The 144,179-nt window shown below is 36.4% G+C and overlaps 1 protein-coding gene across 3 annotated transcripts; it reads right to left on the minus strand.

Annotated features, from left to right (window-relative positions):
* Window positions 1-18,013: 18,013 nt before the first annotated feature.
* LOC145665454 (uncharacterized) lies at window positions 18,014-116,922 on the minus strand. 3 transcript variants are annotated; one of them, XM_081732775.1, is made up of 4 exons: window positions 116,669-116,922; window positions 67,835-68,190; window positions 52,928-55,416; window positions 18,014-21,087 (listed from the first exon to the last, which is right to left on the minus strand). In XM_081732775.1, exons 1-4 carry the CDS (start codon window positions 116,789-116,791, stop codon window positions 19,205-19,207), a joined length of 4,851 nt encoding a protein of 1,616 aa, XP_081588901.1. In that variant the 5' UTR covers window positions 116,792-116,922; the 3' UTR covers window positions 18,014-19,204. The 3 variants fall into 3 exon arrangements, with proteins under 3 accessions (XP_081588901.1, XP_081588890.1, XP_081588894.1); XM_081732764.1 differs by having other exon boundaries at window positions 52,277-55,416; XM_081732768.1 differs by lacking the exon at window positions 116,669-116,922 and adding an exon at window positions 72,782-72,904 and having other exon boundaries at window positions 52,277-55,416.
* Between the last annotated feature and the right edge of the window lie 27,257 nt (window positions 116,923-144,179).

Raw genomic sequence — 144,179 nt, forward strand, 5'->3', positions numbered from 1 at the left:
CTGAATCCTGAACCCAAAACATTTTGAAGAATATAAATAGTGATATTCTTTTTTAAGAAAACTTTAATATTCGTGATATCGCGTAATCATCCATTGAAAACAGTGCTGTTAATGTGGATGTTTTGGTAGTTTTAAAACAAAATATTATTAAAGTAAATCGACCCTAAGTGATATTTCATAACAACGGGGTTGTGTGATCAAGATTAAAGGTGAAAGAAGGACTTGGCGGGCGGTATCCGAAGACAATGGTCATGTAATCAGCGATTAACATAAAATTTGGTAGAAATAAGTCAATACTTTATTAGAAACAAGAACATAATGTTGTCACTGCGTTCACTTGGAATGACTGTCTGTTAAATTCTCAATATCGGAAGAAAGGACGATTTTTGTGAGTGGATTCGACGGATATATAGTGCCTCAACTAATATGTGATCACAATTTTCCATTGGCCATGGCGGACATAAAACATTTAAGTGAGTAGTGAAAGTATACTTACGAATTCATTACGAGAATGGGGCGATAAATGTATAGTAAAACTTGTTTATCTCAGGTACGTTTGTTCATTTCCAATAAATAGCACTGTTATTTGTAATTTTGTCAGTTTTTCTTTCACAGATTGCATGACGTAACGAGAACGTGGTTGTTGGATAACTTGTGTTCGGTTCATGAAAGTAGGTGATGCTCTCGTCTATTTTCGTAATACGCCTTAGGTCTTCACCCAGGTGATCCGTCCGAATCTGGACCGTAACGGTGAGGTGTGTCGCGTCTTCCTCAAACAATCGTCGCGGGAACAAACTTTCCGAACCCACAAATAAAATGGTGTTAAGCTGTATTATTTGAGGGCGAGAAATAGGGAGTTCTCCGCGGAGGCAGGTTGAGGACGGTGTGCACTATGCAGAACTATGCTGCTCGAACCCAGAACCGTAATAGAATGGCGCCCAAACAGGGACGGATCAATTAATAATAATTCACGTTTTTATTAATTGATTCGTAACGGATGTGACATCTGGGAGAAGATCTAGGTGTAATATTCGTCTGGTTTCATTTCTCATGATATGCTATATGCGCTAACTTGAAGATATTATTGATGTTTGTTGTGTTTGTATATTTGTAACTGGTAATCATGGCAGAAAGTGAAAATTTGAGTTTGCAAACTTTGCTTGAAGCTATCAATAAAATTAACGCTGCTGTTAACGATACTAAAGAACAAATACAATCACTTAATGGTAGTGTAAATGATACTAAAGAACAAATGCAATCACTTAATGGTAGTGTAAATGATACTAAAGAACAAATGCAATCACTTAATGGTAGTGTAAATGACACTAAGCGACAACTCAATGATGTCATTAACGAGTCGAAAACTGAAACCCAAGCTCAGATAGAAAAGTTCTCTAACGATCTTACAGGTAAATTAGAAATGTTAGAATATAGGATGGATGGGCAAATTCAGACACTGTCGACTGAGTTAGTACAAATGAGAAGTGAAATAGACAGGGTTAGTCGTACTTGTACGGATAACTTTGAAAAACTGTCAGCACGGTTTCAGGAGAAATTAAATGTGCACGAAACAAAGGTTGATGAGGTTAAGCTTGCCGTAAAAAATAACGAAGACAAAATACGTTTAGTAAATGCTAAAGCTAATCAGTTAGGAGAGCAAGTCAGGGGCACTGAGGAACGTATTATAATGATTGGGAATAACGTTAAGGATTTAAGTTCCGATGTCAACTTAGTAAATGATAAAGCTGAGCGAGCGCAAGAAAAAGTGGGTGAACACGAAAGTAGAATCATGAAGTTAGATCAAAATGTTCGTGAGATTTATGATGTTAGTATTGCGACCCGTGAAATAGCTCATCATACCCAAACCATGATAGACGATGTTAAGGGTGAAGTAGAAAGTAAGTTCGAGATAGTGAATCAAGAGGTCAGAAACTTACGCGTGAGTATGATTGAAAGCCAAATTAGGTCATCAACGTTTATGGGAAATGTAAAGTCCGAGGTAGAAATTAAAGAAGAAAAAGTTGATACCAGTGTACGTAAAAACACCAACCCTTTTCTTGACTATGATGTTAGTCCGGTGTTAAGTGAAAATGATTCTTCGGATTCTCACAGTGATAATAGCCTTGTGGGGGTAAAAACAATCAAACGGAGGAAAAAGCGAGAAAGAAAAGTAGCTTTAAAATTACGAGATTTAGAATCTTTCGAGAAATTCTCTGGTCATGAAAATGAATTGACTGCCACTGCATTCTTACGTAAGTTTGAAGATCAGGCTTCGCTTATGTCAATTTCTCGTAGTCAATATTTAGATATTATCAAATTTTTGTTGACTGGTTCTGCGCAAAATTGGTACATTAACAATTGTGGTTTTTTCACTTCTTACGATCGTTTTGCCGAATTGTTCAAATTAGAGTTTGAGAATGAACAGGTTCGTGCTAACAAGTTAATGGTATTGCAATACAAACCATATGATGCAAAAGTCGACGGAAGTGTGTACAATTTTGTGTCATATAGATGTAATAAGATTCAAGAAATTAATCCCGACATAAAAGAATCGTTAGCTATTAGTATGATTCTCAATTTGATTCCACCTTACTACCGACGTCAGTTAACAACTTTGTCCACTATGAATTTGTCTTCTGTATTGTCCGTCATACAAAGATTAGAAGCAATTCCCAGGTCTGATAACCGTAATAACAGCAATAATCATAGGTTTTTGAAAGTCAACCAGGTATCTGTTGATAAGAACGGTAAGCGTAAAAGTAATCAGAATAACGTTAGTGACTGTGATGAGTCAGATCAGGTACATTCGAACGAAAATTCAAACAACAGAAATAATCGGAAAAGAAAAAATTCCTTTCGTAGAAACAAAAAGAAAAAATGGAATAACAATAGTAGTTCTGATAGGCATGAAGAAAGTGTGTGTTTTTGCAATCATGGTTCAAATGTAAGTAATAGCAATGCTAATGTAAATCAATATGAAGCCACTAGTGATGTAACTAATAGACCAGCAAATGGTAATTCCCAAACAAGAAATTCACCTCAGACTGGTTACAGTAATGGAAATTTTGTAAATCCTTCGAACTTTGGTAATCCTACTGGCTTTAGGCCACCAAGACCGAATTTTACGAATGTCACTGCAGGTAATTTTGGGTTTCAAAATAGATTTCCTCCCCCAAACTAGAAGCACCCTGCCTGAAGAGTGCTCATAGCAGGGAATTAATTCAAACGTGTAGTAATGAGTTAAATAATGCACTCCTTCCAAATAGTCAGACTGTTTTTGTAAAGCTTGATAAAAATCTAATAAACTTAGTACAGTGGGATGATGTTTTCTCATCTGACGAAGAGGAAACTAAAGATTTTTGTAAAACTAATGTAAATTCATGTGCCACTGCTGAAATTCTTGTCAAAATCATGAATGAGAATCTGTACGCTCTGTGCGACTCAGGTGCTTCGGCTAGTTTGTTAAGTTATAATGCGTGGAAAAAAATATCTAATATAGTGTCAAACGCTGTATTACAACCCGCTCCTCAAATTGTTCTAGTAGATTATAGTGGAAAAAGAACAAAATCAGTTAAGGGCGAGGTTATCCTCTGTGTAGAAATTGGACCTGTAATTTGTGATGTTAGATTTATTGTTGTCAGTGACCTTAATTGTAATTGTCTGCTAGGCAGAGATTTCTTATCGCTAGCTAATGCGAAATTAGACTTTGGCGAGAAGTCCGTTACTGTAGGTTACGACCCTAACACTTGTAAGGTACCAATGAAAGAGTATGAGCACGGATTTGGTAGTGACCCCCTTCTGAGTAATGAAAGTAAAGGTAAAGTAAAAATACTTACTAGAGAGAGTGTTAATAAGGTTGGTTTTCATTTAAATAATGCGAATTGTGTTGACACTAATTCAGCTATTGAAAGCGAAAACGAAGATGTAGTCGAACCTGTGCTAGAGTGTCCAATAGTTAAGAATTTAGAAATGCATAAGAAACAGCTGACGCAGGAATGGATGGATAGTTTGTTTGAAAACAGTAAAGCATTTGAACATGTAGAAAGGTGTAATATCAATAATGATTTAAACATAGAGCAAATAAAACAAGCACGTTTGAACGAAGCTGCTGAAGTAAATTTTTTGTATCATTTCTATGGGGAACAAATTCATAAATTGGATGAGGAAATTCAAAAATCTCATAATAATGTAAAAATAAATCAGGATGTTTGTAATACAAGTAATATTACTCGTAATACCCAAAGTCACTTTCCTTCTGTTACTGAAATTAGAACAAAAGTTCTTGAAATTGAAAATTTATCTAATGTTCAAAAACAACGACTTTATGATTTGTTATTGAAACATAGATTGGTTTTTAGCGATTTGCCAGGTAAATGTAATAAATTTGAATACACCATCGAAGTTGAAACTGATCAACCGATTGTAAAACGTCAGTACCCATTACCTTTTAAGTACAAAGAAAATATCGAACAGCAAATAGCTGAATGGTTAGAATGTGGCGTAGTGGAAGAATGTATTTCTGTGCATTGTCATCCTTTGTTGTGCGTAGCTAAGAAAAACACTAGTAAACTTCGTACTGTCGTAGATTTAACTCAATTGAACAAATTTGTGAAATTAAAGCAGTTAAAAGTCAATAAGATCGATGACCTTCTCATCAAATTTCAAGGAATTCAATTCGTGTCTTGTTTAGATTTTGTGGGAAGTTATTTACAAGTATGTTTAAGTAAAGAAAGTAAACAATACACAGCCTTTTGTTGGAACGGTAAAATGTATCAGTATACTCGAGTTCCGTTTGGTTACATAAACGGAGGAGCTGCTTTTATGTTGTGTCTGCAAACTGTCCTTGGGGCAGGTTTATATGAAAAAGTAGTCTCGTACATCGACGATGTCTCTGTAATTTCTATGACTTTTGAAGAACAGTTGCAATTTTTGGATCAAATATTTCGAAAAGTTTACGAGGCTGGCATGACATTAAATCTACAAAAGTGTACTTTTTGTAACACGAAATTTAGTTTTTTAGGGTTTGATATCAGTCTGCAAGGCATAACAAAAAATCCTTCTTATGTACAATGTATCAAAGACCTACCAAGGCCTAGAAATTTGAAAGAATTGCAAAGAGTTTTAGGTTTGTTCCAGTGGTGCGCCAAATTTGTTGAAAATTTCGCTCAAAAATCCGAACCTTTATTTGGTTTGTTAAAGAAAAATAAAAAATGGATCTGGGATCAATCTTGTGAAGATAGTTTTAACCAATTGAAAAGTGATTTAGTTCAAGAGGTAATGCTTGCACATCCTTTGTTAGATCATGATTTTTGTTTAATTACAGACTGTAGTTCAGTTGCTTTAGGAAACATTCTTTTTCAAGAAGTAGATGGTAAGAAACATATTTTAGGGTTTTATAGTAGAACGTTAAAACCTGCTGAGAAGAATTATACTGTGACTGAACGTGAGTGCCTTTCAATTGTAGTCGCGCTTAAACGTTGGTCTCAATTGTTGTATGGAAGGCATGTAAAAATTTACACGGATCATAACTCGTTGGTATATTTGCACAAAATGAGACAGCGGAATTCTAGACTTGCTCGTTGGAGTTTACAAATTCAGGGATTTGATGTACAAATTGTATATATTAAAGGTCAAGATAATCAAGCTAGCGATGCATTGTCACGTATCATTCTGTTTCCTGAGGTTGAAAAGTATGAAGTTAATAAGTACGAAGTGTTGCCATCTTGTTTTAAAAATTTGACTGTTCAAGATTTAATTAGCAAGCAAAGAGAACATCCGGAGTATGAAAATATCATGAAGTACTTAGAGAATCCCAACGATCCTTATGTTAAGGTTAAGAATCGAAATATTGGTGAATTTTACAAAATTGAAAATGGAATTTTGTTGAATCGTAGTTACCATTTTCCTAATCAATGGAAAATTTGTATTCCTCCTTCACTTGTAAATGATGTAATTCAAAATTATCATGAACAGGGTCATTTTGGTTTTGAAAAGGTTTTAGGCTTCGTGAGTGATTGTTGTTATTGGAAGTCCATGCGTAGAGATATCAGTAATTATTTGCGTGACTGTGTTGTTTGTAAACGTACGAAAGTTGAAACTTCGCCACCAGCTAGACCTTTACAAACTGTGGCTGTAAAGAATGTAAGAGACATGGTCTCGATCGATTTGTTAGGACCTTATCCACCTTCTCATACTGGAAATAAATTTGCATTGTCAATTTTAGATGTATTTAGTAGATATTACACAATGTTCCCAATCAGAAATGCAACGACTAAATGTGTTTTGAGATGTTTAGAATATTACTATTTTGTAACCATGGGAATTCCAAAATCCATACTAGTAGACAATGGTGGATGTTTTGTATCAGCAAAATTTAAATCTAAAATGGAAGAATACGGTATTAAAATTCATTATGTAACGCCTTACCACCCAAAGAGTTCAGTTGTAGAGAGAATCCATAGGGAGACGAATAGGTTGTTCAAATTGTTGTGTAACGAAGAACATACTTCTTGGGAAAGATACATACCTCAGATTGTCATTTTGTTAAATTATTCCGTGTGTAGTAGTTTAGGTGTCAGCCCTGCTAGTCTTCATTTAAATGTAAAAGCAAATTATTCTGTGTTGAAGCATTTTGGCATTGTAACAAACGAAAGCTATGATGAAAGTGAACCTGTAAATTGGGAAAATAAACTCATAATGGCTGACTACCGTAGAAGTGAAAAAGTTAGAAAAAGAAACGAGAAATATAATGCATCCCAAGAAAGAAAATACAAAATAAAAGAAAATGATTTAGTATTTCTGTTGCAATCGCATTTGAGTTCAGCAGTAGACAAAAAGATTCGCAAGTTTTTCATGCTTTACAAAGGTCCACTATTTTGTAAAAATAAAATTTCAGATAAAGTCTTTGAACTTGTAGATCCTTTAACTGGAGAATCTTGTGGCGTACACTCTATCGATCGTATGAGAGTGTGGAGACCCACTCAAAAAACTAGGAACATCTGGTTAGAATTAGCTAAGAAACATATACATGAAAGAGAATTTGATTCTGTAAAAGAAAATAGTGAAAAAACCGATTCTTGTGAACCAGAAACTTTAGTAAATGTGAATTCTTTGAATATAACGAAAGTTAGTTTATCTGTATTCAACAAGAGCGAAAGTAATAAGTTCAATGTTCAGTTGTTGTTGAAAGAGCTATTGAAATGTGATATATATTTGCAATATTTAAACGATAAGCTAGATTGTCGGTATCGCACTCTTATGTTAGCTTTAAATCATTTGCTGAATCCTAAGCTAAACAGACGTGACGTGTAAAAACAAAAAAAAAAAAACTCTCGTTTACATGAATAATTGTATTGTCTTGTTAATGCTTTGCGATAAGTTATCAAGACTAACTGTAAGATTTTAAACCACCTATTGTGTGAGGTGAGTTGTCTAGTATTTATGTATTACTATAAATGTAAACGATAATGAGCTCTGATTTTGTCAGAGTAAGTTTTTATGTGTCAGTGGAACACTGTGACACAAGCATTGAATTATGAATGGCAACTCCCCCCCTCATTTATTTTTAACCTTTGGGTTCATTTTTCTATGTTGTTTTATATTCCTACCTCACTAGAAGGTCTTGTTGCCATTCCAAAGGGGTGGGATGATAAGATAAATGTAAAATGGGGAAGGGAGACTTAAAAATTTAAGTGGATAGGCGCTTATTAGCGTAAAAGTGTGGCAGACTTACTTCTATCCGGCCTCACTCTTATTGTAACAGTACAAAAGAGTGGTAATAAACTTATTTCATGTAATTATTATGTTTAAGTGATGTGTAATCTTTGTGTTTGTATAACAATTTTGTTTTCATAACTTCTTTGTCAGGATAGAGTGAGAAGTGCGAGTATGTTTTGTCATTTATGCAATTTAAGTATAATGTGTGTAGCATAAGCTTGTTTATTTCCTTTTGTGGAATATGGAAATATATTATTCAAATAGTATTTGTTCTGTCTATTCGTTGAAAAGTTGAGTTGTTCATAATTATTAATTGTTTATGTTTTGTAGTTTTTTGCATAATGTCGTAAAGTAAGTAATGTGAATATATTATGTCTAAATGATGCCATAATTACGTATAATGTTTGTGTTATTTTAACAATAAGAGCGCATATAGCAATATTGTAATTCGTATATTAAAAGTATATCATGAGAATTATTTGTATATTAATTGTGAGTCATGCATATATAAATGTTTAACTTAGTGACAGTGCCGAATGTAAAAAAAAAAAAAAAAAACTTTAAAGACTTCACACGTAAAAGCCCCATGAAACTTTTATGTAAGCGTATTAATGCCCCACGCGTTTGTCGTTTTTCTACGTTAAATGAAACTTAATGAAACTTTTTCATCTGATGAGGTGTAATTCGACGAAAGTTCTTATAAGCTTCCTTGTGAACTAGTGCTCGTCTTCACTTTGAAACAGTGATGATTGTTGAAGTGGAACTACAGTCAGGGTTCTTGAACGTTTACCATTATCCAATGGTGCACGTACATTCCTTTCGACCGCCAATGTAACTGTACCAAAATTCTGCTTAAAATATTTTTCGTATAAACGCAAATTTTGCGTTAAAGTTTTATGTGACGTTCATCTGAATTCGTACACTTTGTGCAGTGTATGCTTCTTGTTGATCGTGCTGCCGCCTGGTGGTGCTAAAATTCAGATAGAAGAAGAGGAAAAGGAAAGAATGGAGTTTTTAGTTGGACTTCAATGTGTGTTGGTGTGTGTGGGCGCTATGAATGATTCAGCTAAAATTTTAGAATAACGCTGAATCCTGAACCCAAAACATTTTGAAGAATATAAATAGTGATATTCTTTTTTAAGAAAACTTTAATATTCGTGATATCGCGTAATCATCCATTGAAAACAGTGCTGTTAATGTGGATGTTTTGGTAGTTTTAAAACAAAATATTATTAAAGTAAATCGACCCTAAGTGATATTTCATAACAACGGGGTTGTGTGATCAAGATTAAAGGTGAAAGAAGGACTTGGCGGGCGGTATCCGAAGACAATGGTCATGTAATCAGCGATTAACATAAAATTTGGTAGAAATAAGTCAATACTTTATTAGAAACAAGAACATAATGTTGTCACTGCGTTCACTTGGAATGACTGTCTGTTAAATTCTCAATATCGGAAGAAAGGACGATTTTTGTGAGTGGATTCGACGGATATATAGTGCCTCAACTAATATGTGATCACAATTTTCCATTGGCCATGGCGGACATAAAACATTTAAGTGAGTAGTGAAAGTATACTTACGAATTCATTACGAGAATGGGGCGATAAATGTATAGTAAAACTTGTTTATCTCAGGTACGTTTGTTCATTTCCAATAAATAGCACTGTTATTTGTAATTTTGTCAGTTTTTCTTTCACAGATTGCATGACGTAACGAGAACGTGGTTGTTGGATAACTTGTGTTCGGTTCATGAAAGTAGGTGATGCTCTCGTCTATTTTCGTAATACGCCTTAGGTCTTCACCCAGGTGATCCGTCCGAATCTGGACCGTAACGGTGAGGTGTGTCGCGTCTTCCTCAAACAATCGTCGCGGGAACAAACTTTCCGAACCCACAAATAAAATGGTGTTAAGCTGTATTATTTGAGGGCGAGAAATAGGGAGTTCTCCGCGGAGGCAGGTTGAGGACGGTGTGCACTATGCAGAACTATGCTGCTCGAACCCAGAACCGTAATATAAGAATGGCATATTTATAAGGAAACACAGGGGGGTCGGAAATATATTTAATGCTTTTCTTTACAATACTTGGCGATATACCATCTACGCCAGCTGACCATTTACTTTTCATTCTCTTTACCACTTTTAATATTTCTGTGGGGGGCGCGGTGGCTCAGTGGTAGAGCGTTCACCTCTGGTGCTTGGGGTCCCGGGTTCGATCCCAGCCCCCGTCAAGTGAACTTTGTGGTGGACAAACACCGTGCTCGTGGGTTTTCTCGGGGTTCTCCCGTTTCCTCCCACTTTCTTCATTCCACCATTTCACTCATCTCTCATCATCACCGTCTCCTTTAGCCTAACCGGCATATCCGTGGGACGTAAAACTTAAAGATTTCATTTTTAATATTTCTGTGTTGGTAACTGGATGTACATACATTGTATTATTGCAAATTTTTGAGAATATTTTCGAAGTGGGCAATGCTGGCCTATTATTGTACGTTTGTGATAACTTGCTGTAATAATTATTAAATAGGTCAGCTATTATACGAGGATCTTTTATTATGTTGCCATTTTTAATTATCTCTAAATTACCGTCAACATTACGACAGTTTATATTTAATTCGCTTTTCACTAGTTTCCACAACCCTTTCGACTTATCTGAATTGTTAATGATTGTGTCCTCGTGTAACTTTTTTGCTGCTTTCAGCACTACATTATATATGTTCGTGTATCTTTTGTAATATGTCTCTGTACATGGTGATAGATTTACTTGTGATTTAGCCTTGTTAAGAAGTCTCATTTTTTTACTTGCTATTCTGATCCCTTGTGTTACCCAGGGTTTTCACTGTTTTCTTGAAGTTACACATTTTACAACAGGGAATGCTAGATTGAAATAGAAATTTATGGTGTCAATGAAGGAACTGAAAGCTTCATTAACCTGGTTACACATATAGATCTCGTTCCAATTTTCTTCCCTGAGAAGGTGATTAAAATATTGTATATTTTCATTACTAAATTTTCTTTTGTAAGTTACATTACTTGCTCTTGTATAACAAAAAGTTTTATTGAGGGTTTCATGTATATTGATATTTGGTGATTGGTGGTTCACGTGCTCTTCCGAACTGCACAAGGTGACGCCATAGATGAAATGTGGTATTTAAGAATTTTTTTATTCAAGATAATTAAATATTTGTTATAGTGATTTTTTATACTTGATCTAGAAGAAAAATTATTCTTTGTGTTTCACTAAAATACACATACGAGATGTTCGAGTTTCGTGAACGACTTCGGCTTCAAACGAATTCTTCCGAAGGAGGAAGTACAAGTACACATTCAGAATACATTGAAGAATGCTTATTGTAGAAATAGTTCTTCTCTTCAACACAATACATTAGTTTAGCTTCAATCATCCTCATGTGTTAAGAAACCAAACTCTATCCTTGATTCTGAAGAATTGTTTGGATCGATAAATTAAAAAACGGGAATCAGGAAGGTGAGAAACATAAATAAATAAATAAAATAAAATAAAAATTATTTTATTCAGAAGAGGATGAAGTTCTATTCTGTTCCACAATGTCATTGAGTTCAAATCTAGAACAGTGCATTAAAAAAATAATTTAATTCAATTTACATGCAATGAGCGCTTCATGATTTTATGTTTAATAATATTTTTCTTCCCTGGATGCAAGGATTGACCAACTAACACCCGTTCGTTCACCACAACTGCAGTATTGTGTGGTAAAAGGGATGTATGGTTGTAGTCCTATGCCCTGCGATATTTCCTTTTTCACAAACAGTAGAAATAATTCCCATGTTTTCTTTCGTTGCAGGAATAACCGTTGAAAGATATCGTTCCGCATTCACAATATGTCCAGAAGAGATCAACGTGGTGGCATACAGTCTCTCACTGCATACAGTCTCTCAAGAATGTCGGATGAAGGACGTGTGTGGCGACAGATGCGTATCAAAGACAACAGTGGTCCATTAGTGAAGACTGTTTTGGAAAGAACGTGAGAAACAAGTGGTTATTCCCGTTCTAGTCAAGCCAATGCTGTTGCCACTGAGAACAATTGTGCATAGGTGCGTGCAAATAGATGCAAGAGCAGTTGATCTATAGCGAAACAATTCAACATGTGATAATGTTACTACCCACAAGACTGAAACACCTGGGATCAGGGGCGGATCCAGGACGGACTTCGGGGGGGGGGGAGTTGTAATAGTGCTACTTAGAGCTACTTTTAAGAGCTCCAAACTCTGGGATGGGTTTTATTTATATATAATTAAAAAAACTTTCCTCTCCTGGATCCGCCACTGCCTGGGATATCATAAATTCAATGGGTCGAATGTCAAACATACAAAGTTTTATATGACGGCATTTAGATTAGTCACACAATGGGATAAATAGTTTCAACGCTAACGGTAACTTCTAGACCACAAATGTTGTGACCCACTCATAATGAATACCATTACACTGTTTATCAAGGGTAGTTAATTAATACTTTGATATTGTCTGCTAATAGGTTTTAGTTGGCCACACCATGTATTTTGGAATTAAATCATGTTAATTATTCTTTTATACTTTATTTTTTTATTCCCTTAACATATCGTTGAACCATATCTGCGAAGTGACACGGCACACCTTTTAGGAATACCTGGTGTATACAAAGTGATTTTGGTCAGTAGGTAGTACCTGCTTAAGGGTGCTAAGTACCTCCTTTGATTTTGGCCCACTGATTTATACATGGAAGTGTTCTTTGTTCCTTGGAAATGAGCTGGAATTTCATTAACTAATACTGCAAATGGAATACATTCTTCAATTAATATCAGTACTAACGTTTTGTATATTCCTAAGAAAAGAATTATCCCATATATTGGATACTTCGTCGAGTATTGAGGACCGTAGAGGCTTAATCCTTATGCAGAAACAGAATATCCACATGCTTAACCTTTCTACGTCCGCCAGGGATTTGAACGAAATCGTAGACTCTCAGGTTGGAGTTCTGGTGACCCTTGTAAGTATCACACAAAGTCACGATTGATACATCGTTGGAAAGCTTATGGAATACAGATTCCAACGAAATAAGAATTCAGTGAAAAGATATGAAAAGTCTTATAAGAAATCGTCCTGAAAATAGATGTAATTTACGTCAAAAAACTGAAACTCAGAAAATTGGCCAACTTTGCTCCCCCATATAAGCAAGAAGTATTACCATGTAGTGGACTACTTCATTGCTTCAATTAAAAAACATGAGCAGTCATTCGTTTCATAATAAACAAAGTATTTAATATTAAATGAATGAAATTTTCGTTTAACGTCCCACAATTATGCCATTTAGGCTAAATGGGATGGGAACGGATGATTAATGAATGCGAGTGATTGAGAAATTAAATTGTTATGCTCCCCCACCGGCAATCGAACCCAGGACCACCCACCAAAAGTGCAGCACTAGCTACTAGACCAGTGGAGATGGCATACAAATGTGCCATGAATGTTCTGCGCACTCAATTTTTTCAAGTAAAAACTTCATATTTCTGTATGTTTTTTTTTTCGTACCTACAGCATAAGCAGTCGGAATAGCAGGGTGACTATTCTAATTGTATAATAACACGGCTTTTCTATTGGATTTGGAAGAATCAACGGTTCTTGATAATGGATACTCGATACGGTATCCGAAATATTGATGTTATTTCCTTATTCATAAAAAAAAAGAAAAAAGGTGCTAATTTTATTTGAAATATAATGTTCAAACCATTAATTCCATTCAAGCAATTTAGTTCAAACAATTTCCACTCATCTAAAACAAAAAGAGGAAAGTATTATTCCATATAAATCAATGAAATAAAAAGAGGATCGAGCAGGTATTGAATACTCTTAATAGATCAAAAGAGATGTATCTATCTATTTATCTCTCTCTCTCTCTCTCTCTCTCTAAATACAGTGGTGCTATTCAGCCAGTTCGCTAGAACCAGTTGTTAAAATATTTCGAGTTCGCAGAACCGTTTGTTATACTCAGACATAACAGTAGACTTTACCCAGTTCTACCCAGGAACAGTAAATTTTAGTTTTAGCTATTTTTGTTTTTAGAAATTCTTACAGCTTAAGGTTAAACATATGATCTCTCAGAACAAGGTATAAGCGTTTATTTCTTAATCTCAAATATTCAGATATCAAGAATGAGAACTGGGTTCACATGAGTGTAGTTGTGAGGATTATTTATATTTAAAATGCATTCATACCATTATCAAATATTGTCGATTCATTGCTGGATTGAAGTCTTTCCAATACATTTTGAAAACCATCTATATCGGATAATTTGTTTCCAAAATATTCGCAGTGCTACCTAATTTCGTCACACTACGTTGTACTTATGATACTGTGTAGGTCTCTACTTGCTACTTGTGGATCCAGTAAAATATTTGCTTTTGTCTACCTTGTACATATATATATGTACAGAACCAGTCGTTAAAAAATTGGAAAACACCACTGTATATCAGTATTTCCGGAGAAGAATCCTGCCCTTCATTATTGCTTATCCCGGTTAAAGGTTTTTCGAATTATGTTAAAAGAATCAAGAAAAGACAAACAGCTTGGATTTGTAATGTTTTATTGCAAACACAATACAGTGTAAGATATTCAACACTTTATTTAGAAAATATATTTGATCATATAACATAAGAAATTTAATTTAAACAATATATTAGGCCTGTTTTATAATATGTAGTTATTATTATCATCGTCAATTATACATATATATTTATTTATGGATTCACACTTCTTTTTACATATTTATTATAATAATAACTTTTTAGAGACACAGGTACATATACATACTTCATTTGTTTAAATGTCAGTGTTTAGGATGCTGTGGAAGATTATCTCCCATAACCCCTAGTTTCACTATTAACTCTAATTAGCACTTTTATTACAATACGTAACAAAGACACATTCTGTTCTATAGACAAGCATCGTAGCAGGGAAGTTCTAAACAGCCCATATGCTACAGCTATTAAATATAAGATTCATGGAATCTACATAAACGTACGTATGATATTATTTTTCTTAAAGATATAGGAAAATTTGTAATGTTATCACTAAAATCATATACTGGCAAAGAAATACTAAATATTAATTTATTTATATGTAAATAAATCTTTGTTAAGCATCTATAGTTCCTAAAAATTATACTTTCTCTCTATCTTTTCACTCACCCGATGTTAAATATAACTTAATGATTTCTTATGAGGAAAACAATATTGATATGACTAAAACACACTCTATTAAGGAACAACTAAAATTGATAATCAGGAAGTGCACAAATTAGCCTCTTTTGCAATAATTACTTTATAAAATCCCTTTTAACATAACTATCCTATCGAAATTACCCTGGCAGTTACTGAATATTGCAGTCCAAATATTATTTATTAAACCTTGTAAGTTTATTGAAGACTAGAAATAATTAAGAATATATATATATATTAAAATGCTGTAAATAAATATGGAATGGATCTTTAACTTAATAATTATTTGCTTCTATTATAAACTCTTTAGTTGAATATAAACAAACAACACACTTAACTTTGTACAAATAAAGAACATCTGTTTGTAATTGGAACCAAAGCAGAAATAGCTAAGACATATTGTAAATTACACTTCAAAAAGTCAATTGAATACTGATTTACAATAATATATGATTACGAAAAACGATCAAACGCTATTTCAGGAAAAACTGGTATTTCAGAAATTTGTATTTTTTAAACTTTGGATGAGGTAGTTTTCTGCTTTACGTCAGCAATTGCAACCTCTAAACAACCATTGGAATAAAAAATGATGGAATTAGCATTTTCAATGAGGTTGGGGAACAGAGACACCACTTGATAAATAAAAACGGCAGTACACAGAACTGAGGAAAAGGTTTCACTAAATAAAGTTACATGAAAACTTACGGATGTGTTTCCTATTACTGACATTATTTTGGTAAAGAGCGTATGCTAAGTCTTCCTCTAACACTAGCAGAAACACGTAATTTCTGTGAGGAATTTATAAGCATAGCTCTTGCTGTTTCATTGACACTAAAGCCAGTGGAGTTCCATTTCCTTTATAGGTCATTTCACTCACACTGTACATGTTACATTAATATCTGAATGAAAGTCAAAGTTGGGAAATCTGTCGTCAACTTTTACAGATCTTTATGAACAAAACTACTACTTTCACTTTTCTAAAGCAAAAGGAAAGTGTAGATAAAATCCATAAGAATCACATCCTAATACAGGGAAATTAAAAAAAAAAAAAAAATGAATATTGAAACTAAAATTTCTCTTATAACAAGAACAAAGAAAAACGTATGACTAGGCGCACACTCAGAAGATTTTGTTATGAGTGGTCCGAAGTTGGAAAGGTATTCTGTCATATTTACTCTAATAAATGTATATTCTTATAGCACGTTACTTACCACTATGATGGGTTTAAGAGGTCCCATCACAACGAAATTAATATACCACTAATTTTACAATGATTATGTGATATCTTCAAATAGATAAAAGATAACCGAAAAGTGAAACAAGAACTCGCTAAACGATATTATTTTACACGAGATACCGTAATCACGACTCAATTATCTGCTTTCGATTTCCAGCCATTTAGAAAATTGGCATTTATTTTCGCGTTTATAAATGGCAGCAAACGGAAAACTAAGTGAGTCGTGATAACGGTCTCTCATGCAAAATAATACTGTCTAGCGCGCTCTTGTTCCACATTTCGATTGTCTTTCACATAATCATTGTAAAATTAGTGGTATTTTAAATTCGCAGTGATTAGGCCACTTAAACAATACAAACTAAATTTCTCATGTGGTGTTGTTTTGAATGTAGTATCAATAGTAGTAGAATTTTTATACTTTTTTTTTTAAAAAAAAATATTGCTTTTTTCTGAATTTTAACACAAATGAATCAGCCTCTGATCAAGGGCGAATCAAGTGTGTTTCTTACACCCATAATTATTAAATTTTTATAGAACACTCAAAGTAACAGGTTGACATTCGGATTCATAAGACTAACTGCTTAAGATACGTTTGCTCTCCTATACCTAAATAACGTAGCTTCCAACTTGAGCAACGTTATTTTCAAACATTTAAAAGGATCCCAATATGTTTGTAATTTTTGTCTTTCAAAAAAAAAAAAAAAAAAAAAAATGTTGCTGCCCTATAACGAAAGAGCAGTAAATGTATATCTTTAAGTTACATCAAACATTTCTGTGCTCAAGTATATGTATTATTCGAAAACTGTGGACATGTGCCACTTAGAATGGTCCGAACCTCCTCAGTGTCCCCTGCTAATGACACAACACAAGTAATTACAATACTTTAAAGAAAGTACTTGAAGAACTAGTCAAAATAACGCTTATAATAATTAAAATAAAATAGCATAATATATTACGGTAGTTCTTTTTAGCATCTTATCAACGTGTGATGACAAAATTTTACTAGCAGAACTTACGAAACTAACAATTATTTTAAATTACTTGTTTTCCTCACAATTGTAACGTATATACAGGGTGTTACAAAAATGTCAAATGTTTTGCGAATTGATTCCTTACATCAAAATAAGAAAAAAAATTCATATGTATCTATGTTCAAAAGTGAATAGTTTCGGAGTTATAGGGTGCCGAAAACGTGAAACAAGTGAATTACATACTATAGAAAAGTTGATAGCTCCACTACTATAGAACCGATCGTAGTCGGGTCAAGACATCACTGAGGAACTATCCAAATATTCATCTTTCAGAACCCTTGGTAGAATCATTTTTAAAGAGGCTGTTTGAGAGTACGTGATCATTCTCTACCTACCTCTGTAAAAAATGGTGTGTAAGTACTGGAGCATTCTTAAACATGGATATTTGGATAGTTCATAAACTAGTTCCTCAGTGATGACTTGACCCGACCACGATAGGTCGCATAGTAGTGGAGCTATGAACTTTAAAGTTCACTTGTTTCACCTTTTCGGCACCCTATAACTCCGAAACTATGCACTTTTGAGCATACGTCCATATGAACTTTATTTTCTTATTTTGATGTTAGGAATCTGTTCCCAAAATACTGTGACACACTTCTGTAACACCCTGTACAATAATGTCGAAGAAAATCTTGGATTGGCGGAAGTAGATTAGTGGCTGAATATAATTATTAGATGCTCCGTTTAATTACACTAGAGGTATAAGAAAGAAAGAAAGACAAGCTAATTGTGTTGCTTCTAGAACTTTCAAATGGCAAAATGGAGATCTAGGTTCAAATCCTGGCCAGTCCAATATGTTTCTTGTATGTTTGTAACAATAATTTATTTACTGAGACTCCCCTTATTTTTATATTACTATTAAGCTTCTCCCTTTCATAAATACGATTAAAAATATATAAATAATAATCCGAATGTAATAACTTACGTAACGAAAACATTTACTTGTGATTAATACTGAAAATTTTTCTCTTCACTAACCTCTAAACTTTCTATTTAAATTACCGTGAAATTCTAACTAAAAGTGTCTGATATTATGAACTAAATGGAGTTAAAATGCACTCACAAAAATGCTTTTGATTGTTTTTATGTCTTACGGTATCCTATTCCTCATTGAGGAAATTACTCCAAATCGAATTTACAGAAAAGTATTACCTTTTACTCTTCGTTTTAAGCTTTCTGTAAGTTATATTTACTATCCTTTCTTTATCTGAGAAGTTAATGATTCTTTTAATCGTGCTTTGGATCGCTCCAATTCCATCATATGATAATTCAATGTTGCGTGCAGTGCGGCTTTGAGAAACCTCTGTACTTATTATCTGACTGTCAGTATTGATACGGTCCAAGTAATTATTGAAGTTTTGTATTTGCAATCAGTTTATATATACTTACATAATTACGAGGTTTTATATACTGCTGTGGTGGCCCGTGTGTATTTTGCAGGTTTACACTATCACCATTGAAATGTTTTCTGTGGTTTGTTCGTAAATGTAATCTTTATATTCTTATATATTATTTTTTTTTTTTTAATTTGTTGAGTGAACTGTATTTACTTTTGAATGCTTCTTGTTTTACTCATTTTTCAGAGAAATTAATTAGAAAAATTCAGTATTTTCTACTCAGATTTCGTACCAATGAACAAATCCACAGAATAAGTACATGGTATGAGAGGGAAACGTTTGTAAAGTAGATTGAAATACACTTTGCATTTTAATCTAGTAAGGTTGTATACTAGAGGCGCATACTAATGAAATGTAATTGTTATTTGGTTTCATTTCTAGGTTTTACATAATATTGCCGAATTCTATATTTTGGGGTTCAAGTATAGACCATGCAGAAAGACAAGTGAAGAATTTCTAATATATTGTAATGGCAGTTTCAAAACTTATTAGTTTCAGTGGATATACAAACGTTTGAGGATGCAAACTATTACATCTGTAACCCACGGGCCACCATTTGTTTTACTCTAGTAAGACAAACTTCACACTGTAATCATAAAGCTGTTTCTAATGCTACTTTCGACCCTGATTTCGATTTCGATGCCTCAATGGAATTCAAGATTGAAATGATGGAGCTCTCATCGACAGTTGTGTGCAGTGGCCGCTGCTTTTCTGTTTTCTCCAACAAAGCAGATACGCGAGGTGAAGGAGACTTCAAGATTAAACTACTTTTACACGTATTATTATTATTATTGTTATTGTTATTATTATTCTTTGATGCTTCAGTGTCTGGAGAACCCCGCAGTGGACTTACAGAAGAAGAAAGGGAACTATCGCTAGCGGTTTTAATAGGTGACGGTGAACTCGGAGCTGCATCTTTTATAGGCGATAACGTACTGAAAAATAATTGTCTTTTGCTTGCGATTTCTGATCTTCGAGTGGCCACTGTTGGAGCTGGAATATCGTTCTGGGACTTAGATGACTGAAGCTGCACTGGTTTATTGGTTGGCTCAGCAGTCTTGGGTTTCTCCTCTTTTTGATCAATGCTCTTTGCTGGTGATTTGGAGGAGACATCTGACGCATCTTCTTCAGCACAGTCTTCCAAAATGGTGGATGAAAGCACGTCTGACCTTGGGGAGAAGAATCTCCATCCACTAGAGCGGCTTGTTAGTCTGGAGCCATTTTGATAATAAGGGCTGATTGGAGATACGGGGCTTCTCGTCTGGGGCTGCTGTGCATTTTCTGTTGTCGGTGTGCCCGGATAAACCTTTCCTTTCGAAGCCTTCAGCAGTTCCACCGCGGAAACTCTTTCTCGTGGATTCGACTTGCTGTGTTGCAACAGTAACCGCTTAAAATCATTTCTAGACGTTGGCTGTACAAGAGATAGTCGCTCGCCAGCCCAACTCTGTCGTGATCCAGCTGTGGCCTGCTGATTAGGAGGAACTTTGAAATTATTATCAATTGACGCTTTGCTGTTTTCAGAAGAGTCACTGCTAGACACTGGGGACCAACTGTGGCGATTACCTGGAATGAACATTCCGTTTTTGGCTGGGAATCCTCCCATTTCGGGGCTAATGAGTCTCACTGGGGTACACCTTCCCAAAGAAGATTCCGAGCTGCCGGGTGAAATACTTGGGTTTGATGTCGGGGAACCACTTCTACTAAAGCTGTCGGAATCTAATTTAATGTTCATCTTTTTCTTTGATCTATGGATAACAGCGAATAACTCCTCGGATGTCATCGTAGTTCGCACAGGGGACACCAGGGGCCTTGATTTAGATGTCGAAGGAGATGAAGTTCTGTTAACATTAGCAGGTGCATTGGGAGTTAATGGTGACAGTCGTAGATTCTGTCTTTTCTGGTTTTGAATCGGTGTAAACGTACTAAGGTTTCTTGTGTCTTTCGAAAGCACAGGTGACTGGTTCTGTTCTTGTTTTAACTGAGGATGGGTTATGTTATGATTGGAGTCTAAAATATTTTGTGGTGAATATTTCTGACAGGGAGAATTACCACAAGAACTTTGCACGGGTTGTGGCGCTAAGTAATTATTTCTACTAGGGCTGTGAACATTAGTCTCACTGCCATACCTCTGCTGACTAGTAACATAAGCACCATACGCTCTCTTCTCTGGAGCTACAACTGCAGGACAATTACGTCCTGGAGCGACAGTATGATACCAACTGTATCTTTGATATTCATTGGGATATGTTCTCGACACTGGTGGAGTCACACTACGCGCGTTAGAAACAGTTGAATCTGGTCTTCTTGAAGGCAATGTATAGTATCCAGGCATCTGCTGCGCCGCGTTTCTTGCATAATTAGGTCTGGAACCAGGAAATCCATTGTCGAAATTCGAATTTGGCTGTTGCATCTGGTGACCATATGTAGGCCGTTGGTATCCAGTCATTGGACCGCTGAAGAGATTCCGAGGCCGTTCTGTAAAAGAATAATATTTTTTTAATTATTACAACAAATACATTATTGTTTACTTGAACTTAAAATGGGAAATATCCAAAGAATAAATTATCCAAACTTGGGAAATGATAATGATAGAAATATCTTTTCGTCATTAAAAAGTACATAATATGTATGCTCATACGACTGAACATTTTGTTATAGTAGTTTCTTGTTGGAAATTTGACAAACGCATCTAACTCTACAAGAATTGTATGATAATATTACCCTTAAAAAAATGGTGAAGGGAAAAAACAAACTGAATTTTAAATATAAAACTATTAATTGTATATTGTAATTTTTATGAATACATTTATCTTTTTGTGAGAATACTTAATACTTTTTGTGTTTATGCGTAAAAATTATAACTGAACGAAGTGTAAAGAGATGTCCCATAACTTAAAGTCAAAATATGATCATTTAAAACATATTTTTTACCGGTTATTTAAGTCAATTTTTAAATACCGAGTAGTGCGAGAGTATAGATCGTGGAACGTACTTCCTAATTTTAGTTGAAATAGTGAGCTATTACTCGCATCAGAAGATAAAGTGAGAAAAGTAAGTAATTTAACTTTAATAATTGCTAGCTTACACGCGAACAACGACATTGCTACCAATCTTCATTCAAATGTCCCAAGTTTGATTGACGATTAGCAATGCATGATATGTTGCCCTAGTGAGAGAGATGATTGTAAACTCCATATGTATCTTACGTCTTTATTATAGTATAATGATGAGATTGACGTAGCCTCTAACACTAGCGATAGCAACATTATACCCACTCGCTACTTTTTGAACGAAGTCGTTGGGCCGACTTAAAATTCACGATCGCTCATTAGACAGTGACAGGGATCTCACTGGATCAATCAGCGTGATCCTTATGCGTAGAATGAGGACGCGTCGAAGTTCGATAGAGTCCAGATTGTGATAGCTAGAGAGCTGGGAACGAGCATCTCGGAAACACCACGACTTGTCGGATACGTTCGCGAGTTGTTGTGGTTAGTGTCTTCCAAAGGTAAGAAAATGTCCGTAAAACCAGCACCAAACGACAAGTCTAGGTCAACCATACCTCATTAAAGATGTCGGACGTCGTAGAGGTCGATGTTAGTACAAAAGGATAGGGCGTAAATTGTGGCACAATTAACAGCAGACTTTAACAGTGGACAAAGCACCAGTGTGTCTGAGCACATAGTTTACCGTACACTGTTAGATATAGGCCTCCCCAGCCGAGGTCCCACACAAGTGTCACGGTATCGTCGATTACGAAAGGAATGAGCACATGACCATCACCATTGGGCCCCAAGGAATAGAATAACGTTGGATGATTCTATGAATCACGTAGCTGCACTATGGCTTAGAGAACCTTCACATGGCCATCCATCGGCCCAGTAGTGCGCATGAGAAGCACCAAGATGACTCCTAGCTATCGACAAGTCACTGCTACTCGTGAACATCCATTCATGTTGGCCATGTTTCTAGCTCGCAATGGTATCCTTCGTCAGTGCGTTTTGAAATGGAATTCGTAAAACTATTAACAATGAGTAAGGAAGTTGCTAGAAATCGCAAATATATTTTTCTTCTATCCTATATGCATCTTTCGCTTTAAGTGAAGAGAAGTGGAATAGCGTTTAAATATGCTAAATATTGCCGAGTAGTAAAATGTAAAAACACGCACTTTGATTTGTATTAAACTTGATTTCAATTGGAACAGAAACAAGAGACTACAATTGGAATTACGTTGTATTCATTGGTTAGTATCTGACAACATTTAACATATTCAAATTGTGTTACCCGTTTCATACAGCTCGAAGTAAATCTAAGAATACTATATATAATACAGGAGGAACACTTTGCTTAAATTTCTAGCAAGTACTTTATTCGTCTTTACCGTTTTCAAACGATCCTAATTAAACCCATCGCAAACAATCTGAAGAAGCTCGTATGCTCTAAAAGCTTTGTAATTTCTCCGGATTTAAAAAAAAGCTATGAATATTTATCCTGTACGTTTAATTACTAACCCCGATATTTTATTTGTTTTTAGTTTAAAACTTTTGTGACCATATTTGATGTGGACCTACAGTTATTTCTAGACCTGAACTAGATGTGCTCCCACTAAGGGAAAGTTTAATTTTTATTTTTTATATAGGATACAAATGAAAAACATTGACTGATAAAATATATAGAATACCTTCTACAAGATAAAAGTACAAATGAAATACTTTTTTTTTTTTTTTCATATTTTTTAATCGATCATCTTGCGTAATCTTTTGCCTCCCAGCTTGGATGTACTATCCCAACTTAGATTTCCTATGGGTCTTAAGTCATACCCTTCGTAGAGTTGTCAAAAACTCCTGTTTTGAGACCACATGGTGCATTTGAGACTAAAGAATGATTTTCATTCAACAAAAAACTGGTTACTTATCAATAAATCCTTCCGTGAGAAAATTAAATTCTCTACATACGTTTCGGAACACCAAGCAAATCCCATCCTCAGTGGTAGGGTAACAAGAATAAAAAACGGATGAGAGAAAAAAGTGAAGGAAAAAGGAATACATACCACCAATAAATATGACATAAAGAATGGATGCCATAATATCACAAGCAGAGCACGGTGTGAAAGAATGAGCTGAGTTGAAGGAAGCGCAATGTCTTGCTACATCACTATTGCCAGTTGCCAGATATATATATATATATAAAACACCAAAGGTAGATAACCAGATTCTATCAATGTTGCCAATATCCAGATTTAATGTCGGTTTGTATTTATGAATAAAGAATGATTCTTTAATCTGCCGTTGTTTCTGTTTTTGCTGAACCCATTGCATTAATGCGTTTTATATTATGTGTATGTTGTTCTAAGTAAAGCGCCAATCCCGACATGCCCTCTTCTTGTGACTTTTTTTTTTCTTTTTTGTCTAGTATGTTCTTTAATTCGGGTGTTAATATTGCGTTTTGTTTGACCTATATATGAGAAGTTACAATCGCATTGAACGCGGTAAATGCCTGACTTATTTAGTGGATCAACAAAAAAACTTTTGAATCCCGTAAGATAGGTTTCTAAACTTTTTGGATGGAAACTGGTAGCAAGAATACGTTGAATCTTTGTTGATAATTGTGGAAAGTAAGGAATTCCTGTCCAAGTTCTGTGAGAATAACTGTTTCAGGGGCTTGCACCGTTCTGTGTGTTTGATTAAACCATTTTTGTACGGTACGTAACTTAATACTTTTTCCCCCTCCTATTTGATATAAAAACTGTATTTCGTCATTAAGGTCATTTGGACGATCACAAATTAATACGAAAGAAATCTTTTCCAAATATTTGCCTTGTACAATGGTGGATGGGTTGACTGTTGATGTATGTAAGTAGTGCCCGCAGCAGGTTTTTGATTTAGTTTTGTACCACTAATGACGGAAACATGAAGAGAGTTCCGAAACATGAAGAGAGTTTAATTTTCCCACGTGAGGATTTATTGGTAAAAAAAGCATTTTTTTGTTGATTTGAGTCACTCTCTCATGCGCCTACATAATTTTAATGATTTCCGTTGTTTGAGGTTGAAATCTGTAATGGATAAATGAATGAATTCAATCCTCACCACTTGACTTTTATGCAAACTGAGATGTTGAAAAAACTTATGAAGCTGAAGCGTTAAAAATACGCTTGTATAAATAAATAAGAAGGAATATATTGAATTCAGAAAATTATTAAATATTTATTTATATACCTTATTTACATCTTATATATTGTCCTTCTCACTGGTCTAGTGACTAGCACACAAGCTTTTAGTTCACGAGGTCTCGGATTCGATTCCCAGTGGAAGAGCATTAAAAACACATTAGTTGAGATCCCACTTTAGACTGTAGCTCACGTCCTACATAGCTTGGCCGCTAACAAAGAATGTAACTACTACAATCAATCCAATCTTATATATATATATATATATATATATATATATATATATATGTGTGTGTGTGTGTGTGTGTGTGTGTGTGTGTATTCAAATGTGGCGACCTCTAGGACGTTTTCAGTACATTCTTCAATTTTCTTTTTCTTCCTGTCTTTCATTCCAGACGAAGGTTTACCAAAAGTGCTTATATTGTATCTTTTCTCGTTATTGTGTGACAATACTTTTGCTATTTGAAATGCATTTGTTTGACCCTATATATATATATATATATATATATATGTCAATTACTTTCGCTGAATGTCTCATCAGATAAGGAAAAGATGTAAGAAGAAAAAATGAAATAAAGAACTGAAAAATAACAGTGAAGCATTCAGTTAAGCACCATACTGGAATGGCATAATGGTGCATTCCTAGTATATTCTATAATTTGGAAACACTTCTGCTAATTTACTCTGTAAAGCAGTGATCGCCAAACCGTCGATCGCGAGCTACTAGTAGCTCGTGGGAACATTTTAGGTAGATCGCGTTAACGCTCCGTTTGGCTAACTTCCATTCCTCCACTGAGCTGACACTAACGACAACAACTGCTTGTTTCTCCCATGCAACTGCCATTGTCGGTCTCATTTTACAGTTGGAAGCTCAGAAGCTTCACAAGTTTGGCGACTACTGCTGTAAAGTAACTAACTAACTCTATGACTAACAGAACATGGAGGTTCAATGCCGCGTTTACAAAAGCTCTGTATTCACTTCTGTCCTTAGCCAAGTGGATTCAGTTTCTACTTTGTATTCCTATTTCTGCAAGATCATAATATTGTCCTCCCACTTACAAAACCTTAATAATGTCCTCCCATCTACGCCTAGGTCTTCCTAATGGTCGTTTTTCGATTGGATTTCCAGTTAAAATTTTGAAAGTATGCCTACTTTTTTCCAGTCGACCTAACGACTTGAGCCTCCTAGATTTGATGACCTTAACAATGTTTGGTAAACGGTATAAATTATGCAGTTTCTCGCTATGAAGTTTCAGCCATTTCTATTTCTGTTCCTCTTGGGTCCGAACATTTGTCTCAGGATCTTGTCAAGATTTGTCTGTCTATGAATTCTTCCATCAGAGTAAGCGATCATGTTTCGCAACCTTACAGAACAACAGTCATGATTATCGTTTTATATATTTTAAGCTTCAAATTCCTCGATAGAATTCATGATGACAAAATATTTTGAACTGAATAACAACATGAATACCTAGCTTTCAGTCGGCATTTAATTTTTACGTGGATATGATTTTGGTATATTAAAATTGATCCTAGATATATATAAAAGTATCAACTTTGTCGAAAGTATTATTTGATATTTTGACGCATCCATAATTTGCATTATAACTATCGCGACGAACTTCCATGTATTCAGTTTTCTCCGCATTTATTACTAAACCCATGTCCTTGCAATCGTTTAATAAGACCTCTGCACTTCTTTCTATCATCTCGTATTAAATTTACATCATCAGCATACGCCATAACCTGGTAAATACCATTCAGGTCTAGCACTTGGTTGCTATCTTTGATTTTCCTTATAGCGTACTCAAGAACAAAGTTGAATGATAATGGCGACAATGCATCTCCTTGCTTCAGGCCATTCTCGACGTGAAAGCTCGTGGACAATAATTTTCCTACTTGGACTTTACTTTGGAATTGATTCAAATACATCTTAATTAAACTAACTAGATTTTTCGGTATTCCAAATTCTATAAGAATGTTGTACACTGTTTCCCTCCTAGGCCAGTTGCAGGCCTCTCTAAAATCAATACATTATTGATGTACAGGGTATTGTGTTCTCATTTCTTTTCAAGTATTTGTCGAATGGTAAATATTTGATCAATAATTGACCGATTTCGCCTAAATCCGCACTGATAATCTCCAGTAATTTCAACTGCGTATGGGATCAATCTTACTAATAGAATGTTTGGGGAATTTTATAGGAAGCTGACAGAAGAAAAATACCTCGATAATTATTATAATCAGTTCTTTAAGTTTAAATGAAATGAAATCTTTAAGTTTTACGTCCCATGCTTATACCGGTTAGGCTGAAGGAGGGTGATGATAAGAGACGAATGAAATGGTGGAGTGAAGAAAGTGGAGGAAACGGGAGAACCCCGGGAAAACCCCACGAGCACGGAGTTTGTCCACCACAAAGTCACACGGCGCGAGGTAGGATCCAACCAGGGACCCCAAGCACCGGAGGTGAATGCTCTACCACTGAGCCACCTCGCCCCCTTATAATCAGTTTTGTTGCCTTTCGTGTGAAATAGAACAATGAATGATTCTTTCCATTCTTGTGGCAATTCCTCCTTGTTCCAGATAAGGAGAATAAATTTATGTATCTTGTTCCACAATTTTCCCCCTCCAGTTAAAATTAACTCAGCCGGAACTTCCTCTACTCAGAGATTTGTGTTTCTTTAATTTCTTTATAGTGATTTCTACTTCAGTTCGATTAGGTTCGTGTTCATTTCCCTTTCCCCACGAACATTAGTTTTTGGTTGTGTGTTAAGCAAACTGTCAAAGAAATCTTTCCACCTATTCAAGATGCTATCTGTATCAGTGAGAATTGTTCCGTCAATTTATTTAATAAATAACCGCGGGGTAGCCTTTCCTAAATTAGTTGATGCCCTTATACATGTTCCGAATGTTTTTGTTTTTACAATTATCTTCATTAATTTTAGTTTTCAAAAAAAAAATATCTAAAAAATTAGGAAGTACCCGGCAGATGTCAACGAACTTTTGTGCAGTTATATTGTTCGGATTTTGTAGCCAACGCAGTTTTGCCTGTTCTCTCTTCTCTGCTCATATCTTTAAAAAATGAAAATTTTATTTATTTTGTATATTTTTCCGAAATAGTACGATTTAAATTAAATTGGTTCGTAATCACTATTCAAAGCCGACTTTTTTATGCTTAAAGTACAAACAAACCAAATTACCTCTTTCCGAGTCTCACAGCAATGAAGTAACATGTAAAGCTATGATACATATGCAGCCATCTGTAGGCAAAGTGCTGCATCTCTTGACAAACTGTCATATCAAGTGTCCAATGATACTAGATGCTGAGGTACACACTCGCCTTGTAACACGAAGCAAGAACAAAAGTGGATTCTTGAAGGGAACTTGTGGCGTGGACAGGTACATCACTGGGGGTAGTTGGCTCAATCACTGCTATAGGAGGGGTTAATAATAATTCTAGCGCTTCATTTGATATGGACAGGTGAAAATTGCAATGGTGTAAATAACTTTGTAAAGAAAGAAAAATAAAGTGTACGAACAGTAGGAATAGCGTATGAAACCTGCATGCTGAAGAAAATACGTTATACAGGAATGATAAAAGATTTATAATACGTCGGAAAGAGTTCGAAAAAGGTATATCCGAGAAGAGGAATAAAAAGAAAACCGAAATACATAACATATCACTCAAATTCGCTAAAAATAAGGAGAAAAATGGGAGGAAAGAATTATTCTGACTACGTAATGAAATACATAAAACGGGACAGTAGCCAAAAATGAACTCTCGTAGAAAACAATGGAGCATTTGGAGAGACATTGAACCTGCATAAATGTGGGGATTATAGAAGTATTAATCTCATATCGGATGCGAAAACAATGTTTCGAATACTCAATAGAAGGCTGCATGGAGGAATAGATAAGGAAGTTGAAGTTGTTATAAATGGAAAGTATTGAGAGACGGAACCTATTTATTCACTGATGTTCGGTTTTATTTACGATTTAACGTAAGTTGAATGCAAACGTAATTCAGTTATATTATTGCTGTTATTAGTCACCTTGAACGTTTTGAGCAGCTCTGTTTAGCACACTCATGATTCAAGAGGAGAAGGAAGTAACACATTTTTCAGTGTGTGTACTGGACACTAAAAGTTTTGAAGAACTCTCTAACTTGATGTGGTCAGATGCTTCAGCCAAGAAACGAGGAAGGGCAAAATATACTATTGGCTTATTAAGAGTACTACAGTAGGAAAAGGAAAGGAAATGCTTGTTGCTTATTGATCTAGAAAAAGGATTTTGACTAATTATATTAGGAGTTGTTAAGAAGGTTTAGTTAGAGTGGAAGAATCCATGACTCGTAGCTCACTTATGAACCAAAAACTAAGTATTTAAATATGGGAAGAAATAACATAGAAGAGAATGCAATTGGAAGAGGAATTATGAAATCTTTATGTAATATCTATCTAGAAGAGGTAGTGAACAAGGCCCTAAATTAAAGGCATTTCGATATATTAGGTGCAGAAGCATCCGCAAAATTTCATCGAAGGAAGGAGTTGAACCTCCCAAATTCATATTCTGTCAGGATTTTTTCATATCTTGTTTAAAGAAGGTTAAAGCCCTGAATGCCACTGATTAGGTGTATCTAATTTACAGACGATATGGTATGAAAATAGATGTTAGAAAGACAAAAGAATGATAACTGGAAGAAAGCCGTCCATATCAAATATAGAATTGTTCTCGGTACCTGGAAGCATTATTAGTAACGATATGAAGTGTGAACGTGAAATAAAAGCAAGGATAGGAAGACAAAGTAACATTTTAGAAGCAAGAATTTGAAGAAAGAATTAAGAAAAAGACTCATAAAATGTTTCGTGTACACTATTGTACTCTATGGGATAGAAACATCGACATTACGCAAAAGCGACGAAAAAAAAAAGATTGAGAGAGTATCCGAAATGTGGATATGGAGAAGAATGCAACATTACCGGATCGAGCAGACAACGCATGAGGAAGTGTTACGTCCCAGTAGTGGAGAAAGGGACAATATTAGATGTAATCTTTAGGGGGAAAAAAAGGAGGAAAGAAAAAAAGAGAAACTGATTATAACAGTCTGAGAAGAAAGTTATTCTAAAGAGAAGAGAAAAAAGAGTGAGAAATAGGATACAATTGATGGAGGCATTAAAAAAGAAAATTACTACTTCAAGACGAAGATGTTTGTTGAGGACCGCAGTTCGCGGAAACTCAATTTGCGGCACGTGACGTAATGGCTAATTTTAATGATTATTACTCAAATTTATTTATTGGAAACATCTTGGTGAAGTATAAAGTTCTCTCAGCAATGAAAACGATAATTTAAAAGAGCACGGATTATCCTCTATGACTGAGTTCATTTGTCTTTGGACAAAGCTTCAACATCCTTCTCTTGAATGTGGTTGCATGATGATTATTATTGGTCCGTAAAAAATACATTAGAAGAAAGGAAACATGTTGCCATCTGTCGACGATTCTCAACACTCACCTAAACCTCTACTTTCCAGACTTCTGCTGTATAAATTACAGTATTCCCTGTACGTACAACAAAATATGTCTTATGTTTCTGAATAGTTATATCCACCAGCATTATCGTACAAAAATTCTTTTAGAATAACATATGCATGTTTATGAATGACTGTTTTAAGTTTAGATTTCAGATGTATCATCTGCACTTCAACTTTGTGCGCATTTTTTTTTAACAGTGTAATATCCTGTACATGGTTCTGTTTACAATCAACGTATGCTTGTATTTATAAATAACATCATGTGTGTCCTACTATAAACTACTGCAGTGGCGGACAATAGAAATATCAGTGTTACCACTAGTAATGTGACGAAGAAATCTATCAGCGCCACCGCTACACCGTAACAGCTATAAAACCAGGAAGACTTTCATATGTGGTATCAGATTCCGGCTGGTCAAATCCACTCTCTCAGCTTGCCTGGAGCTTTGGGAGGTATCTAACCTAAGCCTTCTAGCTTGCCTGGAGCCCTAAGGCTGCCTATCCACTCCGCTCTCCTTGCCTGACGCATTGTGGGATTCCTAACATCAACCACCTAGCTTGCGTGGAGCTCTGTGGTTTTCTAACCTCTCTTTGCTTGCGTGCAACATAGAGAATCCTAAATCCACTCCATTTAGTTTGCGTGGAACTCTGTGGGGAACCTTCCCTAGGCTGACTGGGCCTTGGAACACTTATTTATCCTAGTCATTAGAGAATTTTATACTTTTTTATAGTGATATTGTATCATGCTGTTTATAACAGGAAATTACGTAATAAAATTGGTAGTGGAAGAAAACGATTACCATGTGTGACTACTCTACCTTCTACCTGCTTAGCAGAACTTTACAATAGTGTTGCCCACGAGATGAGAAGTACATTTTCAAATTCGAGACGAGACACGAAATTTCTTGAATTTCACGGGCAACACCAGTTCATCCAAGTTTTGGACCTCAAATACTGTTTGAGTGTTACACGATTCATTGGATAAAAATTATAAATTAATAAAGTGAATGAATGAATACAACAAAAATCGTTTATCAATGTTTAAAGATACGCAAATCATTACACAATAGATTTCAATAAGAAATATGAGCTCCGTCGTGACAATGTGGATAGCGTATACCCCTTTGGTGTAGGAAACTCAGGTTCAATTCCTGACAGAAGCTCATGTTGTTTGGATTTCCCGTTAAGCTTCCTTCAACATCATAGAACAACGTTAGAGCACTTCTTTCTTTCGAGTTTTTGTCTATATTCTTCTTTCTTTATGTGAGAAGCCTTGCCTAAGCATAATTACATTGCAATGGCATACACAAAGCTATACAGACAAAATATCTTTACAAAAATTTTCAATTTTAAGATCTCAACTTGTGAATTTCGTGGCGAATAATCTTGGTTCATGTTGTTTTAGTATAAAAGTTTAAAATACTGTAGAATGAATTCCTATCTTTGAGGACTGAAATACTGGCTGGAACTTTCAATTATATACCAGCATCTTTGAATGAATGAACATTTAGTTTTATTACTATGATTCTTTCTTTAAAATTTAATATAACGTTTGGCAATATAATCCTCATCTCTAAAACTATTCGACTTTTCTCTTCTCTTTCTTCTATCTTCATTACAAGATGGGATGTACAAGGTTTGTTATGTCATCACGAAATTCTTCTCTGTTCTACGACAAATCATTAAGAAGCTGGGTGCTTTCAATGTACGTTTTGTGTGGAGTACCACTGCATTTCTGAACAAGTAATTGAATTTTTCATGGCCATGTGATTTTAGTAACTCCTCCCGGGCTGTCAGCCAAGTGAATATATTGACATTCGACGTTTCGAATGCAGACATCGCATTCATCTTCAGGGATTGTAATAAAGAGACCGGAGACATGAGCATGTATATATAAAGACTACTTAGGGGCAGATCCATGATTGGGGGGCTTGTGATTGGCTGAGGAAAATGCTGGTTTCTGATTGACTAATGGATGCTGGCTCCTGGTTGTTATTCTTGTGGGTACGAGAAATGGCTTTGTTGAATATCCCTTTTTGTTCCTGAAACTGCCGACCAGATAAGGCTGAGTTGAAACTCATTGTCTCCATCGAGAGTATTCCTTTCCCATGAGATAGCTATGACTTTCCTTATTGTTCTGTCCCTAAAATTGCTGGACTTGGCTACTATGGTGGCATTTGTAAAATCAATTCTGTCCAAGCTCTAGGTTATGCTCTGCTAGTCCAGACTTTTCAGGTTGCTGAAGTCTTATGTAGCTCTTGTGTTCTTTGCATCGTTGTTCTATTGTACGCCTAGTCTGTCTTATATGCTCTGCCACATTTACACCAGGAGTGCGCAGGTGAAGATCGTCTTTCATTTGTTTGAGTAGTGATCTGATATAGGCTGGAGGTTTATGAATCACTCTTATACCATATCTGGCAGATTACTACAGTAACAACAGCAATATGTCCGTTCTAATTCGAATTTCATGACTGGTGACGAGAAGCGCATGCATGGGTATGACGCAGAAACCATCGCGATTGTTGATGATCGAAAGACGCATTGCTGAGCAATGATTCTGATAACTTCGTTTTCTAATTAACTAAGAACGCTCTTTCACCAGCATGCAGTGGCGTATTTACGATTTTGTTTCGGGAAGGGGGGTTGCTAACTTTATCCCTGGAAATATGAAAATTTTGCAGATATTTCATATAGTAAATAAAATTTCGGGGGGCTTAAGCCCGGAAGTCCCCCTCCCATTAAATACGCCACTGCCAGCATTTTACGGCATATCCAAATATACAGCTGTCTAATCGAAGAATCTGTCTTATTTGGTTCAATTTTCTAAATTCCTTTATATACTTTTTTTCTATTGCGATTTTAATCCTATATAAAACACTCTCATACTTTAGAACCCGTATCATTTGTTACTTGTCCGTAGCCTTTTAAATATTTATTTATTTTTAAATATATCACTTGTTATACCTTTAGTATGATATCATATCAAGAGTAATTTTTTCCTGACTTTCCTAGGCCTTTCTTTCCTATTGTCTCTGTGGTGATGGTGATAAGCAATACAATCAACTTAATCTGAATAAAAGACGATTAAATTACAAACAACCAACACATACTTGTACTTAGAAATGACACCACGTGCGTCCTACTATAAACTACTTCAGTGGCAGACGACAGCGACACCACTAGTCATGTGACGAAGACTGAACAGCGTCACCGCCACATTAGTGGAGCTATAAAATCAGAAGGACTTCCACATCTGGAATCAGTCTTTGGCTGATCAACTCCACTCTCTCAGCTTGCCTGGAGCTTTACGAGGTACCTAACCTAAGCCTTTCAGCTTGCCTGGAGCTCTAAGGCCTTCTATCCACTCCATTCTGCTTGCCTAGTGCATTGTCGGATTCCTAATATCAGCCACCCCTTGCATGGAGCATTGAGAATCCTGAATCCACCCCATTTAGTTTGTGCAGATCTTTGTGGGGATTCTTCCCTAGGCTTCCTAACCCTTGGGATACCTATTTATCCTAGTCATTAGAGAATTTTATACTTTTTTTTTTTTTTTTTTGCTTTTTGTTTTTTATAAAATTCAAAGTTCAAATCAGAGAGAAAAATGAGAGTAAGATCATATGACATATCCTGATCGAATCAAAGTACGTTCAAAGAAGGCATTTTCTTATAATTGTGCTGTAATGTTTTAGCACAAAAAGAATTTCGTATGTTCTCCCTGTTCCAGATAAAACGAAATACTTCCTTGTACTTCAAATCTAAACCAAATATTTTGTTAGACAGAGAGAAGAAAATGGTTATAATTAAGGAAGAAATGTTTAAGAGAAAGAAAATCAGAGAAGACCTAAGAAGGAAGTTCTTATGAAAATATATACATAAATATTGACAAATAAAAATATATGTACACCTGGAATAATAAGTATATGAGAATTTTTTCCAGAGAAGTGTTGCTTTGAAATAAAGTATGTCCAATTAAAGGAATCACCAGTACAGCTGTTTCATATCATTCACAGAGAAACTTCTACAGCAACGAGACTTGAGTAGAGTTACCCGAGTTTCAGAAACTTTCTTTCAAATATTGTCCATAAAATTCCTGCAGATTTAAGTTTTAAAAAATCTATTCCGATTCTGTATGTTTTCATAAGTATAAACCATTAAAACACGACATGAAGCTTACAATGTGACTCTCTGTATCTATTAGAGACTAAACTACTATGACAATTAAAGGGCGATTGTCTCTGAAATGTGAAAAAATAAATAAAAATATTATCTAAAGCTTATTTAAGTCCCTCGGACATGCCTCAAACAAGACGATAAACGCAAGTGGAGAGGCGATAAAGGATTAGAAAGCACAGGTAACTCAAGAAAATGTATTGATGCGATCTTCACCTTCATTACAATCTTACAATGCTCTGATTAAATCTGCATCCTATCATACCAGTGTAATTATTTACTACTATGCGACCATACCATGTGAGATTATTTATTGAACTATCCGCGTTGATAATGTAATAAACCTATTGGTCTTGCTTCTTCAGCTTTTATAATGTAGTTTAGCAAATCATTCAGAACTGAAAATAATTAAACTGTACACCGAATTTTAGCTTTTTTCCGAAATATAGTGAGGAAAGAAAGGCCTAATTTTAATTTAAAAATAAGCAAGTAAATGTACAGTTTCAAAACAAAGTACAGTTTGATAATCAGAATCTAGTGTATAATTAAAAAATACATGTCAGAAGTGTTACAACATCTAAAGTATGACGCAAAATGCCTACAATCCAGCATTAGAATATATTATACGATATCATTTGAAAAATTCTGTTACAGCAATAAGAATCAAGTAGAAACTTCCCGATTTATCTTATAAAGTTGTACAAATTATAAGTGCGCATACAGTAGCTGTATATTTGGTCCATTAAATTCAATAAGAAAAGCTTCAGTACGAATAGTCCAAGAGACTGAAGCATATCTACTGCTATATAATCAAACATAATCATTTTCTTCTTCTTCTTCTTCTTCTTATTCTTATTCTTATTATTATTATTATTATTATTATTATTATTATTATTATTATTATTATTATTATTATTATATCTTGGTTTAAACCGGTTTCAGCTTAATAATCTGACGGCAGTTTCTAGCAAGTGCAGATTATTTGAGGAGTTCTTCTCCAAACAACTTCCTGGGTGCCTAATATTACTGATTTTCATAGATTTGTTAGATGATGTTTTGCGTTTATCTGCTCAAACTGCGTTACAGTACTTTTAGGGACAATTGCTGTAGCTGAGATAATGATTGGTCTTATTGTAACTTTCTGAAATTTCCATAATTTTTTGATTTCGTCTGTCGGGTGTTTATATTTGCTTAGTTTCGTACTGAATGTTGTACTACGTTATGAGTCAATGGTACTTCTACATCTATGAGGGTTATTTCTTGCTCAATTTTATTAATAACAGTGATGTCAAGTCTGTTTGCAGGTATACCGTGACATACGTTCTTATTTCTCGATCCCAGTAGAGTTTCTATTTGTTGTTTTCAAGCACTCGACTTGGGTGGTATTTGTAGTATGGCTTGGTATCGGCAAGTAATTTCATGTTATTGTTATATTATTATTAATTATTATTATTATTATTATTATTATTATTATTATTATTATTATTATTATTATTATTATTATTATTATTATTATTATTATTATTATCTTTCTATACCTCTATGTAGCATGTTTTGCATACTTTTTATTGTTTTTTCTGATGTATTATCTGATGTGCGTACCATGTTTCTGCATTTCCAGCATGCTTTGTATGATTTTTATTGTAATTTTTTTTTTTTTTTTTTTTTTTTTTTTTTTTTTTTTTTTTTTTTTTTTTATCTATAAGTACATTTTTCATATTACATATTGTATTCTTCTTGGCGTACCGGTACTTGTGGTTGACCAAGCTGTTTGCGATTGACTTTTTGTTTGTTTGTAATAACAAGGATAATCGAAGTGATTACAAAATTCAAACCCCATTCATGACGTTTAAATTCTAAAAATGAATACTTTTAGATGAAAGGTTAAGTGTTGAATATTTCCGACTATTCTAAATTGTCTTTTCTTTCCTCTGCAATAGGCACCACCATGTATATGAATTGTGTTAGAAATGAAATTTTTGAGTTTTACGTCCCACGATTATGCCGTTTAGGCTAAAGGAGACGGTGATGATGAGAGATGAATGAAATGGTGGAATAAAGTGGGAGGAAACGGGAGAACCCCGAGAAAACCCACGCACACGGTGTTTGTCCACCACAATGAATTGTGTTAGGTTGTATAATAAACTTCGCATGCACTTAAAGAATATGACTAATGTTACTGTTTTCCGTCAGAAGTTATTTAACCTACTTGCCGTAAAATTCTATTACATTACTAAGGAATATTTAAATAATTTATTAAATGAAGAATTGGAAGCAGATACTTACTCCTGATTACATGTCAGGTGTGGTAAAAATGGTTACCTAATTACGATCTAAGTGATCATGTTTACATACTTGATATTTCTTATTTTATTGTTTTGTATTTAGAAAGATACATAGGTACAATATTATGTATAACTTCTGCTCCCTGATAATGTTGTATGTATTTTATTGATAACTGTAACGCTTACTTGAGAATTTCTCGTGTTTTGTAAGCTAATGAAACAGGCAAATAAATGAAATGAAGTGGATTGATACTCCTCTGTTAGGCAGCGAACGTGTAATGAAAGTGAAACGCGAAGTGTAAAGTAGTAAAACTGGAGGTATAAAATGCATAGATGGCACAAACAGTTATACGCATGACATCCACACCAATATCACTCAATTCCTTTAGGATTATTCAGAATATATATCTCGATAGAAATGATAATAATATATAAAAATCCTGTTTCTCTGTGTAATTTTCTTCCTTTAGATAATTAAAAGTATGGGTAACTCCCTGTGATTTAACGCGTTTACTTTTGAGAATTAGTAGCTCAATTGGGCTATGTTGGAGCTGCTATTTGACGTCACTCGGAGGAAGTGTTGCTCATTGTAGTTTACAGTGGTCGTGAAAAAATCTGATCCAATCTGGTGTTGTCTGATATAAACGAAGCCCAAATCAATCATTGTGTAAAGTGGTATATGCAGATCACGTCCACAAGCATAAACTTTTGGGACAAAATATATTTTGTTTCAAAGAGTAGCCCTTTAACTCGCGGCTCCATCTATATTCTAAATAGCCAATATTTTATACTTAAATTGCACAGATCACTACAATTGACTTAGACGTGTTTGACATAATAACATTTTGTAAGCGTCACTACAAGACAGTGGCGGATCCAGGGGGGGCGATCGGGGCAATTGCCCCCTTCCCAGAAGAGGAAACTTTCTTATTTTATATATATAAGTAAAAACCATCCCAGAGTTTGAAGTTCTTAAAAGTAGCTCTAAGTAGCAGTATGACAACCTCTTCCCCCCCAGAAGTCGGTCCTGGATCCGCCCCTGCTACAAGAATTGTATTCTTACGTTTTCCTTAGTTCTCACAATAGTTTATAAAAGATATGTAATTGTTTAAGACATATGATACGAATGTGATACCTTATTTGCTTTCTGTTTCTCATTATATTCATTTTAGAAACACCCTGTGTTTTATCATCAGAGTAGAAATAGTTGAAACTAAAACTAACAGCGTGAGAAGGGAACATATACCTGAGAATTTTAGGGAATATTATCAATAAAATATGCACGAAAAATCCCAAATTTGCTTTATCCTAATTCCACCAAATTCGCTGTAATTCGCTGCCAAGTTTTATATTGGAAAAGGATGTTCAATTCCAAAACAAACCATTCAAAATTAACATTAAGTATGTGAATCCTGACTACTCTTTCCTCTTCCTACGTTCTAAAGTTATTAAAATATTAAAGCCATATTTTTCCAAACTAAATCTAGATTCTGCTAGATTAGACAAAACATAGAATCCACATTTCCGTAACCTCAAAGTCTGATCAACAGAACATGTAACTGTAACTGTTATATGATCAATAGAAGGAATAGTCAATTTTTCTCATGTTATAGGTGCGAATTCGATTAAAGTAGAAAATGAAGTCATAGATTGAATAGTCATAACAAGATCTTTTCCTTCCTAGATTGTTATCTCTCAGAGAGAGAACAACGCGTTACTCTTCATGAATCCCTGTCTCCTTACAGTCCAGTCCTTTTCGGAGTGCCTCAGGGGAGCGTGCTGGGTCCACTCTTGTTTTTATGTGTATGAATAATTTACCTATCATCTTTTCAACTTCTTCATCAAATATTTTTGCTTCTCGCTAATGTTTGTAAACTCATTAGAGTTATTAACACTACAGATGATGCTTCTTCACTGCAAGTTGACATAGATATGTGAAGTAACTTGTGCTCTAACTGAAATATGTCCTTAAACCCGAACAAATGTTCAATCCTCTCTGTTTCTTTAAAAAAGAACGCACTTCGTCAGATATACAATGTCAACAATGTACCCATTACACGAGTTTCGTCTCAAAAATATCTAGATGTTGTCTTTGATGAAAACCTCTCCTTTGCGGATCGTATCAGTTGTATGAAACTACTTGGTCTTTTTTAGATTTCCTGAAATACAGTCTCGCTGACTTCGCAATGTTTTATAAGGCTTTTATTTCCCCCGATCATTGAATATTGTTCACTTGAATGGAATATGGCAGTACCTACTAATCTATCACGCATTGACTCTTTTTTAAGTTTCTTTCTTGCCAGAGTTAGATTTAGAATTCCTGAGTTACATGATTACTCGAGACAGGAACTTACGTACACCTGACAAACGACATGCCCTCCTGATTTACTTTACCTATACAAGATTTTCAATGGTAAAATTAATACTGAATTCTTACTATCGCAGATTAACTTTTGTGTTCCTCCGCAGCAAACTCGTTCTTTTAATTTAATAACTTACGAGACACTTAGGTTATCAATCCTTAAGCGCTCTTTGTTTTACACACTAATGCATGATTTCAATACACTTTCAGGAGATTTTAACATTTTTACTTATGAACGAAACTTTAGAACTCAACTGAAGAGAATATTGTAAATTGAGAGGTATACATTCTTCTTCTTCTTCTTCTTCTTTTGTATTTTTTCCTTTTTTTGGGGGGGGGTCTTTTTTCTTATGTTGTTACTTTCAGCCAAATTGCCTTGTGCTGTACGAAACTTAGTGAATAAATAAAATAAAATAAAAATTTCTTCCTACACAGGATATGACGTGACAAAAAATGGTTGTTTTCTTTATTTGTCTTGAAATATCTAGTTCATTTACCATAGGCGTTCAAGAATATAGACACTACATCGTCCAAACACAACAGGATTATTCAGTGTTATGCGGAGTCTACAGTCTATGTGGTCTGAATGGTTAAGCACCGACCTCAAAAATGACAAAAATGTGATTAATGAGAGAGCAAACTGGATTGCGTAGTGGCCAGATCAGTAGCGTCAGATCACTAGCACAGCAAACCGAAATATCTGACTTCGATTTCCGGCACAAACATTTGTTTACTTTTTTTTTTTTTTTTTTAAGTAAATGATCCATATATATTTGATGTCATGTTTAAGCAAGACTACTCAACAAGCACCGATTCTATTTTATTGTACATACTTTTCCGTTTTGAATCCGCAATATCCTCACGCATCTGGCCCCTTGCCTTGATTTTTAATCTTTTCGTTTTAACCATTTCCACCCTGATGGTAAAGTATAAGGCGTTCTGAAAATTCGTATTTTTTGTTTCTAGTGAGAAATGGAGAGCAAATAAGGTTCAGCTATTGCCGTATTTCTCACGATGACAGTTTCCAGTGTGACTTTAATGACCTTAAAAGATGCTCGTCAGTCCTGTCTCCGCTTTTTCACTTGTTTTAAAAGGGTTACGGAAATCACAGAATGCTTACTTCAGAATATAGACAACATAGACTATTTCACTACGTATAATTTTTAACATCAATCTTTTACTTTCTTTTAAAAGAATCAATCACAAAGATTATTTTAATCATGTATAGAACGTATCTGATTTTGACCAAAGTTGGAGCAAAAACAGATCCTGACTTGCTTGGTACGCACGTGGAATATTTTTTTGTGCAGTTCTTTGGCTCCCGAAATACCAACAGTCAAATTTGGGGCTTTGAATATACAGGGTGTTAATGAACTATATCTGCAAACTGTAAGACGTGATCCCTCACATCAAAATTAAAAAAAAAAAAAAAAAAAAAAAAACCCATATGTACCTGTGAGGAAAAGTGTATAGTTTCAGAGTTAGGGACCTCCAAAAGGTTGGTAAAAATACATTGCAACATGCATTGTTTCGAACACGATGAATCGTGGAGCGGTACTCTACAGAAGAGAAAAAGAAGTTACAAATACGATATTCAAAAATGTGTATTTCAGCAATGTGCAATGGGTTTCGCAGGGGATTTACCACTAAGCATAATTCCCAGATATGCTCCCAACAGAATTTCCAGATATGCTGGAAATTAAAAAATGGATCTTAATCAGGTAAAAAGTAAGTCTTGACAGGGGTGAACACTGAATGTGTCTGTGGGAAGTCGGAAGTGTAACATTCTGCCAGCTTCACGGTTTCTCGTCTTCGGAATAACGCGTGCTGCGAAATATTTCTCTTAACATTTTTTGGACGGCTTTAGCTCCGAAATTATGCATTTTTCTTCACATGCTCACATGAACTTTTTTTTCTTACTTTGATATAAGGATTCACCTCTTACGGTTTGTCGGTATAGATCATTAACACCCTGTATATCGTATACGACCTACTCAACTCATCCGATCTTAAACAAACTTGACATGGAGGTAAAACATCACTTGCTTACTATATGCATGTGACACATTTCCTTGTGCAGAACTTTGCAGTGTGTTCTGTACTGTGCAGTTATGGGCAGCACACTTGTAGTTTAGTTTGGCCACTTTTGAAACTAATAAATAAATAATAATAATAATAATAATAATAATAATAATAATAATAATAATAATAATAATAGCTTTTTTACAAGAATTAGAAAATCCATAGAACAAACGTTTAAACGTTAAGTAAAAGGAGTGTGTGTTTAGAATGATTTGCTAAAAATCAGAGAAGAACGATTTTCCCGAAAATAGATAAGTTCTAAGTAATTACGCAAACGATGATCTCTAAAATATTTAAATGAGAAACAAAATGGACGCGTCACTGAAAAGCACCTGTGAGAGCTAGTAATACTTCGACCAGAGTCGTACTAGAAAAACACTATTTTTTACCATGAAGTTGGACATGATTTTTACTTTTATCTCAATTGGATTTAACACATCTTGCGAAGAAATTCTCTTTATCATAACACCATAAAAGAAAAGATAAAAGGAACACGAAGAGTAGGAAAAAGAACACAAATGACTGATGAATTGAAAAATAGAAGAAAATTTTTGAGAGCTGAAAAAGTAAGCTGAAGATCGAGAAACATGGAAGAAACGTTTTAAGACCCGAACTTAAGAAGAAAAAGTTATTTCCTATTACTTTCAAGATCTGCAGATAATAATAATAATAATAATAATAATAATAATAATAATAATAATAATAATAATAATAATAATAATAATAATAATAATAATAATAATAATTTTTTATTTTAACTGTCCACAGTCATGCTGAGAAAGACTTTGATGACTACAATGAATGAAATTATAGAATGAGAAAGCAGGAGAACTTCGAGAATACCCATACACATGTTGTTCGTCGACCACAAAGTCCACGGCGCGAGCTGAGATTGAGCCACAAATTCGACGCACCAAAGATGAGCACTCTACCACTGAGTTACCACGGCCTAATCTCTTTTTTTATTATTATTATTGATAACGATAAAACAAAATACCAAAATGTTACAACAGAAACATGTATGTATCTATCAGATGAGAATTAATACATTATTTCTTCCTGTTTTCTTCAAATTTTGCACGAAATTTAATTGAAATCCCGTAAGAATTTACTCAAAAAATTTCCAACCTTTCAAGTAAACAACGTGGGTCTACAATTGACATCACATAGTGAGATTCTTGAGGAAATTCACATCGGTAAAAATTAAACTTTTATCTGCATAGAAAATAACGGTTTTTATATACTTTGCGTTCGTTTATTTGAATTCGAACCCAATATTTCTCTTCCTTACACTGAAACCTTTATCTGGGGATAGAGCTATGAAGAAAATATCACAATTCTGTTTACATACTTCACATTCTGTCTTCTTCCTTATATTTGATGATACTTATCATTTTGAACTTCAGTTGCAAAAATTCTCTTTACTCTTTACGCACTAAGAATCGTTTTGGAGCTCAAGTTTAAATGGACTAAAGGAAGAAGACAGAACTGAAAGTGTGTACATAGAATCGTGATATTTTCTTCAGAGATCTATCCCCAGATGAAACTTCTAGTGTAAGGAAGAGAAATATTGGGTTCGAATTCAAATAAACGAACGCAAGGTATGTAAAAACCTTTCCAATTTATACAGAATGAAGATGGGTAACATATTTCTATCGCTTAAAACCAAGGGAATCTTACCTAATATCCTAATTATTACCATTTTATCGCTACAAGCTAAAGGAAGAAAAGGGCTTATCGGTTTGCAATAAGGACCAGACTGTCACGTGATCAGATCTTAGTCATGTTGCGCGCTAAATCGAGTCTGGAGATTCCAAATCCACATGTGTAATATTTCAAGCACGTAACCCCCATGTGAGGCACCGTAAGTAATACGAAGAAGATGCATATACTTTATCACTATCATTGATTTTACTCAACCAGCTTGACTTTTGACAGTATTCCATCCATATTTACCTTACGTGCTATACATCGTTTCTAAGCTCTTCATTGTATCTTTCCAATAAGCTTTCAATTAGCTATCTCCTTATTATAGATTTGAGATATGTAGACGACTTCAGTTTTTTCATTAATTTTCCATGGATTTCAATGTTCATGTTTCGTGTTATGTGCTTTTTGTTATAATCCATCCACTTTAGGACAATCTGCTTTTGGAATGTAGAATCTACATAGTCTGTTCTTTGCTTAAGCTGAATTTCAGCCATCTCCCTCTTTTGGTTTTCGAGATAAGGGGAGGAATTGTTTTTCATTGATTTTCCATTGACACTAAGTTAATGTTTCGTGCTTTTTGAGTATGTTCCATCCAATTTAGGAAAATCTGCTTTCGGAATATACTATCTACATAGTCTCTTCTGTATTTAAGCTGAATTTCAGCCATCTCCCTCTTTTGGTTTTCGAGATAAGGGGAGGAATTCTTTTTCACTGATTTTTCCATTGACACTAATGTTAATGTTTCGTGCTTTTTGAGTATGTTTCATCCAATTTAGGAAAATCTGCTTTTGGAATATACTATCTACATAGTCTCTTCTGTATTTAAGCTGAATTTCAGCCATCTCCCTCTTTTGGTTTTTGAGATAAGTGGAGGAATTATTTGTTTTTCATTGATTTTTCATTGACACTAATGTTAATGTTTCGTGCTTTTTGAATATATTTCATCCATTTTAGGAAAATTTACTTCTCGAATATATAATCTACATAGTCTCTTCTGTATTTAAGCTGAATTTCAGCCATCTCTCTCTTTTGATTTTTGAGATAAGTGGAGGAATTATTTGTTTTTCATTGATTTTCCATTGACACTAATGTTAATGTTTCGTGCTTTTTGAATATATTCCATCCATTTTAGGAAAATTTACTTCTCGAATATATAATCTACATAGTCTCTTCTGTATTTAAGCTGAATTTCAGCCATTTCCCTCTTTTTGTTTTTCGAGATAAGTGGAGGAATTGTTTTTCATTGATTTTGAATTAACGCTGATGTTGATGTTTCGTGCTTTTTGAATATATTCCACCCATTTTAGGAAAATTTGCTTTTTGAATATACAATCTACATAGTCTCTTCTGTATTTAAGCTGAATTTCAGCCATCTCCCTCTTTTGGTTTTCGAGATAAGTGGAGGAATTGTTTTTCATTGATTTTCCATTTACATTAATGTTACTGTTTTCTGCTTTTTTTTTTTTTTTTTTTTTTGTGTGTGTGTGTGTGTGTGTGTGTGTGTGTCAATGTTCCATCCATTTTAGGACAATTTGCTTTTTGAATATACAATCTACATAGTCTTCTACATTTGAACTCAATTTCAGCCATCTCTCCCAAAGAAAGTTGTTCACATCATTGCAACCGGGTGAGCCCTTATCTAATGTCCTAATTATTACAATTTTATCGCTACAAGCTAAGGGAAGTGAACTTACTTAATATTCTAATTATAACAATTTTATCGTTACAAGCTAAGGAAAGTAAACTTACCTAATATCCTAATTATTACAATTTTATTGTTACAAGCTAAGGAAAGTAAACTTACTTAATATCCTAATTATAACAATTTTATCGTTACAAGCTAAGGGAAGTAAACTTACCTAATATCCTAATTATTACAATTTTATCGTTACAAGCTAAGGAAAGTAAACTTACCTAATATCCTAATTATAACAATTTTATCGCTACAAGCTAAGGAAAGTAAACTTACCTAATATCCTAATTATTACAATTTTATCGCTACAAGCTAAGGGAAGTAAACTTACCTAATGTCCTAATTAGTACAATATTATCGCTACAAGCTAAGGGTAAAAACTTACCTAATTTCCTAATTGTTGTATACGAGAGTTAGAACATTATGTACATTTTCTGTCCTTAGGTAAGCCATGAAAGTTTAAATTTTTACCGACGTGACTGCTCTCAAGAGCCACCACTGCTCATATACAAATTAAGTATGCATGTTTGCATTGTAACATTCTGTATGAATGTTCTTTGTTTTTTTGTTGTCAATATTATATTCAATCTTAAAACTTCGTCCTTTTTTGTTGCAGTACTCTATCGAACAAGAAATTTCATTCTATTCTGTGAAACGAATCGCCCTTCTTAAATTCATTACCTGGCATTTTGTCTACGTCGTTTTAACACACAAACATATGAACAAAAATATTTAATTATGGATGCTACAGGATATATATTGATTATAATATTCTAACCTTGAATATCCAGTTGTGTGAATTATTTATTTGAAGAATTTCAGCGTGCTTTGATATTTTCATCAGTGAGTTTTTAAAGACTGCTTACACCGAACTGTTACCCTGCTGGCATCTACACTCTCTCCTGTGGACCACCTCGAAAAATGTAGCTGAAGTTGATAACACAGAAATTCCATTAAAAAAAAAATCAGCCAAAATTTCTTCACTTATGTCGCGTAAATATGAACATTGACTTTGTAAATATTTCTTGTTAGTGACGAGAATAACGAAAATCAAGAAAACGTTTTATCACTTTTCTTATCTCATTAAAACGTTTTCTTGAAAATAAAAGTGTAAATACAACACTGTGCTTGTGATGTTTGTCATCCAGCACCAAATCCATTGTAAGTAATTTTTTTAACAGGTTAATGATGAAAGCCTCAGAACACGCTGAAATTGTTTACATAAATAATTCATCTAAATGCATACTCAAGGTAAGAATATCATACGTGAACAAGAAATATGTTTTAACTTTACACTATTATCATCAAAATATACAGGAACTTTTCTGAAGACACGCTGCATAAGATGTTTGTAATGCATGCACTTTGTTACGTACAGAAGGAGATTAGCCATTTACCCATTGCAGATTTCTTCACTCTGTTCAACTACAAGAGTACAAAACAGTGATTGGTACTATATATTTCTCGCTACGTGTGATTATTCATCTTCTCAAGTTGAAATAATCGTAAGTGGAAGAATTTGTGCCATCTAACGGAACTACTTTCTCAAAACTCCTTTTGTGAAAAGGTCTATCTTTACAGGTATAATGACAGGAAAGGTGGTAATGCACAAGGATCACCCATAAAAAGTAATTAATAAAAAAAACGAACCATTAAACAGAGAAAAAGATGCATTTTATACACAAGAAATTTCAGTGCACACAAACACTAGTTTTTTCTTTGTACTTCATGCATTTAAAAAAAAAATATATTCACACAGAAATTTATATCACAATGCAGAAAACAATATGCACATATACATATTTCTTGCTTGAGGACAAAAAAAACTCATTCATAAGCAAACTACCAAAGCAAATTTCTATAAATTATTAAAAAGCATTGCAGTAATAATACTCAAATTAGTTGCATTGTAAATATTGTAAACTAACATAATTACTATAAAAATATTCTACTGAGGTAAACTTCACACATTATTTTAATGGTATTGGTGAACACCTCTCAAAATGTATACACTATGTACATGTTTCGGTTCCAATTGTTCCATCGTCAGTGATTTTCACGAATGACTAGCGAATACTACAAAACAACACTGATTTGACTTTTAGAAACTGTAATGCACCAGTTAGAAAGAAAATAATGTTCTTTGAAGAAGAAGAAAAAAAAAATACAACAACTCTCTGTAACATTTTCACAAAATTGCTTTTTTTTTTAAGAAAAAAACAGTAACGTTTTAATGAAGTTGAAACTATTTTCTGTTGCTTTTTGTTAAGAATCTTAAATTAGCCTAATAAACACGTACTAGGGAATGAAGATTCATTTGAGCTTCCTCTTTCACTACCTGTGAAAAGCTGTCAGTAAAAGCTGAAAAGCAGAATATAAACAGTAATATTTCGTGGTCTAACTTAAAGATAATACCGGCAAGATTATACACAATGACTGTCTTTTTTATTGAAGAATTAATGTTAACAGAGAAAAATACTATGTAAAAAAAAAAAAAAATCATATTCCGTTATGCCAAATATCTCTTGGTAACTTCACCTTTAACACATTTATTAACCAATCTATTGGCTGAAAACATGTAAGTGATTGCAAAAAAGAAGAACAAAAAGAAGAATAAAAAGAAGAATAAAAAGGAGAATAAAAAGAAGAAAGAAGATATTATATTTGTACAGCAAGAGGAAAAATGAAGCTACAGATGTGAAATATAATATACGAAAGCCAGAGGAAGTAATTAAAATAGTTTGCCGTACTGACTATGCCTAATATTTTTCTGAAATGAATTCTTTTGATAAAATCTACAACTAGGACGCCATCTTGTATTCTTACAGTATTAATTTTATAGGGGAGTCGTTCTTTTTATGTTAAAATTACGATTAATATCCAGCTCATTAATATGTTATGTAGAGAATAATACAAGTACCTAACATATCTTTATAATATATTTGAGTATGAAAATAAACTCATTAATTTTCCTAAACTTTATACGAAAATACGTGTAACACCAAATAGGACGTAGATGAGACTAGTTTCAAGTTCAAATATATGTTCTAAATATAGTATACATTGATGTAGTTGATATCCTAACTACATATAAAACTACATGAACTGACAAAATAAAGGGGTACTTCCGGAAAATTGAAATTTGGCATAACTGTAGCTTTTCGGAATTAACCAACAGAAAAACTGCCAAAAGTGAATATTTTTAAATTTTAGGGGGTCTAAGGTGGGGGGATGAAGAAACTCCTCATGCTATTTAATTGGGCGTTTTGTTTTTTTTTCCTATAATCTCATATTTTAGGTACTTGGAATTGGAATAACAACTTGAAATTCGGTGTGCTTGTATGTTTTCCTTATCATTACCTAAGTAAATCATCAATAAAAAATTTCAACTGTAGAGTGGTTTTATGGGGAACTGAAAAATCTTTCCCATGCTATTTATATGGGACGTCTTCTATACCGCAAAATGTTTAGGCAATTCCGGCAGGATTAGAATGATGAAATTTGGCATGATTGTAGCCTTCTGGGACTAATCCATAGTAAAATGGAAAAAAGTGAACATTTTTAGTTTTTAGGGGGTCTAAGGGCGGGGGGGGTGAAGAAATTTCCATGTTATTTGAAAGGCGTTTCTTTCAGATACAAAATCTTATCTTTTAGATCGCTGAAATAGGGGGGAAAAAGCTTGAAATTCGGTACAATTGTGGGTTTAAGAGGTGCGAAGCCGTAGGCCGAGCAAAGGCGGGGTCTGGGGGCAAAGCCCCTAGCTGGTCAAATTCAGTAAATATATCAGAGCAAATGAACGAAATTCACTGTTAATGCAAATGTTGATTCATAAGAGATGCGAGGACGTAGGCCGAGCAAATGCGGCGAGAATCTGGAGAAAGAGCCCCCAACTAGCCAAAGGCTAGTTCATATTTATAAAAAATATATTAATCAAGGAATATATCAAGCTAATTGTGCAGATAAAACGAAAGGTTAAAAATTGGTCCTTATTACAACAGGATAAAGAATACTCTATGTAAATCAAAAGATTGACAATCTAAGATGGCGCCCCAGTTTACTGAAGAATTTAATTTCGTCGAAGAGCTGTTATAGCATTATTTCTAACACTGATACATTTTGAATATATCAAATATACAAAACAAAAGACAGTCATTATTACTACGATGCCGTGAACAACTTAAAACTTGAATTTCTAGTGGTAAGCAAAGAATATCCAAAATTAATCAAGAAGTTTCCATTGAATTATGTTACGGTCATACTTGTTTCGAAGCAGCATCGATAAAATTTGAGCCAGAAGAGTGTTAAGAAAGAGAAAAACTTTACAAACCCAACCCACCCTACCCTTCTGCCCTTATCAAATACCTAACGTCCTACAATTCACAAAATAAACTGCACCTTCTGTCTACTTTAATGTTGTAGGCATGTGCTATTAATCATAGATAAACTGATAATTCTTTATTTCATTTGTCTGTACGCTTCCTCTGTGCAACTTAATTGCCCAACAACAAAAGAAACTATTAATTTTACACTGTAAATGATGTAATAGCACCTAAAACTTGCAGTTGTAAAATATCACTCATAGTTTATTTGGTAACTTTTACTTTGTTCCATCGTCTGGAAATACTTTTTTTCCTTCGCAGTGGTAACTGATTCGAAATGTGACTTTTATGGTATCCACTTAAAAAGACACAGTCATGCTAAATAATAATAACCTTGGATAACAATATCTTTTTCCGAGTTCTACACTCTTATCATAAAAGACTTCGCATATATGATTTCCTAAAGATTTTCTTGCAAAACTATATGAAAATAAGCTCTGAGAGTAAAGGGCGTTAAAAAAAAGACGGAAAAAGAAGGAGAGAAATAAAACACTGAACTGCTCAACAAGACTGTACTATTCATAAAAATAAATACTCTACAGAGAGTGTATGTCTGATGAGGATCTTGGTTAGAAGATTGAAACGTAACATGTAAAGTATTTATTTTTATGAATAATACAGTCTTGTTCAGCAATGCAGTGTTTTATTTCTGTTCTTATTTGCAAGACGTGCAGCAATGTTGTGTTGTCAGAAAACAAGGATTATATTCTTTTCTTTATAACACAATATTACTAAGCCAGCCTTCTCTGCTGTTGTAAAATTTTCAATTAATTTTTCAACCACTGTGCTATCGACGCGATTTGCTTAAAATTTTTAATGCACCCTGGTCTCCAATGACAATAAAGATTTGATCAATTTTATCTTTAGTGTTTACTCGTTATTTATGCATTTATTAAACTTTTGAGAATTCAAGGTGTTTAAGAATTACTATTTATTTCTAACACTAGATGTCATTAAAGTTTCAAGAACTGAACGTGTTCAGAAATGTCTCCCATGGAATTAATCGTTATGTCCAAAATAGGATGTCATTAAATTTTTGAAGAATTAAGACTGCTCAGGGATAATTTGTATTCACACGTACATGAATAAGTGATATTTTTTTCCCCCGAAAATTCAATTTTGATCCGGAAAATTAACGAAAATCCACGATCCAAAATTCCAGGTTTTCGTTAATTTTTGAGGTCAAAATAGAGAAATTTCGGGAAAGTGGAATATCAGTTATTCATGCACGTGTGAATACGAATCAAATGATACCCATTTCGTCCCAGTCAGTTACTGGTCCCCATTGCACAAAATCCCGAATTTTCGTTTATTTTCGGGGTCAAAGTAGAATTTTTGGAAAAATCGCATATCGATTATTCATGTACGTGTAAATATGAATCGAATGACACTCATTTCGTCCCAGTTGGTCTCTGGTCCGCATTGTCCAAGGGGTCCCACTTTTTATTTTTGACCCTTAATTTGACCTTGAAGCAGTCGGTTTCAGAAATCAAAAATGGTACCATCGGAGACAGGTGATGGAAATCTCCATTTTAAACCCAAAAAAGCTGAAAACTACGGGGCCACGGTAACTCCCTTTTAACCGAAACATGCCTTATTTCCAACACACGATGTCATATGATGTGTATTTTAATAAGACTTAAACATGTTCAGCAATAAACGTTATCTCCCAACTCAGTGTGTCATTAAATTTACAGGAGACAATTTGTTCAAAACTAGCATACTACGATTTTTGTTCAAAAGTTAATATATAACTATTCTATCAGGCCTTGTTTCCATTTTGTACTAATACTGTAATGTTTTTTACATATTATCACATAGCCTTGCTTCAGTGTGTTATTGTGTATTAATATATATATATACACATACAGATATGCAACCAAATTAAGAAAAGTGAAATGGACAACCTACTTTATATTTTAAAATAACAAAATGAAATTTGCAATTTTAAATAAAAGATGTCACTTTAAATCATCTTTTATTATTATTATTTTAACATGACTGTTCCTAGGGATTACAACTGATTTCTCCAATTATCGCGCATGGCCTTCAAAGATTATCTTGGTTACGGATATTTTCCGAATTATGGCACGAATATTTCTTTGTAAATTTAATACTATTATGGTAACTCTGCTTTGTATATGGTAAACAGCAATTTTTGTTTGTAATAAACAAAAAATTCACTTTAAAAGCAACGAAAAGGTTTATACACAAAGCAATACCAATACCACCAAAGATTACTTCTCGTTTTTTTATTTAAAAAAAAACGAGATAGAAGAAAAATACCTTTAAAAAAATCCCTTCAATTTCTCAATTCTTACATTAGCACCAGAGAAAAAGACATCCAAAAAACATATAAAAGCACAAACACCTTGAAAAAGCAATGCAAAATGCTTTAAGAATCAAATGACTAACAATGAACCATTTTCCCAACAGTTTTTTTTTAACACTTGATAATTACCCGGATATGTACTTGTACATAAAACAGAATTACTTAAGAAACCATAAACCAAACCAGTGATTTAACTGAAAAGCATGCCACTGTGTTGACAGACAGGCAGATTGCACACAATATTTTTTTTAACAGTACAACTATGTACATGACACTTCTATATCATTGCTAATTAATGTCAAGATTTAAAAAAAAAACGTATTTACATCATACTACAAACACATACAAAATATATTGTATTTGAAAAAACACAACTATTTAAAAAATGTACATCACTTTCGAGAAAAAAATTACAAAAGATCAGACATCACAGTTGTTTACAAGAAATACTTTTTAAAATCACTGCAGTCAATAAATAAATTTTAAAAAATCAAATAAATAAATTTCTTTTCCGTAACTTATTTGAACGAAAGGCTTCAATTTAAGTACATGAAGCAATCAAAATGCAATGTCAGTCACTCTTCAAAAAAAAAAAAAAAAAAAAAAAAAAAAAAAAAAAAAGTCTAGTCTATTCACATACACGGAAAATAGCTTTTTTCTATAAAATAAAATATCTATCATTTTTAAAGGCATAAACGAAAAGAAGATTGCTTGATTTAAGACACACAACACCCTCTGATGTTAGCAAGCATCACTAAAAAACAACTCATGCAGTCTACAGTATTAATAGCAAACGAAAAAAAAGGTTGTGCTTTTTATTTAAAATCAAATTGTGCATATCAGTGGTGCAATTTATTAAACTTTCATTTTTCAGAGTTGTAATGACTGTATATTAGAAAAATAAATGTACTAGGTGATGTGCAGTGCATTACCAAATTTCTGTGTCATTACCTGTATTTAGAACTCTTGCCCTTTCTGTATCTCGAGGCACTGTGACCTTATTCGGATGAGTCACTGTTGACGGCTGAAGAGGAACCGCTCGCGCTGATTTCTGAAAAATTCTTGGATCTACTTTAATCTGTGGCCCGTAAACCCTGCGTCCTAGAACGTTTGGATTAAACACGACTTTCGTTTCTTCTTTGTTACTGTTTTTCGTCGACGATGACGACTCAAGCGATAAATTGCTGCTGTTTGTTTTTGTATCGTCCGCCACGAGTTGTCCAGCGTCTCCGGAGGACGTTTGTCTTTGACTAGTATCCACCTGACTGATGCCGCTGTCCCTGCTGCTGGAGTTTGGCCCGCGAGAGATCCTCGTCAGCAGAGGGTCCAACGCCTTCAGGCTGTTGTTATTCACTATCTGTTTTGGGTGTTCGTTGTTGTTGATTTTCTTGATCTGCATTGGGGAATTGGCTAATCGGTAACTTTCGTTCCTTCGTAACTTATTCTGTTCTTCACTTGATGCAAAATTATTTCTAAGGACTAAGGAAGGAGACTTAGGATGACAGGAACTCGTGTCTGGTTGATGATTAGTCGGTGGATATTGATGGAGATGATGATGACTATTATTTGTGGTAACTGAATTCTCAGTCAAGCAACTCTTACCTTCGTGTGTGGCCGCCCGTCCATCTAGCTGTACATTTGACTGGACATTGACATAAGCACCACGGTGGCTTGATTTCGGAGACATAGGGCCACTCGATGCAACTACTTTGGTTCGCACATTGTCTGTTGGTGACGCGACGCGAACCACTGAACTGTCTCTGCTTCCAGCTTTTATGATAAGCTTTCCCGACTGCGACATAGCTGGAGAAGAGGGTTTCAGTAACGGTTCCTGCGATGCGTCGCTTCCTGATATGGTTACTGGTCGAATATTGGTTTTCGTCACTCTTGCAGGAGTTGGGCTAGTAGTGTACTCTTTGACATAAGGCCCCGGTTCGAACGTCGTGTGGGCACCTTTGTTCCTCGGAAGACTGTCAGACGAGTAGACGACCTTCCCTTCGGAATCTAAAGTCACCCTTGCGCCCTGCCGCCTCTTTCTTTCCAGGGAGTTGGCGGGAGAAATCACAGTGCTTGACGCTGGTGAAGTAGTGAACGGTGACGTGTTGGTAGCGTTGTTCACTGGTAAATCATTCCATGACACATATTCAGTCTCTCGTTTGGGGGAAACCGAACTATTTCTAGTCGTTTGTACACTGGTATTTGCATTCAAACTAGAACCCCGATTGTCAGTCTTGTAATTGAGTTTTTGGTTAGTTCTAATGTCTGCAAGAGTCACATAGTCACCCCCCGCACTGGTATTGTTATTCTGGGCATTGTTATCCTCTGTTGTTGTTGTACTCTGCTTTGCTTGAGATCTTCGGCCACCAGACGATAACACTTCTTTCACTTTGTCCACAAAATTAAATGGCAACAGAGGAGTCTTGAATATAGGCTGAGAAGGCTTGGTCGAACTCTCTGACCCTGAAGACTCTGTGTTGTTTACTGTGCACGTTCCTCCGCTGGGAGACGGCGCTCGAATGCCTTTCCCGTCAGGTTGTTGCTCCCTGCTATTGATGGTGCTGACTGTAGCATATCCGGAGGAATCCACACTGATTACTTGCATTTTGGAGGAACCGCTGATATTCGACATCACCACACGAGAAACGTTACCACTACTCAGCTGCTTTGATGTGTGTTCGTCGTTTGAGGGCCTCATGAAATGTTGCTGCGGGTACTTGGCGGTAGAACTTCCAGAATTCGATTTAAACTCGCCTAACTGGACCTTTTGGTAAGGTTTACTTGATATATTGTCCGAATCCGAACTGTTACTACTGACCTGTGACGAAGGCACTGACGGCGTGAAATGTGTCTGATTCCGTAAGAAGCTGTTGGCGAACAACTTTTGGCACTGCTCACTAGACTTAACACTCTCGTCATCACTCTGCGGGGGAGTAATTACGCACATGGAGGGGATGCGACTGGAATTGATGGTTGTCTTCACGCGAATCCTCTCCAACCGCTCCACCCCTTCCAAGTCAGACTCTGAGAACTCGTACTCAGAATTAGGAGCAAGCGTCTCTTGGGGACTCGTCGATTCGATGGGAGAGCTGGAAGTATTGTGGCCACTATCTCCTGGGGAGCTGTCTCTTGCATCCGTATCAGTCACAATCTGAAGACTTTCGGTCACTGGCTTCTGACCGTTCTTTGAACGATCCAATGAACTAACTCGTGGTGGCGGCGACGGCTTATCCCGACCACCGATATTGAGCGTTGTGCACACAGTTCCTGCCGAGCTAGTGGTCGTACTTGTACTACCTTTACCGAAAAGCTCATACTCGTTCTCAGCATTCAATGTCCGCATCGACTCGGCGCGAGGCTCCTCTTTCAACGTCTTCAGCCCACTGTCCATATGGAAAGACGTGTAGTACCCTTCGGTATCACATGAGTACACAGAACTGGTTTCTCCGTCATCCACAAATGGTATGTCGTGAATGTCAGGGGTTAAGGTTCCCTCACTGGTTCTAGACGACGTCGATGCCGAAGTAGTGATGCTGATTTTCTTGTACGGGCCGTGATTCAGGTGTTGCTGAGGGTTGCTACTGCTCGAGTTTGAAGCACCAGAATCGAGTCCAAGTGAGATGCTGGACGCAGATGAAGAAGTGACAATGGGGGGAGACGATTTAGACTGGGTGTTGTCTGACTCTAACGACGCCCTCGCACTAGAACTGGCGCTCCAGTTTCCAGATGACGAATGCAGTCCGTCATCTTTTCCGTTGCGTAGTGAACTCTCCCGAAGCTTTATAGCCATATTCATAGCCGCTGACAGCGTTGAGATAGGAATGCTCAACGGCTGCTTTGTCTTCCCAGAATCCTCTTTGTTGGAAATCATTTCGTAAATATTCTGCTCTTCCACTGGTCTGCTCCTTCCTTTGCGTCGATCCCATGTCCCTGCACGGGGCTTCCCACTGGGGTCTACTTCGATGTCGACTCTCACGCGGAACTCTGTTGCACTGGCACTTCGAGGCACTTTCTCCTCTTTGGATGAGCGCTGAAGGTTTCGCTCTGAAGCAGCTGGGGCTGGGATAGCGTCCTTGCTTTCGTCTTGAGTATCCCTGAAAGTAAACAATATTCATTATATATTCGTTCAACATCTAACAAATTATTCATATACATAGAAAGTGACATGAACTCATAATAATCTATAGAGTTAAACACTAAATGAAAATCATAATTATTCTTATTCTGAAAGATAAATGTTAAGTAATTCATTCACTAAGTAAACTACTTTTTGGAGAAGAGGTCTGGATACAGTTTTAAGATTTAATTCAGATTCTCAATGAATAAAAGATGAAGTCTTCTGGTCACTCGCTAACTGAAGCCGTGACTTCCAAAACCACACAAGCCCAGCTGAAGAAATATTGAGAAAAGCAATAAAAACTGAATATTTGTTGGAAATGTGAATTTGGAAATCAGACTTTTTTTTTTTTAATACTTAAGTGACATTTGTTATTCAGCAAAGCGTATGTATGAAGAAAGTCTGAATTCCAAGTTCACATTTCCAACAAATATTCAGTTTTTATTGCTTTTCTCAAAATCTCTTCAACTGGACTTGTGCTGTTATGGAAGTCACGGTTTCAATTGTACTTTTAATTGTTCTATTCTTATTTTCTTTCTTTTAGTTTAACGTCCCACGATTATGCCCTTTAGGCTAAGGGAGATGGATGTTTAAGACAGGTGAATGAAAAAATGAAATGAAATATTTGAGTTTTACGTCTTACGGTTATGCCGGTTAGGCTAAAGGAGATGGTGATGATGAGTAATGAATGAAAATGGTGGAATGAAGAAAGTGGGAGGAAACGGGAGAACCCCGAGGAAACCCACGCACACGATGTTTGTCCACCACAAAATTCACTTGCGGGGGCTGGGATTGAACCTGGACCCCAAGCACCAGAGGTGAACGCTCTACCACTGAGCCACCGCGGCCCCACGGCAGGTGAATGATGACGCAAGAGCTGATGGTATGAGAATCTGGCGGAAACGGAAGTGACGACACGATGAAGACGTAAATAACAGCATGTGACTCTTAGAATGAAAAGAATTCAATAAGTAAGTTTGTTGGCCTTCCAAACTATCCAGATCCAATATTGAAAACCAGAAGTGGAGGACACGTCATATCTGGTTGAATATAGGGGAAGGGTGGATTTGAAACTATTCTTGAAATGTTGAATCTTGAAGAAAATAACCTTTCAGTGGACAAACACTTGGACAAACACTGTGTGTGGGGGTTTTCTCGATGTTCTCCCATTTTCATAATTTCACCATTATTACACATCACACCAACACCGTCTCCCTTAGCCTCGGTGGATAATCGTTGGACGTTAAACATTTTAAAAAGAACACATAATTGATAAATCCCTTTCTATGTCGCTAAAGTAACAATTTATAGAAAAATGTTCTTTGTTTTCTTGTTTACCAAACAGAAAAAAGGTCACAAGTATAGGTTAAAATTGAATTTAACCACTTCATTGTTTTTTTTTTCTTTCTTTAATTTTCATTTTTCAAAATATTGCGGAAATGATACATACATGTAATACTAAAATTTCTCTGAATAGTTTTAAAGTAAATTGTAAACATTACTGATTGTGAGTAAACAAGTCTATGTTTTGAGATACTCTTTGTTCTTGGCCAGTTTGTTCTCAAAACCTGCAACGTAAGGATCAATCTGAAGACATTTGTTTTTCCACAATGGGAAAGCATCGACAACATGAATTATTCCACTATGTAATATTTTAAAACCTTATATACGGTATCTAGGTATATAGCTGGAAGATTATTTCCTATAGCCTGCATATCTATACCGTTCGGTTGACATACTTTTAAGAAAGAGATAGATAGGAAAGAGATCGTAAGCTATGTAGAACTTTTAAAAAGCACATCCTAATGATAGGAAGGGGGTTTAAAATCTATTAAAAATCGAGTATGCCACGAGTCCCTCAACTTAGGCAGATGAAACTTGGTGTATATAAACTTCTTATTAAAATATAAGTTGATATGTGTTCAACTGTTTTCGAAAATTCAGCATCTAAAGAAATGGGGACAGTTTATACAATATTTTTTTTTTGCGCGGGAGACCTGAGTTCGATTCCGGTGGAAGTTTATGTGCTTTGGATCACACGCTAAGCTGTAGGTCCACATCTCATATAGCTACGGCGCTCAAAGGGACGCTAAACAAATCAACCAATAATATTTTGTAACTTCTCATTTGTCTTTATAAAATGGCAAATATAAAGAAACGGTTGAACAGGTTAAAGTCAATTTATCATTACAGTTTGATTGTAATGCGTATCCTAAGGGGGAAGGGAAAGAGAGTGTTTAAACTGCTCACAAGGAGAAAGGACTACACCGCTTGAAATGAAGTTTTCAACATAGCACTTGGATCGAGCTGAGTTTTTATCTTTTGATCTCAATTCAAATACGGATCATAAGGAAGGTTCAAACATAAATGTCAAACATATTCGATAAACCTATTCTTCCTGTGCTAAGAACGGAATTTCAGTTAATACTAACTGATTATACAAATTCATTTTAGTAGTATTAGTTTGGTTAATTGAAAAAAAAAAAATCTTAATTTTGGGTCAGACGTTCAACAAGCAAACGTTTACTCGGTGGTTGATCTACCTACACTTTCCTTCAAAGAGCTTCTTCGTGGCTAAGCGGTTAGCGTACGCGCCTTTGGCGCGGGAGATCCGGGTTCGATTCCCGTAAGGACCTCATGTGGTTTGGATTCCACGTTAATTAGTAGGTCCACGTCTCATATAGCCTCGCTGCTGAACGGGACGTTAAACTCAAAATTAACTCAACTTTTCTTCAAATTGTTTCTCTAGTCTTTTCCAGTGATGCCAACCCGTGGGGAAAATACTATATTGTGGGATTTTTGACATTGATTTCTTGAAATGTAATAAAGGAATTTTCGTTTAAAAAAAAAGGAAGGATTTTTTCATATATTTATTCACTGACGCCATCAAAACTGTCTATGAGCGAATACATAAATAGGTCTTCAATAAACGTGAAAATAATGCTGTCAAATTTTGTTATTGAAAAAATGCATGTTAGTGTAACGTTAATTGTACTTTGGTATTTAAATAAAAAGAGAATTAACGGAAGAAGGTAAAACGAGAAACCTACAGCTCACAGATGACGAGAAGAACCCTAGCAGAAGTAGTGTGACGTAGGTATGGGCTTGCCCACTTTTCGCACGGGGGTTTCAAATGACACTACGGAATAGCACACAGATAAGTACCCGGAGTAGCAGACGACATCTAAGTATAGACCACACCTCAAAAACCGAAAATGGACTTGACCGTGTCGTTGACCTTTCCCCGCTTCCCCTATTTTAGGGTTCTTCTCGTCATCTGTCAGCTGTACAACTTCCAAAACGTTCCATACGAAATGACTGAAAATGAAGAATGAAGTTTATCTCGTTTTATTATGTTCAGTGGAAGATTATGACACAAAACTGTGATGGAAATGCTAAACTCATACCAAATGTATTTATTTTCATCAGCATTTTCAACTGTCTCTTTCAATTAAGGAAAATATGTGTTCATAAGCTGTTTGATAAACGTAGACAATCGGAAATTTTGGAAAATTCACTCAAATGTTGAAGAAAATGATTGATATATATATATGTATACTGATTTGATTGTTCATGTATTCAAAACTCTGAAAATTTTGATAATAGTGTAACATGGGAAATTCAAGAGCAAAATCAGAATTTCTGCCTCTCAAGATGGAATTTTATAATGTTTCAGGTTGGCATCACTGAGTCTTTCTGATTTTGTTGTCTTAAAAACGACCGAAAACAAACATAATGAATGTGCTTTTGTTGGTGTTCTTTTCTTTCCGACAAATATTCTGTCATTATATCTGTTATATAAAAATAGTCTTGTTTGTAATCGCATCACGGGAAAACGACTGAACCATTTGAAATGAATTTTTGGATGTAGTTATCACATACCTCGAATTGGGCTTTTATCACATTACTTTCATTAAAATGCGTCTTATAAAGGGAGGAGAGCTCATCCGTGGCTAAGCGGTTAGCGTACGCGCCTTTGGCGTGGGAGACCCGGGTTCGATTCCCGGCGGGAGCTCATGTGGTTCGGATTCCACGTTAATCAGTAGGTCCACGTCTCATATAGCCTCGCTGCTGAAAGGGACGCTAAACTAAAATCAACTCAATTATAAAGGGAGGGGAGGAGGGACCGGAGGGTCAAAATCTATGGGAAAATTTTAGTAGCTAAAGTACGTCCAGCCGAGCGACTAACACGCTGAGTCCCCTTGTCTCTAACAGCTTTCTATACCAAGTGGTCATTGTGTCTTTTAGTCACAGAACTCCTCATTTTGCCTCACGACGCTCGGTGGATGCCGAAAATTGACAAGCACCGGCCGCAGTGGTCGAAGTGACACGGTATGCGATGGTATGCCATACCGTCTCTGGTTATTCTGTAATGAGGACATACCGTCTCTGGTTTTCAGTGATCAAGACAATATCTACGAGGGTCATTCGGAAAGTAAAGAACGTTTTTGTATAAACACTTTAATAACTGATATACAAAGGCGAAATTTGTGTTACATACTATGTGATACTTAAGTTACTTTTCGACATAGTCGCCGTGTAAATTTAAACACTTGTCATACCGTGGTACAAGTTTTTCTATGCCTTCGGCATACACAGTTGCCGCCAAACTGTTGAACCAATCACTAACAGCTTCCTTATGTTCTTGAAATTTCAGGAAATAATTCGTGCAGCCCATCAATAGTGAATCGCTTATCTTCTTGAATTTTCCACTCAATTCTTCCTTTGAGTTCGTCAGTCACAACAGAAGGCCGGCCCGAGCGTTCCTCATCGTGCACATTCGTCCGTCCGTCATTAAACATAATGCACCACTTACGAACTGATGCTTCATTCATTACATTTCCATACACCTCAGTGATTTGTCTATAAATTTCTATCGGACGCACTTTTCTTGCATTCAAAAATCTTATCACACTACGAACCTCACACTTGGCGGGATTAGTAATTGTATCGCACATTTTACAGTGAAGCAATAACGGACCGTAGCGGATCGCAGCTGGTGCCAGACTGAGGCTAAAGCATGCCCAGGTCAATAACGCAGCGGCAGCGGGGGTGGGGGAACACGCGCACGCGCTAGCGCAAAACGTTCTTTACTTTCCGAATGACCCTCGTAAATAGCCGGTATGTTGAGTCAAAATCAAAATAAAACATACCGCCTCTGCTTTTTTTTCCCACTTCGAACACTGACCGTTCGGGAATCAAATCTGGGACCACGCATATGTGAGTGTAACGATATAACCGCTAGAATACGGTATCCGCTGAATTGATACATATAATCCTCATTTAAAAAAAAAAGTGAATCCGCCTCATATAGCCTCCCTGCTGAAAGGGACGTTAAACTCAAAATCAACTCAACTCAAAATAAGTGGACACGTATCCTACTGTTTACGAGAATTCCCGTTTTAAGAGGCAGAGGAAAAGACACATTTTCTATAATTTCTTCCATCACACTGAAAGCAATGTTGCCTGTTGTTTCTGATCCGATCATGGGAAAACGGTTGAACTGTTTGAAATGGATTTTGGAACATAGTACCTATCTCAAATTTGGATTTTATATTGTCACTTTTATTAAAATGCGTATTCTACAGGGGTAGGTGTTCAAAATAGCTGCGAAAAATAGAGCATCTACATTCATTAAAATCCTGTATATTCTAAGCAGATTCACATCCTTTCCACAAACCTATCCTCCCTATGCGAAGATCGGACATTTCAGCTAGTACCGTATCATATATTCAGGACAACATTCAATTAATTAATTAATATCTTTTAAACAAAGAAATACGATAAAAGATAATGAAATGTAATTACCAAAGTGGAAAGCAACGAAGCTTTTATTGTTGATACAGTACCTTGTGAGTGTTACGCTATAATAAAGATCAAACCTGTTTCTGAGACGATAAACAACATGTAGTATGAGCAAAGAGGACGATACATTGCCGAATTTTACGCTTGGTTCACGTCACGTGACTTGAACACTCAGGTGACAGATGGTGTTGCCTTGTAAACATTCTATCTAAGAATCATTCATTACACAAGTAGGTCTTTGAATGCTCAGTGACAGAAACTTGAGTTTTCCGATGTCAGAATCAGAGTTCGTATCATATCATGCTAACCACCCCCACTCTTACTAATCTTCACCTTTTGAAAAAAATACTACAGAAATCAAATTCACGAGTGAGGGTTATGATATGTTGTAAATTTCCTTTAAATCAAATTTTACTACTTCTCCTTAAGAGTCTTCATCCCGGCGAAATTAAAATACCGCTAATTTTACAGTAATTATGCGATATCTTCAAATAGATAAAAGATAATCGAAATGTGGAACAAGAGCGCCCTAGACAATATTATTTTACATGAGAAACCGTTATCACGACTCACTTATCTGCTTTCGATTTCAAGCCATTTTGAAAATCGGAATTTATTTTCGTGTTTCTAAACAGCTGAAATCGGAAAGCCACTAGGTGACTTGTGATAACGGTACCTCACGCAAAATAATATTGTCTAGGGCGCTCTTGTTCCATATTTCAATTATCTTTTATCTATTTGAATATACCACATAATTACTGTAAAATTAGCGGTATTTTAATTTCGCCGGGATGAATACTCTTAATGCTCCCTTACAACACTCATTGTGCTCTAATGAGTAAATTCTGAACCGAAGACTCCAACGTATTTTTCACAAGCTCTTTAAAAGCAAATATCCTGTCTCTTGAAACTGATGTTGTATTTAGGTTATTTTTAATACATATCAGTCTACTTAACACCCAGCAACACTTATGAGACAACTGTATCAGAAAGGGACACTGATGTAATAGGATGTATACGGTATACGGCAGGCACGTAGCTAGGATTTCGTGAAGGGGGGGGGGGGTTCGTGACATGAAATATTGTGGTCATCACACCAGGGGCTAGATCACTCTAAACTATTTTACTGTAACATACATTGGTTCGTTTCGCAAGGATTTCGTAACAGGGGGAGAGGGGAGACGTGAAATTCTGAAGGCCCAAAAGCTCGATCAATCTAAACTATTTTACTATTAACAAATATTGGTTAGTTAGGACAATAAAATGAGGATATGTTGGTAAGTATTTTAATAACAAACTACGAAGAAATTTCGAGTAAAATAATAAAAAAACGTATTAAAAAGATTTTACAATATTTACGTCCTTCCTTTCTTCATTCAAATATAACAATTTTCCTTTCATTATGATCTCAATTATTATGAAAAGTACACATTCACTATTATAAAAAGTACATACTAAATAACATCTTGTAAAATATTTTACAATATCTGCGTTCCTTTCTCTGTTGAATCATTTCTTTCCACATTTTTTGTTTTTATTATTCCGTCAACTACTGTCTGTTTCAAATGACAGGTTAAAGGAGCACTAGAAAATTGTTTCTGAAATAACATGTTTGATACTGCAAGGATGCGATGACGAAAAATCATGGTAAAAAATGTCCACGCTGTTACACAACGGCACCATGCTTTTGGGAAGTTTGAAATCTCCTTGACTAGTAGCAGAAATTCTGAGAATTCCGTAACTTTTCTAGAAATTTCAAATTCCGTGACTCTTCCAGGTTATCTCGCTCACCTCGCCGCCATGTATTGCAAGTAATACAAATATTCTCAAAAAAAAAAAAAAAGTAACCAAAAGCTTGCTGTAGTAATCCTTCTTTTTCTCATTTCATTTTGTTTCATCCTTCCTTAATTTTTTCATTTCTAGTCTCGAAGGGGGGGTCAGGACCCCCCCGGCTACGTGCCTGGTATACGGTATATACCCATCCGTGCAATATTTTTATAATAGTCCAGCATATACGGACTTGTAATTAGTGGAAGTACGCGGGTATTCGTTAAAAATTGAATGTACATTCACTTCCTTATCAATAATCCACTTGATGATCAATGCTAAAGAACAATATGGACTTATATATTCATACGCGTACATACGAGGTGTGTTCGAAAAATATCGAACCTTATTTTTTTCCCGCGTAAACCAATGAAGCGCGGGAGACTTTCTTCAGTGCAGATGTAGAGGGGACACTCACGCGTACTCGTGAATTTCCTCCCGCCCGCAGTTAAGCGTCAGTTGCTGGCAATCGGCCAACGAATAAAGACGTATAGTGAGTGGTTGTCGAATTTCGGTTTTTTGTAAAATGACAGAAAAACTTGAGCAGCGATATTGTATCAAATTTTGCCAAAAGCGTTGCTATACCCAAGCGAAAACCATTCAATCAGATCGGTACATTCAATTTTGAACGAGAATTTGGAAATGAGGAGATTGTACGCGAAATTTGATTCAGGCATTCATCGCCAAACATTACATTCCTGTGTATCGTTAGGCTTGCTACTCATCCGACATGGCTCTGAGTGACTTTTGGTTATTTCCCAAGCTCAAAATGCCACTAAAAGGGACCCAATTTTAGTCAAGAGAAGACATCATGCGGAATGCGACGGCACGGCATCATTCCAAAAACTTTGTTCCAGAAGTGTTTCCAATAATGGCGGGAGCGCTGGGAGAAGTGTGTCCATTACCAAGGAGACTAGTTTGAATGAGATTTCCAAATCAATAAATGTATTTTCCCAATCAAAGCTTCTATACTTTTTGAACACACCTCGTATGTCTACTGTTTGTTTACATCCCTTCCAAAGCAACAATCAAAGCAGTCAACAAGAAGCAATTTATTTGGTTATTTAACAATGACGGAAATTTACGCACCGAAAGAGATGAAACAAACGAATCATTTTGATTACTTCATAAAAGCTCTGGGCTTTCATCACCAACATTCTACTGGAGGCGTTGCTATTGCTTGTTGAAGTATCAGCACCAAGGCTATATGAGACATGGACTTACATTTTAAAGTGGAAGAATTGGAATTTGCATAATGGACTCAATGCTGTCTCAGTGGGAATCAAACCAGGGACCACATGCACCGGAGGTGAACGCTCTACCACTGAGCCACCGCGCCCCACATGAATTTATACAGTATTGCACTAAACAACTAATGACATGAGATGCAACGACATTAAGTTAAATCCATTAAAGGACAAATATACGCATTCCTAAATGTACGAAGGCTAATAGACTGATAATTATGGAGGAAAAAATGAAAATGAAAATGAACGAAATAAAAATCTTTCAGTTTAACGTCCCACGATTATGCCTTTTCGGCTAAGGGAGCCGATGATTAAACCAGGTGAATGATGGAATAATTGGTAGAATGAGAAAGTGGGAGGAAACGGGAAGATCCTGGGAAAACCCATGAGCACGGTGTTGTCCAGCACAAACTTACTTAGCCGGGGATTGAACCAGGGAACCCACACACAAAAGGTAAGTGCCCTACCATTGAGCCACCGTGGCCCCTCTCTACTAAAAATTGTAGCTTTACGACATTATGAATTTTTTAACATGGAATAATTGTTTTTCTGCGATGATATATATTACAAAATGTTACAATAGAGACTACATATTGTACATGTCTCCTCAGAATATAACATAATTGATGTATAGATAGAGACGAACCTTTTCGTTAATGCGACATGTGCGAAACGTTAAAAACAATGCGTATATGTTTCAGGAAACCTCAAACTTTTCGTTTGAGCCAGAAATCACGTTTATATTATCACATTTTTTTTTTAAAAGAAATTCGGCATTACTTGCGATAAATGCGATTGAAAACGAAAAAGTGAAATTCTATTGCTAATAATAACTGAAAAGCGCATTTTCAATATTATTTAACTTTAAAAACGATGCATTTACGAAAAAGCTCTGCGAGTTATTTGATCCATAAACTGTTCCACTTCATAAAGAGTAGACATCAACAATACTGAACTATTGTCTAAATTCTTGACTGTGTTTCGTGGTGAAAATGTTCATGATCTGTTGGTTGCTTATCATGAATTTAACAGTAAGGTTGGTTATTGACGCATTCTTAACAATGAGAATAAGGAAACTGTGATTGTATCATTGTTAAACAGTTTAACAGTTAACAACAGGCCTCAGGTCTCTTGCTTCAGCTCGTTACGTTCAATATGGTTGCCAGTCTGGAGTGTTGATGCCGAGAGATTATTTTCCAAATATAATATGCTAGTTACTGACGGGAGAGCAAACGTAAAAGAAGAATGGATAATGTCTTGTTGTATGTTATCCTTTAACTAAGGATGAGGTTAGAGGAAGTGTTTAAATTTCTGCATCAATTTCTATATTTCAGTGAATACATTAGTTAGAATGTGCACCTAATCAAGGTATATCCTCCATTTTGTATTAGATATATACCTTACTACCAAAAATATACCGTTGACAAGTTCCAAACTTTAAAAAAATGTGCTACATTAAAAAAATAAATGCGACATAAATGCGAAGATTTGATAATTAATGCTACACAATATTAAAATTGTTGCGAAAAAATTTCGTCTCTACGTATAGACAACCACTGTTTACGTCACATCTTTGTAAATGTTTTCAGTAAATTTCTCGTAAATTTTTAAGTACACACTTAACTAGCAAATTTTCTAATTCATCCTTCACTGATCTTTTTAGTATATATTTATTATAGACACTGCGTTCACAACATAGATAACCATCATTTACTTAAGTATGTTTGAAATTAATGTTTAATGATATATTCTTGCTTTAAGTAATATTTATTTATCTATTAAGTTCGGTCTGGATCGAATTACTTTTATCGGTCACGTACGATATAAATTATCCGGTTAATGTTTAGCAGAAGGGGTCCAGCAATTGTTTCTAAAAAAATATACAATTTCGGTAATTTCTGTTCACATTAGGTTAGTTTAGTTTATTAGGTTAGGTTAGATTTGGTTAGGTTATGAAAGGTCTTTATGTACTTGCATCATCCATTTCTCCTGTAAATTTTACGTTTTTTTTACGTGTTTCTGGATCCCTTCTGTTAAACATAACCCAAATTATCATTGGGATTAATTGTTTGGAAGGACGAAAAAAATAGATCCCCTGTTGTATCATCGTATAATATACACGTTGAATATGTTTGTCTCTGTTTAACCATTTTGTAGAAAATGTTCTTTGTCTTGTCCTCCTCACCGTTATCGGTATTGAGTGCATCAGACATGTGTCCCTGTGTGCTAAAAGTGTGTTAAAATCGAATTATGTATGTAAGAAATTGAATTATATATTTCATAAATAGTAAAAATATTGCGTAAATACGCGTACTGTACCAAAGAGGTCGAGAATTGCCATAGCCAAAAAAGCATTCAAGAAAAGATCACTCTTAAGTAGCAGCCCTATTGAACTAAGGAAGAAATTGGTCAAGTGCTACATATGGAGTATTGATCTGTAAGCTTCAGAGAATTGGACATTACGAAAGTTAGAGAACAAATATTTAGAGAGCTTCGAAATGTGGTTAGAGAAAGATGAAGAAGATAAAATGGACAGAGAGAGCAACAAACAAAGATGTTTTAAAACGAATAGGAGAGAAGAGGATGCTTTTAGGCATCATCCTTCGTAGAAACGCTAATTGGATTGGACACATCTTGCGAAAAAATTGTCTTCTTCATTCCGCTATAGACGTAAAGATGGAAGGAAAGAGAGGAATAGGAAGAAGAACACAAGTGATCGATGATTTGAAAAATAAGAGAAAATATTGGGAATTAAAAGAGGAAGTCGAAAATCGAGAAGCATGGAAGAAACATTTCCATTTCCAAGCCCAAACTGAAAATTAAGAAAAAAAGAAAGAAAAAAACCTCATCAGTCCCAGAACCTGTTAAAAAGCAGAATACTTAATAATAATGAAAAGTATTGAAAATGACGATGTGGTCGACCATCATGTCGTATTGTCTGAATTATAAAATTAAGTAATTGAAAACAAGTAGAAAGATAATGCAATTAGGTCAAGATAAGTAAAAGATAATTTCAAAATCGAGAAAATTAAAAATAATCATATTTGGGAATATATATAAATACCAAAATCAAAAAAAAAAAAAAGTTCCAGCGGTAGAAGAGGGCCAGTTACCTAGATGTTCAGGGTAGAAAATTGGCAAAAAAGTGAAAAATTAGTGAAACGAAATAGTGTAAGATAATTTTGAATGTGTGTGTGTTAGTGTTTGTAAATGAAAAGATGTGTATATAAAATGTATAGTATGAAATTTCCACTTAATCCCCATCTTCACAGCACCACACTGAGAGATGTTAACAAATGTTTTTGTATATTGTTATTTTTTAAAAATTACTTTCGCTACGTTAACTTTTTTTTTTTTTTTTCCTAGAGCAGTTGTCTATAAAGTGTTGCTGATTCTTAAATACATGCCAAACAAAATAGTGTTTCAAGAGATGAGAAAGTGCTCTATATAATTATCCCATGTATTGCTTATTAATTGTCTCCATGCACGTGCGAAAGCGCTGTGTTTGTGTCTCACCTGTCATCGCCTCCATCCACCGCCTCTCTGATCTCCCTCTGGTCGGTGCCTGCCAGGGTGTTCCTTCGCTTGTTTCTCTTCTTCCGACGCTTCTTCTCCACGTACTCGAAGTGCGTGAGAGAGCGACGAAAGTTGGTCATGCGGTCGAACCCACGGCCCGTGACGTCGACGCGGATCAGCTGGCCAGGGAACCTCAACGCCACTACTTGCTGCTGCTCCTCGGGGCTCGGCAGACGATGGTCTGTTCCTTCGGGACTCAAGTCCCGTACTGATGGGCTTTCGGCATCAGGCTTCACCGTGGGTTCTCCCAGCGCTTCTGTCGACGTCCACTGGCGCATCTCCTCAAGAACGGCGGGCTGCAGAAAAACAATTTACACAGATCACATAACTGATATTAAAAAAAAAAAAAAAAGTCAGAGAAAGAAAGACGAACAAACTAAATTTGTTCAATAAATACTGATCATCAATAGAAATTTCATATGTTGCAATGATGATTTTGTACTCAAGTAATACAATAAATATGAACAAAACAAGTACACAAGTACACATACAGTCGTCTGAGAAATGAAATGAAATATTAGAAGATTTAAATATATATAAGTGCAAATATGAAATAATCCTGCAATAAAGATCTCCTACATACACTCCCTCTTTTCTTTTCTTTTTAAGACTCAAAAACAACAGGAAAATCTTGAATTTTGAAAAGGAGCTGACTTAAAACTCACAAAATGCCATCAAATCAATTAAGGCGCTTGCGTATATACGCAGTCTTTATTTTTAGACCATTAATTAACATAGAAAGTTATTTTTGTTTCCTTTCAAATGAGCTGGAACTTTAATTACTACGTATTTGATTTTTGATTTCTTCTTTATATGTAGTCAAATACACACTACCGCTCAGGAGTTTTCGAACACTCCGGATTTCTGTAAACATCTACTTTGATCGTGTTAATTTGACAAGAGAACTTTACCACTCTGCGTCAAAGGTACTCCTGCCTAAAGCCTAGAAATTGACGACAGTTGAATCGAGGTCTGAGAGGTACTGCAGATATGTCAGATTATAATTCTTAAAACTGAAGCCAGAAAAGGACATTTTATATAGATATTATATAGCATAAACAAAACTGTGGAAAGTGAGGCAAGTTGGATTATTTTTGTTTGGAAAGTGTGGACATAGAAGGTGAATGCAGTGATAGAAACTTAATTTAAAGATTTTTTTTTATTTTGCAGTTCTTTATAGTTAGTTGATATGCTATGTTATTTAAAACGCCAAAAATGTTATGCTTTGAAACGTGTTTATGACGGTCAATATACATCCAATATCTGTGTCACATTGCCTTTTTTTGTTTCAATTTTAAGAATTATAATTTGACACATCATCTGCAGTACCTCTAAGAGTTCGATTCAATTGTCACCACTTTTTTTCTATAGGCAGGAATACCTCTGATACATAGCAGCAAACTTTTTGTGCCAAAATAATACGGTCACTTGTAGATCTTTACAAAAATCTAGGATATTCGAAAACTTTTGAGCAGTAGTATACAAGGTGTTAATGAATTATACCGACAAACTGTAAAACGTGATTCCTCGCATCGAAATAAGATAAGAAAAGTTCATATGGATCTTTGGCGAAAAGTTCATAGTTTCAGAGCTAGGGCTGTCCAAAATCGTGAAAAAGCCACATTTCAAGAGGCATATTTCGAATTCCAGAACCTGTGGATGGTGGTCCTTATCAGCGTAAAGGGAGCCACGCATACACAATTCAAAAGTGCATATCACATCAATTTTCAATAGGTGTACAGAGTATTCCCTACAGCAGCGTTTCCCAACCTTTTTCAACTTGCGGCACACTACGGGTGTAACTTAAATTCTCGCGGCACACTGCGGGTGTAACTTAAATTCTCGCGGCACACTCATAGATTAGTAGTAGTAGTAGTAGTAGTAGTAAATAGAAAATACCGTCGTATTTTTTTTCTGTGATAATTGACCTCCTTCTCACAGAGAATAAAGCTCGATCACTGGTTTTCCCCCATCGTAAATCATTATACTTATTTTTCATTCTAATTCAAAAATAGAAAACAATTCCAATGAGATATAGGACTCAGGCTTTTAAAAATCACTCCAAGATCACTAAATAACAAACGAACAAACAAATCACTTGTACTTTTAAAACAGATGGAGGTAATTTGTATGAGTGCTTTGTCGTAAGGGTAGAATGAGATTTTAAAATTTCAAGTTACGAAATAACTCGTAACAATAAAGAAGCAATAATGGTCATAACAATGATAATAAATACTTTTTTTGAACATTAAAAATGTACAGACAAGTAACACAGTGTGAAACCTATAATTTATTAACATGGTTAATATACGTCACAATTTTTAAATATTAATAAAATTCTGTTTTCGAAATACAGTCTGTGTAGTAGTAATGTATGTATATACATTAATATATTACAATTACAGTATTTTTTCCATTGTAGTGGTTCATAGTAATGTGAAATAAAGATACACATTTTTCCTGTCTTGTAATTTGGTTGCTGTATAATTAATAATTTTGTTTTCATTTCCTCGCGGCACACCAGCGGCCAATTCGCGGCACACCAGTGTGCCGCGGCACACCGGTTGGGAAACGCTGCCCTACAGGATGTAATTCTCAGATATGCTTTCAATAGAGTTTTCAGATATACCCTGATTTCAACTAGGGTCCAAAGTAGGCAGGAGGTAAGCCTTGACAACAATGAACATTCAATGGTGCGGAGGGAAGTGGGAAGTGTTAGGTACCGCGTTTTTTTGTGTTCGGAATAATGTGTGATGCATGTATTTCGTCACGGTATATTTCACGTTTTCTTCATTTATAAGCGCGAAAGAAAACATTGCAGCATGCGTTTTCCCGAGTACGAAAGACCGTGCTGCTGACGATGCTTAACACTTCCGACATCGCGCCAAAGGATTCCATGTTCACTGCTATTAAGGTTTATCGTTTGCCTACTTTGGACCAATCATAAAGTCAGGGCATATCTCAAAATTCGGTTGATGGCATGTCTAGGAATTTCACCCTGCATGAAATACTCTGTACACCCATTGAACACTCATAAAATATGAATTTTTGGATTGCGTATGAGTGACTTCCTTTACGCTGATCAGGACCATCATCCACAGTTACTCAAATTCGAAATAGGGCCTCTTGAAATTTAGCTTTTTCGCGATTTTGGATAGCCCTAGCTCTGAAACTATGCACTTTGCCCACAGGTCCATATGAACTTTCTTTCTTATTTTGATGTAAGGAATCACCTCCTACAGTTTGTCGGTCATAGATATATCTTGCTTTTTCAAACTGAAATTTAATTAAATATAAAAAATATTGCTTATATTAAATTTAATTATTAAATATTTAAATTATATATAAAATGAAATTTAATTTTCACGAAATAAGTTATATATAAATAAATTTGAAAAAGAAATCAGTAAAATCAAACAATTAAATTCCTGTTCGTTTGAGAGAAAACAGAAAAATGATTCCCCCACAGAAATCAAAGAGCTAAAAGAACACAGACGAAGCCGGTATTCGACAACCGGTATTTATTTTCAAGGCCTTAGCTTTCATATAGAACAGAAATTTCGGTGTCCAAACATTATAAAATGACATCCTGAATTCTGACACACCAGAATAGACCTTGAAACAGTTTTAGTTCAATTGCTAGGATTTTGCAAATATTATCTATAAATATTTAAGGCTTACTGGACCAAAGAGATTAGGTCGAGAGAAGAGACTGGGTAAAGAATAGCCATAGTCAAAGAGACATTCAACAAGAAAAGACCACTATTCATTAGTAGGCTTAATATTGGACTAAACAAGAAACTGGTCAAGTGCTATATAAGGAGTATTGGACTGTACGGTTCAGAGACAAACCATTACGGAAGTTAGAGAAGAAATATTTAGAGAGCTTCGAAATTTGAAGTTAGAGGAAGATCGAGAAGATAACATGGAACAGAGAGAGAGTAACAAACGAAGATGTTTTAAAACGAATAGGAGAGAAGAGGACGCTTCTAGCCACCATCCTTCGTAGAAGAGCCAACTGGATTGGGCACATCTTGCGAAGAAATTGTCTTCTTCATACCGCCATACAAGGAAAGATGGAAGGAAAGTGAGGAATAGGAAGAAGAACAAAACTGATCCATGATTTGAAAAATAAAAAATATTGGGAGTTCAAAGAGAAAGCTGAAGATCGGAAAACATGAACCAAACATTTTCAAGTCCAAATCTAAAATTAAAAAAAAAAAAAAGTCCCAGGACATCTGAAGGGCAGAATAACTAACTAACTAACTAAATAAATAAATAAATAAATAAATTAATTAATTAATTAATTAATAATAATAAATCTTTTAAGTTTCTCAGTACTTTTTAAACTCCATAATCAGACATTTTATTCTACGACCAACAACTTCATTGGCCTATTGGGTAATGCGTGAAGCGTGCGTAACATACGCACATGGCCACCAGTAATAGTGTAGCATAAGAACAAAAAAATAAATAAAAATAAAATAAAATAAAGAAAGAAATAAACATCAAATTATATCAATAACAAAAAGATAAACAGTGAATTAGTAAATTAAATTATGGAGTGAAATTAAAACGAATGATTATAATCTTTTGTTGTTATAAATGATAATATTTTATTGATGATCTAAGCTTACAACGGTAGTGTAGTGGATACTTTTTGTAACAATTTAATCTGTGAACATTCAAAAGTGTTGAGTTCAAAACCAGACATAATATGTTAGCTTAATTGTATAACAGACAATTTATACGTTCACTCAATGCTAAGCCAATGACAGAAATAAACTAAATATTTAATTATTCAAATTTGCTGGTCACTTTCGGAGGCCTCCTAATATCATGTCACATGCAAATAGATAGCTTAAGTTCCCTGATGTCATACTTTACCTTATACCATATTCTGCTTAGTTTTGACCAAACAATGGTCTCTCTTGCGGTATTTGTAATCTCTTATAAACCTTTCCATTTCGATGTTGGATGCAGGATTCAGAATGCAAAATCCAGAATGCAAAATGTAGAATACAGAATGCACAATGAGTTTTTAGTTGCAAACTTTAGTCATTTTATATGGACTATTGTCCTTGTTTGCTTTAATTATTTTTCCTTTTTACTTTGCCAAAAGCCAATATAAAAATTTACAAAATTTTAGAAAAGTCCTAATTACATTTTTTGACAAAATATTGTTGTTATCTAATGATGTGAAAATAAGTATTTTTGATCTTTAATTTACCCTGAGGTTTGCTTTAATCTATTTCGTGATTTTATCCGAATTAATTACTACTGAAAAACGTTATTTGTCTTGACTATTTTGGTTCTGCCAACGATTTCTTAATTACAAATACTGTCCTTATGACTTAAAAATAATGTTATGCACGTATCCAAAAGTTAAGATATTACAAGAAACTTCGTTCCATTTTTACCTTCCGAATTGTCATTATGATTTTTATGAATAAAAATGATTTTGTTAAATTCTTAGTTTATGGTTTCATTACAATAGCCAACATGTGCATAAAATATATGTACACGCCGCTAAACGTGACAAGACACTCAATCGTATAGGACATAATCCTAGGGCAAGAAATTTCGAATTATTATGATCTTATTCTACAGGTAGTTATAAGATGGTATGTAAACCTATTTTTCTATTAAAAATATGCAAATGGACATTAACTGGGACATACCAATTAGAAAACAGTCTTTAGTCTACGAGTGATACGTACTGTAACTCTTCACTGTAACAAACTGCACTATTAGTAATTCTAAATTTGAACATAAAATATATTACTAGAAATCCAAATGCGAATAAAAGGCAATTAACGAATATAAAATTTATCTTACATTTTCCCCTTGAATATCTGTTTCCTGAAAAGCAACCATCACTGTTACAACTACGGGATACAAACAACAAATACGCTCCAAGAGTTGAGAGATTTTTATTGACGGAAGCTTCAGAGACCAGAACACCAGCGTTTCTCTGGCATTCCAACAAGTTTCACTTCCTTTTTTTTAAAACTTCTTTCTTGCTTTTTCTTATTTTTTCCGAAATTACTCAACTCTGACGTCACATTTTATGTAGCTACAAAATCTATGACCTTCATACAGTAAAAAATTTTGTTTTTATCTTTTGATCTATACACGTAGAAAGCACTAAATGTATTATCCAGAAATTTCTTGCACATATTAACCAAAGTCTTTTAGCCAATAGAATCATTTACAACTGGATATATCCTTACAAACGAAATTGATCTCAGGAAGCGTTCAATTCTGATTCGTGGAGTTCCTCGTTTGTTCCGAGCTCACTCGAAGTGGGCTTTATGGAGGACAAACACTGTTTTCGTAGGTTTTCCTGTAGTTCTCCCGTTTCTTCTCACTTTCTTAATTCCACCATTTCATTTATTATCATGGAACCGCGGTGGCTCAGTGGTAGAGCGTTCACCTCTGGTGCATGAGGTCCCTAGTTCGATCCCAGCTCGCGCCAAGTGAACTTTGTAGTGAACAAGCACCGTGTGCATGGGTTTCCTCGGGGTTAGGGATTCAAAAAAATCTGTTTTCCGATTTTCGGAAATTTCATTTTTCGTCTTTTTCGTTTTTTCGAAAAATTTTTCGTTTTTCGTTTTCGAAAAAAAAATTCGTTTTTCGGAAAACTTTTCGTTGTTCGTTTTTTCGAAAATTTTTTCGTTTTTCGTTTTTTCGAAAAAAATTTCGTTTTTCGTTTTCGAAAAAATGTGGCCATCTCTACTCGCGGTTCTCCCGTTTTCTCCCACTTCCTTTATTTCTCATCCTCATCGTCTCCTTTAGCTCGCCAGCTGTGGAACGTAAAACTCAAAGATTTCATTTCATTTTTTCATTTATTATCATAATTACCGTCTCCTTTAGCAACGGAGCATAATCGTGGGACGTTAACGAAAAAACAGTTGATCCGAGAAGAGGGACGATCAACACCCTTTCCATACAAATAGATCAACTTACTCTTATGGCTTAAGGGGGCCGCGGTGGCTCAGTGGTAGAGCGTTCGCCTCTGGTGCTTGGGGTCCCGGGTTCGATCGCAGCCCCGCCAAGTGAAGCTTGTGGTGGATAAACACCGTGTGCGTGGGTTTCCTCGGGATGCTCCCGTTTCCTCCCACTTTCTTCATTCCACCATTTCATTCATTACTCATCATCACCGTCTCCTTTAGCCTCACCGGCATAAACGTGGGACGTAAAACTCAAAGATTTCATTTCATTTCATTTTCGTATGGCTTAAGGATTCCAAAGGTTCATCACTACAGAAATTAAACTTTCCGTTGGTTCGTATTCTGCTAAGGTAATCTGCTCTGTATTATTACAAGTTTACTTACATCACTAAAGTCCTAAACTCCCATTTTATTCTTAGTCTCCCAAATTCTCCTACGCTTTCCAACAGGAACTTTATACATCATCCGAACGACGTGTCCCGCCCATCTTAGACATTTCAATCTTATTATCCGTATGAGATTTTGTCATTTGTAGGACTCTATACACACTGTAAGTATTATCTATACATGCAGCGAGTCCGGCCCATTTCGGATATGTCTCGACTTCAATATTTATATGATATTCACTGACCAGTAACTTATTGTGAAGTTCAGTGTTCTTAATCCATCAGTTGGTTCCTTCTTCCAACCCAATAGACACTACTTTTATGTACACTTATGTCCAAAATGATTGTCGCATATCTATAACTGTCTTCTTGTAAGAATATAATTTGATCATGATTTTGCAGGGTACTTTTAATACTGATACTATGTGTATAATCGAGAAAAGTATATTTGTGGTAAATTTCATAGGAGAAGAATTATAAATACGAAAATTCGAATGAGTAAAACAAAATGTTGCTAAATGGACAGGAAAGTTTTATTTTTGTTTTATTGTTCTTATTTACTGCTCTTTTGACATGAAATTTTCCACATACATGTCTTTGCCGATTATACACATACTAACACTACAAGAAATACCAGGCGAATTCGTTATCAAATTATATTCCTACAACAGCATATTTATAGACATGCGACAATAATTTTGGACATGAGTGTATATATTTCTGTTGCGTTTAGTGGAAAAACTACTACTACAATAACATTGACTGATTTCAGCAAAGGTAACCAACGCATCGATGGCGGTGGTAAGTCTAACTCCCTGTATCAATCGTTGTCATCACTTTATGATTCACTCTTAGTTAATTTTCAGTTTTAAAAAAAAAAAAAAAATCTAAAGAAATTTGCGCCGTTCGAAATCAATGAATGCTTGAAATTTTGCAGAAGAGAGGGCGTGACTTCACGCAATACGCACCTGCAAGTAGAACACAACCTCTGACTACGGAGAGGGGAGGGGGAAGAGAGGGAAGCACCTTTAACTTTGTATCCTTCGTGGCTGCAACGCTTTCCTAAGCATTGGGCTCACTCGTGAAGAAAATTTTTGTGGGATAAATTTTCCTTGGTGTTCGAATTGTTATTCAGACACTGGCAGTGTCATAGGGTAACTCGAAATAATAAATCCTCGAATATAAAATTTTCCTTGAGGAAGTACGTAGTTAAGTGATAGTAGCTAATAGCTTTAGTATGTAGCACTCACGCAAAAATTACCATTTCTTTTACTTTTTATTCCATGTTCCTAATTGTTCCAGAAAATTTCTGGCTAAAAATCTAATCGCAAAGAATTTTTGCCAATTTCGTGAAAGCATTCAGTGATTCTGATTACAATCAACAACATTCAGTGTACTTTAAGTAAGTTTCACACACTAAGTGAACATATTCGTAACAGGTTTTTCACTTACAGAATGAAATAGGTTTGAGATCTTGGTTTTCATCTTAGAAAGACTAACATTCAATACCTACTACCTTGGATAAAGTCAGTTTTCACTTCATAACAGTGGCATCTACTGCTTTCTTCAGGGAGTTTCTGCAGACTTCACCTTTTGAGGATTTGTCTGATGTACAAAATTTTATCATATTTCCCTGACTTTTCAGTTTGTAGAACTCTAAGGAGAAATATTCCACAAAACTTTTTCGATAAACAATTTGATATTTTTCAACATTGCAAGATTTTGATTTTTCTTATGTTTTAATATAGAATATTTTACTGTTTTCTATATTTCGACATTTGTCGGTATTCTGATGTTTAATATTTTCAATTTTCGATCATTTTCGACATTTCGGTATTTAATACTTTTCGATATTTCGGCATTCGATATTCCTGGTTACTTTAATATATTTTCGATATCTCGATCAAGCTTTGATATTTATCGATATTCAAATCCAGGTTTCACACGGCTCTAGTGTGGACCTCCGAACTATGGCGCATACCGCATATTAATCTGATTATCTCTGCTGAGGAAGATGAGAGTTTCCATTGAAATTTTTGGCCATTACACTAAGATTCCACCAAATAAATATCTGTAATCAGGCGTCAGTTCAGTTTTTTTCAATTGTTAGATAGGTACTCTGGCGAAGGTAACATACAAGCGGTGAATCCAGGAAAGGAGGAAATCCTCTGAACGGTAGTTAATTTCCTTTACATATTCTATACGTCTATAAGGGTAGTATATCTGTTACCTCAACGTTTTTTCCATTTTCTGTGTGACTGATTACTATAAGCCTATTATGAGAACATTGTAATAGTTGAGACTGCGCTCTCTAGCCGTTTGGCCACTATCATGCTCTACAATGCAAGCTGATAGATTCTTGCACACCACGATAACGTGCAGTCCGTGCGAGGCTATCACTACTGAACAGGTAGAAGCGAGACTCATCCCAAAATACGAACCTCTGGCAGTAATAATATTCACGCGCCCATTATGATCAAAGGTGATCATGATTCTGAATCAATGGAAGCCGTGTTCCAGTCCATCGTTCAGCAGATATCGCTGAACCATCGTTGAACAACGTATCAAAACAAAAATTGTTGTCCCAGGACCACCCGCATGGTCCCAGGCGAGGTTCAACTCAAAAATTGCAAATGGTGACGGGATCAAGTAGCATATCGTTGGGAAGCTGTTGGGAAATGAACGAAGGCGAAAAAAGTCTCGACTCTCTAAAATTACCATGTGCAAAATGGCGGCCGGTCAAAATGTCAGCCAAAAGTCAGCATTGCAAAGTCTATGGCCACCCTCATAAATCTGAAATGGTGCGACAGATGTCAAAACAGGGAAACACGTGGGTCTCATCATTTCGAAAGGAGGATGATTGAAAGTAAAAATATTTGTCCTAGGATACTCCACAAGGTCCCAGGCGGGGTCCTACTCAAAATTTTCAAATTTCAAGAGGGGTCAAGTAGCATATTGTTTTAAAGCTGTTGTTAAATGAAAGCAGATGGAACAAGTCTGGACGCTCTACGGTAGTCGGGTGTTCGTTTGCTTTCACTTAAATTCGTGTACGCAACGTAAAGAAAGGAAATGCGACTATTGTGAGATTCTCCTCTTTGCGGCCCATTAATGTGTAAAGAAAGAAAGAACCAAACAAAAAGAAAGAAAAGAAACGACAAGAACAAGAAAACGAAACGGGACCTAGATTATATTTCAAAGTGGAAGATGGTTTATACACTAATCGAAAGCACTAACTATGCTTATTACGAAACTGTAATATTATTGGTCCGAATGCATGTACGGTACGAGTCATATGCATGTTTAATTTTAAGTTTTCCCATTTTCACCGAATATTGTATCAGATAGCATCGGAAATGGTTTGAATAAAGTCTGAAACTGATTTTCTAGATATTTGTGTTTGACAAAAGTCCTAAATCGTAGTTCATGTTACATGCACAGTGAATGACTACTTCCATACACATGTAGTTGTTTCATTTAACAACAGCTTTCAAACAATATTCTATTTGCCTCCCCCCCCTTGAAATTTGAAAATTTGAGTAGGACCCCATCTGGGACCTTGCGGAGGATCCTAGGACAAATATTTTTACTTTCAATCATTCTACTTTCGAAATGATGAGACCCACGTGTTTCCCTGTTTTGACATCTGTCGCATTATTTCAGATTTATGAGGGTGGCCATAGACTTTACAATGCTGACTTTTTGCTGACATTTTGACCGGCCCCCATTTTGCACATTGTAATTTTAGAGAGTTGAGACTTTTTTCGCCTTCGTTCATTTCCCAACAACTTTCCAACGATATGCTACTTGATCCCGTCACTATTTGCAATTTTTGAGTTGGACCCCGCCTGGGACCCTGCGAGTGGCTCTAGGAAAACAATTTTTGTTTTGATACGTTGTACTTTTAAAATGATCAAACACGTGTTTTCCTGTTTTGGCATGTCTTACCGTTTGCGATTTCTAGGGGTGAAAAAGGAATTTCTGGACACCCTGTATATTCATATAACCCGTACAGTATATGCATTCGGAAAAATTTTATTACAGTTTCGTAATAGGTGCCATTAGAGCTTTCGATTGGTGTATAAACCATCTTCCACTTCGATATATAATCTCCCTCTCTTCCCTTGCAAGAATAAGGCAGAACTGAATGTGCCTGTACATCATTACTGGTATTTTCTCTTCTTCCCACAGTTTATTCGGATATTTTTCTTCTTTTCTGCTTCTTCAAATTTTATGGTATGGTTTATATTCGGGTTAATACAATATATATATATATTGTATTGGCCCGAATATAAACCATACCATAAAATTTGAAGAAGCAGAAAAGAAGAAAAATATCCGAATAAACTGTGGGAAGAAGAGAAAATACCAGTAATGATGTACAGGCACATTCAGTTCTGCCTTATTCTTGCAAGGGAAGAGAGGGAGATTATATATCGAAGTGGATATATATTCCAGTATGACATGGGACCCCTGAAGCAATTTCAACCAAACTTGGTATACATATGTCTTACATTTTGGAAAAAAGTTAATGGGGGGGTAAAAGGGATAAAACATCTGTAACCAGTAAACCTAGATGTGTGGTGGGAGAGAACGAAATGCAAAAATAATGAAAATAATCTATATTAGTGTTAAATCAAATTTCCGGGTTTCCTATGATAAATAGTGACAGTCACGACGCAGTTTAAGTTGGCGTAGCGCGGGGAAGGGGGGGGGGATGAAAAGAGTGAAAAACAAAATATCCATAGAGATCGAGTTTAATGTTGAGTCCATAGTCTAAGCTGATTGATGATGGTTCCCGATGACATTTAAGCCTCCCTGGGCAATGTCAGGTAATGAGGTAGTATGTATTAGCGACGGGAAATTTCGTAGAGCGGATTCTTCCCAAGCCATCCATTGAAACAACCACTGCTTACTTGTGTTCTAAATGTTGACTGAAGATTATGTTCCTTTTCTCTTTTCGAAATTTTAAAATCGGATTTGAGAACTACGAGAAGAAAAAAATTTGGAAAATGTACGAAACCAACTTTCATCCAGATAGTTATGTTTGGGAGGTGGGGGAAGGAAATGAATATTTTCATGTGCAAATTCTCCTTTCACAGTATCGACAGTGAAAGTTCGCCCACGAATTCTTTTCCGCTAATGTATAGATGAAAATGGCAAATTTTACATTTTTACTTAGGAAGTTGGTGACAAAAAATCCTTTAACTTTTACGCCCGACGGAAATGCCAGCTAGGCTAAAGGAGACGATGATGTTAAGAAATGAATGAAACGGTAGAATGAAGAAAGTGGGAGGAAACGGGAGAATCCCGAGAAAACCCACACACACGATGTTTGTCCACCACAAAGCGTATTTGGAGCGAGCTGGGATCGAACCAAGGACTCCATGCACGAGAGGTGAACGCTGTACCACTGAACCACCGCGGCCATCAGAGAGAGAGAGAGAGAGAAACAAAAGAAAACGGAATAAAAACCTAAACAAGAGAGAAACAATGATAATAAGGTTCACGTACATTTTGATTTACTCAAGCGATAGCTTTACGTCATCGCAAACGTATCCAATGACTTTTGCAGAAAAAAAAATATTGTTTATTAGAACAAATTAGTTCGAAGAAAAATAGAATATCAATAATTGATAGCCATACCATATGTTAAAAGAATAAGTCGTTATAATCCACACATCCGCAACCTCCTTTCCCTCTAAGGTGGAACTGTCCGAATGCAATACTAATACTCAAGAAAGATAATAAATACCTGTTTGGTTAACTATTCTTTCCTTCTAATTGTATCCAGTTCATTTTTTTTTTCTTTGAAGAAAGTGGACTAAGTAACCCGAACCTGGTAATGTTATACAATATTTGACGACGCGACAAACTAGTAGCTCGTTAACAGGTGAAGTTCTCAAAGGTGAAGGCAGTAACCTTTACAATGTCACTCGCCACAACACGAAAGAGAAAGGAAGAAAAATCTCTAGTTTACCAGAAAGCACGGAAACAAGTTGAAATGCAGGGTCCGTTACATCACTCGAATGTTAATTAAAACCCAAAGGACACACTACACGCTAAACAAATACAAAAAATAAAATAAAAAATAAAAATGACATTCAAAAGGAAAACAAAAGAAAGTCAATATTTACCTTCTTTCCTTCAAAAAGAACGCAATGCAGTTTCACCTGAATTCACTGCAGTGAACCAAACTACGCGAACAAAAACATAGTATGCTCATGCCTTCTGGTACTAGTAACTTGGAGGAATACAGATTTTGGGTTTAGGCATGAAAACGCTACCATACATACATGATATACACATCACTGCATTCGTCTTAAAAAGTCGAATCCATTACAGTCACTTCCAAACATGTCCAGGTTACAACTTGGCTTTCAGAATGAAAACATTATCCGACAGGCTGACATACGTTTATGAGTTACCATTGATTCATCTTGAAGAGTTATATTCATTCGAGTCACTTCTGGACACATGCGGATTACCATGTGTAGGAGTGCAGATTTTGGGTTTAGATATGAATACGTTAGCACACACACATGCTGTATACGATGCATATTATTGCATTCGTTTTGAACAGTTGAATCCATTGCAATCACTTCTTGACATGACCAGATTACAGACACGTCTGATAACGTTTTAATGCCTAAACCCCAGTGTGTCAGTAATCTGATATCGTCCGGAAATAAGTACAATAGATTCAACTTTTAAAGACGAAGGCAATTATATATATATATATATATATATATATATATATATATATATATATATATATATATATATATATATATAATGTTGAAATTATTATTTTTCTGACCAGAGTATGCATTTCTATGACATGTATATTTGATTACATTTTCATGCCTACAAATATGTATGTAATCCACACATGCCCGGAAATTAGTGCGAAGGATTGAAATCTTCAAGACGAATGCTTATATATATATAATGTATGCATGTAATGTTTTCGTACCTAGACACAAACCGGACATGGTGATCCGGTTATTCATTCTATAAGTTATAATAATTCTTTCTGGCTATTATTTAACATATAATAACGAAGAAAATTGATATAGAATATGCTGAAATCTTAAATTTATTTGAAAGTAACCAATTAGTATGAGCTGGCAATCTTTGTACTGGACTTTAGCACGTCTTTGTACTGAAGATGACGTCGAGTAGCACCGGACGGCTCGGTGTAATTGCAAATGCGGAAGAAATTTCGGTATTTTGAAGACCCAACGAAGTAACAATATGTAGTTTCCAATTCGTAGAGTGAATCAGGTGAAGTTAGTGGGACAAATGCAAAGATAACAAGAAAGCTGTAAAATTTTACCCAAAAATTCGTTAAATATTGGAGGATTTGTCTTTAGTAATGTTGATTTACCCATCTTCATTTCAAAAATCCAATCGGACGGTATGGGATACTTCCAAACATTATTACTCAGGTAACCTTTTTATTTACCGTATTTCATCGTCGGATGCCCTAGTGTTGTAATTTTGGGGATTGCCCTAATGACATAATTGTCGATGATGCCGTAATTATGACCTGTAGTTATTAGAACTACATTTCTTTGCTTTTGGATAGTGTTTCAAATTCAAAACAACAGAAAACATTTTTGAAAAAATGTTTCTTATGGATAAAAAGCACGTCTGGAAAGTTTCTTCGCCTGTTTAAATGAATAAATTAAAAGGTCTTGAAAACATAGTTCTCTTCTGTATAGTATGGTTTTGTGTAACCATTTCGTATTTTTAGATATGAATAAAGTACCACGAACAAATAAATAACGAAAAGGCCATTAAAACTAATGACGATGTTCGTCGTTTATTGAGTGATTCTATAGGCCTTCCCTGTTACCCTTCCTTGTCTATTTAGTATATCAATAATAGGTTTTATCTCCTCCGTTAATCTTGTACTCGAACCGGAAGTGGTTGAAATCAACTGTTTTTGATTTTCAACATTGAAAGACATAGAACAAAATAATTGGTAACGACTATTTAAAAAAAAAATAGATTCAGCGTCCAAAAAATAGGTTCCACCTCCGTTCCAAACAGGAAGTAGTAAAAGTAATTCATTTCCGGTTTCAACCTTAATTGACATAGAACTAAAACGGTAACAGATAGCGTTAAACCTTTTAGGAATCGAATCAGCATCCTATCTTTCCTTTATGTCTCTAAGACCAGAAGTAGTAAAAATTTAGTACGTTAACAGGTTTTGTCTCTATACGTCTATTACAGTCCCATCTGTTTCAATGTTGAATTCGTATAACTGGGAAGTCTACAATAGTTTCACAACTGTGTAGCAAAACTAATTTATATATAGCCATTTCTGATAGACTAATGTTCCATCTAAAAGGACCACAAGGACATATCTGAAGGACCACAATTTCAGAAACGCTGGTAAGGGTTTTTGTATTCCAAACAGTTCAATTTAGATCTTACGCAAATTTCACATTGCCATCAGGATTAGTACCCCAGTGGCTAGGCTTAGAAACATGATAATCTCAAGTGGCACCTGCCATGCAGGAGACCCGTGTTCGATTCCCGGCAGGAGGTCATGTGTTTCAGATAAACGTTAACTTATAGGTTCTTGTCTCATATAGCCTCGCTGCTGAAAGGGATGGTAAACTTCAAACCAGTGAACCAAAGAATAAACATGAATTAACACTTCTCCCATAGAAGTCAATGGAGCGAAGATATATAACCATCAGGGCCGAATTTAGGAGGGGTGCACGTGCATCCTCCTTTGTTATAAATATATACTATCAAAAATGAGAAGCTAGTAGTGAAAATAGCAACACTTTTATCAAGATTTTGTACGATAGAAGTATTCATCATATTCAAGTGTCTATGGGGGGGGCGGTGGCTCAGTGGTAGAGCGTTCACCGCCGGTGCTTGGGGTCCCTGGTTCGATCCCAGTTTGCGCCGCGTGGACTTTGTGGTGGACAAACACCGTGCTCGTAGGTTTTGTCAGGGCTCTCCCATTTCCTCCCACTTTCTTCATTCTACCATTTCACTCATCTCTCATCATCGCCGTCTCCTTTGGCCTAACTGGCGTAATAGTGGGACGTAAAACTTAATGATTTCATTTCATTTTTCAAGTGTCTATGATTAAAGAAATTCCTGATCTAAAGCAGCAAGCTAACTATATAATGAACATTATACCGGTACAAAGTGTTCGTGGCTCAATTGGTAAAGCGTTGATTTTGCATTCGGAGTCCTGGGTTCGATTCCCGGGACCAGACACTGAGGATTTCCAGGGCAATTTCTCATTCACACTACAGATGCCTAAAAGTATTTTTAAAAATTAAATTCAAATGTACAAGCAGCCCATTGGTGCATCCCCGTCAGAAAATTCTGGATCTGACCCTTGTAACCGTGCATGCTTTACGAGTTGTATAGTTTAACAGGAGCACTTATACCAGTGGCGTAGGGAAGGGGGGCCAGAGGGGCCGGGTCCCCCCAAAGAGATCCGACAATGTATTTTGGTACTTTGATGTTTGTAATTTTTTATATATTTTTATGTTTATATATTTTTTTGTTTGTAATTTTTTCTATATGTACCTATAACAGCACTTGCCCCCCCCCCCAAACACACATCCTGGCTACGCTACTGACTTATACCTTCGCTGTTTTCCAAGAAAACTTAACAAATTTAGCCTTTGGATACATCGATACTCAGGCCCTCCAAGAGCAGACTGTACAAACAACTTCTTTCATCTAAAATACAGAGAATAAAACAAATCTTCCTTTTGCGCGGAAAAGTTATCTCACGAAATAGCATCGTTGGACAACTGCTTGAAAATTCTAATCAGATACAGCACATTACTTGGAATTCCCATCAGTAGCATCTGTATACAAAATAAATAAATAAATAAACAACACTATCTGTGAAGGAAAATAATAAAAAAAGTAAACGTTGAAATTTTCATAATAAAGTAACATCTGTCCATAAAAGAGAGGAAGGTTATTCGCCTGTACGCGAGGAGCTGCAGAAAGTGCAGAGGGCTTTTCTTATGTTTAATTCATGTTATTTGTAGCAGGTGACAAACGCCGAATCAATACTCGCAACCGTGGACATTTAACTACATTCATTTATTCTTTTTTGAATTGCAATGTTCTCTTTATTATACTCTTATTTTCTTATTTTATTCAAGGACAGTCACTAGAGGAGAATCATAATTAAAACGGAGGAACAGTGCAAAGGAGCAGAATAACTGACCAATAGAGTTGCTAAACTTTCTTCACTCTCGCTCCCTCCCCAACTCAATTTATGGATAAGAATGCTCAGCCACTTTTAATCTACTGATGGATGAAAGTACCTCCTATTCTTCTCCACAACCATCTATCTTGGGTAAATCTTTTCTTCTCTTCTTAATTCGTCGCATTGTGGTATTCCGTAGGTCTCTTCTTGCTCCTTGGTATCCAGTCAAAACTGCTTCTGTCAATTGATCACTGTTCTTGCAATATGTCCAACGCATGGTTATTTCAATTCCTTTATTTTCATGATAATACGAGGGCTGATCAAAAAGTACTAGATGTTTCGACCTGTCGCGATAGTGGGCGGGGTTAGACTCGCCATCTTGGTATCAGAACGTTGCCACACTCAGTACAGTACGCACTGGTAGCGAGAGGTCTGTGACATTCTTACTATGCATTCTGTGTCGTGTTACAACGTGCGCTGCAATAGAAAATCTCGTCTCTTGTGAGGTGCGTTCTGTGATAAAGTTTTTGTTGACAAAAAGTCACAAGCCAATTGAAATCCATCGCCAAACAAGCGTCAGGGAAAACTTAGCGCGAAAGTGTTGTTTCTTCACGATAATGCATGTCCACACATGGCCAAGCGTACTTGAGAGCTCTTGGATGGTTTTGGATGCGTGGTGTTCGATTATTCACCATACAGATCGAATTTGGTACCTATCGACTACCGCCTCTTCGCAGCGATGAAGACATGGCTCACTACACAACGCTTTGATACTGACGCCGAACTGCATGCTGGTGTAAGCCACTGATTGAAATCGCATACTGCAGATTTCCACCGCAACGGTACTGAAAACCTTGTTACATGGTAGGATAAGCGCTTTAATTTGCATGGCGATTATGTGGAAAATAGCTTAAGAGTGTACCTTTCAAATGTATATAATACAATTTGGTTTGTCCATTCTGTTACTTTTTTTTATTTCAAAATGTCGGTTACTTTCTGAATAGCCCTGGTATACGTAAGTCATTGTCATCTCTTTCAGATCCATGTAGTTATGTAGTCCTTCTGATCCATGTGATTCCTTTCCTATCTTTGCAGCAGTTTCCTACCATTCAATCTCTTCATGCTTCGTTGTGTCATCTGCAGTCAATGTTTGATGCAGTTAGTGCCCACGTCTCCGACTAGTATGTCAAACACGCAGATTACATTAATTGAAAAGTTTATGTTTTAGACATATTGACGGCTGGCTTTTCAATCTGAAGCTGTTCCGAATACGCTCCAGCCTAGTTTATTACGTCTGTTAATCTGGTTTTCCTTGAGCTTTTTCCTGGTTGTCGCTCTCACAAGCCCTCTTTAACGTCCTCTTTTTGTTTTTTTTTTTCTTACAGTAGCTGGGTCTGTGGGTTCATGCCAAAGACGGACACCCTCACTTATTGTGCCCTCATTAGGAACGCCTTTAGCCTTATTTCGGTACAAGATGCTGAGGAACAGGCCACACTTTAACTGGAAATGAGTGTAAGGAAGTTGAGTGAGAGCATCTGTATTATTTGAGAGTGAGAATGAGTTCATTCAAGGTGAGTGTGAGTACAGATATGAAAACATCTCTGAAGTGTATATATCAGGGGCGTCATTTAGAGAGGGCAGGAGGGGGCAATTGCCCCCCCCCCCCTAAGAGTGAGAAATGCAAATACTTTAATCGTTGCCTACTTATATACTAGTACAAAACGTGAAACTCTTATGTCGGCGGTGCCTTTGCCCCCCCCCAAGCAAAGTCTGAAATGACGCCCCTGGTATATATATATATCTATATATATAAAAGAGAACGCACAAATCCTTTGTTACCTCATCACGCTAATACGGCTGAACCAATTTCTTTTATTTTTGGGGGGTTATTAGGATTTGGACCCTAGATGGTTTTTATCATATCACTTTAATTTTTAATTACCAGTGTCTTGAGATAATTGACCATTCAAGTGTCCATAACGTACAAATCCTTTGTTAGTTCATCATAGGTAAAAATAAACGTATTTATATGCAACCCGCATGACCGTGTCACTCGGCGGGTTAACATAAATGACAGGCGATATAATGTTAACATTTACTGCAATCTACTATGGTTTTTATCATATCACTTGAAAGCGAAAACTTCCGGGGTGACCGCAGCGAAGCGGGGCGGGTTAACATAAATGACAGGCGATATAATGTTAACATTTACTGCAATCTTCTATGGTTTTTATCATATCACTTGAAAGCGAAAAAGTAAAAATTATCTAAGTAACAAAGTTTATTGCGTTCCGGGGTGACCGCAGCGAAGCGGGGTGAACGCTGCTAGTATTATATAAAAGAGAACGCACAAATCCTTTGTTCCCTCATCACGCTAATACGGCTGAACCAATTTCTTTTATTTTTGGGGGGTTATTAGGATTTGGACCCTAGATGGTTTTTATCATATCACTTTAATTTTTAATTACCAGTGTCTTGAGATAATTGACCATTCAAGTGTCCATAACGTACAAATCCTTTGTTAGTTCATCATAGGTAAAAATAAACGTATTTATATGCAACCCGTATGACCGTGTCACTCGGCGGGTTAACATAAATGACAGGCGATATAATGTTAACATTTACTGCAATCTTCTATGGTTTTTATCATATCACTTGAAAGCGAAAAAGTAAAAATTATCTAAGTAACAAAGTTTATTGCGTTCCGGGGTGACCGCAGCGAAGCGGGGCGGGTTAACATAAATGACAGGCGATATAATGTTAACATTTACTGCAATCTTCTATGGTTTTTATCATATCACTTGAAAGCGAAAAAGTAAAAATTATCTAAGTAACAAAGTTTATTGCGTTCCGGGGTGACCGCAGCGAAGCGGGGTGAACGCTGCTAGTATATATATATATCCAACCTTGTATTGGACTTAATTAAAAGGACGAAGAGAAAGTAATTAAGATACCTCTAATGATCGCATTTTCGGGGCCGTCAGTGGCGGATCTAGAAGGTAAAAACTGAGGGAGGTCAGCCAGAACCCAGACCATGATAGGTATATCATTAAAAAGGCACTTGGCGTAACGACCTGAGCTGCTCCACGCCATCTGTTAGTGACTGGTGAAACTACGTCCAGCCTAGTGACGAACATGTGGTCGCTAACCGGCGTATCGGCAGCTTTCTAGACTTAGCGGCTGTCACGTCTTTTATTCATGACTCCCCAGTTTGCTTCACGACGCTGAATATTGGGGAAGCACCGGCCGGGAATCGAACACGCTCCCAACGCTCTAACCACTAGACTACGGTGTTCCCAGGTATATCATGAGTTTAGAATTTTTCATGAGTCCTGTAGAAGTTTCCAACTGATCTCTCTCTCTCGATGGATATTATGGCTAGGTTGGACGTTGACATTGTGGACCTCAAGTTGTTTTACACATCGCATAACAGAAAAAGTGCAACTAAAACTATATCTAATGTTCCAGTATAAAATAAAAGGCATCTATTATTATGAAAAATATTATAACTGACACACAATCATAGTCATACGTCTTGCAAATAAAATCATAAAAATAAACACACTGCTGAACAAGACTGCACTTATTTAATATAAAAACACATTTACACGTGACCTTTCGATCTTCTAGCCACATCTGATGAGGATCTTGGCTAGAAGATCGAAACATCACGTGTAAATGTGTTTTTATATTAAATAAGTGCAGTCTTGTTCAGCAGTCTGTTTATTTTTCCAAAAATATTATATAAATAAGGCCCTCCACACCCGGACTAGATCCGCCATTGAAGGCCGTAATAAAGAAGTGGTGGAAGCCAGGGGCGCCCGAAGAAAATTTTCTAGGGAGGTTTGCTATACGTGGTTTGCTATATTACGTATACATTTTCCTGAGCCCCTTCGGGCCCCCATGGTGGAAGCAAAAGAAAGGAGAATGAAAAAAAAAACTTGATGGAATATATACGAATTGTGACGTTCGCGTTGAAATAATTACTGCAATGTTGATATCTTAGGCACCAAATACAAATGGTCTGATCTTCATAATCCTAGTGATCACTGGGTTCGTGACATGCACATTCTATCGTAAATATTAACAATATGCTGGATTGTAGTATAAAAATATTGATGTTCGAGTGGTTATAACTGTGGAGTATCAGTTGGATGTAATTCTCCATCTGGCAACAGTGGAATTCTTGCGCCTCTTCTCTGGTGAGGCAGGTAGCTTTGGCTGCCCATTGTCTCGGAGACTCCTTAGGAATCGGGATTCAACACTTGATCTTCGTTAAAACCTCGCAGTCGGCGTCGCAGCACGAATTCTCCATCCAAAGAAGAGAAGATGATAGCAAATTTCCCTTCCTTCCCATTCTGTTGGGAGATTTCGCTTGCTCTGTGAACACAGCCTTGAGAAGTGAGAGCAAAAAGTCTTTTCAAGGATTCTCAGCCATTGATCAGCTCTCATTGTCAAGAGAAAACGGATTTACGTCAGATGGAGATGACGTTAAATACGCTTCAATGCTTATTCATAGCGTTTCATACCTTCTGTGCAAAGATTACTTATTTAGTTTTTTCTTCTTTGAATACACACAAAACTAACTTGTATTATTCGCACCGACTAACTCCTCTGCAGACATTTTCGGTATTAGAAACTCATTCGTTGGTCTTGCTGTGTTCTCTCTAAACTCTCATGCAAAATGATGTAAAGCGCAATTTTACATTTTAGAAAAAAACAAAGTTGAGAATGCTTCAAGAGCATTGCCGGAACGAACTTAAAAAGAATTATTTTTTCTTATTAACTTCTACAGGCTTTATATCAATTGTTCTATGTACTTTATTATTATAACAATTCTTGTAATATATCTATCCATTTATAGTATAAAAGCCAATTGAGAATGCTCCAAGAGCATTGCCAGAACGAACTTAAAAAGAATTAATTTTTCTTATTAACTTCTACAGGTTTTATACCAATTGTTCTATGTACTTTATTATTATAACAATTCTTGTAATATATCTATCCATTTATAGTATAAAAGCCAGTTGAGAATGCTCCAAGAGCATTGCCAGAACGAACTTAAAAAGAATTAATTTTTCTTATTAGCTTCTACAGGCTTTATATCAATTGTTCTATGTACTTTATTATTATACTCATTAAACAATTCTTGTAATATATCTATCCATTTATAGTATAAAAGCCAGTTGAGAATGCTCCAAGAGCATTGCCAGAACGAACTTTAAAAAAAAAAATTTTTCTTATTAACTTTTACAGGCTTTATACCAATTGTTCTATGTACTTTATTATTATAACAATTCTTGTAATATATCTATCCATTTATAGTATAAAAGCCAGTTGAGAATGCTCCAAGAGCATTGCCAGAACGAACTTAAAAAGAATTAATTTTTCTTATTAACTTCTACAGGCTTTATACCAATTGTTCTATGTACTTTATTATTATAACAATTCTTGTAATATATCTATCCATTTATAGTATAAAAGCCAGTTGAGAATGCTCCAAGAGCATTGCCAGAACGAACTTAAAAAGAATTAATTTTTCTTATTAGCTTCTACAGGCTTTATATCAATTGTTCTATGTACTTTATTATTATACTCATTAAACAATTCTTGTAATATATCTATCCATTTATAGTATAAAAGCCAGTTGAGAATGCTCCAAGAGCATTGCCAGAACGAACTTTAAAAAAAAAATTTTTTTTCTTATTAACTTCTACAGGCTTTATACCAATTGTTCTATGTACTTTATTATTATAACAATTCTTGTAATATATCTATCCATTTATAGTATAAAAGCCAGTTGAGAATGCTCCAAGAGCATTGCCAGAACGAACTTAAAAAGAATTAATTTTTCTTATTAACTTCTACAGGCTTTATACCAATTGTTCTATGTACTTTATTATTATAACAATTCTTGTAATATATCTATCCATTTATAGTATAAAAGCCAGTTGAGAATGCTCCAAGAGCATTGCCAGAACGAACTTAAAAAGAATTAATTTTTCTTATTAGCTTCTACAGGCTTTATATCAATTGTTCTATGTACTTTATTATTATACTCATTAAACAATTCTTGTAATATATCTATCCATTTATAGTATAAAAGCCAGTTGAGAATGCTCCAAGAGCATTGCCAGAACGAACTTAAAAAGAATTAATTTTTCTTATTAACTTCTACAGGCTTTATACCAATTGTTCTATGTACTTTATTATTATACTCATTAAACAATTCTTGTAATATATCTATCCATTTACAATTTCCTTGAGTATTAATTTTTTTCCCTTTTAGATTTCTGTTAAAACGTTCTATGACATAAGACACATGCTCAAAATGGAGGGCTCAAAATTGAAAGATTCATAAAATATCATCTTACGGCATGCTTATACCTTGTTCTGAGAGATTATATGTTTAATCTTTTAGCTGCAACAATTTCTAAAAACAAAGATATTTAAACTAAAATTTACTGTTCCTGCGTATAACTGGATAAAATTATACCCAGGAACAGTAAACCGGTGCAAACCGGCTGAAAAGCATCACTGACTCCATCAGGGGTGGATCCAGGGAGGGATCAGGGCTATCGCCCCCCAGAAGAGGAAACTTTCTTGTTTTATATATATAAATAAAACCCATCCCAAAGTTTGGAGCCCTTAAAAGTAGCAGTATGACAACCCACCGCCCACCCCCAGAAGTCGGTCCTGGATCCGCCCCTGGACTCCATGCCGTCTACTAGCTCCAATGACAGTAAACCAACACTTCTACAGAATTTATAGAAAACTTATTCGGTAATCATATTATTAAATACATATATGTGGCCTTCCAGATCACTCGATCTAACCTCGTTTTCTTCTTCTTTTTTATTTTTAGATGAAATCAACAGAAAACTCAGGGTATAAATTGTGTATATATATATACAAAGCAAGATGAGGAAAGCTTTTCAGAAATGGAAATGAATGAAAGGAAATATTTCAGTCTTACGTCCAAAGATTATGCTGTGTAGGCTAAAGAGCACAGTGATGATGAGAATGAATGAACTGGTGGAGTGAAGAAAGTCAGAGAAAACAGAACTATGCACACGCTGTATGCGCACCACAAATTCCACTTGACGCGAGCTGGGATCAAACCAGAGACCCCTTGCTCCAGACGCGAACGCTTCATTACACTGAGAAAAAAATCGTATGTGAGCGTACGCAAAAGCGATGTTACATGTGTAAATCTTGCAGTTTTTGGACTTTACGTACAGCACACGTAGAACTGGAAACGCATGTTTTATAATATTTTCTGTGTAAGTGTTCCATCTATACGTACTTTCCGTATGAAACAATGTAGGCGGTCAGATTCTCACATAAAAATGGACGTATATAACATATAGCTGACAAAGGTAACATAAGTATATGTATGTGATATACGGAAAACTGTTAGATGTGAGACATAATGCAACAGCATGATGTAGCATCTAAGTGGGAAATGTATGTAGCATATGGATAACGTATGCTCCGTACTGATTTCCGTAGTAAACATAAGAATTTCGTATATTTGTACAATATATGCTGCCCGGATAATGGATTTTTCTCAGTGTACTGACCAGTGAGTCACCGCAGTGCTCGAAAAGCTGCTTGAGAAAGGATGTGAGAAAGAATTGTTCAAAAATCGAGACAATCTACAAAATTAACGGGACAAGAAAACCTTATTTTAGTTTTATCTTGTGAGTAACAGTATTGTATTGTAACCGGAAGAGATATACTCATACACCACTTCCGGTACCATTATTGAACTTCCACAGTTTATATATTCTGCCGTGGTTTTTGACACGAAATGAACTTGTTATCACGGGAGATGCCGTCTACAATATTATAATTCCTACTATTCTAAGATTTATGTGTTCCCAGAAGAAAGAGGTAAGAATACTAAAAAGTTGATGAAACATATGTGCAACGTCACTTCCGCCCGCCTTTCTCCATCTCGTGGCTTCTTAGAATGTGTCCGTGGAATAGAAAGACATGTTCCCCTTGAGAGGTTATACATTTCAAGAAGCTGTAAAAATCACACACTTGAAAGCGTCTCTTGTATTTTCCTTTTTTCTTTGTTTTATTTGAATTAAGTTGTGGGTAGAGAAAGAAGTGAGGTTGTAAAAAGTTTCGTCGTCATATATTACGCTGTTACTCTTCTACTCTTTACGTGATGAAAAAAACGCATTAGCAGTCGCCAAACACACGACCCCAAAGGAAAAGGAGAGAGCTCTGCTTATGTGATTAAAAAAAAAAATCTCGATATCGATCGTTCTGCCTTTGGAATCTTCTCTATATATAAAAATGAAAGGCACTATGTTTGTGACTTAAGGGGACAGACTACTAAATATTTTCGAAAAGCTAACAATTTTTCTTTTGCACGTTTCTCGTAAGTGAAAAGAGAATGAAATGTAACTTACCACAATAATAGATAATGTTATTCTACGCCAGAAAATACGAATCGGAAGAATTATCAGTGTTACCATCCATAGAAAAAATGAAATCTTTAAGTTTTACGTCCCATGGTTATGCCGGTTAGGCTAAAGGAGACGGTGATGATGAGTGATGAATGAAAAGAGTGGAATGAAGAAAGTGGGAGGAAACGGGAGAACCCCGAGAAAACCCACGCACGTGGTGTTTGTCCACCACAAAGTTCATTTGGCGAAGGCTGGGATCTAACCCGGGACCCCAAGCACCAGATGTGAACGCTCTACCACTGAGCTACCGCGGGCCCCGTTGCCATCCATAGAAATTACAGTGTGTCCAGAATTTGAATTACCCAAAAATCTAAGTTAAGGCTGCGACTTAAAATTGAACTCAACGATAGTTGATTACTTACAGAAGTTAATACAAAATAAATAAGTTATTACAAAATAAATACAAACATTATTTAAAAAGTAGTTAACAAGGAACTAAGACAACATGATAAGTAATCAACTACCATTTTTCTAGTCGCTGCCTTAACCTAGATTTTTGGGTAATTCAAATTCTGCACACTGTAATTTCTATGGATGGCAACACTGATAATTCTCCGATTCGTATTTTCTGGTGTAGAATAACATTATCTATTATTGTGGTAAGTTACATTTCATTCTCTTTTCACTTACGAGAAACGGGCAAAAGAAAAATCGTTAGCTTCTCAAAAATATTTAGTAGTCTGCCCGCTTAATAACTCTTGAACCACCCAGCCAGTGTCGATCAAATTTTCAACATGGATGAGGTTTGTGCCTAGGATGGTTATCATTTCACTTTGACGGTGCAACTTAAAGGAGAGTGAAATGTTTGAAAATGAACGAAAATGACCGATATTAATATCGAAGGTATAGTTTTCGGGGTCGCTGAGATAAACAGTGACACTTCCGATGCCGTTTAAATCCAAATTCAGCCCCGCAACTTCGGAGAGAGGGGATATATATATATATATATATATATATATATATATATATATATATATATATATATATATATATATATATTAGGGATGGCCAATTCCGGAATTTTTACTTTCCGGAATCCGGAAAGTAAAATCGGAAAATTCCGGAATTCGGAAAAATTCCGGATTTCGGAAAAAATCCGGAATTCGGAAAAATTCCGGAATTCGGAAAAATTCCGGAATTTAGAAAAAATCCGGATTTCGGAAAAATTCCGGAATTTGGAAAAATTCCGGAATTTAGAAAAATTCCGGATTTCGGAAAAATTCCGGATTTCGGAAAAAATCCGGAATTCGTAAAAAATCCGGAATTTAGAAAAATTCCGGAATTCGGAAAAAAAACCGGATTTCGGAAAAAATCCGGATTTCGGAAAAATCCGGATTTCGGAAAAAATCCGGATTTCGGAAAAATTCCGGAATTTAGAAAAAATCCGGAATTCGGAAAAATTCCGGAATTCGGAAAAAATCCGGATTTCGGAAAAATTCCGGAATTCGGAAAAATTATTTTTTCTTTTTGTAATCCTAAGAATTTTGTTCAAACGCAAACGAACAAATTTCCTTTTTGTAATCCTAAGAATGTATGATGCAAATTAAGCTGAAACTTACATCCTAAAGTATACACTACTCAATCTTCCCATGGTTAATGAGATGTAGTCCAAAAGTACGATGTACTTCTAATATTTAATTTTTGTTTTACTCTGATATTGTCCAGAGGTAAGACATATATCACACTGAGATAAACAACTTGACATAATGAAGATGTTATCATACGTAGTTTTCCAGAAAATCGTGAGAAACTAATTTTTGTGAAGTTAAAATATGCGTCTCTTGTTGCCAGTGGGATGCAATTGATAACTTTTATGCTGGAATAGTCTTCTTCTTCTTCTTCTTCTTATTATTATTATTATTATTATTATTATTATTATTATTATTATTATTATTATTATTATTATTATTATTATTATTATTAATCGTTTATGTACTGTAAAAGAAAAATGTGAACCGTTAAGTAGTAGATTTTATCTGTTGTTTTTTGATATCTTCTAACAGTAATAACAAACTGCTTGTAAATACGCAATGATTATCAAGGACAATGGCATATTAATGTAAGGACTACTCTGCAGACTAGCAATAAACAATAACAGATAAACAATAGTTGCAAAAAAAAAAAAAAGTAACTAACTTGGGCACGTCAGAATGTTCGCGAGAATATAGGGACGCATTGAGACTAGCAAAGAGCGTGCTATTATCATTACTCATAGGGTCGTACGATGGAGGCATTACTGTTAATGGCTCTAATGAGCACTTACTTGCTCTAACGGTTAACCTCATTTTTGAGATGATTCTTAGAAGGGGCGTGTTGGCATGCAGTTAGAAGACCTATATCCATTATTTAAAAAGCACACGTTATCTGTGGAGTACTAACGATTTGCGTCACTATCGAACACTAACGTAGCACTAGCGACGTTTAAAGTCGAAATTGGAGTCTGACATAAGTGGCTTGTCAACTTCACGGACATTCCTTGAATGAGAGAATTTTGCGCCCAGGAAATTTGCGCCCTACCACAAAAATAGGGAAAAATGCGCTCGCAATATATTTGCACTGCGATGTTTGCGCCCTACCCCAAAAAGAGGGGAAAATGCGCCGGCTATATATTTGCACTGGGATGTTAGCGCCCTACAATTCAACTTATTTTTGTATTGTGTAAAGTAACTTCCACTCACACTTGAACTAGGCTTGCCTATCATCGTCTCAGTGAGTTACTCCATCCGTTATAATATTCCGAACAAATGAAAAAAATACAATTTTAGTTCACTAAAGGGCAATCCATACAAATACAATTTTTCATTATACTACAAAATTTACAAAAAAGTATAAATGACTGATATATAATTCTTAATATAATCAAAGAGTATAATTTAATCTACAAAAGGTTGTTTGGCTCTACCCAGATATCTCTGTTCACAATCCTTGCGAGTTGTTTGGCTTTTCAGGACACAAAATATAGAAAAGAAAATGTAAAGTGAATGGAAAATCAGTTCAGTAATATTATCAAGAAAACTATGTACAGTGTGTTTACTTGCTGGAATTCAAACACACAATTGCGTTCAGTTGTTCTTTCAGAAAAAAATGTTCCGGGGGGCACACTTAGTATTCCGGAGGGGGGTCACTGCTGGTACTATTCTATTTATTATTATATTATAGACGTATTATTTTGATCTCCTCCGAGGGGGCACTCTGAGAGCTCTGGGGAGGCCAGTGTTCCCCCAAAATCATCTCTGGAAGAAGCAGTGATTGCTTTGATCCGTTGTGTTCTTTTGGCTTATATTGAAGTTTATTCTCCCCTTATATAGCCACAATGAAAATAAATCACAAATGGCATGGTTGTGGGGGAGGATTGTTTATGCTGTAATGTCAGCCCCTCCGAGCAAATGCGTCCAATAGGTTCTTTTATTTCGCAGGGCTCAACTTCCCGGTGGAGGTACATCGCAGGCGCAATTTTCCCTGTTCTTGAGGTAAGGCGCAAATTTCCCAGACGCAAAATTCTCGACACCGTTCGAATGACCTCGGAAAACTATATCTTTTTCAATACTTTTTTTATATTCTTTTACTCGAGATTTCTTCATAGCTTCTAATTAAAATACTTACTAATATATCCTCATTTTATTGTCCTAACCAATCAATATGGGTATGTTGTCAGTAAAATATTTAGATTGATCGAGCCTCTGGTGTGTAACCACAGTATTTCATATCATCCCCCCATTTAGAAATCTTGGCTAAACGAACCAATATATGTTGCCAATAAAATAGTTTAGAATGATTGAGCCCCTGGTAAATAACCACAGTATTTCGTGACAGACACCCCCCCCTTCCTATTACCATATTCTAGCTACATGCCTGACTCAGCTAATTCTCTACATTCTTTACCAAGCACACATTTTCTAAAGCGGAAAATGCTCTCTAAATACCTAAGCTCATTATTTTCAGCAGATGCACAAATTGGGTAACATTCTATCTACATGAATGTTATATATATGTCGATTACTGGAAACCGCTTCTCGCTATCTATTACCATATTTACTATATAATGATTAACGTTAAAACCGGAAATGGTTGATTTGTACCGCTTCCGGTTTGAATATTACATTCATCAGGGAACTCGATTCTTAACTATTGACTCTGTACATCATGGCCAAAATTGATTGGTAATCCATCAGATAGTTCTTGAGACTGTTTGCTTCACTGACGGACAGAATGAATATATGGCTATAGAGTTTTGATAAACTAAATTCGTTAATGAGTGATGATGGAACAAATATAAGAAAGGTAGGCCTTCCACCGGGAAAATTTTCGAACACAAAATTAGCCATCGAAAACCCACATGTCCTGGGTTAGAATACCATAGATGAAAACTCTACCACTGAGTCATCAATCACCCGCTTATTAGTTTTATTAATTATTATATTAATATAAATTAATGAATGCCTGCTTATGTTAATTATTGAACAATTACATTGTACACTTCGTAAAGTCAAAAATTATAAATTTGTATTTACTGTACATACAGTGAGCGCAGAAAGTGTTCGTACACCTATGCTATTGAAACGAGAATGCCTGCGAAAAAGAAACAGAAAATTTAAGAAGTGTAATAACACACACAATGTGAATAATGAAAACTAAGCTTTATGAATGTATCAATAAAGAACCACAAAGACAAGTTTAATGGTCAGAAAGTAAATAAATTCCGTAGAAAGTGTATAGAGTAAACGCAAAAAGTGATCGTACACCTGACGTACGAATACGAAACAAAGATACCACAACTGGGGTTCACTAGTATTTACCTGAGTATACACCTCTGTATAGCATGACGAGTAACAGAATGAGTTTAGTTGTGAATAGAAGTGAAAAAACTGCACGTTGGGCTGTCAAAGTGGGAAGCAACCGAACAGAAACAAATGAGGAGACAAGAAAAGTAATTATTAAATTGCATAAGAAGGGTAAGTCTTTGAGAAAGATAGCAAACCTTGCAGACAGGCCTCGTACAACAGTACAAACAATAATTGCGATGTATAATGTTTCTATCACTGTGCGAAAAAAAAAAAAAAAAAAAAAAACTGGAAGACCAAGACTGTTGAGCGAACAAGATAAACGTTACATTATTAGGGAAAGAAAAAAGGTTCCAAAAAATAGTGCTGTGCAATTGGCAACGGATCTGGAAACACGCGGTGTTAAAGTATCAGCCAGTACAGTGCGGAATATTTGCAAGGTATCATGGTTGGATAGCCAGGAAAATGTTCTGGGTGAACAAGACAAATCGTATAAAGAGACTAAAGTTTGAAAAAGAGTATAAAGATAAGGGATCAGGCTTCTTTCTGGAATAGGGTCATATTTTCGGACGAAAGTAAATTTAACTTTATCGAGTTCAATGGGAGGCGTATTGTATGGCGCAAGGTGAATACAGAGATGAATCCTCAAAATCTCGTCCCTAAAGTAAGACACGGAGGAGGGTCCGTGCTCGTCTGGGGTTGTATGAGTGCCTCAGGGTCGTCTCCACCTTATCGATGGAGTGATGATCCACAAAGTGTATATTAACATATTAAAGGAAAATCTCCATACTAGTGCGCAGAAGATGGTTCTTGAAAACAATTTATTGTTCAGCAAGACAACGACTCCAAACATACAGCGGAAAATACTCGATTGTGGCTACTCTATAATACCTTGAAACAGCTTCGCACACCTCCCCAATCCCCAGACATGAACCCCATAGAACATCTATGGTCTGTTCTGGAGACAACAATCAGAAGGCACAGCTTCTCTACTCAGGGCCGGCGCTAGCAATTTTGCCGCCTTGGGCGGTGCTTTCACATGCCGCCCCTTTAATCCGCAAACCTTATTTTGACAGATAACGTTCAAGTGTCATTTAAAAACATGTATAAAATGGAAAAGTAAAAAAAAAAAAAAAAAAATACCTTTCTGGAATGTTCACGTAATATTTAAACGACTCTATACTGACACAATATTCAGTATGCTCGATTTCGCTGTATATCTGTAATATAGAGCAGCGCATACAGAAAATAAAATTTTAAAAATATACTTTAATCATGACTAAGAATTTTAATTTTTAGGCTTATTTTATATCAAAAGGCGTTTTCAACAGAGTATGGAGCAAGAAGATAATACAGTAAATCAGATATTATGGTAAATGTAAGTGATTAGCTTAAGCCTTATAATGTACTAAAACACAATAGACATACATAAATTTAACATATCTTAATTGAAAGAAACTTTTCTTGCTTTGATATGAGCAAATTCCTTTATCACATCACGTAGTCCAATGTTTTAGCCAATTTGTGTTCTATTGATATCGTCGCTAGACCACTCAAGCGTGTTTCAGACATAGAAGAGTGTAGATAGTTTCTAATAAACTTAAGTTTCCAAAAACTTCTTTCTCCACTTGCCACTGTTACAGGCAAGATTAACAAAATTCTACGTGCAATACTAACATTGGGAGCAAAGTCATGTTCCTTAATTATTATTATTATTATTATTATTATTATTATTATTATTATTATTATTATTATTATTATTATTATTATTATTATTATTATTTTGTGAACTTTCACAGGCTTAATTATAGTGGATAACACTTTCAGTTTGTCTTTCAAATCACTGGGGTTAATATCTTTCAATTCTTCGTGTGTTAAAATGGTGGTAAGTTTAGTACACTTTTCAGACAAAAAGTTCAGGTGGTAGGCTATATCTTTACGATTACTTATATCGCAAAGAAAATTGAAATATTCGCTGTGATATTTAAGTTGCTCAAATCTTTCTCTTAAAAGCTAACACAATCACTTCTAGAACTTTGTAATAAAAATCGATCTTGTATCTTGTTTGTGGATGTTTTCAGTAGCTTCATCCTCTGCCTCGTACTGAAACTGTCTCTTCTTTCGACTTCGAGCTTGCACTGTATTACGTATCAGTGGATCACCCGTATCTAATGCTGATGCCAAGTCCATCGTATCAACTAAGTAAGATTTAAACTTTGCATAATTTCTGCTCCTCTCAAAGTACCCAGATATATTTTCAAGAAATCCTACTGCATCCAACACATGAGAATCAATGCTTTAAAGTCATATCAGACAACGAGTGAGTAAAGGAAAGAAAAGTAACTCAGCTGGTTTGCTATACACAGAGCATCGTGGACGACCATTCTATCGGTTCTATTGTCATTACTTATTTGAAGTAAGGCATCATAAACTTCCTATATTTGATAACTGAGTCAGAGCATCAATTCGGCTCTCCCACCTTGTGGTGGATTATGATTTTAAAGTGAGACTACTAATATGTTCCTTTAGTATGGCCTAACGTTGAACTGACGCAGAAAAAAAAAAGTCATAAACTTTTTTTAGCTATACAAAAAATGAAACATTTCTCAAGAAATAATACGCTGTACGATTTACTATATTCGGAATGAACAATTTGTAAATTGGTCAAAAACTCGCTATTAGAACCTAAATGTCTCTAGATGCTACCAGGGGCGAATCCAGGGGGGGGGGCGATCGGGCGATCTCCCCCCCCAGAAGAGGAAACTTTTTTATTTTATATATAAATAAAATATATAGTTTATTTTTTGACGCTCTTAAAAGTAGCTCTAAGTAGCAGTATTACAACTAGGGATGGCCACAAAGTTCCGGTTCCGGCGGAACCGGTTCCGCGAGGAACCGGTTCTCGGAGATCCGGTTTTCAGAACCGGTTCTGGAACCGGTTCCGGACCTGGATCCGAAAACCCGGTTCCAGACCGGATCTTAAGAACCGGTTCCAGATCTGGATCTGAAAACCCGGTTCCAGAACCGGATCTTAGGAACCGGTTCCAGACCTGGATCCGAAAACACGGTTCCAGAACCGGATCTTAAGAACCGGTTCCAGATCTGGATCTGAAAACCCGGTTCCAGAACCGGATCTTAGGAACCGGTTCCAGATCTGGATCTGAAAACCCGGTTCCAGAACCGGATCTTAGGGACCGGTTCCAGACCTGGATCCGAAAGCCTCCAAAGACCCGTAAAGGAGGCACAAAGTTCACCTTCAAAAATAATGCAAAGAGGACCATGCGCTTGTGCCTTCCCCGCCCAGACCCGCTTGTGCCCCCAGAAAAAAAAATTTGGTCCACCAGTGGGTGTTTAGCCAAATGAGTTGGCCAGTTTGCCTGTTTAGCCAATGAGTTTGCCAGTTACCCAGTTTATTTAGCCAAATGAGACAAGCTGCCGCCGTCTGGGAGCCTGCCTGTCGCTTCCACCATTTCATCTAGCATACTGTTCACAGCTTGCCAGCAGCTCGCGTTTAGGTAGGGATGGTAACAAAGTTTCGGTTCCAGCGGAACCAGTTCCGCGAGGAACCGGTTCTGTTTTCAGAACCGGTTCCAGATCTGGATCCGAAGAACCGGTTCCAGACCTGGATCCGAATAACCGGTTCTAGACCTGGATCCGAAGAACCGGTTCCAGACCTGGATCCGAAAAACCGGTTCCGGAACCGGATCTTCTAGAACCGGATCCGTTCAGACCCGAAAACCGGTTCCACCAAGAACCGGTTCTGGCCATCCCTAATTACAACCCACCGCCCCCCAGAAGTCCGTCCTGGATCCGCCCCTGAATGCTACAGGCTAGAACGGCCTTCTCAAGTGGGAGTGTACCTTTTGCATACTTGGAGCGGAGCGTTAGAACATTATTGAATAGAAAAAAATATAAAAAGACACCGTGATAATCTTATGCACTCTAGCTCAAAATCCTATCTACACTGCTGCAAGGGAAATATTGAACGAGATACCTGTGGCTAGTAGTTTGATAATTGAAAACTAGGAGGAATGCTCTGAATTTCCTGAGAGAGTATTTCTTGAATGTGAGTGAAGTAAGTTCAATTACATTCTCAGGTTAACACAATCTTATTTTTCCATGTGAGCCTATTACGAAGCATTATATTTTGATAGTATTCTTTTCTTTTTCAAATTTTGCCGCCCATTAGACTTGCCGCTCTGGGCGGTGGCACGGCTCGACCCTCTCTCGCGCCGGCCCTGTCTCTACTAAAGAAGGCCTAAGAAAAGCTATTCAAGAAGAATGGGACACAATCAGTCCCGAAGCTACAGAACTACGAACTACTACAGGTGAAATCAATGCCACGAAGACTACAGACAATCATTAACGCACAGGGTAATCCCACAAAATATTAAATAACGTAATATACTTTATAAGCACTAATTCAAGCATAAGTGTACGGTGACATTTTGCATTTACAAAAAGGAATTCTCTCTTTTCTTCTGAACAAAACAGTGATTGTGTTTGTTTGGCCTTTCTCTTATATATAGAAATAAAATGTATGAATGTGTAGTCTTAATTCTGGTTATATATATATTTTCCACCTCCCGTTCTCATGCTAGCTGTTTTCAATATAAAGTATGCACGGTGTACGAACACTTTCTGCGCTCACTGTAGGTATGTTGACAATAAGCGAATGTTATTACTTATTAGAATATTTGTTGAGATTTCTTTTCCTCCACTGCCTTTCGCCTGGTTACAAAGTAGTTTGCAGTGCTTTGGAGTAGCTGTAGGTGGGAACGCGATAATGTTTGAGACATACCGGCGACTTTTTTGTGTGTGAAAATAAGACCCTTATAAAACAGTAAATAACTGCAGTAGCAATTGTCTACGTAAGTGATAAAGACATATCCAACTACAAGAAACTAATACAGTATATATATTCATTATTGTGTTTCTCTTTTAACAGCTACTAGCTAGGGATGGCCAATTCCAGAATTTTTACTTTCCGGAATCCGGAAAGTAAAATCGGAAAAATTCCTGATTTCGGAAAAATTCCGGATTTTTTCCGAATGTCGGAATTTTTCCGAAATCCGGATTTTTTCCGAATTCCGGATTTTTTCTGAATTCCGGAATTTTTCCGAAATCCGGAATTTTTCCGAATGTCGGAATTTTTCCGAATTCCGGAATTTTTCCGAATTCCGGATTTTTTCCGAAATCCGGAATTTTTCTGAATTCCGGAATTTTTCCGAATTCCGGAATTTTTCCGAAATCCGGAATTTTTGTGGATTCCGGATTTTTTCCGAAATCCGGAATTTTTCCGAATTCCGGATTTTTTCCGAAATCCGGAATTTTTCCGAAATCCGGAATTTTTCCGAATTCCGGAATTTTTCCGAAATCCGGAATTTTTCCGAATTCCGGAATTTTTCCGAATTCCGGAAAGTAAATTTTCCGATTCCGGAAAACAAAATTTCCGGAATCCGGATTCCGGAAAATTTTGGCCATCCCTAATATATATCGTAGATCGAAAATGAGCGATATTAGTGACGAATTCATAGTTTTTGGGGTTCCTAAGTTGATTGGTGACAGTTTTGGTGCATTTTATGTCCGAAATAAACGTATTCCCCTTCTGCGAAGAGCGGGCATTCTGCTAGTATAATTTAAATACAAGATCCAAATCTGACCAATGCAAAACGAAAAGAAAAAAATATGAATAACCGTATGTCTTATAATATGTATACCTTATAATGTTACATATCAATAACCTTGTGTTACAGCTTCAGCAATATATTGTTATTAAAATAAACTTTTTTTTCCTTCGTCAAACTTTAATCTTTAATTTAAAAGCAAATGAGTTGTGAAACTATGGTACATTTAGGCGTATTTAGGTCTGATGAGACACTAAGCTATTGAAGCTAATCGAGACTTTATTTATATGTCTAGATGCCCTTCGTCAACTGACATTTTAGGGAGCAGGCTAGCAGGACTCCATTTGTTATACCATACATGAACAATGTTGCTTTATACAGATTTTATTTTTATTTATTTTTAACTTATTTTTGAAAATAGAGAACACCGTAGTTTGGTGGTTAATGGCGTTGGACTTACGTATGTGTGGTTCCGGCTTTGATTCCCGGCACGTACATCCAGCTTCGTGAGGCAAACTGGGGATTCGCGTGAATAAAAGACGTGATTGGCGGCCACTAGGACTAGAAAGTTTCTGATACGCCTGTTAAGAGACAGGGCGATCGATGCAGAGCGCTGACTACATGTTCCTCGCTAGGCTAAACGTAATTCAGCCGGTCACTAACAGATGGCGTTGGAGCGACTCAGGCCCATTAAGGACTGTCACGCCAGTGGTTAGTTTATTTTTGAAAATATGCTCGTACATCCAGCATATTTTTCTTTAAATTTTTTGAGGCCCCCAAGACAGTAAGGCCCTCTAAGCTTGTCCTTATTTAGCTTATACGTAAATCTGGCCCCGGCTAAACTTGCAACCTACGAGCATTAAATACTGAAACCGGAAGAAGCACATTATAACTTCCGGTTCCAATTGACGAATAATTTAACGAATAATTTGACGAATAGAACCTGTTCATCGGATGCTGAACTCATATCAAAAACAGTTTCAATTACTACTACATAAAAATCACTATAGAAACCGAAAGTTATGCCTGTTCTTACTCTATCCGCTTCAACCATTTTGGGATTTTTAGGGTAAATTTTAGACTTTCAATCAAGCAGCGACTGCATCATCACTATTTATTGTAGGGTTTTAGTTCGTACCTCATTCCCTTCAAAATAAAGCAAATTTCGAAACTGTAATATTCGCATGTTCGTATCATACACCAGAAAAGGAAAATTCGAGAAAGTTTTTTTTTTTTTCTGAAAATATTCTTCTTTCAAAAGGATAGGAGCATCTGTACCGGGTCTGTGTTAACATACAAATCTTAATTATAGAAGGGGAGGGGAGAGAAAAAAGAGGAATTAAGCTATAAAACGTGTATGATGTACTCTGTCTGGTCACGTCGACGACATATCACACCCTTATTACAAAAGTGCCACAACTCAAAAAAGTTAGTTTTGAGTGAATCGCATTTGAAAGTGTTGGTAATACACTCACTTTAATGTTATTCACTAGTGAAACTAGAGCTCTCGTGCAACTTCTAGAAAAGCTAGGGCCATGATTCTTATATTGCCGGATAGACTGCAGGCTCACTAATCCGAATATATACATAACTTAAAATTGACAATTTTTGAGTTGTGACACTATTGTAGCAAGGATGTAATATATATGTGTTTTTGGATCCCATAAAACCTTTCAGACAAATTTGTGAGAGAACAAAATGAGTTATCTATCTTGTACTTTTGAAGGCCAAAACAGATGACGTCATGACCTCCGTCAGCCTGACGAGCTCCTTCTCAAACCACATGTTACCGCAATGTAATTATGTACGACTAAATCCAGCAGTACGAGTTCGTTGATGGATAAGATCATCCAGCCAATTCCAAGACACAGAGAATGCAAAATGGGTTAGATGTATTACTATGGGAGTAATTATAGATATCATCCTTGCTGAATAAACTACCCGCAGTGCTGCTGAGATTAGCGGGTTAGTATAATGCTCAGGATGAAAAATATTAATCTCTCCGTAACATATAACACATTTTCTATTTTAAAATATTCATTTATCTGAAAGTACATAGTGACCCAGAAGTAGGTATACAGACCAGTATCGATCAAGTATAACATTTTAATTTATTAAGATAATGAATTTATTTGTTTTGGTTTGTTCCGAGCTTAAGGCATAAGTGAAAATAAATTAAGAAGAGATAAGGAAGAAACTAAGTCAATACCTGTATGGATAATAATAAGTTAATGAAATGAAATGTCATGACCGATCAGTACGGGGCCACTCTGTATAATTCATTTGAGGCAAAATGCTATATTTGATATTAGGTTTTGGTAAAATTAGTTTGGTTAACCAAAAAAAAAAAAAAAAAAAAAAAAAACTAAACTTCTTTACGTGGTATACACCGTGACGTTGGTATTTGTTGTGTGAAAGATCATAGCAAGGCTGAATTTCGCCTGCTGAATGAAGTTAAATGCTTATATATAAGTAAAAGATTACAAACAAAATATTGAGTTTCGCCTTGCCATGAAGCTGAAGATGGATATCTTATTTTCAATAGTGTATTTTGTTACTCATACATTTTCTAAGGACTTTCCTGTTATATTCTTATGAAAGTATCAGATATCCTACAAGAAGACGTAAAGAAAAGTTTTTTGTTCGTTTGAAGTTAACGCTGTGGGTAACCGCAATCATTTCCCTCCACTATTTTTCCATTCAGTGTACAGAGAAGCATGTCGAACGAGAAAAAGCACTTTGCACTCCAACGTATCTTATGAGAATCTCAGAGAAAAGATAACAATGTTCAGCCTCCATTTGTATCCAATCACCGCCCAAATCGTCTTTTCCTCTTTTTCTCTACTCATCAGCTTTGTCAACGCCAGACATTCTAAATGTCCTTCAGCCGGTAAGGGATAGAGAACATTCCAAGTTTTTAAACAATACTAACTGCAAGTGACTTTCGGGTATTATTTAAGTTTCTCCCATAAATCACTTAGTAGTGTCTCTGGCTCACTTAGTAATGATTATGGTTCGTTATTTCTAATCATGATGTGTATAAACACAGTGTGGAAATGTCATAAAAACTATAGTGCGTAAAACACGAACCAACTTATGCTAGGTGGCCACTAAAAAGCACGAATGCTATCTAACCGAGTCAGAGCAGGAGCGCCCGAGTGACAGCAATGGGGTGCGTCCGTAGAAAGCAGATGCATCAGTGATGGTGGGTATGCCCATAAACGAGGTTGTTTAAAACGCCTCACTATAAGTCCGTAGCCGTCGATGGTTTTGGGGGAGATACAAAATGCCATCTGTGAATTTATTTTTCAGAGTGTAAAACATATTTTCAAATTACGGGGTGGGCCGAGAAAATTCGGAGTTCCGGGGGCGAGATCTACAGTCAGCCGATGACTAGTTATTAGTATATAGGGATCAATACTAAAAGCAGAAGTTATTTCTGTAGGATATTGTATTGTATTGTATTTATTTACTCCATTTGAAAGCAAGATACATTTGGTGTTTGGAGGGTGCAGGCAGTCCTCTTTCTTGTTTCAAATACACTTAGAAAAAGAAATATGTTACACTATTTAATACACATTATTGCAAAGATAATCTGCTACGCTGTAATATACTTTATCCACCAGGAATCTCTTGAGTTTCTTTTTAAAAACATTTATATTTTCTTCATTTTTTATTTCTCTGGGTAGCTTATTGTAAATTTGTACTCCCATATGGCTTGGGCCTTCCTGTACTAATGCTAGTTTTGTAAAATATTGTCTTCTTTCATTTTGTTGTCTGGTATTATATACGTGATTTATTTGGGTTCCATCTTTCAGTTTAGCTGCATAGATTGCAGTTTCATATACATACATAGATGGTAGGGTAAGGATGTGGTGCTGTTTAAATTTTTCTTTGCATGATGTTCTCATGTGTAGACCAAATATTATCCGTATTGCTTGCTTCTGTTTCATGAAGACTGCTTTGCTGCTTGAAGATTTGCCCCAGAAAATGATGCCGTAATTTAGTATAGGGTGTATAAGCCCGTAGTATACTTGGATCAAAGCTTTAGTATTTAACGTTTCTTTTAGTATCCTGAGTGCATAAAGTCTGGAATTTAATTTTACTATTATTTCTTTAACGTGGGTTTCCCAAGTTAGATTTTCATTTATATGTAATCCTAAAAATTTAATTTCATGGGTGAAATTAGTTTTAGATTGGTCAATTTATTTTTGGTTTCTTTTATTTTCGTGTTTTGTTTTGTGTGAAAAAGTAGGTATTTTGTTTTTGTGTTGTTTATGCATAAGCAGTTACTTTCGAACCATTTTTTGGCTTGATCCAATACTCTACATGTGTTGTTCCTTAGCTCACTTACGGTTTTACCCTCTACAATTACGCTTGTGTCATCTGCATATAAAATTACTTCAAAATTCTTCAATATTCCAGGAAAATCATTTATATACAGTAGAAATAGGATTGGACCTAATATTGAGCCCTGAGGCACGCCGTTGCGGACTTGTCTTGGGTTTGATAAATATGTTTTTACATTCCCATTTTGTATGTGGGAGACTTCAACTGCTTGCGTCCTCCCCTGTAAATAGGTTTCCATCAGCTGTAGCACTTTCCCCCTTATGCCATAATGCTCAAGTTTTCGTAAGAGTATTTTGTGGTTAACTAGATCGAAAGCTTTGCTTAAATCATAGAAAATGCCTAAGATTAGTATTTTATCATTTAGCCCTTTTAGTATGTATTTTATAAGCGTATATGTTGCCGTAGTTGTGTTTTTTCCAGTTACAAAACCGTGTTGTTCATGGCATAGTATCTGCTGTTTGTTCAAGAAATTTATTAGTCTCTTTTTAATTAGTTTCTCAAATATTTTATTTATTGGGTGTAAGAGTGATATCGGTCTGTAATTTTGTATCAATGTTCTGTCTCCCTGTTTAAAGATTGGTTTTATTTTAGCTTCTTTTAATTTTGTTGGATATTTTCCTGTATTGAGACTTTCATTAAATAGGTATGTGAGTATAGGTACTAAATTCTGGCTGTTCTGCTTGATTATTTCAATTGGAATTTCGTCGCTTGTAGCTTTATTTGGGTTTAATCTATTTATTTCATAAAATACCTCATGTTCTATTATCGGCATGAGGAACATAGTTTTGCATGTCCTAGGTTTAAAATTTCTTAATAGTTCAATAGCCTTTTCGCTATCTTGCGTCTTTGCAATACCGATAAAGTAATCATTAAATATTTCTGCTATTTGGTCAGGATTCGTGATCTGTGTCTGATTGACATAAAGACTAATATTGTTTTGTGTACGTTTATTTTCCCTTCGTGTATTTTGATTAACTACCTTCCACAATGTTTTTGTTTTGTTATTTGCTGTCATTATTTTGTTTGTGTAGTAACCTTGTCTAATATTACGTAATTTTCTTTTGTATTGATTTATAAATGCTTTATTTAGTGTACTGAGAAGGTATCTATTCTTTAGATCCTGAATCAATGCCAAAAAAAAAGTCGACTTATATTACCGTTTTTACTCTACTACAATAGAGGAATAATGTATACCAATTACAGTTTGGGAGATGCAACCTATTCTTGTGGTACTCAGTCAATATCAAAAAAACTGCTTCTCGCTATCCTTTGCAATTATATGTATACTGTGGTGATCACTTTGAAACCAGAAATTTTAGATTTCCACCACTGCCGGTTTAAATAGAGGGACTGATATACGGCCGAGACGACACTTATTCTTGCAAAACTGAATCCAAATCAAAAAGATTCACCGTTTTTATTCAGTGAAAAGCGCTTTAGTTCTATGGCAATCAATGTTCAAGAAACAGTTGGTTTCTCTATCACTTCTGGTTTGAGCAGAGGATTAATTGAGGAGAACTCACTGAATCGATTGCAAAACAATGCTTCTCGGTACTCTTACCGTTTTTGTTCGTACCTATCGACAGACACACGAAGCCGTTTTACAAGACCACTGCTGCAGTACTAAAATGATCACAGGGTATATGTTTTATTATGGACATCTATGATTGACATGAAATGAAATGAAATCTACCAGTTTTACGTCCCACAGTTATGTCGGCTAAGCCAAAGGTAGCGGAGATAAGAGCTGAATGAAATGGTGGAATGAAGAAAATGGATGGAAATGAGAGAACCTCGTGAAAATCCACGCACACGGTGCATGTCCACCACAAATCTCGTTTGGCGTAGCTGGGATTGAACCAAGGACCCTATGCACCAGAGATGAACGCTCTAATAATACAGGAAGCATTTTTTTAAAATTAACAATTAAAAATGAATGTATTGCCATTAAAATATAAAAGCAGGGATACTACTTTATAGTCTAAACACATTTTATTCAATTTTCTTGATGATTCTCTTTACATAGATGCAGAGGAGGATTCAGGACAGACTTCTGGGGAAGGTGGGTTGTAATACTGCTACTTAGAGCTACTTTTAAGATCTCCAAACTCTGGGATGGGATTTATTTATATATAAAATAAGAAAGTTTTCTCTTCTGGGGGTGATCGTCCCCCCTTCCCCTTGATCAGTTCCTGCATAGACGACTCCATTAATAACATAAATGAGTGTATGTATGCAGAAGGAATGAACAGAAAAACTCGCCCGATGTACCAGAAAAAATTAAGAAAATTGTAGTGAGGAGTATGTTGGAAATATGATTATCATCATATGCAATTAACGAAAATTTTTGGTAGTGCTATTCACTGATCAAAACAACAGAACCTGGAGAGAGAGAGAGACAGAGTTCATGTAATCTTTCTATTTTTCTTCCTCTCTTTCCCTTTCGTGATTGTCCGTTGTGATAATATGATAAGCATTTGCGTCTTCGGCGCGGGAGACCCCGGTTCGACTCCCTGCTGGAGCTCATGTGGTTAGGATTCCACGTTAAGCTATAGGTCCACGTCTCATATTGCTTCAATGCTAAAAAAGACATTAAATTTTAATTTTATATCTATGTAATCTCTTTTGTGATCGCAGAGTAATGAGAGCCGACGCTTCCCGACATTTGGCGTCCCCCCAGCGTCGCAAGGCAAACTGGGGAGTAACGTCAATAAAAGACGTGACGGTTGCTGAGCGTGAGGACACACACAAAAGCTTTCGAAGAGACAGTTTTTGTAATAATAATAATAAAAAAAAGTTTGATTTGAAAAGCGGATTAGAAAGCTACAGAACTCTGAACTTCACAATAGATGGATACATATTGGCTCAGTGGTAGAGCGTTCACTCTGGGGTGCGGAGTCCCTGGTGGGACTCCAAGACATAGGCCCCTACAAGTTTGTTGACTCTTCTCGAGCATTTTTCAATTTCACCCCATATTCTTCCACCAAATTCTTTAATAATCATAGGGCCGCGGTGACTCAGTGGTAGAGCGTTTACTTCTGATACACGGGGTCCTTAGTTCAATTCCAGCTTACGTCAAATGAGCTTTGTGATGGACAACACCATATGCGTGGGTTCTTCCATTTCCTCCTACTTTCTTCATTCCACTATTTCCTTCATTTCTCATCATCGTCTCCTTTAGCCTAGCCGGCATAATCGTGGGGCGTAAAACTCAGATTTCATTTCATTTACTTTATTTTCATGATCATTGATTTCTTTTATCTTCCGTCTCCTTTGGGCTACAGAACATAACCATAGGATGTAAAACTGAAATATTTCATAGTGCAGCTCTCTCGCATTTTCATTTTGTCCCCATTCCTTTGTGACAACGCCTACTGGAAGAAACCATAGTGCTCACCACACAGTTGTTAACTTGAAGTGGACGCGGAGTGGGGATTTGAACCATGGAGTTTTACTTTAGTTTAACATCCAAATTTCGGTTCAAATGAGATTGAAACGTTTTCGTATTGTGAGTGTATAGAAAGCGTGGTGATGAAACGTTCAAGAAGAGATGAAGTACTCGTATAAAGGCTTTTGCAGTGGCAGTGGATGAAAATGTAGAGTCGTCGAGACAAGAGCAACATACTCCAGTGACTTTTGCAAAGCAACTTCAATCTTCCAGCTCTCCATATTTTTTGAATAAAAAAGAAATGCACAAAGAATTAAAAGCGGTATCAAAAGGAACGAAAATACAGTGTTTTGGCTTCAGGCCAAAAGGAATACTTTATGTAGAGAAAGAAAGAAGGCAGGCAGTTCGTGTGCCACAGAAAGTTATCGATTCAATAAAGTCCTTTAAACATGCGAAACAAACGTTGCTTAATTTCTATTCCGTGATTTTTATGCTGAATAACCCAATCCTCTTTCGCCTCTTCAGAAACTCGCCAATTTCTCCTCTCCTTTCTGACTTAATTTATGGCGCCTACAACTGACTGCAAATGGACTGAATCTTTAATTTGGTGCAACAACTTTTTCAAAGACGAGTTACGACGGCTCGAGAGTCAGACTGGGCAAAATAAAAAGTTTTCTAGCAGTCTTCTTTATTTATGGCTACCTTCTTCGAAACCCGGTGGGAGTTCTTATCCAGGAATATCTGGTGCAATTGGGAAACTTCTTTTTTAAAAAATTTAAAAGCAACGAACTTAATGTTAGAAAGATAAGAATTTAACGGCTCTGGGAATCGAAGACCGATTTCTGAACTAAAACTATACTATTTCATGTCCACGCCCACCAAGGACTATGGACGCTCAAACAGTGACGACTCTCGAGGGAAGTACTAAACTTTACTACTTCAAACAAAGGGAAGAGAAGTTTTCTAATGTGTCATTGTTGTATAGAAGAATTAGTATATTAGGTAAGTTTGCTTCCTTAGTTTGCAGAGATAAAGTTATTTATTATTTTTTTATCAATATGACTTCTCTCAAGAGCCGCCAGTGCAATCATGTGGTTAAAGATCAAACCAAATCCTGTTATTTCTGGTTTCCTAGATCGAAGTTCGTAACCTCTTAACTACAATGGTTGTCCAAGTGCCTAACTATACTGGTTTTCACCCAATCGGTGGTCGAACCTGGAACCACAAGAACGCATGTTACCATTTCGAGGCATGACATCTATCGAAGACAAATCGAACCTCTTCGTCTTCACTTATGATCTTTCTGCTTTTATATCCTCCATTAATTGTAGCCTCCTTCGCCCCCTCCCTCTCTTTCCTGCCACCATACCCTCCAGCGCGTCCCTCATGATAGTTCCTTCTTAGCCAATGTCCCAACTACTTTCTCTTCTTAATAATAATCTAAAATATTGTTCTTTTCTCCTCTACCATTTCTAACATCCTCTCATTCGTTTCTCGCTCGATGCAATTAATTCCCTCAATTCTTCTCCACATTAACATTTCGAAAACTTCCAGTCGTTTTTCATCACTTTCCATGTTTCAGCCCCATACAATACAACGCTCCACACGAAGCATTTTATAAGTCTTTTTCTCAACTCTTTATTTAAGGCCCCACAAAACAGACTTTTCTTCCTCCTAAAGGCTTCTTTCGCCATTCCTATCCTTACTTTCATTTTACGTTCGCACATTATGTCATGTGATCAGGGGCAATTTTCGACCAGGAAGCACTTCATATTTTCCACATGAATAAATACAGACAACGTAAGTATTAGTTTGCTTGCTTGCTTGATTTATATCTGGGTCCCTTGTCGGTAGCAATACTATATCCACAACGAGCCCTACAGTTTAAAGTGGGATCTCAACTACTGTAGTGCACAGCATCGAACCCGAAGTGCGAGGTGCATACCAAAATTAAGTACCGTTCCTTCATAACTCCCGCAGTTTTCAGTTTTCGAGTTATACGTTTCTGTCCTTTTCAACAAAATTTCCTTCCACATCTATATATATATCATTGTATCCAAGGCTCGGACTGGCCAGGGCAGGGATCCCTGCCGGGGCCCTCTCTAAAGAAATAATAATGAATATTGAATAACATGGAAAGTAAGATAAAACATGTCTGCTTTTTTTGGAGAATAGTCACTCGTTGTAGTTTGTTCCGTTCCCAGTAGTCTTGGGGGGTCCCATTATTGGAATGAAAGTAAGAGTATTATAAAGTCCTATTTGAGGCCCTTTGTTTGTGGTAGAGACCTGCACGGGCCGAATGTTTCGGTCCGACCCCAATCCAGCCCGAACGTACCTAGGCCCGGCCCAGTCCGGGCCCGAAAAGTTTTAGAGATTTTCGGCCCGAGCCCGGCCCGGCCCGATAAGTTTTTAAAATTCTTGGCCCAAGCCCGGCCCGATAAATTTTAAAAGTTTTTGGCCCGATCCCGGCCCGATAATTTTTTTTTAAAAATTAGCTCGAGCCCCAATCTTTCTCAAAATTTAGTACTAAATTTGACCTAACCCTCAGAAACATTTTCGAAACTCTGGTTCACAACCTGACGCTTGCCTCCCGAATGGTACCATTGTCTCCTAGAACTTTGCCTCTCATCGAGAGAACAAAAACTCCATTCCCTGTAACAAAAATCGAACTTATTTGATTTTTAGCATAAAGTGAAGATGGCAATATTGTTTAGCGACAGGCAAAACATCCCACCCCTTCTTGTTATATTTTGAGTTCAGTGAAGGTCAAGGTCAGAGCTTAATTTACCGCATCATGCCAGCAATCCTCTATAGTGAAAGTGGAGCCGCTACACTTCAACGTTTGGCTTTATTCCAATTATCGTTTAACAAAAGTCAATAATTATTAAAGAATTGCAATTAATCGGCCCCAGCCCGGCCCGGCCTGAAGAGAAATCAGTGTCGGCCAGCCCAAGCCCGGCTCGGCCCAAAGAAATAACAGTGTCGGCCCGCCCAAGTCCGGCCCGACCCGGCCCAAAGAAATAGCAGAGTCGGCCCGCCCAAGCCCGGCCCGTGCAGGTCTCTAGTTTGTGGCCTTGTAAGAATATATTTCAACAGTATGAAGGATGGGGCTCCAACATTATGTTGTCTAAATGTATATTGGAGCCTCATGAATGACGAAATAAGACTGACTTTTATAAAGTCCTACTGGAGGCCCTCTGTTAGTTGTTTCACATGTTATTGCAACATCGTAAAGAAACAGAACAGGTCCCCACCCTGGGGCCCAATTACAACGCGTAAATGAAGCTGGAAATAGAGTGTCATTACAACAAGCAGAATTAAAAAAAAAAAATGAAACTCAGTATACTTTGTGAGGCTCCTATATGCTTCATGGGAAAGGACGACGACGTCCTCCACGTAGGGCTCCTGCCGGGGCCCTACACCTCCCAGTCCGAGACTGTTGTATCCTATTATCAAAAGTGTCTGAGAAGACATTTTGGGAAGTGCTTTAGGCGTTGGAGAATGGTACTTCCAGACTCGAAACGTCTTCCTCGCAATGAACTTTTCAATTTTCAAAACATACAGTAATTATTAGAGGACAGTTCTCGGAAGCGGTGTTCTTATTCTGGAAAAAGCCTTTTCTTATCCGGAAGACCTTGAGGTCTATAAAAATTCAACAAGGTTAGATATATTCTCAATATTTAGCTTTTAGTTCCCCTTGACCAGGGCTCAATAAAAGCCATGTTTTCTGAAGTGATGTACCAATAGTCTTCCCATGATGTAATGAGAGAATTCTCTAAGGTTATAGATATACAATGGAAGATGCTCCATCACGGCGGAATTAAAATACAGCTAATTTTACAATAATAATATGATATCCTCAAATAGATAAAAGATAATCGAAAACTGGAACAAGAGCTCGCTAAACAATATTATTTTACATGAGATACCGTTATCACGACTCACTTATCTGCTTTCGATTTCCAGCCATTAAGAAAATCGGCTTTTATTTTCGCGTTTATAAGTGGCTGCAAATGGGAAGCTACTAGGTGAGTTGTGATAATGGTACATCATGCAAAATAATATTATCTAGGGTGCTCTTGTTCCATATTTCGATTATCTTTCATGCATTTGAAGATATCACGTAATTACTTTAAAATTAGCGGTATTTTAATTTCGCAGTGATGGGGCCCTCCTCTTAAGCCTCCCCTTGAGCACGGTATGATGCAAGAATAAACAGTTATCAAATTACGATGCATACATAACGACACAAAAAATACCTGACATGGGATCAACTTGGAAGTTCGAACCCCCTTTCACGAAATTCTGCGTACGCTACTGGTGACGCATGACGCACCATTCCAAAATCAGTAGTAGCCTACTATGTTACAGCTAGCTTCATAGTTTCTTTCATGACTGCAGCGTCAACTAGACAATTTTTGTTCTCTTAATGTTTAAACTAATTTCTTCTTCTCCCCCCCCCCGCCTAGTATTTTAATTCATGATGGTGTTATGATTACCCCTTTTCCCTGCCCAACTGTATCTTAAATTTTATTTTCAGAAAAAAAAACAATATTACAGTTAATAACAACAGGGTAGTAATAATAAGGGCGATAACGTTACCTTTCTCGTTTCAATATCCAAATTAAGCTTCCTTTTCTTCCGGGACTCTCCGAGGACAGGAGTGCAGATGAAGAATTTGGACGTCCGAACGCCGTCCGTCCGGTATTCGTCCATCTGTCGCATAATGTGAATCGGCGTGCGGGAGGCGGCTTCATATAGACGTTGTACCACAGGTGGCCGAGTGGCGGCGCTGAACAAGCCAGTTGACACATCTCGCTTCGATACATAGTGCTTCGTTTGCTCACTGAAGGCGCTCAAGTCGCTCTCAGCTGGAAAAGAAAACGAAAAACAAAATTGTCAGTCAGACGAAACTTTAACAATTGAAATGTAATAGGCCTAATACCTTTTAAAATCGCATAGCTTTACGTAAGTTATTAGTGTGTTTATAACCAGGAGATACATTCTCGTCATATCCAAGCCGCATTCGCGCTGAATCCTCCTCCCATTCTCCTCTCCCCCAAAATAATATATTTGTTTTAAACTTAGTGATAGTTTGATCTTCAATATTACCCTCTCCCACTGGCTACGGACTTAATCTAATGTACTATATAAAATTACAAGTAACTCTGTTTATAACTTTGTACCTCTTGGACCACCCGACCAGGGCCGGACTTACGAATAAGCTAAACCAGCTATAGCTTAGGGCCTCAAAGTTAGTGGGCCCCAAAAATTTACGAAATAAATGGACGTACACTTGCAAAGTATAGGATAAAAACTTTAACATGTTATGTTATAAAACTTATATACATCAACAGTATTTTGTGTAGTGTAGGCTTCTATGATATAAGTAATGGGGCCCCCTCCTGCTAGCCTACTTCCAAAAATATCACTAGTTTGCTCATTTCTGCACATAGGGTGCCTACGTTCTTTACGGACTGGTTGCATGACAAGATATAGCATGCAGCTGCACACTTCAGTACAGGTAATTTGTCATTGACAAAGGATAGCTCGATATAAATAAAGGGCCCATTACCTTTAATGAATTGTTTTAGGGCTTCATCAAGTCTAAATCGGCTCTGCACCCAACCGATCTCGATCAAATTTTGAACGTAGATGAGGTTCGGGTCTGGGGTAGCTTTAATCATTTCACTTTTATGATGCAACTTAGTGGAGGGGAAGGAGAGAGATATTTAAAAATGATCGAAAATGACCGATATTTTAGGTCTAATCCATAGTTTCCGGGGTAGCTGAGATGAACAGTGACACTTCTGATGCTGTTTAAATCCAAATTCAGTCTCGCAACTTGGGGGAGGGATATATATAGTTTCTCGCTTTATTCAGTGTGAAGAAAGTATGATTGAAGCCAATTTTATCCAGTGTATACCTGAGCGTGAAGGGGGAGCTACAAGCCCCTATAGCCCTCCCCTTGGATCCGCGCCTATATATATATCGCATAACTTTATTAATTACAGTATTATAATACCAGTATTTAATATAAATATATTAGATACTATAGCAATTTTTCTCTGACGATGAATAAGCAAATTTCCAAGAATTGAACTCCCTTCGAAACTGCAGGGGAGGGAAATTGCCGCACCCTGCGGATGCCAATGTTCGTGGCTGTCAATAACATCGCGTCAGATTGCGAATGGATGGCGTCAAAGAAGGCGCTTGGACTCTCGGACCTTAAACAGCACATAAAAGATTATATGAAATCAGAAACATAAGTTCAATACATCTTTACTCATTCATAGAATCTGCTTGCGACTGTAATCCGCGAACCATAAATTGAAACGTTCCTGTAGACTAACGGAAAATGTTTCGTTTGAAAATCGAACGCGGGGACACAAACATCCATTAACCTACTTTGAAAGCCCTGTTTATACTCCCTCCTTGTTTATTCCATGTTAATGTATCCGTCCCCAGTGAAATCACGTGGGAAAGAAAAGTGTCACTAACAGGGTTAGGCTATTCCGACAACACTCAAATGACAGTGGCCACCAGGCGTGATTGATTACCTCTAACGAAAAGGATTGACCATGATTTTTTCTTCGTGACACGAACCATCGCACAAAGCACAACAGGAAATGTATTGCCAACAAATTTCTTCGCAAAATATGTTATAACGAAAACTTACTAACGAAATTTCCTAAATTTATTATCTTGAAGTCCAAATCATTTTTACTGATATCAAGTATATGTATTGTTTGTTTGTGAGAAAGCACGAGCTCTTCAAGCCCTTACAAACTCAGTTCCCCAGATATAAATGACAAACTGATCCTTTTAGTATTGTCATTAATGTTAATTTTTGTAATACCGCTCTACATCCATCTGTAACATGAAGATAATGACGGATTAGAACCTACGGAACAAGTTTTTATCCTAAGAGCTATTTTAGACAGAGTTTCAACCTGCGACCACGTGCACTGAAGACAAACGGCTTAACAATGATAATAGGAGTAAAGTGAACACTGACATAATTGACGTATATATATACTTGGACTTGAACTACCTCCCTTCTGGTCTAGCGCACATGCCTTGTGAAACACGAAGCCATCGGCTCGTCTCCCGATGTGAAAGTATTGATTTCAAGAGTAGGGAACAGAGGCACTGGGATGATTACCATAATCGCCTGCTCTTTCCTTGGACACTGATTGGTCACCTTCCTTTTTGCTGGACACTTGATTGCTTGTCTACCTGTTTCCAGAACACTGACTGGCCTCCCTTGTGTTCTCTACACACTGATTGGTCTCTTATCCTTTTGGCGGACACTTGATTGGTCGTGTACCTGTTTCCACAACACTGATTGGTCGCGTTTCTTTTCTCTGAACACTGATTGCTTGTCTATCAGTTTTCTGCACAGACTGGTCGCCTACCTATTTCCTGATTACTGGTCACCTACCTGTTCCTTGGACATTGATAGTCGCGTACCTATGAGCGCTGATTGTTCGTTTGTCTGTTCCACGAACATTTGTCCTGGTATTCTCAAAGCAGTGTTATTATCTGCTTGCCTGACATCTTAAAGGTTAGTGCAAAAAGCGCACAGGCAAAAGTCTAAAAGAGATGCACGATGAACACAGTACGTAATGAGGGAACAACTAATGGACATAAGACAGTAAACTCGAAAACTGCGGAAATGATGCTGTCCACCCAGGGGCGTACTCAGAAGTTTTTTGTTAGGAGACGTAAAAGCTTTGGGAGGCCCATCTGCACCCGGAAAGACTACGAGTAATTGTACCTATATTTTCAGAAGAAAAATGATAGAACTAGGTTGTTTTTATAAGAGAAAGAGTACAAATGAAGTGTAACTACAAATTTTCATCTCACATCCATCATTAAACAGGTACCGTATAGTTTTATTGAGAAAGTGTGCAAATATATGTTGAATTATTAAGTTTTAGGGAGTCCGTATCCTATGAACCTCCCCCGTAGGTGCTCACTTGTTTCCACAATACGCTAACAGTCTGGGATCGAACCAACTAAGATGAGCACTCTACTATCGAGATATTTCAAGTGCGTTTTGATAGAGAAAGAAACTATTAGAATTCCTACTGAAGTTACTTTCTTTGGCAAATGAAAAGATTTCTTTTGCCAACAAATGTTACTTGTTCTGGGCACCGTGATCGGTAACTTTCCGTCCAACAAAATCAACACCGCTACAAAAGAAAGAAAGAAAAACAGAGAAAAAGTGCAAGATTCGTGCAAGAACATTATTGGCCAAGGCCGTTTATCCTTTGTTTTGTTTTGTTTTTATCTTCGTTTCGTTCTGTTTCTTGTGTGAAGTGCTGAGGCAAAGGAATTCCTTAGCGGGTGATGGCTTTCTTTCCGTTGTCCTTTTTTTTTAAATTTCCTTTGTAGGCCGCCTCATCCAGGGCTCAGGGGTTTTTCTTCGATTTGCCCATTGAGGTGTTGCTTTGAACATCGTGACTTGTTCCCACACAGAACCACCGTCCAAGGTCACCTACACAACTCACAATCCTCAGCGTTGCTATCTCTGAGTTTTCGTTAGTATCCAGCTTAATGCACCTTTTCAGCATAGAGGCTGTATGAGACGTGAAGAGGCCATACAGCTTATCTGGGATTCCAACATTAGGTTCCAGCGAAGCGGGGTTTGATTCCCGGTGGGATTTCACCGCAATCAACAGAAGATAGCCCACATACGCAACGGCGCCCATCAGGGGGTGACAAAGTGGGGCGCTTGCCCCCCCCCCCCCCTAAGAGGAAATTGTACTTGGGAATATCGAAAACCCAATAGAATTTTTACATTAGTTACAGCAAAATTTGAAACTATATTTGAAACGTTGCTTATACTTGACCCCCCCCTTGGAAACCACAACATAGGCGTATTATGACTTGATTGCGATTGTTCAATGCACTGCATGGAAAGCGCACTGGCTCAGCTGTAGAGTGCCTTCCTCTTTTGTGTGGGATGATCCCTAGTTTGATTTTCGATAGGTAACTTTGCAGTTGACAACATCGTGATAAATGGGTTTTCTCGGATTTTCCCTAAAGACCGAGTGGGTCAGTGAGTCGTGGGTCAACAGGAAGTGACCTACTGCGACCCACTCTGACCCACTGACCCAATCTGTTCAGTGCATTGTAGAGAGCATCTTCTGAACACTAGTGAAATCTGGCTGTTTACTTTCAAGCAGGGACGTACGCAGGATTTTTTTCGGGAGGGGTCTAAAGCGTTTCGGGGGGGTTCCAAATACAATTTGAGGCTAAATTATATGAAAATTTCTAAAATTGCCCCTAAAAGTAGACTACATTTACAAAAAGTCAGGATTTCGGGGGGGGCCGGACCCAATAGGACCCACCCCCTGCGTACGCCCCTGCTCTGAAGCCTCCCTTTTTGTTCCGTTTTCATTTGTTTCTATTTACTTACCTAAGATGAGTATATCTAAGTGAAAAAAGAACTTCAGGCACTTTTGGATACTGATATTTGTAAGTGTAATAATAGCACTTACTACTTGGCATTCGAGACACAGTCTGTGGGTTTTTAGAGCAGATAACTATTGCATTTTTATTTTTTTTAATCTTCTGTAACATATGAATTATTATATAAAAAAAATGAATGTAACTATGTGTGCGTGATCATCACGACCAAATGCCAATACGAAATGAAATGGCTTCTGGTATATACTTAGGCCCCAATCTCAACTGGGATGTTATCATATCCTTTTCATTATAATACACATTCTAAGGGAGAAGTGGGGGTCTGAATTTTTGCGAAGAAGTTGACTATCTCACGAATGGGTCATGGAGGGTTGTGAGTCAAGTTTTCATTGACCCACGCCACGTCTGTTTTTTTCATTTCCTCCCACATTTCCATTACACCAACACTTATAATCATTCACTCATTACTGATCTGTCTTTAGCTTACATGTTATAATTGAAATATTTAATTTTTCAACATCTAAAATTAGTAGAAAGGCCAGTTACTTCATGATTGCCAAACCCGAGATCACGCTTGCAAAAGCCAAGCATAACCATTTTAATATATGGAAGCTAATGACAAAATGAAAAATGGAAGTGACAAAGACAAAGAAAAGTTAACATTGTACCATTAAGTTGAGTTGAGTTAATTTTAGTTTAGCGTTCCTTTCAGCTGCGAGGCTATATGATACGTGGACCTACTGATTAACGTGAGCCACACGAGCTCCCGCCGGGAATCGAGCCCGGGTCTCCCGCGCCAAGGGCGCGTACGCTAACCGCTTAGCCACGGAGGAGCTCTACTATTAAGTACATACCAAAAGTTAACAATGTTGTTTATATTGGGGCCGTGGTGGCTCAGTGGTAGAATCTTCACCTCTGGTCCATGGAGTCCTCGGTTCAATCCCAGTTCGAGCCAAGTGACCTTTGTGGTGGACAAACACCGTGTGCGTGGGTTTCCTCGGGGTCCTCCCATTTCCTTCCACTTTCTTCACGCAACTATTTCCCTCATTTCTCATCATCAACGTCTCCTTTAGCCTAGCTGGCATAAACGTGGGACGCACCGTACCACTTAAAGATTTCATTTCATTTCACAAAGAAAAGCCGCATTCTCGTTAAGAGTTACGTTGCAGATGCAGACGCCCAGCTCAATTGATTAGACAAATCCTTGAGAGTGAAGCCAGCCAAAAACATTATTTTGTCCCAGCCCAGCCCAACAATGAAGAAGAGCAGCTGGCAACCCTGTGAAATGGAAAACTTACGACAATCACAATCGGTTCCATTTTTCTTTCTTCTTTTTCTGTTAATTCTTGAGCAGAGCTTCTTTTCTTTAGTCTGTGATTTCCCTGGAGACTCCTTCCACTGATTCTCTTTCTCGTACTGAAGACCGGACGCCACTGATTGAAAATGAAAGCGTATTTTAAATAATCACTGGAGAATTGCCAGCTGATTACAGGTCGCAGCACTGGCATTACATATCCACTCTCAAATTATACAACGAAAGGATTGAATACTAAAAGAGATTTCTCTAAACGGAACTCTCTTCACAGAATATCAAAGATGTGACTTTCAAATCATCTCTGGAACGTTAACTGGAAAAATACAATAAATGGATAATTTCCATTCGCTGGTAATGATATGAAGGGATAACAAAAGGAAATGTCATATGGTAAACATAAAAATTAACTGAAGGCGTTGGCTGGAAATCTGGCTGTTATATCTTTTAATTCTGTTGTACACAGTACGACAAAAAGATTATTAAAATTTACAATAAATTTAAAGGGCAAAATAGATCCCATTAAAAACATAGTCTGAACGGCTGCGTGCACGTAAGGGCTTATACGATATATATACAGGGGCGGATCCAGGATATGATCAACGGAGGGGCTCAGCCTAATTTTGCCGTTTTATCCAGTATAAAACAGGATTGAAGCCCATTTTATCTAGTGTATACCTGAGCGTCAAGGTGGGGGCTATAGCCCACCATACCCACCCAGCTGCCTTTACGCCCCAGGTACCTGGTTTAAACTGTGGCTGGGTGACCCTTGACCCGTAATGGAAAGAGAGTAGAACGAGAAAAAATCCGCCTTAACAGGATTCGAACTCAGCTCGAGCAGTTGCCCTACCAATTACGTCACCATAATTCTAAACAGTTTCTATTACAAATTTTATCACCAAAAAGAGCAACAGTTGTCATTTAGGCATCACTCTGCTTAAAAGATAATACCCGTTGAAATGCTAGTCCTTACTCCTATATACTTCTCAAGAATCAATCAGAAGTTATGGGAGCATGAATGAACGGACAGTGTCTCTGGTATTACTGTAATACCAGTCTGGATAATGCATTGCACTTTTTTTTTTAAAAAAACTGCTTGCAGAATATGTTTAAAGATAACAGCTTCTAGGTATCCCATAAGGCAGAGGACAGATCTATAGATATACCGCACTGACTTGACACCTAGTCTTCCATTCCAAGCGCTGCTAGCGGCTGAAGAAATTCCATTCCCTTTCGCTAAGGCTCCCTCGATTAGCAACAGCTGAACCCTTATTGGCTGAACGCGTGGGTGTGTAGCGGGTATGAGCTTTAGTTCACATTTTTGCCACGGCCCAAGACATTCTGGCAGCACTATAGTGACCAAGCTGGTCACACATTGCCACCATGCATTGAAATGAAATGCCCTAGAAACAATCCTCGTAGAATGTCAGAGATTCATGGAGGTAGAATGCTGTGAAGTCTACTGAGACTGGATGTCGAACTTAGCGAGTCTGACTCCCGGGTTCAACTGGCTTCGAACTCAATAAATGGCCACAGCTCCATTACAACAATGCTATTGGATGATTCCTTTTCTTTTTTTTTTTTTTTGTTTTAGATTTTCAAACAATGGAGGAAAGTCTAAACTGTTGGAAGTCTTGTAGAACAGGTACTAGAGCAAAAACGATAAAAATATCAAGAAGTGATTTATTGTAATCGATTCAGCGTCCGAAGAATAGGTTACATCTCCTCCATTAACCTTCTACTCAAACTGAAAATATAGAAATCGACCATTTCCGATTTTAACCTTTCTCGCCATGGAAAAAAACGGTAATAGATAGCGACAAACGATCTTTTGCAATCGATTCAGCGTCTTAAGAAAATATCCTATCTTTTCCTGTATCTTTTTACTAACACCTCCGTGGCTAAGCGGTTAGTGTACGCGCCTTTGGCGTAGGAGACCCGGGTTCGATTCCCGGCGGGAGCTCATGTGGTTCGGATTCCACGTTAATCAGTAGGTCCACGTCTTATATAGCCTCGCTGCTGAACGGGACGTAAAACTCAAAGTCAATTCAACTAACACCGGGAGTGGTAGAAATGTACCATTTAAGAGGTTTCATGTTTCCCTGTCCCTGTATTCATAGGATTCCTCAAGGTTCAGTGCTGGGGTCGTTATTGTTTATATTGATGATAAATGGTTTACCATTGAATATCTTATGTAAAACTTTTAAGAACAGTGAGCTTACTACGAAATTTAAAAGATATAATCCCGAAAAACCATATTAGATCAGCATATTTTGCTTTTTTCCATAGTACCATAGATTATGGAATATTGTTTTGGGGCAACAGTGACTACATAAATGGGGTTCCGTTACTACAAAATAATAATAATAATAATAATAATAATAATAATAATAATAATAATAATAATAATAATAATAATAATAATCAGTGGGACATCATATAAAGAATACTCTGTAAGTTGTAAATTATGCCTGTTGTTAATTTATAGTATATTGTAAGGTTTTACTATATGCAAAACAAAATATGTGAGATATGCAGTGTAAACAAGATATTCATTCATATAATACAAGATCTACGAAATAAGTTGATATATTGTATAGTAGGCTATCAACAATTATAAATAGCTATGCAGCACAATATAAAATTTATGAACAGGCTACCAATACACACGCAAAATACGCCTATTCTCAATTTAAAAACAAAGTGTATGATTGGTTAGTTGTTGTACCCTATTATAATGTTAGATAAAGAGTTTGGGAAAGATATTGGTATAGGTTAAGAAATGTACTTGTAAAATTTTATTTGACTTTGTCTATTGTTGTATATGGACTTAATGACAATATTCTATTCTATTCTATTCTATTCTATTCTATTGCAGCCGGAAGTTAGAGATCTATTTCAATACTGAACTTACATAATTTTGGAAGTCTATCGTAGTATCACAACGAAGCTAGTTTATTTTATTGTTAAACCAGTTCTTATCCATAACAGAATCTTCTTACTTCGAACTCTTCCATTCCGGCAATCTAACATGGAATATCATCATTACAAAGTACGAACGTTAATCGTTCATCTACGCCCGCTCGATAAGTAAATAAAAGATTCGAAATGAAACATATGCCCCAGGTACTCTACTGGCTACAACCATGATTTACATATATATATCTTTATATGGTAATTATTTAGTTTTCGCTCCCTTCCCTCCTACGTTACCTTTTATTGTGACAATGTTTTCACGTGATTCCTGCTGTCAACGATGTCTTCACTTTCTTGCATTCTCTTGTATCTTCGTTCTCTTTCATTTTCTAAATCCCAGAAGTATGAAAGCGAAGAGAAAGGAATGTGGATGGTCTCTTTGAAATGTTTCTGCAAATATTGAAAGCAAAGAAAGACCCGCCTTATGTCAACTGAATTCACTGAACGAAAACCAGATCCTCCACTCCACTCCCAAACCCAACACCAAAAGCTTTCATTTTCCTCTCCGCCATCGACTCGCTCTGGAAGAGAAGAACACCACGGACAAAGAACAGAACACAAGCTCTTTTCTCAATAACAATATTGAAATGGCTCCAATATTACAATCAAAGAAGAAAATTTGTATTATTTTGTTACTGGAGGGAAATTGAAGTAGCTTGTTGTTTCATGCATGGAACCATATTGTTTTCCAAACAAGCAAAAAACCAAGACTCTAAACAGAGCCAGAAAATGTGGTTTGTTGGTTTTGACAAGACAGAAACAATCTGCTAATGATTTTCTGGTATTTATTATTTTGAATAATGTTACTTTACTTTGGAAAAAGCTTTAGGCTGTATCCGAGTAATTTAAGAATAACTGAAAATCATCTATTAAGTACTCAAAGGTGTCCGCATTCACCTAACTTCACGAACACAATGTTAAAAGTATTTCAACCTCACACTTCGTAAATCATTTTGACATATTCTGTCTGATTCACGCTCACATCATCAGAACTACATCATACTCACGCTTTTCATAACTGAAAGGAGCTAATGAAATTCAGCTTACGACAATCATACATAATGTTATTCTACAACAGAAATACGAACCTCAAGAATTTTCAAGGTTGCCATCCACAGAAATTACAGTGTTGCCAGAATAACATTTTCCCCAAAATCTAAGTTACGGCAGCGACTAGAGGAACGAAATTAACAGCACTTGATTACGTATTATGTTATTTTGAAATTCTTTGAGCTATTTTTTAAATAACATTATTATTTAATTTTAATAACTATATGTTACAACTATTTTGTTTATTGCAAACTAAATACAATTATTATTTAAAAAGTAGTTCACAGGATTCCAAGACAACATGATACGTAATCAAATGCACTTGAGTTCGTACCTCTAGTCACTGCCTTCACCTAGATTTTGGGGGAAATGTTATTCTGGCAACAATGTAATTCCTATGGATGGCAACACTGAAAATTCTTCCGGTTCATATTTTCAGTTGTAGAATAACATCTATGATTGTGGTAAGTTGCATTTTATTATATTCTTCCACTTATGAAAAACAAGCAAAAGAAAAATGGTAAATTTTGAATTATTTTTAGTAAATGAGACTCTTAACAAGATTGTAATGGAATTGGGAGGAAATTTTGAAAAGATGTCTGTGAACCTTGATATATGGGGCATTCAAAACACAAGGGAATTAACTGTAATTACTGAAGTTGTGAGCTAAAGAGATATGCAGTTTCTACGGTACGCTTAATCAGCCCTACATACAAAAAGTTAACATTGTTGTTTATATTATAAGAGTTAATTATAACATCTGGACGTGGGCATTTTAAGCTCTGAAAGGAGCTACAAATAGAGATCTTACAAATGAAATTTATCCTGAATGACCAAAAGTGGAATTAATTCCCTTCTGGACTGAATATGCCAAATAGAACAAGTAGGGATCAGCATTTGTTCTAAGAGATTGAAGAAGAACGTCAGTCAGGATGAATGTCTTACGAAATTCGAACCCAGAACCGTTGACAAAAAATAAATATCTAACTCTATGGCCTATGGAACCCGTAAGTTCAATGCCGCGTTCACAAAAGCTCTCCACTGACTTCTATCCTTAGTCAACTAGATTCAGTTTCAACTTTGTATTCCTACTTCTACGAGATCCAACTTAATATTGTCCTCCCATCTGCGCCTAGGTCTTCCTAATGATAGTTTTTCGATTGGATTTCCGATTGGATTGGCGTTCCTATTTTCTTCTATCCTGGCTACATAACCTGCTCACCTAAGTTTTCTAGACTTGATGACCGTAACGTTTGGTAAATGGTATAAACTATGCAATTCTTCGTTATGAAGTTTCCACCATTCCCCATTTCCGTTCCTTTTGGGTCTGAATAGGATTTTATTCTTAAATACTTTTGGTCTACGTTCTTCCCTCAGAGTAAGCGACCATATTTCGCAACCATACAGAACAGGCATGATTATATCTTTATAGAAATAACGACAATGAAATGTATGATATGACCAAAGAAGCCTTTTTGTTTAGCTGATTACGGTTGGCTAAGAGGAGATCGTAATAGTTTCACTGCATAATTTTTCAAGATCACAGGGATAAACAAAGAACGCTCAAATGTTTAAAACTTGCCTAGTTCAATTGCATGCAACAAAATGATTCCCTGGGGCCGCGGTGGCTCAGTGGTAGAGCGTTCACCTCTGGTGCTTGGGGTCCCGGGTTCGATCCCAGCCCCCGCCAAGTGAACTTTGTGGTGGACAAACACCGTGTGCGTGGGTTTTCTCGGGGTTCTCCCGTTTCCTCCCACTTTCTTCATTCCACCATTTCATTCATTACTCATCATCACCGTCTCCTTTAGCCTAGCCGGCATAACCGTGGGACGTAAAACTCAAAGATTTCATTTCAAAATGATTCCCTGACATTTCAAAAGATTCCCGCCGAGATGGTTTAATATAGTAGATACTCCGCCATCAGTTATTTCCAGTATAACAGTGGTGTCTGCAAATGAATGTCAATAGAGAAATCTTAAAATTAATTTGTCTCAAAATATTTAGATAATAATAATAAAAAAGAATATAACCAAGGCCTATCTGATCTGTATAGTAAATATAATGTATGTAGGCTATACGAATTTTTTTTTTCAGTAGCATTTATGGGTTCACTATGTCTTGTGTGTATGCAACCCAACACAGTTCAGAGACTTGTGGGTGGTATACACTCAAGGATTAAGAAATTGACATTCCAAAGATACAATATTCATAACGTCCTGCCATTATTTATGCTTTCTAAAATAAATGAGAGGAATAGTGAATGAAAATGAGGAAACATAATAAATCTTAGGAAAATCCAGGGACAAAACGATGAAAATTTGAGACACATGAATCCGCACGCAACAATAGAGAAATCATCCATAGACTAAATCGTTTTGCATTATTATTCACGACAGAATTGGCGTAATTTTCTATCTTTTTAAAAAAATCCTTCTAAAAGAAACTCAGTATTACAATTCGCTCAGTCTCAAGGGCATAATCGTGGGACGTTAAACTGAAATATTTTATTTTTACTTTTTAAAGTTCTAGTAACTTTGAATAGGAAAAGAAAATAACAATGAAATAGGGACGAGTTTTTTATGTCTCCTTTCAATATCAAGGCTAAATGAGACGTGGCCTGTTGTTTAAAGTAAGATCTGAAACATCTCTAAGGGATTAGAACCTCAACTGAGCATCGAACACGAAATGGCAAGAGGAGAAAACATGTGCGTTTGCTACTTGATCATAAGGACCAATAATAGCCTGCAAAAATTTGAATAACTGAATGTCCTAGAATATGAAGTACAACGAAATATATTCCTAAGAGTTTAAAGCATATTGTTTTCAAGGGGGAAATATGGATATTTTTATGTTATTATTTTTTTTTGGGGGGGGGGGAGAGACACGATGGCTCGGTGGTAGAACGCTTACCTCTGATGCGTGGGGTCTCTGGTTCTATCCGCGGTCAAGTAAGTTTGTGGTGGACAACATCGTGTCCGTGGGTTTTCTCGGGTTACTCACGTTTCCTCCCACACTCTCATTCAGGGATTCGCACGAGACAAGATTTAAGACTGTCACGTCTCGAAAATGTGCTGCAAAAGTGATGTCTCGAGTCGAAAAATGTATATTTCTCTCTTGGAAGAGCTGTGTCTCGACTCGAATTTGGCAGGAAAATTCTGTCTCGTCTCGTCTCGTCTCGTGCGCATCCCTACTCTCATTCTATTATGTATTATTCCATCATAATTCACCTGCTTTAATCATCCGTATCGCTTAGTCTCAAGGACGTTAATCGTGGGACGTTAAACTGAAAGATTTTATTTTTACTTTTTAAAGTTCTAGTAATTTTGAATTGAAAAAGAAAATAACAATGAAATAGGGATGACATCTGGAAGAAAGCTGTCCAAGTTTATATTTAAAATACCACTTCAACACTCGTCTTATGAGCTTATGGGGTCTCCCGCAATGAGGGAGTCTTTCATGACATTATGTAATTTTTATTCATTTTTCAGCTCAAAATACAATTACCTGATTTCTTGCTTCCTATTTCATTGTACCTCACATGTTTTCGAGACCAACGATCTTCAAATGTATTTTATTTATATGTGAAATTCCAGATACACCATGTGATGGCAGTCAACAATTAACAAATAACAAAGAGGAAAAGAAGTGGAAGTCGACCAGGACCTATAATTAAAATCAGTGGTGTACGCAAAGGAAAGGTGTCCATGTTCTACCTCTCACTTCAGCAAAACATTATGAAATTTAAAATTATATACACTACGGAACTTGATTGAACTTCCCCCTCAAGAAATTCTGCGTCCATCACTGTTTAAAGGTACAATTCCCTCATTTGCCTGATGCCCTACTTCAGTGATAAAGTGAATATATTTCGTGCATAAGGCCCCACGTCTGACTTCCGTTACAAGGACATATGCAGTACAGTGGTTCATCATATCCCACTTTCAACTGTAGGTCCTATATAATGGCTTCGCTGCTGACAAAAGGCAGATCAATTAATTAAACCATCGGCTGCTAGAACTAGAGGAAACTTTGGAAATACATAATGAGCATTAAAACTTAGAACCTCTTGTGTCCACAGCAAGAACGGTAACCACTAATTGACAGTCGTTAGGTAGTAATGGCTTCCGTTTTATTTATTTATTTTAATAGTAAAATGGCATCAATTTTGCTTAAATTAATGTAAAAATATATTTGTATAACTTGAAAATGGAAGGGAACTAACTTGCAGAAAACGTGAGTAGTATTATAGTGCATCTGAAAATGATTGTAACCATGAATCAGATTACCGAGAAAAACATGTTACGCCCCACGGCATATTTTTCCCATCTTCTCTTGCTTTCAGTCTGCGACTACTAACTTCCTCACATCGACTTCAGCGCCACATGCAGTCATACAATAACAAACCAATAGTTCCCTGACTTAAAAGGAAAACAAAATGCATGTGCTATCGCAATTTACTTCCAGTTTTAAACAATAATTAAAAACTCCGTGGTATGACGCGCAAAGAACTAGAGATTAGAATTATATGATCGGATTTATCGTCTTCTTTCAGCTCTGAGGCTATGAGAAAGTGAATGACTATTCTATGCGTTCGCAACGCGTTTTTATGGCTCATGCGTATGATTAGAATTATATGATCGGATTTATCGTCTTCTTTCAGCTCTGAGGCTATGAGAGAGTGAATGACTATTCTATGCGTTCGCAACGCGTTTTTATGGCTCATGCGTATGATTAGAATTATATGATCGGATTTATCGTCTTCTTTCAGCTCTGAGGCTATGAGAGAGTGAATGGCTATTCTATGCGTTCGCAACGCGTTTTTATGGCTCATGCGTATGATTAGAATTATATGATCGGATTTATCGTCTTCTTTCAGCTCTGAGGCTATGAGAGAGTGAATGACTATTCTATGCGTTCGCAACGCGTTTTTATGGCTCATGCGTATGATTAGAATTATATGATCGGATTTATCGTCTTCTTTCAGCTCTGAGGCTATGAGAGAGTGAATGACTATTCTATGCGTTCGCAACGCGTTTTTATGGCTCATGCGTATGATTAGAATTATATGATCGGATTTATCGTCTTCTTTCAGCTCTGAGGCTATGAGAGAGTGAATGACTATTCTATGCGTTCGCAACGCGTTTTTATGACTCATGCGTACGATTGGAATACTCTGACCATGTATTTAAATGTAGATGGCTAATCACAATGCGCCGTAAACGCAAAAGCAATAAAAACGCACAGATTACGGCCATGTGCACGGCTACTCGATGAGATCCACATTTAAATATATGGTCAACGTATTCCAAACGTACGCATTAGCCATAAAAACGGGTTGCGAACGCATCGAAAGCCGTGCACTAAGTCGGCTCGAGCGTATTCGGTGCGTTTCGAAACAACAGACCGCCTGCTGTTTCGGAATCAGTAAAAGATATCTAAAGGAAGGGGAAAAGGAAAGATGTGTTGCTAAGCAAGGAGATTTTTTAGCAAGAAACAGCTGCCTGGAAGATGCTTTATGCGAAGTATTCGAAATCTGCTATTATAAAGAATGTGCAGTAAAAAGACCTGGAAACCCTGACAAGATCACAGTATGATTTATAACTCTGGCGAAAGTAAAATTACCGAGTAGCCACCTGCATCGCGTTCGCTACGGATGGTTACGCATTGGAAACGCATCCTCGTAGGACTTCTTGTCTCAAGTCCCACACACCAAAGAGATCCGTGTTAGACTCGGGATATCAGGATACCAACGGGAGTTCCATTTTTGCCACTAAACATCCCCTTAAATTGTTGTTATCTCTTGAAATTTAGCGTCCCTTTTTTGTACCGAGGCTATATGAGACGTGGATCTAATCGTTTTAAGTTGTAATCAAAACAACCGTAATGCGTTCAAATTTTATTAACCGCAATGCATCAAATCTTCCACAAAGAAAGTGCACAAAATACTTAAAAAAAAAAGAAATAAAATCATATTCCCGTCCCTTTCTTTTTTCTTTCATTGCACTCCAAACTACTACCCAAAACACTCTGAAAATGATTTGTTAGGTTTTCTTTGCAAACATGCACTATTAAGTTTACGTTTGATCTTATAAAAAGTAGCCTCAAACTCTCGCTGGAAATTGCATGATGAAACCGACAGCAAATGTTGATATTGTATCCTTTGGTTCATTAATCTTTCAAAGACTGACTTTCGCGGAAGTTTCAGAGCTCTTATGTACCTGCTACATATCAAAGACAACATACTCGTATGTGAGACAAAGCATCCTGTTTCTCCCAAACGACAAAGACTTACAAGCAATGTAACGGGATTTCGGCGCCTTTGAAACAGACAGCGCTTGTCTTTAGAAAATCACAGCGTATTTCATTTTGTTGAAGGAAAACTGGTTTTCCATTACCCAACATCAACAGAAACTGTTATTTGATACAGTAATAGTCAGACATTTGCTAATTAATTCGTAAATTTATTACCTTTTATATTGTATTCATTGCGTATGGCGGGAAGGAAAGAAAAAAGAATTATAACAGTCACAACTTGGACAATAAAATGTTCAAATGTATATCATACCGACTCAATAAGTGTTCCACACGAAACTCGATTTGGAGCGATATATATATGACAACTTGACTTAAAATTCCAACTTCCTTCCTTAGGACTTCTTAAAGCAATTTCCTGTAGTTCAAGTATAAGTTTAAAAAGTAAATTACATTTTGTAAATCCAAAATTGTCACGTACCGTAAGGATTAACATACTTTTTTTCATATGTTTCAAAAATTTTAAAGAAGTGGTAGTTACTGATCTTCAGTTTTCTAATTTTTAGCACAATGTATCTGTTAAGCTTATTAGTGAATGTACTGAGGATATGCAAAATACATGTGTCAATGCAGTTTTGTCCACGATAGTACATTTCCTTGCCATGGATGGGTCCGAACAGATAATTTTGAGGAGGTGCTAGTAATTTTATTTTGCAGAATTGGCAACCTTAGTGGGGCGCCATTTATAGAACACCCGTATATACTGAAATATTTCATTTCAGTCTACAGTCACAATTAGTAGCTACAAAATATCTAACGATTGTACAGCGCCTTGCTATATGAAGAGCTCTTGTTTATTTGGTTATCGTGGGTGAAAATATGTGTAATACTCCAATGTAAAAACAGCCTCTACTTTTGCCGTCTCGCATAATGTACCGTGAAAAAAGGAAATAAGTAATTTTAATATTTTGGAAATATAAACGCAAATAGAATTAAACGCTGTTTTATGCATAATGAATGAATGCAAATGAATATATTGTAAGCACCTGCTCCATTTCTTCATTTACGTTTATCATGTAATCAAGGGTTGTTTGTGGAAATACAACACTATTCGTTAGGTCACACCAATCCCATCCGGAGTAACAAGAATGCATTCACCCTGTAATAAAAACTTCCTTTCTTTAGACGTTATATTGTGTATCTATCTTCTTCACTTTTTTTTTTTTTTTTTTTTTTACAAGAAACGAATTCATTAGCAGGAAAAAAGAAGAAAAAACTTTGCATGCAATAGCATAATCAAGTTGATTGCTAAAACTCACAAGGACGAGGAAGAAAACGCATATTTTTACGTAAAGCATGTTCATGAAACCTCTAATTTGGTGTTATTTTCTTTTACCTAATATTATTTTAAGATTTACGTTAGTGATTGCGCGATGTACGCAAAAAAATTCACACCTTCTTCGTTTCTAATTGTCAATGTTTTCGATTTTTACCAGGATACACTCTCCAGTAGAAATGAAAGGAAATATTTCAGTTTAACGTCCCACATTTATGTCCTGTAAGCTTAGGTAGACGAATGATCAAGGCAAGTGAGTGATGATGGAAGAATTAGTGGGATGAGAAAGTAGGAGAAGACGGAAGTGCCCGAGAAAACCCACACACACAATGTTATGAACCACAAACTTACCTGTCCAGGAATCGAACCAGGGGCGCCATCATAGGTTAGCGCTCTACCACTGAGCCACCGTAGTCCCCACTAATGCTAAGGGAAAAGGCAATGAATGAAATGGTGGATGGAAGAAAGTGGGAGGAAACGGAAGAACCACAAGAAACCCTATACACACGGTGTTTATCCACCACAAAGTTCATTTAGCGGAATATGGATCGAACCATGGTTCTCAGACACAAGAGGGGAGCGTTCTAACACTGAGCTACCACGGCCTACGCAGTGCTCCGTTCACGATCCTTAGATATATGTCTAAGCCTTGTACTATACAAAAATATCTATTGTGATTCATTGACTGCTACTTATGTCCTTCATCAGCCACGACGCTAAACACGACAAGACCTACAGTTTAAAATGGAATGTTAACCACTGAAAGGTGTTCTATGCTCTCCCACCGTGAATCGAACCTAAGACCTCATGCATGCATTGTTGTCGGTAACTAGGAGGAAAGCTCAAAGTATCCATCAATTAAATATATGCTTTTCGGAATGAATGAATCATAGTTGAAATAAAATGTTTAGTTTTCTTTCTCTATATGGTAAGCATCGTCAGTTTTGAGAAATCGCAATGAAAAAAGGAACTTCTTGACATATTGTGAAATGTCACGCAATTCACAGTTTTCTCAGGACAAAAGGTGTAAAATGTAATTCATCTTTTTTTTTCACTTTACAACACAAAAAAGAATGAAAGAAAGAATTAAAAAGGAAGGGGAAGAAATAATTGTTCATGTCTTGTACTCTAAATCACTGCTTCGAAATTGTATGAGAGAGGGAGAAAGAAAAACAGAAAGAGAGAGGGAGAGAAATAGAAAAAAAAGAGAGAAACATCTCTCTGTTTCATTACAGAATCTCAAATGTACGAGGGCAAGTCAAAAATTATCCGCAATGTAGCTACAACTTTTCTTACATTGTTGATGCTGACCTATGTCCTCGTTTATTTATTATTATACTGTTGTGGTCATGCTATGAAAGGTTGATCCTAATTCCTTCATTTGTCTTCCTTTTGTTGCAGATAGATCATGGCCGCTCCATTAGAAGTTTGCACCCAAAGAGGAACAACAAGTAGTGATCCGTTTTTTTTTTTTTTTTTTTTTTTCGAAAGATGTATCAGTGACCGCAATCCATCAGTGACTTTCGGCACCATACGGGAACTGTGTCTTGCCGCAACGGAGTGTCTACGAATGGATTGAAAAATTCAAAAATGGTCGCACAAGTGTTACGCACGAAGAAGTAACCGTAGACGGTCGTAACATTTATGCGACCATTTTTGAACACTTACTCTCGTACTTGAAGCCAATTCCTAAGAAATCCTTAAAAACTACAGTTTCCAAAAGACAAAAAAATAAATTTCACTTATTTTAATAAGCTCTTGAGTTAACTGTTTTAATGCTTATGTTTAGTTGTTAGAACAATGCATATTTTTCAGCCAATTATATACTAATATATTAATGAAAAATGTGCAACTCTTGTATCGATGGAGACTCTTGTCCACCTCCACCAGCTGCTTAAACAAAATCTGAAATGACAGTGTTTTATGCAATACACTAATATGAATACAACATTAAATGTAAAGGATACTAGCCTCTGGCTAGCTGGGGGCTCGGCCTACGGCTCCTCATCTCTTATGTATCAGCCTTTGCATCAAGAGTGAAATTCGCAGGAATTTCGTGCAGTATTTACTGAATTTGGTCAGCTGGCGGAGGGGAAGCCCCCAGACCCTCACGTTTGCTCAGTCTACAGCCTCGCACTTCTTAAACCCACAATTCTACCGAATTTCAAGTTTCTTTTCGTATTTCAACTACCTAAAAGATAAGATTTTCTATCCGAAGAAAACACCTAATTAAATAACATGGAGATTTTTCATTTCCCCTTTAGATCCCCTAAAAACTAAAAGTATTCGGATTTTTGCAATTTTCCTGTGGGTTACTGCAGGAAGGATACAATTGTGCCAAATTTCATTATTGTAGCCCTACAAGAAGTGAATAAACATTTTGGGATATAGATGTTCGATATAAATAACTTGAGAAAGATTTTTCAGTTGCCCATAAAACCAATCTAAAGTTGGAAATTTTTATTTTTGGTGATTTACTTAGGTAATGCTAACGAAAACGTACAAGCATACCGAATTTCAAGTTTTTATTTCAGTTCCAAGTACCTAAAATATTTTCCATAAGTAGAAGCTTTGCTTTGTATATACTTAAACACAAACAAACTATTTGCTGAGCAAAACAATATATTCACATAAAAAAAACTACATACGTGTTACAGTTTCACCAACTAACAATTTGGCTTCATCTGTCTGATATGATAGATAGTGTAGTCTGTAGATAGTGATAGTCTGTAGATAGTGCCTGATGGAGCCAAAGTGTTAGTTGACGAAACTGTAACACGTATGTAGGTTTTTTATGTGAATATATTGTTTTGCTAAGCAAATAGTTGTTTGTGTTTAACTAAAATATGAGATTATAGGGGGGGAATACCCATTTAAATAACATGGGAAATTTCTTCACCCCTCTTTTAGACCCCCTAAAACTTAAAAAAATATTCACTTTTGGCAATTTTCCTGTGGATTAGACATGAAAAGCTACAATTATGGCAAATTTCAACTTTCCACGTCAACCAAAAGTACCCGTTATTTTATGTCAGTAAGTTCATCATAGTTTTATGTACAGTTAGGATATTCCATTGTTAAATAAGACCAATCAAATTCGTTCTTTATAACTTCCACTGATATAGTCGAGACGTTCTTTTGGTCCCCAACCGGCTTCCTTTGTACTTAAGCAGAAAATTTACCCTAACCACCCTCATAAATAACACTCCAAATAAGCCATAAACGGCACGTGTTCGGTGTCGAAGTAATACGTTGTTGCCATCGCTAAACTTATATTATCGATGGATACATTATGTAATAATAATAATAATAATAATAATAATAATAATAATAATAATAATAATAATAATAATAATAATAATAATACAATCATTAAAATAATTCAATATAAAAGTACGGACATTGGCGGTCAAGGACGGATTTCTGGGGGTGGCAAAGAAAGATTGTATTTTTTTTTCTCATCGGGCTTTTGCGGCACTGCCTTCCGGGAGGGGAAGGAAGAAGCGTTATCCTTATGGAAGTTACATAATATTAACAATATGCTATATTTAAGAGTAATATAAGCACATTTCATGAAACTAATGATTGATTTCTTTTTTCTCTTCCTTACAACATATCCAAATCGAATTCAAATTAAATGAAATATTTCAGTTTAACGTCCCATAACTATGCCCTTCAAGCTAAGGGAGACGGAAGGAGGAGGATGCAATGAAAACAAAAGTAACGAAAAAAAAACTAGATAAATCTGTCTTTCTGCGAAAACTACTGAAGAATCAGTAAGCAAGAGGGTGAAAATTGCAACATCGCTTTCTTTTTAAGCAGGTCAACTGGCAGGCCACCCTCAACTGGAAAGACATGTTCAATTATCCCTCCCATGTAACAAAAAAACACGCGGTTTCCTTCAATTGTGTTCCGCTTCCTTTGTAGCCGCGTGGGGACGATTTGAGCGATTTTACTATACTACTTGCACCTCACTAGATCAGAGATTCAAGCCACTAGATGGCAGCACCAGTATTTTGATCGCAGATAGCATAATTTCTTTTTTTTCACGCGCTATCCTACCCAACTGTTTTAAGTTGGCCACAAGGAAGCAGGCGAGCGTCGATTTACACCAAAGATGCACCACCCGAGTGGGATGTAATGTCACGTGGTATTATCATGGGGGTCAAAGTGGAGCAAAACGAGCCCTGCAGGGCTTCTAATCCCTTTCGCTTGCTCAGTTATGTTTCGTAACGTAAGTAAATCGCTTTTTATGCATTATATATTATGTACAAGAACAACTGAGTATTATTTTTATTTTATTTTAATGATAAAAATGTTACTAAAATTAAATAAATCCTTTGGCTGGGTTTGAACCCACGCCAAAACCGATTTTCATTATTAGCCCGTGCACTAGCATGCTCGGCCACGAGGACCGACAGCAGCTGGCGTTTGATTTGTGCTATATGTATGCTACGTGGCGAGAAACGGATAACTTCCACCAATCAGAACCGTGTGTATTTAGCTCCTATGGCTAGGCTCGAGCGTGATTATAATATACTCGCGCACACAATACAGAAAATGTCCCTACTTTAACAAATTTGCGTTTTAGAAGCGAAAGATCCGCACTGCATTGATTTGAAGAGATGCCATTAAACTGTGGTCGATACATTTCATTTGGGAAAACTTGAACACAATCCAAACCCAATGCTATTTGTTCACCATAATGCGATGTTGTTGTTAGATAAAATCTTGTAAGCTAGAAGAAAATGCCTGTAAAACATTTTCTGTCTTTCTTTTTCTTTTCTTTTCTTTTTTTAATTACGTATACTCAACCACTCTAGGGCTATTACAGCTAAAGAAAGAACATGCACGTTAAATAATGCAATATACCAAAGCTTTTAAATTTCACGAGCGATTAAAAGTTAATTTATGTAAGCTTGTGAGGTTCATCGGAAATTAACTTTTGGATAAGAAAAAGTAGAAAACAAAACACTATCTCCCTGCGAATCTCCATTTCGCTGCATATCTCGGTTGCTCTATTGGAGACTTTAACTGGCTGTTGACTTTATTGTGTTGTGGAGGGAGGTCCCGAAACTTAGCACTCAAAACTTGTAGGAACAACGAACTTGGCTTGCTGGGCGACCTTAAACACCTCTTATCTTAGTTTACTCAAGCAAACACAATTCTGATTTGATTACAATAAACCAAGCATAAACTTTAATTCTGATTCTGAAACTGAAAATGCTTCTATATTCTTTCTCTTCATGAAAATGTAATTTCATTGCAGTGACTAGGGTTGTACTTTAAACTTACAAGAAACAAAAGAACATCTAACCGATTATAGAGTGAGTGTATATTCATCGTTAACATCTTAGATAATTTACCAGCCAGATGCAGAGTTCGAATTACCCGGCAGCATGGCCTATGTTAATAAACAAATTAAGATTTTTTCCATTTGCTGCAGATAAGGAATACTTCCATCTGGCAGAGCTCTCTCGTGGTTATATGGTTAGCCAGGGCCGGCTCTGCCATATGTGTAACATGTGCATTTGCATGGTGCGGCAAAATCTATCATAACTATATTACCTAAAATAAATTATTTCTTGTTGGAAACAGACATCATCATTATGGTAGTTAAATTTACTAAGCTGGCCTTCTATTTGAATACTACACTCATAAATCATGTTTAGGTCGCATTAGTTTAACGTCACATGAACAGTGCTAAAGTAAATTATCAAACAAATCCCAACATGAATTGCTTGACTGCTGTCAAATACAAGAACTCAATTCACGAACAGTAGCGACCACCTGTTCCATTTAGTCATAGGCGGCGCCACATTGAGTGCAGTGGGTGCAGCTGCCCCCAGATTAACTTCGATTTTCAGATTTCCTACAATAATCCTTTCTATTTTGTATGTTCCTTGTTTCCTATGTTTTGATATATTTGAGTGAGTTCTTAAGTATCTCATAAGTTACTTGGTATCATACCATGTTTTTCTAGTTTTTTCTTTTTCTTTTTAAGTAAAACTTAGGGATTATTTTTTAGATCTTAAGGTTCAATAGTGTAGAGCATTCTGGCAACAATGTTAAGACGTGTTGTCCCATCCTAGCCTGCAACCACATTACCAAAATCTTGACGCCGCCTATGCATTTAATTAGTTATCACAGTTTTGATATGAAAACTAGTCCTGTCTTTGTCACAAACAAGTTCCTTATCATTGAAGGTGGAAACAAGTATTTTAAAAACTTTTTAACAGATGCAGAAGTAAAATCAAGAAATAAAGATAAAAGATTTAGTTGCACTGGAATTACAAACTAATACATAGAAGCTCGACATTGAAAATGAAATGAAATCTTTGAGTTTTACATCCCACAGTTATGCTGGTAAGGCTAAAGGAGACGGTGATGATGAGTAATGATTGAAATGGTGGAATGAAGAAAGTGGGAGGAAACGGGAGAACCCTGAGAAAACCCACGCATGCGGTGCTTGCCCACCACAAAGTTCACTTGGCGAGGGATGGGATCGAACCCGGGATCCCAAGCACCAGAGGTGAACGCTTTATCACTGAGCCACCGCGGCCCCGAAGCTCGATATTGAGTTCTGTAAAAAGGATTATCTTTTCTCTGCAGGTGTTTGCTTTATCTTTCACTAACATAAATAGATTACTATTTAAAGAATAAAAAGACACAACGAGATTGTATTTGTAGTATTTACGCCTTTCTCAGTGCGAGCGCACTTTCCGCCCCCTTCGTTGTTCATAATGGGTTGCATGTTAAAATTCTGGCTTTTAAAATTTGTTCTTTCTGGAAGAGGGGGAGGGGACAAATGATGTCATTACATGGATGGAGCAGCATATTGCCTAGGGCCGGCCCTGTGGTTAGCATTCTCGTCTTCAGTTAATTACAGTTTGATTCCCGGGGGATGCTCAAGTGAGGGTCTACACCACATATATATGATCGGTGCTGATACGCGACGCTTAATTCTAAATCAACGTTTAGCATTGTGTCTGTACTCCAGAGACCCGTTATCCGAATTTCTTTGCGAGAACACGGTGGCTCAGTGTTAAAGCTCTTAGCTCTGATGCGAGAAGTTCCTGGTTTGATACCCGGCCACGTGAATTTGCATTTCCTCCGACATTCTCATTCCGTCAATTCTTTCATAATCAATCTCCTGTCTTCTTTCAGCCGGTTTCTAAAGAGGCACAGAGGTTTCTTTTAATTTTTCAGTTCGCTTTTCTTTGTGGACACCGTAGTCTTTTGGTTAAAGCGTTGGAATCACGTCTAGTGGTCCCCGGTTCGATTATCGGCCAGTGCTTCCAAATTTTCGGTGTCCACCCACCATCGTGAGGCAAACTGAGGAGTCACATGAAAGAGAGAAGTGACGACCACCAGGCATAAAAAGCTTCTGATATGCCGGGTATTGACAGGGCGACGAAGCACGGTGACCACGTGTTCGTCGGTAGCGGTTGCTAACAGATGGCATTGGAGCGGCTCAGGCCCACAAGATGGGCTGTTACGTTAAGCGGTGGTGGTGGTGATTTTCTTTGTTGCTCTATTATTATTGATGTTCAAAAAGTTTTGGCATACAGGGCAATGGGGCAGATGACGTAAAGTACTAACTCTACGGTCTATGGTGGACAAACACCGTGCTCGTGGGTTTTCTCGAGGATCTCCCGCTTCCTCCCACTTTCTTCATTCCACCATTTCATTCATTTCTCATAATCACCATCTCCTTTAGCCTAACCGGCATAAACGTGGAACGTAAAACTCAAAGATTTCCGTTCATTTCATTTTTCTACGGTCTATGGAACCTGGAGGTTCAAAGCCGCATTCACAAAAGCTCTCCACTGACTTCTGCCCTTACCCAACTGGATCAAGTTTCTACTTTGTATTCCTATTTCTGCGAGATTCATCTTAATATTGTATTCCCATGTGCGTCTAGGTCTTCCTAATGGTCGTTTTACGATTGGATTTCCAGTTAAAATTTCAAAAGTATTTTTACTTACTCTAATTCTGACTACATGACCTGTTCACTTCAGCCTCCTAGACTTAATGATCCTAACAATGTTAACGTGCTCCCTCGTGGTTAAGCGGGTACCGAGTGCCACTTTGGCGTAGGAGACCCAGGTTCGATTCCCGGCGGGAGGTCACGTGGTTCGAATCCCACGTTAAACTACAGGTTCACGTCTTATATAGCCTCGCTGCGGAATGAGACGCTAAAATCAAAATCAAATATATTCTAATAATGTTAGGTAAACCGTATAAATTATGCAGTTCCTCGCTATGAAGTTTCCGCCATTTCCCATTCCCGTCTGTCTTGGATCCGAATATTCGCCTTAGTAATACTTCGGACATGAAGACGAATGTATCACGGACGACAACTGAACAAGAACAAAGGAAGGGAAATACCCTTCCCCATATGTGACCTTTATATCCAAGAGGAAGTGCCTCATCTGTATCAAATATCCTGATAAAATTGATATGAATATCCATTGTTCTGACTCACATTGACAGCTTTGAAATATAAAGGGAGAAAAATAAAAATGGGAAATTGCTAGCACCACCCTAACCCCCCCCCTAAACAGCATATTGCTTGCAAGTAGTGTATACGTGTCATCGCAGTTCGTAGCGTGCTCAGTGGCCAAAGGGTTACTCAATCCCAACGGGCAGCTGGTGATTTGTCGTTCGTGATATAGTTCCCGTTCCACGAATCACTGAGACGACCACAAACTAAAACAAAGCTTAATTCTCAAACGTAACGCCGACACGTAATGACACAACAAGTGCTGTGTGCTGCCTCAAGCGGCTTAAATGAAAACCAGTACGCATGCACCAGGCAGGAAGCGAAAAAACAAATACATTTCACAGGTGTTGGATTTCTCCCACCCTCTACTATGGGAGATCATGTCGATAACGCACTTCATAAAAAATATTTTTTTCTTTCTCTTTTTTTTTTTTTTTTTTTTTTTTAAGAACTTGCACGAAATTCAAAATTTACATCTGTATTGTGCATAGACATTTATAAAGAACTGTTCTTTAGTGGTTCAGTTCTCGCTTTTCGAAGTTTTCATTTTAAAAGGCCACAGAAGGATTTAAATTTTAAAATATATCTTCACGGATTTGAATGATTGCTGTCGTAACTGGGCCAAATACTAGTTTTCATATATATATATATATATATATATATATATATATATATATATATATATATATATATATATATATATATATATATATATATATATATATATATAAATTGTTATTATTAAGTATTCTGCCTTTCGGCAGGTCCTGGGACTCAAGTTTTTTTTCTTTTTAAATTTTAGATTTAGGCCTGGAAATGTTTCCTCCACGTTCTTCGATCTTCAGCTTCCTCTTTTAACTCCCAATATTTTCTTCTGTTTCTCAGATTATCTATCTTGTTCTTCTTGTTCTTCTTCTTCCTATTCCTCGCTTTCCTTCCATCTTTCCTTCTATGGCGGTATGAAGAAAATAATTTCAATGTCTTCTAATGTGCCCCTTCCAATTGGCCTTCCTACGAAGGATGTTGGTTAGAAGCGTTCTCTTCTCTCCTATCCGTTTTAAAACATCTTCGTTTGTAGCTCATTCTGTCCATTTAACTTCTCCATCTTCCTCCAATACCACATTTCGAAGCTCTCCAAATATCTCTTCTCTAACTTCCGTGGTGCACCGGAGCACGTGCACCCCCCCTCCGTTCTGAATATACACTATCTAAAGTGAGAAACTGGCAGTGGAGATAGCAATAC

The sequence above is a fragment of the Thermobia domestica genome, chromosome 1 (genome assembly GCF_964235325.1).
Source record: "Thermobia domestica chromosome 1, izTheDome1.hap1.1, whole genome shotgun sequence".
Lineage (NCBI taxonomy): Eukaryota > Metazoa > Arthropoda > Insecta > Zygentoma > Lepismatidae > Thermobia > Thermobia domestica.

What these genes read in the sequence shown, in the direction of transcription:
- LOC145665454 (XM_081732764.1), bottom strand. Translation starts at nt 116,791, where the DNA reads ATGCGACAGATGGACGAATACCGGACGGACGGCGTTCGGACGTCCAAA. An exon ending in TGGATATTGAAACGAGAAAG is followed by an intron (nt 68,191 to 116,668) that starts GTAACGTTATCG and finishes GTTTTTCTGCAG; the next exon opens with CCCGCCGTTCTTGAGGAGAT. An exon ending in GGCAAGAGTTCTAAATACAG is followed by an intron (nt 21,088 to 52,276) that starts GTAATGACACAG and finishes ATTCTTTTACAG; the next exon opens with AACGGCCTCGGAATCTCTTC.